Here is a 124,466-nt window from a genome sequence, read left to right as displayed (position 1 = left end):
TTAACTAGCTAGATATTTCCATAAACTGAACTAAGAGTAGTGGAGTGAGCCCTTTCTCTACCTGGTACTTTTTTTTTTTTGATAATTTGATCTTGATCTTGAGTTTTAGCTTACAATTTCTATTTCTAAATGACAAGCCATTGTGTCTCCACCACACAAAACATTCTGGAATTGTAAGGTTGTTAACAATTTACAGTGTTGAACGATAATTAATATGTATATATGTAGGGACTAAGCAGAAACGAATTAATAGTTCTTCATTAACATTCAAGTTGCTAATATTAATGCCCAAGAAATGCTAATTTTACTTTCACTCTCTCCTCCAAAAATAACACTGTAAAGTGTTACACTTCAGAACTTGAGGACTGCTCACTTGACTCACTTGTGCCCTTAAGCACACACACACCATAGATCCACCAATAGTGGTATCAAAATGCTTATATGGAGAAAGAAGGGCGGCTAAGGGCACCATTTGGGAGGCAGGATCATTTTAAGCTTATAATATTATAACTTGAGCTTACCAATGCATCTCATATTGCAATGTGTTTACTTATGTTTACACACACATATCCATTGTGAAGATGATACACGATATACATGTAGTGATATATTTTTGACTTTCAATGTTTCTGACTTCTGAGTCTTACTGAAGTAATAGTACAGGAGCTGTCCAGTGCTGAACTGAAAATATCTCACCGGCCTGTGTCATGTGGAAGAAGGTTATTTATTAGAAAAATCCTTTGGAAAAATTGGAAAACAAGATAAAAAACTGTATTTGGCTCCATTCATTTTGCCCTCAAAAGCAGTTTTGGGTTTCTGCCAAACATAGTGCAAACAATTACAACTGGTTGCACCAGGACTAATCTAAGGGTTTCATAGCAATGGGGTGAATATTAATGCAACTACAACACATTTTTTGTAAATAATTTTGCTGACTATATTGTGGGCTTTTTATGTAGATTCATGACATAGAATCCCAATTAAGTTTCAAGTTGTAACACTACAAAATGTGGAAAAGTTCAAGGGGAGTGAATATTTATGCAAGGCACTACAAATATTACAAATACATATTACAAATATATTATACATAGTACAAATATTGTGATGATTAGACATAAAGGTGATCTATGCTGAGAGTTGTTTTTTTTTACGGTAAAGATAATGGTTTAGGTGCCACAAAGTATATGAGTGTACAATAACTAATACAATGTCTTTGCAATAGTATATTGGAAGCAGATGAGACCCTTCACTGGAGTGGTTTTGAGTAAAAAAAAAACCCATCCTGAATAGTCCTACTTGACCACAGATTTATACTTAGTAGCCAGAGGTTAGTCTCGCCAAAACTGTCTAAAGAAGCACCAATTTATGTCTTCCGAAAAACTGGGGTTAGTGACTTACAGTAACATATATTCTTTGGTATACAATTGTAAAATTTCAGCAGTCCAAAAAGCAGTGGGATTAGAAAGTCAGAGTTTATGAAGAATTGGCAGATGAGTGAGTTAACAAGAAGGATTTAGGACTAAATACAGAAGGGGATAACTTGACATCATGTAAGAGTGTGGAACACAAATACGGGTTGGTCAGGATTAGGGTGGTTTTTGTTCTATCACAACCTCCAGTTCTGAGATTTTCCGTGAGTAGCTGATTAGACACAGGATGGGTCCCTGCTCGAATGAATCGCCATTGTAAACTATGAATAGTAAATTCTTAGAGCTTGGTCTAAAAGACTGAAAAGTGAAAAAAAGTCATTTTGCTTATCTAGGGTGAAGCCACATAGGAAATTTTATTTGGAATAGTTGAGGGCAATCTAGAAAATGCAGTGCCTGAACTTTGCCAAGCATCATTGTACAAGTACAACTGGAAATGTGTTATGGTCAGATGAGATCATCTTTTTGACCATACACACCATTAACGTATTTAGTAAAGAAAGGGGACTGCACACTATGAAAAGCCCACTGTATACTATGATGGTGGATCACTGATGTATTAAGGATGTTTCACAAGACTTTAGTTTCTACCTCAGTGGCAAGAATTGCTATACTTTAGTACCTTTTTTTAAATGAACGATTTTAATGAATAATTGACATGCAAGGGGCCTTGTGAAGACAGGAAACCTCTTGAATTCCACTAAATACCATGTTTTGGCATAAAACCTGATTGCCTGTCCCAGGAGATTAAGACTTGGTTATTCCATCAAAGTAAAGACCACAAACAACATAAAATCACAATGACACAAATCAATGTTTTGGCAGTCTAGGAATAATAAAAAGGGGCTTAAAATGATCAAGAGTGAGTAACCTAAAATATAACCTATACATTTTATACAGTAATATATAATTGATTGCAAAACACAAAGCTTTATGTTTATTGGCCTGTATATGAGTGGGGCAGTGGAAGCTGCTAAAAGGAGGTTGTGAAAAACCTGTTCCTTGCCTGTCATGTATCTGCCACTAGAAATTTTCTCTCTCTCTCTCTCTCTCTCTCTCTCTCTCTCTCTCTCTCTCTCTCTCTCTCTCTCTCTCTCTCTCTCTCTCTGTGTGTGTGTGTGTGTGTGTGTGTGTGTGTGTGTGTGTGTGTGTGTGTAATATCCAAGCAAGCTACTAAACAAGCCAAGTGAATCTTTGATGTATTTATAAACGTGCCATAGTTGTGTAAGGAGATAAAATGTAAGTCTCTCTCTCTCTCTCTCTCTCTCTCTCTCTCTCTCTCTCTCTCTCTCTCTCTCTCTCTCACACACACACACAGAGAGAGAGAGAGAGAGAGAGAGAGAGAGAGAGAGAGAGTTCCATTCACAGATACATTCATCTTTGCCTTCAATGCCAACATGTTTTGAATGCAATTTGACTCTCAACGAGCCTCAAACAATTACAGTAGTCAGGTATTGCACTACATGTTTGTTCCCAAAAAGTGCTCCTGCAGCTCCACATTACAGCAGAATTTAGTACCAACCCACCATGCTTTTTCTGAAGATGATTAGTATGCAGGAGGAAGCAGGTGGAACTAAAATCTGCAGAATTTAGGACTGGTAGGATGACAAGAGACAGATATTACAAATTTAAAACCAAAGTCATGTTATGCTGTAAATATACAGTATTACATGAAGTAAAAGTGTTGCAGAACTATATCCTGAAACAATAAATGAATATTAATATTAGAGAGCATGGTAATCTACAAAATGTAACTGGTGCTGAAATTTATGCCATAGTAGCTTCAGTTTAAGAGGCTCATCCACCATCTGCAGTAACACTACATTAAAATATTCATAAGACTTTCATTTAAATATGCATAGGACTTATAAATAAAGAAATGACTGTGTATTGATCCAGAGAGCTGATAGGGCACTAAGATACCGGACTCCACCCATTTCTACAGAAACGAAACAAAAAATAAATCAATGTTGATATTCATACTGATTTTTATATTGATTGTAATGTTGGTGTTCATTGTACTTGTTCATAGTATGAAGTTCATGGTTCAAGTATGAACAGAAAATGCTCAAACCTTCACGCAAACATCATCACATGCACACACAGAGATACGCAAATACAACAGTCAACAGACTAGGATGTACACTAGCACCAGCTCTTGGGTGGTTGCCAAGCAACAGGATGTGTGGCAGGTTCAGGATTGTCACTAAGTGTGTGTTATGCGTTTTGAAAGTACTGTAAAGCGTGTGTATATTGGCTTGATAGGGTGAGGAGCTTTCAGAAAAGATGGACCTGACAGATGGTTTCTCACATTATACACATTTCTACACACACACACACACACACACACACACACACACACACACACACACACACACACACACACACATACACACACACACACACACACACACACACACACACACACACAGCCTGCAGTGTCACAGCTGAGCTCATATTTATGCCAGTTTCTATGCTGTTTAACTCTTTGATGCCTCAATTCAATGCTTTCCATCACTCTGCTTCTCCATCTTTCCCTCCCTCTCTCACACATATTGCATACGTTCTCTGTTAATCATCATAGCTACTACCTTTTCATGGTTTCATTGGTCAGATAATGCAGCAATGAGAATAACACCAGTCCTGTTTGGCCGGGATGGTGAGTGCATGGTGAGAATTCTGAGCATACAGATTAGTCAAAAACATTCTGACAGGAAGAAATCTTTTCAGCAGATAAAACACTCACACATCGACACAACCACATACACACACTTAAAACAAGCCATATGCAGACACTTTCCCAACCAACAGACAAATGCACACACGCACTCACACACAAACCAAGCCTTTCCTGTAGGGTGACATGATGAGCCGATCGAGGTTGCCATGGAAACACATCCTACGTAAGGAGAGGAAACAGAATGGAGAGATTATGTTAATCTATAACTTTTTCCATAAAGACTAGTAGTGACTCAGGTGAGTAATACATACACAAAATCATTAAGTTCATATATTTTAATTATGCAATATATATATATATATATAAAAAAATGCCAATAGTATACAATAACATACATCACCTGGTTGTGTATAGTTTCTCATCAAAGACATGTGATTTGAACAAATCATGAAAATGGTATTAATTTCTTTTGTAAAATGTGCCTATTTGGAAACAAAGACAAATATTGGCACACAAACATGAAAAGCTTTCTGAAATTATAATTTAAAGACAATTATCAATTTGTTCCTTGATGAGCAATACTGCCTGAACAGTGTTTTTGTAACTCATTCATTTATCTGAATGAGTTACAATAAGTCCAGAGCCTATACTGGCAAGAGGCAATGGTGGCTCAATGGTTAAGACTCTGGGTTCCTGATCAAAAGGTTGGGGGTTCAAGCCCCTATTGGCTGCCACTCTTGGGCCCTTAACCCTATCTGCTCCAGGGACGCTGTATCATCTTTGACGCCAGCTTCCTGATAAATGGGAAAAAAAATATTTCACTGTGCTGCAATTTATATGTGTCAGATAAAAGCTTCTTCTAACTCTGGCACAAGGCCATCCCCAGATGGGATGCCAGTCAATTGCACTGCACCTTGCACACACACACACCTAGGGGCATTCTAGCATAGCCAATCAGCAATGTTTTTCGACAGAAGACGTACACCAGAGAACCCAGAGGTAACCAATGCTAATAGAGGGAGATCATGCAAAACTCCACAGAGACAGTACCCTAAGCTCAGGATTAAACCTGAGACCCTGGAGCTGTGAGGCAATTAAACTAGATAATATTTAAAACTAATAATTCACAGTTTAGTCGCAGAAAGAAAACAAGTTTTGGTCAATTCATTGTGCATGTCATAACACTGCATATGCCATATGAAGCAAGAAGAGGACATGTAAATGGTCTGCACTTATATAGTGCTTTTTTAACCTTAACGGTTCTACACAGCACATTACACTGGTTCTCATTCACCCATTCACATATGCACTTACACACCAAAGGCAGCAGAGCTGCTACGCAAGGTGCTAGTCTGCCATTGGAAGCAACTTGGGGTTCAGTGTCTTGCCCAATGACACTTCAGCATGTGGAGGCATGTGGGCCGGGGATTGAACCACCAACCCTGTAGTTAATGGACAACCAACTCTCCCACCTGAGCCATGTCAACGTATCAGATGACATTGTGGTAAAGATGTACATGAGCCACAGTTTGTTTTGTACTTCTCATATAATGTTAGACTACACTATTATTTTGAAGATCACAGAATAATCTATTGGTCCCCTCTGGAACCTTCTGCACCTCAGGAGAATCAATAGGTGCAAGAGTTCCAAGTTAAAATTTGGTCCACAATAAAATTTGCTTATTTTTTCAGACCTACAGTATTTTCTAAACAATGATGATTTATCCTTTTCAGGGTCACAGGGAAACCTGGAGCCTATCCCAGGGAGCATCAGGCACCCCTGGACAGGGTGCCAATCCATTGCAGGGCACAATCACATACACACTCACACACCCATTCATACACTACGGACACTTTGGACATGCCAATCAGCCTACCATGCATGTCTTTGGACTGGGGGAGGAAACTGGAGTATCTGGAGGAAACTCCGCACACACAGTGCCACAGTGGGAATCGAACCCCTGACCCTGGAGGTGTGAGGCGAACGTTTTAACCACCATGCGCCCATCAAGCCACCATGCGCCCCAATTATTATAATGAGATATTTTAATTCCACAGAATTGTAACAGTTGCCTAGCATCAGAGGGCGAATGCTATCTTGGATGTTAGTTATTGGGACCGCCCCCCAGCACACAATAACCAATTAAAGTCAGGGAAGTATTTCTACAGAAGGCTAGATGAGAGGTTTACTGGTGGGCATATACTGTAAATGAGAAACTAAAGAAGACATTGATGATTTTTTATCTTGTTCACTCTTGGGGTGTCGAAACTGATGTAGCTGATGTTTTTTTTATTTTTGCAAGGTGCTGCACATGTCTATGAGTTGCAAACTGCTGTGCTGTTTTTTTTCTTCATTTTTAAAAACTATTTATTCACTGAGAAAGTAGCTTAATTTTTGTGTGTTCTCAATATGAGAGTATGAGTAAATACAGTATGTAATGCAAATTGTTTGTATTGGTCTATCAGATTATTAGAACATGCATTAGCATTGTAACAAAACACAATGGGTCTTGATGTTAAAAAGAAAAGAATCAATACCTTGGGCTGTTATCACCAGGACATTCTTTATTTTCCAATAACAGCATATCCCAATCCTGTACAACAGTAATTTACCAATGCTAATGATTGCTTATTTATTAATGAATTACATGTCGTGTTTTAATATAGTTATTGATGTTGTGCAACATTCATGAAACAAGTTAATTCCTGTTATCTCTTATGCTATAGCATCTACATATAAGCAGTTGTGCTGTCACCAGCCTCTCCTTTTTCAAGGACCCCAAAAACAAAAATAAATAAACAAACAAATAGTAAACAAACAAACAAACAAACAAACAAACAAATAAATAAATAAATGCTTATTACTGAGAAATCAGAAAGGCCTCCATCCTGAAGACTTTTTCTCAAAACCTGAAGCCTCATTTAAAACAACAACAACAACAACAACAAAAGCTTTATTAGCTCAATATAAAGCTAGTGTGTGCATCAGGCTTAAATTACTGGAATAATGACAGGAAAGAAGAAACTAAGAAAGCTTCAAGCAGAAACAAAATCTCTCTCTCTCTCTCTCTCTCTCTCTCTCTCTCTCTCTCTGTGTGTGTGTGTGTGTGTGTGTGTGCGCGCGCGCGCGCGAGAGAGAGAGAGAGAGAGAGAGAGAGAGAGAGAGAGAGAAAGAAAGAAAGAAAGAAATTTCCCCATAAGGAATCTTTCATTTTCATATTTCAAAGAATAAAAAGAATCCATTTTGGTTACTGAGTTTAGGGTCAGAGTTAGTTAATCTAATTAATTAGCTGCATTAAGCTAATTACGTTTCTCAAAGGGATAGTAAAACAAATGTGTGTGTGTGTGTGTGTGTGTGTGTGTGTGTGTGTTTGAGCAAAACATAAATGAATTCCTAAAATACTTCGTTCTCTCTTAATTGTACACCACAGGCAAACAGAGATGGCACATTCCTTGATCATTTCGAAATTGAGGTGACCTTAGAGTCCTCAGCGCCATCTGCTGGACATGAAACTGCAGTTACACAAGTGTGAATTCAACGGAAGAATGGAAGATTCAGTAAAAAGTCACTACCCCCCCTTACCCCCCATGATGTGGGGTTCTGATGTGAGTCAAAAGAAATTCATCATAGCCCAAAAAACACTATTAAATGAACATGGAAATTTATTTTGTATATAAACTGTAAAATATGGGCATATTATCCATTTTTATTGTTTTTCTAACTTTTGCCTACCTAAAATGTCTTCTTTTTGTCTTGGAAAAAATTTATAACACTGTCTTCTTGTTACATTCTGTCAAGACTCATAGGCACACTTTGGTTGTGCGAATTAATGTCGATGGTGGGCATAGTAAGGGTTGACATCTTTCAAAGTGTAAAATGTAAAACAATTATGGATTCAGATGTAGTAACACTAGCTACTTGTGTTCACTGAATTGGCTTCGGACTGTTGGCCTAACAGCATCTATTTATGGTTAAGGCTCTTGGCTACTGTGATGAGGAATGTAACCAAACGGAGATGATGTCCAATGATCTAGTATTCAGAATTTGAAGGTCAGTACTTTACCCTTTCTGCAATATTCAGTCTGGCAGGGAGCTCTAGTCCAGCAGCATTTGAAATTTGTTCTAAGCCAATCATTCATGTTTTGTTGTATAGAAATACACCAAAAAACTATATAATTCTATTTGAAGCCAATACTGATATATAACTATGATATTAGGAAATACACAATCATATAAATCACATATGCAGACATGGCTTTTCACCACTTCCTTGATGTCACACTTTCTAGCACTGTTCACAATTTATGGTTCTTACCTGATGTGGTTTTCTAGTTCACTGTGTGAAGAAGCAAGATTTTTATTTTAGCCTGCTTCTTCATTATCACAATGATCTTTATAGGCTAACAGCCAATTAGTATACATGGAAATATCACTAAATTAAAATAAATGTATGTGCTTTCACATACTGTGCAGTGTTTATTCTGTTTGACTGGAATCCTGGTGTTATCCTGCAATATAAACATTATATGTCTGTTTGTATGTGCACACCTGACCATCACATACACATGTGCTTGTTGATCTCATTCTAAAATCATGGGCATTAATATGGTTTCTTCCCTTTGCAGCTATAACAGCCTCTACTCTTCTGAGAAGGCTTTCCACTAGATTTGGGAATGTGGCTGTGAGGATTTGCCCATTTCAGCCACAAGAGCATTAGTGAGATCAGATGCTGATGTCTGGTGAGGAGGCCTGGCATGTAGCCAGTATTCCAATTCATCCCAAAGGTGTTCAGTGGGGTTGGGGATAGGACTCTGTGCAGACCACTTGACTTTTTCCACAAACCATCTTCATCGACCTCACTTTGTGCACTGGGACATTGTCATCCTGGTACATATTTGGACTAGGATTCCTGAAGTCAAATCTTAATGCTACAACAATACAAAGACATTCTAGACAATTGTTTGCATCTAACTTTGTGGTAATATCCTGGGGAACACCCACATATAAGTATAATGGTCATATGGTCACATACTTTTAGCCAAATAGTGTATCATAAAATATCAAATGAACATAAAATAGGCCCAATGCTATAAGTTCATTTATTATAAATAGTATCACTTATGGTGGTCTTACTTGTCTTTTGTGAAAAGTCTATTTAAGATTAAATGATTAAGAGAATATTTGTCATCCTCTTACTTAATATGGAGAATTATTTCAAATTTTGTATTCTGTGATCTCTTTTTGTGATCTTTTTGTTATGAAATTACAACATATTAAAACTACCAATTAAGACAACCAATTTCTATAAACAATAAACAAATGCTTTCATTCTGTATATGTATATGCATAATGTATTTATGCATATGTATAATCATAATTTTAGTTGGAATAAGTAAGATAAGGTCTAACCCTAAAGCTGGTAATTACTGCTATTCCTAATAGAGTTACTATGCTTTTAAAGGGTTATATTAACTCACTCTCCTCACTGTTTGTTGCATAAAATTTTATGTGAAATGTCATGAAAAAACACACATGCCAGCAAAGTAAGTCTCAGTACAAGTATAAGCTACTGAACTTAGTTGGAACATAAAATATGCACATGAAATTTATTGATTTTCAAGTACAGCTTACTGTATCGAATTATCTTAGGGGTGCTTTACAAAACTGAAGATAGCTAACAAATATGCTGGAAAACTTCCCAGTTTGGGAAAAAATCCTGCACAGTGCTTTTAACACCATGGTCTATAACACAAAATGGCTAGCAGACATAGGAATATACACATAATAACTGAAATCTAACATTTGAAGTGCTTTTTCCAAGACACGTGAAAGCCAGCCAACGGCATCTTTTCGAACTGTTGCTCATGTCGAGTCACAGTGCAGGATAACAGAGTTGGAGGACAGACAATTTTGCTTTCTTGGACTCCTGGCCATTGATGGCTGTGGCATTATCGGAGTTTGAAATTGCACTCTCCAAACTTTTCTGAATAACTTACCTCCTTAATTGTGGTAGAATAAATGCTGACAAGGGGCTGAAGATGGTTTTGAGAAAATACTGGATGCTACAGTAAAATTTTGATTGTGTCGTATGTAATCACCCACCCTTCTGCCATATGTTGTACTGTTGGAAATTGGCTGTGTTTTTATACAGTGGGGGAAATAAATATTGAACGTGTCAACATTTTTTTCAGTAAATATATTATCAATGAGTCTATTCACATGAAAATTTCACCAGACTTTGGTATTACCTCAAGAAATGCACACATATAAAGAAATACAAACATTAAAATCCATAAATAAAGTTATGTGTAATAAAGAGGAATGGCACAGGAAAAAAAAGTATTGAACACGCTTACTGAAATTTATTCAATACTTAGTGGAGAAGCCTATGTTTGTAATGACGGCTTCAAGACGCTTCCTGTATGAAGAAATTAATTGGCCGCAGTATTCAGGTGTGATTTTGACCCATTCTTCTAAACATATTGTCTTTAAATCTTGTTCAATTGGATTCAAGTCAGGTGATTGACTGGGCCATTCTAACACCTTGATATTTTTTTCTCTGAAACCAATTGAGAGTTTCCTTTGCTATATGCTTTGGATCGTTGTCCTGCTGGAAGGTCCACCATTCCAGCAGATTCCATCAGATTCCAGCAGATCCTTCTTAAGAATCTCCATCTCCAGCAGTAAAGGACTCCATTCATTGTTCCTTCACTTATATGAAGTCTGCCAGTACCATGTGATGAAAAACAGCCCACACCATGATGCTTCCACTTCCAAACTTCACTGTTGGTATAGTGTTTTAAGGGTGATATGTAGTGCCATTTCTTTTCCAAACATGGTGTGTAGTATGACAGAGAAAAAGTTCAATTTTGTTTTCGTTTTACCAGACTACGCTCTTTTTCATAGGCTTGTCCAAATGAGCTGTAGCAGACTTTAAATGAGCTTCGACATGCCTTTTCTTTATTAATGGAGTCTTGCAGGATGAGCGTGCATAGAGGCCATGGCAGTGGAGTGCATTGCTTATTGTTGTCTCTGTGATTATGGTACCTGCTGCCTCCAAGTGTTTCAGGAGCTCTTTCCAAGTGGTCTTTGGTTCATGGACTAGTCTTCTGACTGTTCTTCTGACTCCCTGGTCAGAAATCTTGCGAGGAGCTCCTGTGTGTGTCTGGTTGGTGACGGAGTGATGTTGCGTCCACTTGGGGATAATGGGCATAATCCTTACTGTTGGATTCAGAAGTTTTGAAATATGTCTATAACTAATTCCATCTATATGTTTCATAACAATAAGGTCGTGAAGGTCTTGGGAGAGCTCTTGGCTTTTACCCATCATGAAATGCTTCTTGTGTGACACCTTGGTAAAGAAAAGACTTTTTATAGACCATCAATTTACTAACCCAGCTGATATTAATTTGCACAGATAAAGGTATAATTACTTTCTAACTACTTATAGATTTCACCTGGTTCCTTGCCTTAACTTGCCTTGGAGAACTGCTTTTTCTTAGCATGCTCAATACTTTTTTCTTGTGTCATTCCAATTTATTACACATTACTTTATTTATGGACTTTAATGTTGTTATTTCTTTATATGTGTGGATTTCTTGAGTTAATACTGAGGTCTGCTGAAAATTTCATGTGAATAACCTCATTGGAAATATATTTACTGAATATATTATATATATTCAGGCTCAGACAACGTCAGGCTGCTCAAGGCATATGCCACACAAGCTGCAGGTATATTTCAATACATCTTCAATCTTTTCCTAAGGCTGAAAAAGGTGCCCCAACTGCGGAAGACCTCCTGCATTGTTCTGGTGCCCAAGAAAGGTCATCCCAGTACCTCAAATGACTACAGACCTGTGGTACTGACTTCACATATTATGAAGATCTTTGAGATTCTGAGGCACCTGAAACTGATTGTAAGTGACAACCCTTGCATACCAGACCCAAATCAGTGTGGACGACGCGATCATCTATCTACTGCACAGGGCTTACTCTCACCTGGAGACGCTGGGAAGCACAGTAATTTTTCTAATGCATTTAACCCCCCCGCCGCTTGCAGAAAAGGTCTCCAACGTGCGGGTAGACCACGACATGATGGCTTGGATCATGGACTATCATGGACTATCTTACCAGCAGACCACAGTATGTACGACTGCAAGGCAGCCTGTCAGATGTGGTGATGTGCAACACCGGCATACCTCAAGGAACTGTGTTTTCACCTTTTCTATTCACCATATACACCTATGACTTTAGCTAAAACTCTGGAACATGCCACCTCCAGAAACTCTCTAATGACTCCTCCATCGTGGGCTGCATCAGTGAAGATAAGGAGGAGGAGCACAGAGGCATAGTGGAAAGCTTTGTCAGATGGTCTAAGAATAAACACCTTCGGCTCAACATCGGCAAGACCAAAGAGCTGATAGTGGACTTCCGCCGAAACAGAAAGCCCCCAACAACTATTACCATCCAGGGGGAGAAAATAGAGATGGTAGATTCGTACAAGTTCCTGGGAATGCACATTAACAGCAAACTGGACTGGTTGGAAAACACTGAAGCTCTCTACCAGAAGGGAAAAAACAGACTGTTTATTCTAAGGAGGGCATTTCACGTGAGCAGCAAGTTACTGCAGATGTTCTATCAGTCTGTGGTAGCCGGCGTCCTGTTCTGCGACATGCTGGGGAGGTGGAATTAATGCCAGGGAGACTGACAAACTCAACAAGTTGGTGAAGAAGGCCAGTTCTGTTGTTGGTCACAAACTGGACAATCTGGAGACAGTGGTGGAGAAGAGAATGAGAAATAAAATCAGGTAAATTCTGGGAAACTCATCTCATCCACTGTATGCTGAGCTGCAGCAGATGGAGAACACCTTCAGCCATAGGCTCATCCCCCCCAGGTGCAACACGGAACGCTTCAGATTTTCCTTTGTGCCGAGAGTCATCAGTCTGTACAATACCTAACCACCCCCTCCATTGACCTTACTTTACTGCACTACATATATGCTGCTACACTGCTGTATTAAGGGTATGGTATTGGACTAATTACATTGCTTAGACACTACTTGTGTAGTAGTGATTGCTTTATCACTACTTCACAGTTATTGTTATATGTCTACACTGATTATACTGTACAGTTGCAATATGTAGTATATAGTATTGTTTAAACTGTACATTGTTGCTTGTTGTATATACTGTTCATATGTATATGTGTGTGTATTTGTGTGTGTGTGTGTGTGTATATATATATATATATATATATATAGTTTGCGCTTATGTCTATACATATTTATGCATCTTGTATCCATCGGCCGATAGTTTAAAAACATCCGATGATCAGGGCTGATTATATCCTATCAATCAAAGCAGGGCAAGCTGCAATCAAAATTATTCAACCCCTATTGCAAATCAGGTTTATTGTCAAAATGTACAGATTTTCAGCTGTTTGCAATGAACAAATAAAACAAAAGAAAAATTTCAACACAATGAATGCTTCATGTGGTTTCCCCAAATTCAACTGAAAATGCAACTTATAATGATTTCTCCAGTTTCAAAATTATTCAACCCCTTCATGGCAAGCATTTTTAATACTTAGTAGAGCACCCTGGCTTAGTTGTTAGCACGTTCGCCTCACACCTCCAGGGTCAGGGGTTCGATTTCCACTGTGGCCCTGTGTGTGTGGAGTTTGCATGTTCTCCCCATGCTGTGGGGGTTTCCTCTGGGTACTCTGGTTTCCTCCCCCAGTCCAAAGACATGCATGGTAGGCGGATTGGCGTGTCTGTGGTGTGTGTATGTGATTGTGTCCTGCGATGGATTGGCACCCTGTCGAGGGTGTATCCTGCCTTGTGCCCGATGATCCCTGGGATAAGCTCCAGGTTCCCCGTGACCCTGAAAAGGATAAGCTGTATAGAAGATGAATGGATGGATGGATGGATGGATAGAGCACCCTTTTGCTGTTATGATCTGCTGCAAACAAGATACATAGCCAGACACCAGCTTCTGGCAGCGTACCTGAGGAATCTTAGCCCAGTCCACATGAGCAACGGCCTCCAGTTCAGTAATATTCTTGGGTTTGCATGCTGCAACTGCCTTCTTCAAATCCCACGAGAGATTTTTTATGGGGTTCAAGTCAGGTGACTTTGATGGCCCTGTAGAATCTTCCAGGACTTCTTCTGCAACCAAGCCTTGATGGAATTTGAGGTATGCTTGAGATCATTGTCCTGCTGGAAGGTCCAATTACGCCCAAGTTTCACCTTCCTCACAGCTGGCATGATCTCCTAGGATTTTCTCATACTTCAGTGAATCCATCTTGCTTTCCACATGCTGCAGGTTTCCAGTGCCAGAGGATGCAAAACAGCCCCAGAGCATTACAGAGCACCACCATGCTTGACTGTGGACAGAGTGTTCTTTCTTCATTCTTCTTCCTCCAGACATACTGCTGTTCCATCGTGCCGAAAAGTTCCTTCTGTGAACTTCTGTGGCTTATTTATATGATTTTGAGCTGAATTTTCTTGTGCTTTTGGGTCAGTAGTGACGTACGTCTTGGAGTTCTGGCATGGAAACCTTCTGCGTTTAGTACACGCCTTACTGTGCTCACTGAAACCTCAGTGCCTGTTGCCACCAAGTCTTGCTGCAGGTCTTTTGCAGTCACTCGAGGGGTTTTCCACAACCTGCCTTATCAGAAATGTGGTTGCAGCCGGTGATAGCTTCCCTTTTCTGCCTCATCCAAGTATTTAAAATATTTTCATGTGTTCAAGCTCAAGCACACCTGGTGCAACTAATGAAGCCCTTGATTAGTTTCACTGTTTTGCATATTTGTGCTGTTATGAGGGATTCTATTCAGGGGGTTGAATAACTTTGAAACTGGAGAAATCATTATAAGTTGCATTTTCAGTTGAATTTGTTAACTGTTGAAAATCTGTAAACTTGGACAAACTTGGACAATAAACCTTGCAATAATTTTGATTGCAACTGTATGTGTGTGTGTGTGTGTGTGTGTGTGTGTGTGTGTGTGTGTGTGTGTGTGTGTGTGTGTGCGCGTGTGTGCGCGCGTTTGTATGGAATGCATATAATTCCAATTATGTTAATTTAAATTCCAGCTTGAAACACTACAAAATCTGGAAAACTGTAAGATGGGTGAATACTGTATTATTAGTGGCCTACAATATTATTTTATTCCCTTAAAATTAACGTAACTAAGTGTCTCAGTAAGGTGTTGGGCGAAGAACAGATTCAGTGTACTTTGTTATAAAAGCTACAAGTCTCTGAAACTGTACTGGAGGGATGAACACCAATTGTTGAACAGATATTCCCTCCACTGGTGTTCAGCTGGGTTAAGATCTGGTAACTGCAAAGGCTATAATATAGGAGTTAAATAATTTCATCATCGAACAATTCAGTGAGCCCTTGCACCCAGTGGATGAGAACATTTTTATCCTGGGAGAGACCAATTCTATCAGGATAGAAATATTTCATCATAGCATGAAGCAGATCAGTCAGAAAAACTTTGTATCGATTTGCAGTGACCTTCCCCTCCAAAGGGAGCAAGTGATACATATAGTAACCCTAAAATGGTGGGATTATGGGGAATATCCCATGAGGCCATGGCGAGAACTTGATGAGTGTGTTTAAGCTACTCAGAGTAAAATGTTTTTGCTTTTAAGTGGCAAAACATTCATAGATATAATGGAATTTACTCCAAAAATTAGGCATAAGAATAAGAGCAATTTATAGTACAAGAGTACTTTTAAATGGTCAAAATTTGCCTTGTGAGGCATCAATACTTTTCTTCTTCTTCTTCTTCTTCTTCTTCTTCTTATTATTATTATTATTACTATTTCATACAAATAAGAGAGATTTCAACTCTAGTATGATTGTGCTTTATGTACATTATTTGTGCACCTGGGCTCATACTACAAAAATAGGGTGTGGTTTAAGATGATGCAACTGTCACAATTGTAAATGCTTAAGATTTACTCGTAGTTGCTCTGAGTTGGTCTGAATTTTAATTTTTTTTTATTACTCCCAGCTTCTAACTATTTTTTTTTCCCCCTTCTCAGATTTTATGAAACTTTACATATCAGCCCAGACTGTGGAAAACAGGTCCATAATTTGCTGAACTTATAACTTTTCCAAAACTCTCAATATGTAGTACATCCAAGGAGCATCAGTGATGGGCAATAATCCAGTGTTTAAAAAAATCTGGTCTCCCAAGTATTTATAAAAAATTAAACCCCTTTATTTGTGTTTGAAATACAAAAGAAATACTAAAAAAAAGAAACGGCAATACAGACACGCAGGCAGTTTATCAGTCTTTGGGGCAGCTCAGTCTTTTAGTCAGGCGTTGTGGTGCTTTGCTCAGATTTTATCCTCAGGCCATCTCTATGTTGGTTCAGTATTTTTTTCCATAGTTTTTACTCATTAAAAAATAAATAAAGTGGTAGTCTTTACGCCAGTTCATTCTTGTCTGTGGCCATCTCAGCATGGCTGGCATCAGGCCCTGTGGGTGCCAACAGGGTCCTGCGGTTATAATGGCCCTTCATGATGCCTGAGTTGTTGTTCTCGTTGAGGATCTGCTTCTGCTTTTGGCGGTTGAGTGACTGGACAAGGCCAAGCACCACAGCGGCGAGCGAGTATTGTCCTGTAAGCTTGCGGGGCTGAAGGATGAGTGGGTTGGGTTGCACACGGCCTAGAAGGAAGTGCGTTCGGATTTTGCCCTCCTGCTCGCTGATGCCCTTCACATAGATCTCACCACGGTATTCAAAAGCAAAGCCGCGCTCTGTCAGGATGCTGTACGTCTCCTCAGGGACCTGGATTTTTCCACTCACACCTGTGCTGTCCATACGGCTAGCCAGGTTCACTGTTTTCCCCCAGATATCATACTGAGGCTTTTTAGCACCAATCACTCCTGCTACCACAGAGCCATGGGCCATTCCTGAGACAGATAGAGAAGAAAAATAGAGGAAAAGAAAGAACATGTGAAAGAAGTTCAGAAACCAGAAGTAGAAGAGAAGAGACAAGAGTGGAATTTTCTGAAGTTCTCCCAGAATTTCAGTATATTTGTTTGATGAAATGGTCTCTTACCAATACGGAGTTGGAAATTGTTAAAAGAGTGTTTGTTGATCTCTTGTATGCTCTCATTTAGAGCAATAGCAAAGTCGGCCAGAGCACACAGGTGACCCCATTTGTCTTCACATTGCTACAGAAACACACACAGACATGCAGAAAGAGACAAACATGCACATGCTTATTTAATATATCAAGGGCAGTATTCAGAGTTGGTAATTTTAGTCCAAAACTGACATCAATATTTATGTGAGGAAATTTTGCATGTATTCAGATTTCTTCTCTGCAGCTGCTTAAATTGATTTACTGAGCTCTCCATTCACATTTTGCAAATGATCTCTTTTGAGGTTGCCAGATTTTTCTTGAGTAGAAGTGATTGAGATGAGATTTTTCAATAGTGTCTAGACCACTTTCTTTAAACACAAACATTAGCCTTTAAGCCAAGAATAAAAACCTCAGGGAGAGAAAATGTGGTACTGAAGAATGAAATAGTGTTTTTTTCCTTTGCTGTCTAATGACAATTTAAAAATCAAAGCAAAAAAGACTAACATGATGGGTATAGGCTATTATATAGGCAAACACTGAAATAAAGGAATCTAATTGCAGTCTAGTATATTGTTAATGAATAGTCCTAATCAATGCAAAGTTTAGTTTAATTTTAACAGTATGGCCTCTACCATATTAATCGGCAGCTTATAAAACAGCACTTGATACAGCACATCTTTCTATTTTGCATTTTATGTTTTTCATTGCATGGAAAATAAGCAATGTCTTTGATTAAAATGCATCAACTCTCCATACACTAAAAAAAAATACACTACATAGTGGGCATGTTTATTCAGGTGATTGAGAATTTATTTTTTGTTATATTCTGATTTGATTTCTTGTATTTCTTATATTTATTCAAGCTCAGTTATTAACATCTTGATGTGTTATTATTATTATTATTATTCACCAAAATACACAGTTATAATATATATACATTTATATATACAATTACATATATACAAATATATACAGTATCTCACAAAACTGAGTACACCCCTCACATTTTTGTAAATATTTGATTATATCTTTTCATGTGACAACACTGAAGAAATGACACTTTGCTACAATGTAAAGTAGTGAGTGTACAGCTTGTGTAACAGTGTAAATTTGCTGTCCCCTCAAAATAACTCAACACACAGCCATTAATGTATAAAACCGCTGGCAACAAAAGTAAGTACACCCCTAAGTGGAAATGTCCAAATTGGTCCCAATTAGCCATTTTCCCTCCGCGGTGTCATGTGACTTGTTAGTGTAACAAGGTCTCAGGTGTGAAAGGGGAGCAGATGTGTTAAATTTGGTGTCATCGCTCTCACACTCCCTCATACTGGTCACTGGAAGTTCAACATGGCACCTCATGGCAAAGAACTCTCTGAGGATCTGAAAAAAAGAATTGTTGCTCTACATAAAGATGATCTAGGCTATAAGAAGATTGCCAAGACCCTGACACTGAGCTGCAACACAGTGGCCAAGACCATACAGCGGTTTAACAGGACAGGTTCCACTCAGAACAGGCCTCGCCATGGTCGACCAAAGAAGTTGAGTGCACATGCACAGCATCATATCAAGAGGTTGTCTTTGGGAAATAGACGTAAGAGTGCTGCCAGCATTGCTGCAGAGGTTGAAGGGGTGGGGGTTCAGCCTGTCAGTGCTCAGACCATACGCTGCACACTGCATCAAATTGGTCTGCATGGCTGTCGTCCCAGAAGGAAGCCTCTTCTAAAGATGATGAACAAGAAAACCCACAAACAGTTTGCTGAACACAAGCAGACTAAGGACATGGATTACATGGAACCTTCCTGTGGTCCGATGAGACCAAGATAAACTTATTTGGTTCAGATGGTGTCAAGCGTGTGTGGCGTGTGTGGCGGTCTGGGGCTGCATGAGTGCTGCCAGCACTGGGGAGCTACAGTTTATTGAGGGAACCATGAATGCCAACATGTACTGTGACATACTGAAGCAGAGCATGATCAGTATGCAGTATTCCAGCATGATAACGACCCCAAACACATCTCCAAGATGACCACTGCCTTGCTAAAGAAGCTGAGGGTGAAGGTGATGGACTGGCCAAGTATGTCTCCAGACCTAAACCCTATTGAGCATCTGTGGGGCATCCTCAAATGGAAGTTGGAGGAGCATAAGGTCTCTAACATGTCATCATGGAGGAGTGGAAGAGGACTCCAGTGGCAACCTGTGAAGCTCTGGTGAACTCCATGCCCAAGAGGGTTAAGGCAGTGCTGGAAAATAATGGTGGCCATACAAAATATTGACACTTTGGGCCCAATTTGAACATTTTCACTTAGGAGTGTACTCACTTTTGTTGCCAGCGGTTTAGACATTAATGGCTGTGTGTTGAGTTATTTTGAAGGGACAGCAAATTTACTCTGTTACACAAGCTGCACACTAACTACTTTACATTGTAGCAAAGTGTCATTTCTTCAGTGTTGTCACATGAAAAGATATAATCAAATATTAACAAAAATGTGAGGGGTGTACTCACTTTTGTGAGATACTGTATATATTTGCTTGTACTTCCTCATTTGTAAGTCGCTTTGGATAAAAGTGTCTGCTAAATTAATAAATGTAAAATGTAAATATAAAGCATCAGTTTGTATCAGTTATATCAGTTATAAAGCATCAGTGTGCTTTACCTGTTTTTCAGGTGACAAGCCAGACACAGCCATGTATGTACTGCCAATAGTTTTAATCTTCTCAATGTCTTGAAAACGTTCCTCTCCCAACAGCTGTAGAAAGTGGGGAGAGGGCAAAAGAAAGGTCAGGACAGAGTGTGAAAAGTATGAAATAAAGAGTGTTTCAAAGGGTAAAACATAACAATTAGACCTTGAACATTATACAGCCTTTGGGTCTATGAATTTACTGTAAGGTTCCTATATTTCTCTATGCTTAACCACAATAGGTTTAAGGTCTCTAAGCACAAACCTGAAGTCACCACAAGTAGCAAATAACAAACTCCTGTCTCTTTACTCCCACAATCTTGGGTTTTGGCTGTTCTAGAAATAAAGCTGCTGAAAGATTGCCTATACACACCCTAATCCATGGACAAAGACTACAACAATTTTGGATTTAGAATGTAACGATCTTTAGAAAGTATAGTGTGTCATTCCTGGGTATGTACGTAGTCATTCTGTAGTTTTTAGCCTTGTGTTCACCATTTACCATTGTGAACAAATTCAACTAAAGATCACAAAACATTCACTCTAAATGTGGTAATCGCATTTGAAGTCTCTCAACACTAAGATAAAACAAGTGTCAGTGCTAGCAAAGCTTGTGTCCAAGCTATTATTTACTCTAATCCAGCAGCATAATTAATTTCACTGATCTCTTCCTCTATACAATCTATGGAACCTATGCATTTTCCTAGAAATACTATCATAAGCAATCAGATCTCCCTTAGCATGTATCAGATATTTTAAACTATCAGTTATCAAACCATTAACACAGAAAATTGACCTTGACCCATCATAATTTATTAATTATTTTACTATTGATCAATATTAAACATCTCCCTTATCTCCAAGATCCTAAACTGTCAGATAAGCTCATCCTTGCATTGAGAATCACTGGACAGAGCGTTTGAAATTGATACTGTTCTTAAAATGTATTTGAGGAAATGTACAAAAGGTACAAGGAGATAGGAGGCTTCTAGATCAAGGAAACACAGATGCTTCCTACTTGGAAATCATTGTTATAGCATGTGATATAAGCCAGAATTAAGTGCTACTCATACAACTGTATGCAGGGCAGATTTGGCCAAAAACCATACATGCGTCTCTGCAATAAATTTAGATTTTTCTTGCACAATATCGGCTTGATCATGGAGCAGTGCCATTGCCATTGTCTGACAGTTTTACACAGTCTGACACTGTTTTAAGAACAATATTTCACTATGGAATAAATGTTTTGGGTTGTAAATACACTCAGTGATGTTTGGTTTCAGGTTAACTCTGAGTGTAATCAGTAATGAGTACATGAAGATGTATTAGACAGTTAGCCAAATACAATTAGGTAATTATGTCACAGATAAGGTGGTCTCTTTAAAATGATGTTTCTATAACAAAGGTGTCTCAAATACAACAATACTGGTCTTGCAATGGGCATAGGAAGACTTTTGGCTGAAATTTATTCTATAATCAGTCACTCCAGCAGAGCCGCTATGGTTGTAGAGATGGTCCAGAAGCGCTCCTGAAACAGTCCCACTTGTTTCTCTTGTAACTCATCAACAGATAGTCTTAAAATAATTGAAAGTAAATACCACTAAATATTTGCAATTTGGTGTGTTTTTGGTCATTGCTGCATGATAAAGTTCCTCCCAATTAGACTGGATGAATTTCTCTGTAAATTGGCAGACAAAATGTTTCTATAGACTTCTGAATTCATTCTGATCATGAGTCTTCATTGGTCACATATACAGTAGAGCACAGTGAAATTGTTTTCTTCACATACCCCAGCCTGGCAGGAAGCTAGGCTCACACATGATACAGCATCCCTGGATCAGAGAGGGTTAAGGGTCTTGCTCAAGGGCCCAACAGTGGCAGCTTGGCAGGGGCTTGAACCCCAACCTTCCAATCATTAACTCAAAGCCTTAACCGCTAAGCCACCACTGCCACCCCAGATTTCATTCTGCTACTACATCATGAGTTACATCATCAATAAAAATTTATGTGAGCCTGTTCCAGAAGCAGCCATGCAAGCCCAAGCCATGACACAACCTCCACTGACCTTGTATATTTTGGATCATGAGTAGATCCTTTCTTTATCCATACTTTGGACTTTCCATCACTTTGGAAGAGGTTCATCTTGGTTCCAGAACTTTTCAATATGGCCTTCCAATTCTTACTGTTATGATACCTTCACCCTTGCCCTGTGGAGGGTGTTGGTGATGACACTGACTGTTGTTGTTGTTTTTTTTTATTATTATTATTATTTTCATAGCTCTATGTTTCTGTCATCAACTGCTGTTGTTTTCCTTGGCCAACCTGTTCAATGTCTGGATGTTAGTACACATCCAGTAGTCTGTTTTAGGCCCACTGCTCTTTACTCTGTTTTAGGCCCACTGCTCTTTACTTTATATATGCTACCCCTAGGTCAAATTATTCGTAAACATGGAATTAGCTTCCACTGTTATGCTGATGATACACAGTTGTATGTTTCAGCGAAGCCAGAGGACAGACATAAGCTTAGTAAAGTTGAGGATTGTGTAAAGGACATTAGACATTGGATGTTAATTAACTTCCTTCTGCTTAATTCTGATAAAACAGAAATACTTTTATTAGGCCCACGTGTAGCTAGAAGTATCCTTTCTGATCACATGGTTACTCTGGATGGTCTTTCTGTTTCATCATGTGCAGCAGTTAAAGACCTTGGAGTGATTATTGACTCCAGCCTATCATTTGATGCTCATGTAGATAATATTACTAGGATAGCCTTCTTTCATCTCAGAAATATTTCTAAAATAAGAAACATATTGTCACTACATGATGCGGAAATACTAGTTCATGCATTCGTCACCTCTAGATTAGATTACTGTAATGCCATACTGTCTGGATGTTCCAGTAGGAATATAAATAAGCTCCAATTAGTCCAGAATGCAGCTGCTAGAGTCCTAACTAGAACTAGAAGATACGACCATATCACACCGATATTATCCACACTGCATTGGCTCCCAGTAAAATCTCGCATTAATTATAAAATACTCTTATTAACCTATAAAGCACTAAACGGTCTCGCGCCACAATATCTAAGCGACCTTTTGGTTTTATATGATCCGCCACGCCTACTTAGATCAAAAGATGCAGGCTATCTGACGGTACCTCGAATAGTGAAGGCTACAGCAGGGGGAAGAGCTTTCTCTTATAGGGCCCCACAGTTATGGAACAGTCTTCCTATTAGTGTTCGGGACTCAGACACAGTCTCAGTGTTTAAGTCTAAGCTTAAAACGTATTTGTTTACTCAAGCCTACCCTGACTAGATTCTGTTCTACTTTCTCCCTCTCTCCTTTCGCCGAGCCCCACACGAATTTATGGAGATACTAGAGATCCTGATCCTTTCAGCCTCTGGATGGAGCTCAAATCTTCTTTAATTCCAGACTGCTGGGACTACGGCTGCTCTTAACACCATACAGACTTCATATAAATCCATAATGAACTTTTTCACAATATCTGTTGTTACCCAGATGAGGATGGGTTCCCTTCTGAGTCGGGTTCCTCTCAAGGTTTCTTCCTCTTAAAACATCTTAGGGAGTTTTTCCTTGCCACCGTCGCCACTCAGTGGCTTGCTCAGTTGGGATAAATTCACACCTTTAATATCTGTATACCGTGTTGATATTTCTGTAAAGCTGCTTTGAGACAATGTCTATTGTAAAAAGCGCTATACAAATAACATTGAATTGAATTGAATTGAATAGTACACCAGTGGTTTCTTTCTTTTTCAGGAAATTCCAAATTGGTGTATTGTCTATTCCGTATGTTAAGGGCATATGTGCTATGGCAGAGATTGATTTTCACTCTTTTCTCAGCTTCAAAATGGCTTGTTTTTCTTCCATAGACAACTCTCTGGTCTTCATGCTGGTTTATCCTTTTTAATAACAAATGCAGTCTTCACAAGCAAAACCCAGGGCACCACCCAAGAGTAGACATTTAGAGCTATTAATTCTTAATTTACCTACTTTTGGTTGCCTGAAATAGAACTAAAAGTTCATGTAGTACCTAAAAGTTACATCCACATAAATATTGAAATAACCTAACAGAATTTATAACAGGTTTTAACCTAACAGTCACTAGAATACATTCATAAGAACAATAATTGTTTGTTATTTCAATTTGACACACTATTCGCAAAATAATTTCACTTGTGCATGTATACATGTCAGTGTCAGTGTCTGTGTCAGTCCTGACCTCATCAAAGTCAGCAATGATCTCATTTAACAGCCGTAAGCATTCAACTCCTTGATTGTTCATTTCAGTCTGAGAATAGAAATCAGCAAAGCCAGGAATAGAGGCAAACATCACCCCGACAGCATCATAGGAATGGGAATACAACTCCTGTAGAGAAATAAAGTAAAAAATAGGACAAGAGAAGAGAGGGGTCAGTCTAAGAACAAAAAAGCAGATGGGGTGGATGGCATAGAATATTTATAATAGTAAAATGATGAAGTGTGTACTGGTTTGAACCATGTAATATGCATATGTGTTTTCTGATACTTTTATTGTTTTGGCTAAATTTTTTATTTTTATCAATTACACTATTTGGCCAAAAGTATGTGTACCCCTGACCATCACACCTATATGTGGTTCTTCTCAAAACTGCTACAATGAGGTTGGAAATGCACAATTGTTCAGAATGTCTTTGCATGCTTTAGCATTACAAATTCTGTTCATTGGAACTAAGGGGCCCAAACCTGTTCCAGCATGACAATGCCCCTGTGCACAAAATGGGGTTTAACGCTCATCTAATAAAGCACACATAACTGAAGTAATCTGTACATGTTGCACAGCTGCATTACCTGCATTAACAGATAAGCATATACAGTACACTGACTATGTTTACATGCACATCAAATTCTGTTTAAGGTCTATATTCGCGTTGCAGTCATATTCCGAATAAGATTTTTATACGCGTTCAGGCATTGGAATACATAGTTTTTGTAAATATCTCTAATATGGCATTCCTAAATACCTAGCCTACAGCTAAGCATCTGTTATCACCCACAATTTCTTGTGGACTGAGTATGCGCATATATCTCCTTTCAGTGGATTTTCTGAATAAGGCGTTACACACTACAAATTTCAGATTAAAACAGGCATATTCCAGGGGTGGGTATCGGGAATTTGGGGAATCAGATTGTTGTCTTGATCTGAATTGGGCAATCGCAGTCATTGACTAGACAACTAACCTTAAACAAAATGTTATTGCATGTGTGCATTGCAGGAATCGAGCACCAACATATTTACCAAATGATGACCTTCCTCACTGAAGCATATCGTTAAAGCACTTTAAGTGAATTCAATTATTAATAACATTGCCAAGCTGTATTAACTATATAACAGTTGTGTCTAGTCAGAACAGTCATTAGACATTTCATAGACATTTCAGCCTAAACAAGATTTTACCCATCTCCTGACTTCTCATATGGCTATTAGAGCAAGGCATATTTTAGTTGACATGTATCTAAGGATTTTATTTGTAAATATTGTTTATTTAATTATTAATTTTGTATTATATTAAAAATAATAATTTTATCATTTAATTATTATTATTATTATTATTATTATTATTATTATTATTGTTATTATTATTATTATTATTATTCTTAGGATTGATGGATAATTTATCCTGTAGGGATATATAATCATGGGCTGAAGGACATAAGATTGACGTTTTGTGATGCACCCAACTTTTTTTTTTGTTTATACACTGTACTGGTCAAAATGGCCACCAGAGGGAACTAATGCTCTACCACAAATTCCAACACCGCAGCATGAAACACTCACATTCAGAAATGCACATAATAAGCAGTGTTTGATAAACTGCAGCATCATGACTGACCTTCGCACTTTAATGCTCTAGGTCTGTTTGAGTGTGAGTGTGTGTGCATGTGGGATTCAGATCACATTTCTTTGCCAATATGACAATAGCACTGAATCATTCAGCTGACAATGGTAGAGTGACGTAAGTTACTCCATTAAAACACACACACACACACACACACACACACACACACACACACACACACACTAAAAATATATTCATTGTCCCTACTGAAGCATACTATAACAAGTCACCTGATTATCAATGGATGAGATAATTAATGAAACCTAACACACACACACACACACACACACACACACACACACACACACACACACACAAAGGTCTAAGAGATGTATTTTTAATAAGACCCCAGTGCCCTGTTGGCACTATTCACTGAGAGTCAATCCTCCCAGTAAGAAAAACAAATGACTTAGGTCACACACCTATAGTCACACACACAGACACACACACACCCGAACAACACACCAGAACAAAGACACTGTTACAGTCAAGAACCAAGAAATCATGCAATAAAAAAGAGCCACATGAGACAATAGAGATACTGACATTGGAGATTTAGTGAGAGATTAGTGGAGGCAGAGATGAAGATAGTGATGAAGATAATGGCAGTTATTCATCAAAGGTACGCAGAAATGATAGCAGATTTGCGAACATGGAATGGCCTATGAACGACTATGCATCTTATGATTTATTAAGCTATTGTACAACATCAAATCAAGGAGTGATTTGTACGCAATTGATGAATCAGCTTAAACAGCGTGGAAACAGTGTCATGCCTGCTAATCCTTTATTTACATGGCATGCCCCAGTTTATCCTTTTCTAAATCTCGTTTCATTATGAAACATGCCCTAATGTATTTAGGAGTTGCAACATTGAGCCAATGAAATGAAGGCTTTCAGGTTTTCCAGAGTTTCAACAGAATAAAGGATGATGTAATACATCTGTCTTTTGCTATCCTTTGTTTATATCAAAATTAATGGTATCATATAGGTGAATATTAACATTGATGGAAGTGTGCTCTGAAAACTCCCATAGAATCCCACACAGAATCCCACCGAGAACATCTAATCACCTGTGGGTATTAATGTGGCTTGGTTTTTATTTATTTTAATGCTCAAATAGATTGATCAAAGCTTCATTTATTAATTTAAGTCAGACGAATTTCCACCCTGAACAAATTAACAACGCCTTATTTCAAGCCCTGATTTCAAACTCTAACCAGTCATAAACACAATTCTAACCAATCATAAACACAGTGAAAATGAGTTCTGCTTCATGACATTAGTTTTACTTTTAAAACTTTTTAAGTTTTGCTTTAAAGTGAGAAAATGTTTGAGACATAGGCTACTTATTCATTTGAGACCGTGTTTGGTAATATTCACCCCATCAAGTTGTCATGCAAACTACTGACATTATAGGCAAAGTGGCATAAGGTAATGTTTAATGTTAGGAGAAGAAAGATTGATAAACATCACCTACCACCTAAATTCAACAACAATTAATAAGCATGCTTCAGCCAGGGACATCACACTTCCACTATTTTTATGATCAAACTCTAACAATTTTATCAATTACTTGTTGTATCCCTAAACAAAATAATGAAAGAAATGAATACAATCTACCCAAAAAGAAATAAAATCATGTCTGGTGTGTTATACTGTTGATATGAAATAAGGTAATAACTTCCAAAAAAATGTATGATGATATGCAAAACTCTTTGAATAACCTCCTCAAGAGTTCACATCCAGGTCACTGCTTTCTGGTGTCTCTTGTTTGGAAATTTGCCTATTACTCAATCAAAGGACTCGTAGCCTCACTGCCAGACTAAGTCGACAAACAAATCATGAACGGACGAACCACACACCAATGCATGACTCAGCCAGACTGATGAGTCAGAACCTGGCCAAAGAACTCAACTAAGTTCTAAGCCTCCAAGAATACAAAGGTAGACCTATACTTCCTGAGTCATGCTTTGTCAAGGCCAACATGTGAGACATAGACCAAGAAATACTTCAGGCATGGATCAGTCACTGGACATTGAAGCTATGAGCCACCACAATTCCAAAACAAGCTCATGATGTGCACACATTACTCACCAGACTCAGGCCACACAGGGATACACAAAACCTACATGGTTACTGCAAACTCACTGCCAGCCTCCAGGATTGGGAGGGTTACTTTAAAAATGTATTCTGTTACAGTTACAAAGTACTTCATAAAAAATTAATCAGTAACATAATCCAAGTATCACAATATGAAAGTAATGTAATCTGATGATTTTTGGATTATGTACTGTTTATTTTAGAGCTTAAAAACATGTTCAAGGTTTGGACTTGTTTAATAAAATAAATAAATAAATAAATAAATAAATAAATAAATACAGATCACCGTCTCTGATGCTGGTAACATTACATTACAAAAGCATTTCAGGGAACAATTTCTGTTAATTTCTAGCAAATTAACTTTTTAAAATTGATTTGTCTATGCACCAGGAGGTTGTTCATGTGAGCCATGACTGGTAAGAGAGAACCAGGACGATAATCAAGCAGCTGTCTATATTGTGTTACATCAAAGGATTAATTTCTTTGGTTTTAAATGAAAAAAAATTGTAATCCTGATAGTATTCCCATTTTTTTTTTTTTTTTGCAAAATGTAGCTGTAATCTTTGTTTTTTGATGTAACTGTAACAGATTACAATTAACATTTTTTGTATCCTGATTACGTAACACTGCTACATGTATTCCGTTACTCTCCAAGCCACACAGTGACAGTGTTCATCTGGGAACACCTACTGTTTGCTAGAGCATTGTGCATTTTGTTCACCCTTGGTGGTTCATATATAACCCAGTTACGTTGTTGTTTGTACTAGTATGTGTGACCTTTTCCTGAAAATGTTGCTGTTCACAAGTTTTTCAACACATCCCCCTGTTTTGTAAACTACCATTCCAGTTTTCACTCATGGAGATCTAAATAATAGCCAGTCAGATGTAGAAAGTCTGAAAATGGGTGATGTGTGGCCATATGTGTGACATCACAGTGGCACCAGCCGATCATGGGGGTCTGTGAGCTCATGCATGCAATAGAGAGAAGATAGTGCTTTCCACTATTCCACTTTCCGTTACACCACCCCATGACGTTGCATGAGCAGCAACTTAGAAACATGTTGTCAGCTGGCTTCACATGCCTCACAGGCTTTGCTCTCCCTGCTTGGTAGCTGTTGTGTGATAGTGGAGACCAACTGGAGGGTGGGAATTGGCCGTTTTATTGTTTTCTAGGGAGAAAATCAATAAAAAATCTAAATCAAAACAAAACAAAACAAAACAACTAACAATCCCAGAGATCTACTGCACTTGGTGCTATGTCTCTCATTGCTGTGAGGGCTGTCTGTCAGAATTCTGGCCTAATTACATCTCTAGTTATGGGCATTATCTCATTATGAGCCAGAACTAATTGTGCCTCATGCTAGGGATACAATCCACACTGGATATAGCATCATGCGCTTTCTGAAGGTATGTGTCGAGACTTTTTTATTAGGTTGCATGCTGTACGTGTTTATGTGCAGGAATTCATTAACCTGTAACACAAGTGATGACATCTGTGTCCCCTCACGTAGAATATCAAAACGCTTATGCTAGAATGTGCTAAATAGATTACAGCTCTGCCTTTAACACCATAGTCTCCTGCAAGTTGGTCATCAAACTGCAGAATCAGGGCCCTAATGAATCCACCTGTAATTGAATCCTGGACTTTTAAACCAACTGTCCCAAGTCAGTCAGGCATGGGCAACATACAGTCACCTCCCTTTCCCTGAGCACAGGAGCCCCAGAGGGCTGTGTATTTATATTTATGCCAAAAATATTACTGATAATAAATGCATAAAAATAATCGTGGAACATTTTTTATTATAAAATTATGATAGCTATAACATTATGATTTCCATGACAGATGGACATGATGGATGTTTGACAAAGATTTACTAAGAGTGACTGCGTAATTAATATCACATAATGTAGGGGATGGAATCAATATTTAAATGAAGCTTTTGTGTCTGTTATTTGTTCTCAAGAGCCATGACGAACTCAGACCTCAGAAACTTTGGAAAGAAGAACTGCAAGAATGCCGTTTTAAAGAATTTTGACAGCCCTTTGACAGTGTGCAGTGTGTAGGTGTGTGTCAGGACCTCATTGTCTCTGTCCTTCTCCAGAAAGTGGCGAGCAACATGACTGGGCAGAATGTTGCGCAGCATATTCTCATTATGCTCACGCAGCTCCCGCATTTCATTGATCTCCTCCTTTGCCTGTACTCGCCACAGGAAGTCCAACCTCGCGGTGTATTCCAGCTATAAAGAGAAAAAGAAAGGCAGAAAGAAAGGTGGAAGAGCAAAAGAAACAAAGGTGAATATCAAAGCTCATTGTGTCTGATGTGTGAGCAATACACATAAGATATCTTTGAAGACATTAAGATCCAGATACAGCTGGAGGTTCTAAATATGAGTTAAAATGTAACACTGATACTTCCATATTGACAATTAATCTAATCTATTTGTGAAGTAAGTAAATCAAAACTGAAAGCATACAGTGCAACCTGCTCTTTTTTAATTTCTGCAAGAAGTCTTGCCAGGTTCTGCATAAAATGACCACATATTAAAGATATATCCTGAAAATCAGAAATGGGCATCAGTATTTTGGGCTTTCAAGCTTGCATGACTTTTTTTTTGTCTGCTTCCTAAAAATAAAGGATATTACCCTCTGTGAAGTGAATAATAGATCATTTATACCACAGTTCTCTTCCAGTGTTTCTCAGAATTGTGTGCTTCCAACAAAGTTTGACACAATTGTTTTGAATGTGTAAATTATGCTGCAGCATTAAGATTTCCCTTCACTGGAACTAAGGGGCTCAAACGTGCTCCAGCATGACAATGTCATGCGCACAATGTGTGAACTATGAATACATGGTTTGCAAAGGTTGGAGTGGAAGAACTTGAGTACCCTGCACAGAGCCCTGACCTCAACCCCACTGAACACCTGACCAGACATCAGTACTCAACCTCCATGCGCTCTGGGCATTTCCAGGACCAGTGCCACGTAATAGAGGTGGGAGGAATGGTTTGGCCCCCTGACACGCCACAGGCCGCCCCGATTGAGCTGGGACATACCGCATTCTGGTGAGTGTGCAGGGGGGGTACAAACCATGCGTTGGTGGACTCAGGCTGTATCCAGAGCTCAATTCACCAATGCTTGGTTCAAGGAAAGGCATAGGGAATTGCATGTTTGCTGAAGGTGAGGCCATGAAAGAGATCCTGACTGATTAGGGCACACCATTTATGTCACAAACACTACGCAAGCTTTACGAATTGCTGGGGACTATATTGATTCACACCAGCGTTTATCATCCGCAGACGGATGGGATGGTAGAACGGTTTAATCAAAAACATAATTCACAAGTTCGTTCACAATGATGCGCGAAAGTAGGATAAGTGGTTAGAGCCCCTGTTATTTGCAGTATGAAAGGTGCCACAAGCCTCATGGGATTTTCCCAGTTCAAATTATTGTACGGACACAAGCCGCGTGACATGCTCAACGTCATTCGGGAAAATTGGAAGGAGGGACCTTTCGAACAGTAAAAATTAAATTCAGTATGTTCTTGACCTAAGAGCAAAACTCCACACCTTAAGCCACATAAAGGCCTGTTCACACTGGGATGTTCTTTTCAGTGTGTTGAATGGTCTGTTTTTCGACTCGTTATTTTGTGTACACACCCATGCGTTAAACACGACCGATGTGCTGAAAGAAAATGCAAATTCACTCCTTGATTGTAGATGGCGCTTATTGAAAAGCAGAAATACCTCAGTACACAAGGTGGCGCTGCTCAACTTTCTGTTTCTGACAACCACTTATCACTGACTTCACATAAGTATGGGCCTCATGGGAAGACCCAAATTATTATTATTATTATTATTATTATTATTATTATTATTATTATTATTATTATTGTTATTATTATTATTTATTTATTTATTTTTTTTTATCAATTTTTTTTTTGGGAGGGGGTGGGTATAAAGCAACTATTGTTGTGCCCAAAAATGTTAATATTCCTGCAAATTGATTGTGTGTTGTCTATGAATAGTCTTTTTTTTGTGGTCAATATGATGATACAATGATGCAATAATGGGGCACTTAGCTATTTGAATAAGATGTCAAGAATACTTATATGCAAATATATGCCAGGTGCAAAATAATTACAATGGACAATCAATCAGCAGATTAGGGACCAGAGATGTGAAACATCTGCAGGGAAGAGACAAAGAAAAAAACAATGCTATTTAGTGTAGAAAGCAACACTGAAAGAATTAAATGGATCACTTAGAATATATGCCGCATTCAGTTTCGTCATAGCCACAACATAATCTTATTAAATGAGTCATGAAATTCTCATCAGTTTTAAATGGACCGTTTAACGCATTGAAAAAACGTTGTGGTGTGAACTGGCCTTAACACAGGAGAATTTACTACAGGTGCAAGAACGTCAATCTCGGCTGTATAACAAGGGTTCTCGGTTACAAGAGTACACAGGGAGACAAAGTGTTTGTTTTGCTACCCATGGCGAGCTCTAAATTACTCGCCAAGTAGCAAGGGCCCTTTGAGGTAACACGGCGAGTCTAGGATAGAGGCGGGCTGCGACAGGTTTACCACTTTAACCTCCTCAACCCATGGACTGGAGGTAAATCTAAAAACGACACAGATGGCTGACACAGATGGGGGGGGTGTCGGAGCTAAGTTGTTTCAAGCCTGCCTCCACCTTCCTTCTCTTTGCCCAGCTTTAAAGCCTATCACACTGTTATTGCAGCAAAGTTGGTACAACTCAGAGTTAATGCCCATGGGATGTTCAATACTCAGGTGTCTACATACATTTGGCCATGTAGTGTGGATGATACTTTTGGAGCAGCGTCCCAGGTATATTTTTCAGGGTCTGAGTATATTTTGTCCCATTGTAAAAACAGAGAGAGAGAGAGAGAGAGAGAGAGAGAGAGAGAGAGAGAGAGAGAGAGAGCTAACAAGAGAAAGCCAGGTAGTATTGATAAAACATTCACATACCAATTAATGCCTGGACTTGCTAGTTAGTAATTACCTGTTGTAAAGAAACCAACAAACTACTCCATTAGTAAATTCATAGTGCAAATACACTTTTCATAGGAGGACCTAATATTTACTTGCTCTCATTTTCTGCACACTGCAAACAACATACCAAACATCATCAACAAAGAGGATAATCTGGAATAAATTAATGCTGCTTATAAAACAGTAACATGGACTAACCTATTGAAGAGATGTGTTAAATAAAACAATTGCTGACTCTATTCCCTCACTAGTTCACATTTATTGTGCACATAAAACAATAATCACTTGGAATAATCGCTTTAATGTATCCAGACGATGCAATTTTAAACAGCAGAATATGACTGACAGATAAAAGTAATTCAAATCAACATCAGCTTCTTTTTGCAAAGTGCAGTGATAAGAAGTTTTTATATTTAGAAATTCACTTCCACTACATCATGGATGGAAGGCCTGTAGTATGATTTCAGCTTGCATGCATACTCTGGAAATTTATGGGGCTTTTTTATTTTTAGTTTTTTTTTTTCTTAGAAAAATCTTTCTAAAAATGATATCAGCAGGAATACTTATTTAGTTGAGACAGATCTTTGATTAAAAGCAGTCTGAATTAGTTATTTATCCAGGAACAGTATAGAGCAGCACAAATTTAATACATTTTAATTAAGCTGAAACACACTCACTTCATAATTTCGGTCTTAAATCAATGTAAAAACTCCAATCATTTTAACTTTAGTATTAATGTCAATTTACAAGTCAACAATGCAAATAAAGAGAAAATAACTTTTAAGTGATATTGACAGTTGCAAGAGTCCAACTAACAGATGCGTTACAGAGAGTATGGGCATGAGAGAGGGAGAGACAGCTGATTAAGCTGATGCATGTGTTGAGAGACAGAGTAAATGAAACATCCTTATTTTTAAGGACATGTTATTTTTTAACATATTTATATTAAATGTACAGTTTTGATAGACAATTTATATATATTCGGCATATATTGTACATCATATCGTAAATATATATTAAACATACTATCATATGACCCCTAAAACATCTTCCTGAAGCCAACCTCTAACAATATACCCAAACACACAGCACCCAAACTATGGAATCAAACTTAAGATACTCTAGCAAAACACTGCACCAAGCTCCATAATACCAGACCATATCTAAGCAGAGATCTTTGTCCTGTTCTACTAATCAACACAAAATAGAACTGTTGGAAATGTAAATCTACTCATAACTGATAGTTTAATGGTGGAGTTGTCAAAATGGATTAAAACCAAACTGAGCTGTTGTCTTTTCTCCTACCAGTAGAACTGCACCAATCCTAAACACTGCACTAAATCCAAAATAAGACACCATGTCCAAACACTGTATCAATCCCAGACACTGCACTAAATCCAAAATAACACACCATGTCTAAACACTGTACCAAACCTTTACAATACCAAAATACACTAGAGATCAGCAACAGTGAAAGCCTTATATATATTTACATTTGGTAGATCTTAAGTGTTCTCACTGTGTATATGTGGATGTTGTTGTTGTTGTTGTTATTATTATTATTATTATTATTATTATTATTATTGCTATTATTATTATTATTATTATTATTATTATTATTATTATTATTATTATTATCATCATCATCAGTGGCTTAGCTTATATCATGGACAGCAGTGGTGCAGTGTTGAATTCTGCAAGTCTTTAATTTTGAAACATTCGTTAATTATTCAGTTGTTTGGAGAATGTAACAGAATCTGTCACTTTGAGTCACAGTCAGAATCTGCAACCTTTCCTGTTCTGGGTTCAAACCAAGGTCAGGAATTCCTCCACAACAATTAAATGCTTACTTCATCAGTTATTCATTTAAACCTTCATAAAAGGAAACAAAAGACAAGAATAACAATGACGTAAAATATAGCAATACTATAAGAGCATGCAGTTAAAAAGCTTTCGGGGTTCATCTATCTAAACCACAATGATTAGTAGTATATTTATCCTGAAAGTTAAAGGATGAACAGCAATGAGAGGTTCAAACATAACAGAACACATCTTAACCACATTTCTAATTGCAATTTTTTTCTACATCATTTTTCTGTAAAACATAAGATTGGCTAAAAAAAGGTTTGTTAAAGCACACTGGACTTGATTATGCTACAGCACACTTCAGTGTACTTGCAGCCACACAAATGATTCTGATATTTAAAGTCTTTTTATTTTATTTATTTATTTATTTATTTATTAGCTATTTTTGCTCTTAATATACTTTAAAGCTCAAAAATAGTATTAAAGTCTGTCTTTTATGGCGTCAAAATGCACTTAACCATGCTATAATGAAACTACTCTATTTCTATTATAGTTAATTTGAAATATTCTCTACTATATGCTTTTAATGTTGATGCACATATACAGTATTTTGTGTAAAAATAAAACATATTTTACACGTATTACAAATACATGACTATTGCACTATCCAACCGCTCATTTCGGATCTAAAAGATTCAGTAGACTGACTATCATCAATATACAGCAATACAGAAGGAGAAACTCAAAGGTGATGTCCTAGTTTAGTATGTAAGTGATCAACGCAAAGCAAATCACAACATTTAATTTCTTATCACATTTTGTGTCACCTGAAAATATAAAGTTGCTTGCCATAAAATGTCTACTCTGGTGTTTTAGAAAGCTCTATTTAAAGTTTATTTTCTCTATTTTCTGTTAAAGTTTGACAAAAAATAAACCAACAAATATTCCATGTTTCTCTTTACTCAACTGAAGTTCAGTCTGAATACCTTAGACCTGCAGGTAGAATTAACAGAAGACACACATGTGCAAATGTGCAGTTACAGTACATGCAAACCCCCCACAATATGAACATTGTATGGAAGACCTCGACTCACGACTTTTCTTGTGATCTCGATATAATAAATTGTTTTCACAAGAAAATCTTGTGCCTTGTGAATGGGACTGGTGGTATCTTCGCCATTGCCATCATAAATTGAATAATTAGCTGTTGTAGAAATGGACTTTATCTCCGCATTAAGAGAGAGAAGGGTGTTCTCTTCTCAAGTGTCGGACACTAATGTGGAAGTTGTCAATCATTGACAGACACAGAGCTTTTTTAGCTGGTGTGAGTCCCTGATCAAAAGATGCTGTGGAATTGTGCTAAGCTTTTGCTGCCTCCAGAACAAAATAAACAACATGTTGTTATGTCGAGATCACAAGAACATTAAGTCGAGATCACAAGAAAACAAGAAAGACAAAAAATGATAATGCATAGTCACTTCCATAGATTCGCAGAAACAGCGTGACAATATAAAGCAGCACTGAGAAAAGGGAAAGGCAATAGCAGAGTCAGGAGTGAAACTGATATTTGTTCTTAAACCTTAAGCAGTGTACTATTTCTCAATTTCTTTCCTCAGTCTTTCTTTGGCTTCCCCCATCTCTTTTATCCTCTCTCTCTCTTCAAACCAGTCCCCTCCCTGTTACTAGTTTATTGCTGTTTCATAACACTGCAGGTCTCATATTGATCACTGTTATCACTTACAGTAATTCACTAGTGTGAACAAAAGAAGCCTCCTTTTTTCCCCATTTCTCGACAAGACACACGCACACACACCAAACACAAGAAAATCTGAGTGCATGTGTATATGTGTGTGTGTCTAAGTGTATGCGTGCGTGCGTGTGTGTGGCATGAATTTAGCTCTTTGTGGTGACCAAATGGCCTCATGATGGTAGGAATATATGACAATATTGGCATTTTAGGCACATTTGGCTGTCTCACATTAGGAAAAGTGTTTTTTTTTTTTTAATTTTTTTTTTTTACATGTTTCTTAGGCACTGAAATTAGGGTTAAAGGTTAAAATCATAGACAGTGGTGCTCTATAGTAATACACAAGTCAATGGAAAGACTGTAGTAGTCTGTGTGTGTGTGTGTGTGTGTGTGTGTGTGTGTTTGTGTGTGTGTGTGTGTGTTTGTGTGTGTTTGTGTGTGTGTGTGTGTGTGTGTGTGTGTGTGTGTTTGTGTGTGTGTGAGTGTGTGTGTGTTTTCTCACCTGTTGTCCGTGATAAAACACAGCTAAAAGGAACATTGCCATCAGCAGTAAAGATGTTCTCTTGGTTCCCAGGAAACATTCGCTGTTGTCGGGGTAACAGGATAAAGAACGTCATAAGTGGGATTTATTGGATTCTAAAGGGCAAAGATTCTAACACTGGAAATGTGTGTGTGTGTGTGTGTGTGTGTGTGTGTGTGGGGGGGGGGGGTTCTACGTTTAGGTGTATGTGTTTTAAAAACACAGTAAGTTTTAAAAAAAGTTACTACATGTATTTGTTTAAAGGTGTGTATGTGTGCATTTCAATTTTTGGTGAGATACACATACTAATTTAACAATATTATAATCTTATTATTGTTTACTGTGTGTGTGTAGGTGTGTGTAGTTGTGTGTGTGTGTGTGTGTGTGTGTGTGTGTGTGTACTGACCTCTGGTTGGTGAAGCCATCGTTGGTGATGGTGTCATATCGGGTGAACAGTGAGTGATAGAAAGCTTCGGTCAGTAGTGAGTAGATGGCGATCATTAGGAGCAGGATGGCCAGTTTCAGGACGGAGTTTAAGCGCAGGAACACTGCACATGTCACCATGGCCAACACGCCCGTAAACACAAAGTACTGGACAAAATAAACTCTAATAGGTTAATAACAACAACCATGGCTGCAAAGTCAGAATAACGTTATCAATAAACACTTGTCTATAGACACAAATATTTTTAAAAACACCTCATAATGAACACCAGCTTGATTAAGTATACTGTTAATGGTTTACAATTTCTCAGGAATCATTTTAATATCACTCAATTTCTTATGACTCAGACTACTCTGTAGTCATTAATCTGGTTGCACTGTCTGCTATCCAATTACCTAAAGGATGCTACATAATACTTAATTATCCATACTGATCTTTTTAAATAGCTACACCATTGTGTTTCTGAGCTGACATTTCTGTCGTTCCTGCACTGAATAAAACCAAAGGAAGAACAAACCTCTGGGTAAAGACAGCCGGGAATCGAAGCTGAAGCATCGAATGTGCCGTTCCTGAATACATCCCAAATTGATTTATCAACATTACACCATAACTAGAGAGAAAAAGAAATGATATATGTTTTACAAAGACCTTCATATAAAATGCCCTTTCTGATCATTCACTACACAGTCCCTCCAGGATTTCACGATTTTAAAAAACAAAATCAAGCCTTTTTGGTCCCAACAATCACAAAAAAAAAAAAACTCTGCAAATTCCTGTATGGATTGACTACAAAACACCAAGAAACAAGTCAGACAGCATCTATACAAGAAGGAAGCATTCATTTAGATCAGTGGTTGTCAACACGGGGGCGCGGAGAGATCGGAAGATGGGCGCAAAGTCTTTTCAAGAGAAAAAAAACACAGACAGGGCATCATTTGAGTACTCTGTGTATTTTATAGCTTTTCAAACATAATATGCATAAATGAAAAACCCCGCAATCCCTCTCCCTCTGCATTTTCTTTTTGCTGGGGAGAGGCGGGGCTTAGCCTGCCTTTTATGTAGCTGTCAGTGCAGAGTAGTGTTGCCAACTTAGCGACTTTTCAGACCACTTTAGCAACTTTTTTTTGCAAGAAAAGCACCTAGCGACAAATGTAGCGACTTTTTGGACAAACCTTAGCGACTTTCAAATGTGGCCAGTACTGTCCTGCAAGCCCGAGGTCTTGAATGATTTTAGAACGCAAGACGAATGGAATGCAACATGTTTTACATCTAAAATAATCCACGTTATTACAGCCTAGTTCTCTTGTTCGAAGTAGTTATAACGTTCAGAAACACTTAGGATAATTCATGTTCCGTACCTATCCGTTATATGTTTTTATAAAAGGCATAAAAGTTATTTTAAAAAATCAGAAAAGTTATGAAAATTAAGCTAAGTACAAAACACAAAAGCCAAAAAAATAAAAATAATCTATCTACCTATCTATCAAAAACATTATAGATTAGGTTTATATATATATATATATATATATATATATATATATATATATATATATATACCTGGTCTCCTCCAAAATGGGGGGGGGGGGGGGGGGGGTGCCACATGATAGGGGAGGCTTAGGGGGCTTTAGTTACATAAGTTTGGGAACCTCTGATTTAGATTAAACACACAAGCAGTATTCTAAAAAAATTATGTATAGGTCATGTAATGCAATGTTGTCTTTTTAATTGGATATGAATAGAGATTAAAGTATTTTTTAATAGGTTCCCAGATGGCAGATGTGTGCGCACACTAAAATCAATACTTATTTCATATTTACAGTCGTTCAGTGGCTAGTGATTTTTACATCACATTGCTACCATTACTTAACATGAAGTAGAACATGCTGTGTATCTACAGCATCAGAGTGCAGAAACTTGTAGCATACCACAAACTTTAACTCATTATTGTTATAGACTCCATGTCTAGTGTATAGCAGGTCTTAATGATTCTTTAGAGTGTGTGTGTGTTTGTGTGTGTGAGACACTCACAATGTTGATAATGGCTGCCAGGAAGTTGATGAGGATGGACAGGAGGATGATAACGTTTCGTGCTGTGTACGTCTCATTCACCCAGCAGCAGGCCTTACGCAACACTAACGGCAGACACTTGTAATCTTCTGCCGTCGTCACGACAACCAGACAGCAGTGCAGCAAGATAAGTACAGAAAACTGGATCGCCATGGTCAGCATCCTACAGACATCACCAACACACCCAGAGTTATGTTTCAAAACTTCATCTCAACAGTTCTTTTAGAGAAAAAGTGTGAAAAATTGATTAAGTAAACTTGTTTTCATGACAACACCATACCTCTAATTACTTTCCTGAAACAAACTATGTGTCTGCAGATGATTAATTATTCCTTTGTTAAAAACCTTGCTGAAGTATTCTGTAAACTATATGTTAAAAAAGGCCCTGTTTCTTTCTACATGGACTCTTCCAAACACTCCTCACTCTAGTACGTCCCAAAACTTTCTGTGAAACCGGGATGCACTAAAAAACTGTTTCGGGGTTGAGCACACAAAGAGTTATTTCACACGTGCATTATTGGAGCTCGCATGTGCCATAAATGACAACAAAAGAGAAAAATATATGTTCATGAGCGGAAACGGGAGAAATCTCTATGCTCTGCTCCCGCGGACATTAAAAAATTTTTTTTTGTTTAAACAATCAACAAAAGCAATACATCACAATCAACAGCATCATGGCTTGGATCTCCTTCATGCTTGTTGTTGTTGCAGTGTCATTATCAGATTTCAGAAAATAGACTGTTTTTAAAAACACAAACCTTTATCAAAAGATAAAAAAGCACATTCCGTGAGCAGGGTTCGAACCCAGACTACAGCAGTAAGCGCACCAAATCCTAACCACTAGACCAGCAGTTTAATTACAGCAAGTGATTTTATCACTGTTACACAAAGGTTTGTCTTCTAATCAGAGCCTCCTACAAGTTTTTATGAGCTGAGCAAACATTTTACATTGTTATGTCATTACAATCAGTTTGATTTTAGCATACTGAGGATTCATATCCTCACCAAGGGCTTGTCGTGCGCAGTCATACGTCTCCGGACTAATTTTCCTAATCTTAATGGTACTTTAGACCGCGATGGAAACGCACACAACAAAGGTCTGGAGGAACCAAATGGTCCACTGAAAAAAATTCCTGGGATTAATTGTTCCAGGTAATTCCGGTGGAAACGCGGTTTAAAACACACACGCACGCACGCACGCACGCACGCACGCACGCACGCACGCACGCACGCACGCACGCACGCACGCACGCACGCACGCACGCACGCACACCTATACCTCTTTGCACAATAAAAAACCTTAAATGGAACTATCTGAGTGTAACATCACTGTTCTGACTGGACAAGACTGTAGCCTTTCAACAGATCTGATACAGCAGTATATTTGAGACACGTTTTTTTTCACTATATATCTTGTGTTGAAGCAAGGATATAACAAAATATGCTTTCATGTGTTTGGAATCTTGTATTAGTCTAATATTAGCAGTAATATTAAGAATACATTTTTAAAAATGAAAGTGATGTTAAGGCTTACTTCTAAATGCTGGACTTATGTCTACAAGTCCAGTGATGGCTATAGTTAAACAAAAACTCCAAAACAATAAAGATAAAAAAGGATGCCACAACAGTTTATACTAATTTTATTAGTTTTATGATTTGATTATTATAATTCCATATGTAATACTAATGAGTACACAAATAGGCGTTCATAAGCATTACAATTAATACAATTCTAAACGTTGAATTTGGAGTACTTAAACATTTTAAAGTACTGTCAAAAATGCTAATTTTGTATTTGATTTGTAATATAGCCTATCCTTTAATAAGCAAGTTCAAAACGCTGGTCATTGAGTACCCCCTGTCCTGCACATATTAGTGTTTTAAGGTGTGTTAGAGCAGGACAAGTGGATCTCCTGGACCAGGGTTGGAAACCTGTGCTTTAATAAATTCATAATAAATAAATAATTAACAAAACGTTACCAAGTTAATATTTAGACTTTTGAACATGATACTCTTATTATTTAATGTGTATTTTATTTTGAACATAATATAATAATTATTCAGTAAAATTTATTAGGATCACCACATGATTGGCTGATTGGATAATTGCGTGAATCTGCAGGTTTTCCTATTAAAGTGGATGGTGAGTGAATACTATGCTAAAGTTGTATTGAAGTTGTATTGGACATTTAAAATATATGCAAAAGATAAAGACAGACAGCGAGAAAGAGAGAGAGAGAGAGAATGAGAGAGAGAGAGAGAGAGAGAGAGAGAGCGAGAGAGAGAGCGAGAGAGAGAGGTGGGGGGATAATTGTATTGTGTACAATTATATTGTTTACATTGTTTCATACATTATATATAATTTACTCTATTGTAAAGTTGAACCTATACTGCACAAGCACATGAAAGTTTTTATTTAATTTTTTATTTTGAACTTTTTTAAAAAGTATATATATGTATTTGTAAATTGTCACGGAACTGCCCGAAGCATGATAGTGTGCTCTTCCGGGTTGTCTCTGACTGTGTTTAACTTTTGACACGTGTGTTTTGTTTTAGTTTCTGTCCTGTCTCCGCCCCTGTTATCTTATTGGTTATTTCCTTGTACTGTGTTATGCCCTTTGATTGCATTTTATATTTAAACCCATATGTGTGTATCCTATCGCGTTTCTCTGTTTTGCCACCAGTGTGTTATCAAGCCTTTGTTCTGTGTTCTTGTTTCCAATTCTTGATCTTGTCCATAGTTTCTTGTTTTGTGCTTTGCCTTGCCTCGTTTATGTGTGTTTGTAGATCGCCTGACCCACGCCTGTTTTTTGACCTTGTTTTTGAATATCGTTTGGATTTGTTTGCCTGTCTCTAATAAATAAAAGCTTTAATTGCACTTCCATCCGTCTCCAACCCTGATTACATGACATAAATGAAGCAATTATACACTGGAATTATTTAACTTCATATACTAATGGTTTAACTAATGGAGTCACTGACGTTTACATGCACATCAAATTCTGTTTAAGGTCTATGTCCAGTATGCAGCCATATTCCGAATGTTTATATGCATACAGGCATTGGAATATTCCTGTATACATGGTTGTTGTAAGAATGCCTGAGATGCCATTCCTATACCTAGCCTACAGCTAAGCATCTGTTAGCACCCACAATTTCTTGTGGTCTGACCATGCGCATTTTTTGAATAATGTGTTTACATGCAACACATTTCCAATTAAAACAGGCATTTTCCAGGAGTGGGGATTAGAATTTGGGTAACCAGAATATTGTCTTAATTTGAATCAATCGGATTGCGGTGTTTACATGACTCAATACTTATTTGAATATCGCCAAATTCCCATTAATATTAGAATATTGATGTGCATGTAAACGTATCCACGGAAGACCACATCTATAAGATTTGAAGCAATTATTAAAACATGATTTCAATGTGCTAAACACAGTAATGAATAATCTACTTATTAATATTACAACATTATGTGACTGTAATATACAGTATTCTAAGTACAAATTAGCATAAAATGGGTGAAAGTGACATAAGGTGCTACTGTATTTCAACAATACTTAATTATTCTTTCAGGGAAGTCAGCATTTGTGTATTTGTGTTTTACCTTGCAGATGGCAGCAGGCTCTGGATTGCTGTGATGAAGAGGAGCACAATAAAGGCACATACCAGGTTAGATTTAAACACCTCATCCCTCATTTGGGAGTACTGTTGGAAACACACACACACACACACACACACACACACACACACACACACACACACACAGTTACAAGGATAGATATTTACACAGACGCTCATATAGTCAAACCTCATTACTGTGTAGATACAAGAGAGTGAATAGAGTGGATGTGTGAGTCTCTCTCTCTCTTGCTCTCTCTCTATCTCTCTCTTGTTCACACACACACACACATGCACACACACACACACACACACACACACACACACACACACACAGAAGCACACACTCTTCTGAGAGAAGAATATGTGATGTCTGAGTTGGAGGCAAGACAGAACAAACCAATCAGCTACAGATTAGCCAGACACAGCAGGGGGCAGCTCAAGGTCAACTCAAGGAAATACAGTAAAAGCAAAACATAATGTGATGAGAAGGGGAAGCAATGGCAATTGGGCTCATGAGTAAACAAAGGGCAGATCAGTTAATCAAAAGTCAACCATCACTGGCCAACAGTGATTAGCCCATTCAACCATGGTTCTAGAGATGCACAATTAAGCACTGCTGTTTGTAACCAAACATCTGCATCTGAATTCTGAAGAGATACTGATGTACTGTTACTGTAAACAAGCCAGACATGTTTGTATGTGTCTGCACATCATAGCATGTGTTTGTGCATCAGCTTGTGTGGCTGGAAATATCCTACCACACAACAGCCTTTTGCTTACTTATGAGAAATCAATTTGTACAAAAAAAAAGAGGAGTGGGAAAGAAAAGCAGGAGGATGGAGTTCAGGTGAATTCAGATGAGTTCTGCTGCTGCTGCTGCTGCTGCTGATGAGCTGGGGTAGCTGGCTACCTTGTGCTCCAGGACGGCTTCTCTAAACGTGAGAGAGAAAGGGATGATGTGTTGTCGTCGGAGTTTGTCTCCGCTGCGCAGTGCGATGGTGCTCTGCATGCGCGCGTTAATTTCCTGTGAGTCGGCGCGCACATGCAGCGCCTGGGCCAGATGGTTGGGGAGCAGGTTTATGGAGTGACGAGTGAGAGCAGCCAACGTCTACAGAGGGAAAGCACATGCAGCCTCCATGAGTGTGTGGGAGAGGGGGGTGTTTGTTAGGGTATATATCTGTATATGCCTGGCTTGTCTGTCTTTTTGAACATCTCTGTCTGTGTGTTTTTGTGTTCACAAGCTAATAAAGCAAGTGAAATGACTCATCAATCTTCCATAGAAAGACATCTTGACAAAATCTTGAAAAATATCTTGACACGTTTTGGATGAGCTGACTTAATTTGAATGAAAAGAAGCAGAGAAAGAAGATGAGTGGGAGCTTTCTGAAAGTAAGTGTTGACAAAGGTGACAGATATTACCAGTTGACTCCAGTAACACCAGGAATTGTTATCCTTGCTCCTAGAAATATACTTAGCACAATTTTAAAAACATGATCTGATGTATAAATTTAGACTAGTTCTTCACAGGGTTAAGCATGTTTTGATATGCAGATAAATTTTGTGAACTTAATTAGCTCACAGTTAAACTAAACTGGTCTATTCTGAAAAGGCCTTAGGAGCGGGATGATAGAAACCAACTAACTAACCCCTAGGGCTTAGGCCTGGTCGTGAGATGAGTTAGTTCTAAATTTATAGAAGACAATCTTAGACTACTGCACAAACTGGTAATTGATTTTTACTAACACCGGGTGCAAATTTTTACAGCTAGCTGGCAGGAAGCATAATATAATTTTCAAAACTACTTCTACAATATTTAATTTACATTGCTCTTTCTTTTAGCTAATCCTATTAATTACCATATGGACACATGTTAGGAGGGGCACCCTCACTCGTTAAATTATTATTATTATTATTATTATTATTATTATTATTATTATTATTATTATTATTATTATTGTTATTATTATTATCATTAATTAGTAAGTTATTTAGGTTTTTTTTTCTATTTTTGCTCAGGTAGTACTTTATGATTGCATGCGATCATTTATCTGGTATGCCTGATAGAGGGCACGCTGTTAGGAAGAGAGATACAGATGAACAGGGCGGAGTGTCCGTGCTTGACTGGTCTTTTCATCATGAAAAAGTCAAAGCCATCAGGGGCTAAGTATTGCAAAAAGAAAAAAAGAGGATGAGAAAAAGAAAGAAATATAAAGGTATGCAACTAGTAGTCTATGGACGGTAAAGACCTTTTTTGCCACCTATTAGCGCCTATTAGCGCTCCATCATGATGAGCATAACACGTTCACAAATGACACGCTGTCCTAGCAAGAATTCCCCATGTGTTAAAACACATTTAAACAGCTGAATATTAGCACAATTAAGATGGATTTGTAAAAAATGCTATCAGAAAGATGGTGATCAGAAATGAATGTGTAGTGTATATTAAAGATAGTGTTGTTACTATGACAACCAGTGTAGACCCGCCAAACAACTGCAGTCTGAACAGAAAAAAAGTATCAAAGTTATTGTACATGAATAATTTCAATATGCAGTATATGTTTTCATTCTGTGCTGTATAATGCTAATCATGTTATTTCTAAAATAAAAAAAGTGTTTCCCCACATTTCCCCTGCTTGTGGGCATCCACAGGAAGCTGCTTTTCACAGCTTCTTTCTTTAGACAATGTATAAATAGGAACAAATATCTTGCCTAACTGCATGAGAGAGAAACATAACTCTTTGCCAACCACCTGAAACTCTCTCTCTCTCTCTCTCTCTCTCTCTCTCTGTCTCGCTCTCTCTCTGTCTCGCTCTCTCTCTGTCTCGCTCTCTCTCTGTCTCGCTCTCTCTCTGTCTCGCTCTCTCTCTGTCTCGCTCTCTCTCTTGTGTATAACAGTTCGGTGTATGTGGCTGTTGAAATGTCAACATATGGTAAAGATTTAGAAGGCTAAAAATTCATTATAGGACCATGACTAAGAAAAATTATGGCACATCGCACATATGCAAGCACGCACGCACACCCGCACACACACACACACACACACACACACACACACACACACACACACACACACACACACACGAATAGATTAATTTTATCCAAAAGAGGAGTGAAGCCCCAGCATCATTCCCTGCAGCTATGGTCCTGACTCACATGGCAGAGAAAACAGAGCTCTACTTAAGTAATGCTAGAATGATTCTTGAACACACAGGATCTCTCACACTTGATTCATTGTGTGGTATAGTTGTGTGCAATCAAAGTTCTCTGAACTGATGTGCGTCACTGCTGTGGGATTAGGCCCTGTTAATCTGCTGATAGCTGCTGGGATTTGCAATAGTGTAATTCTAGTTTATGACCCCTGTATCAGGCTAGACATTCCCTCCCTTCCTGCGGACACTGCTCTCAGTGCTCTCAATGCTCAATAGTTCACCTATCAGCAGTGGGAATATCTGGAACAGGTGATTTTAGGATTACCACACTGGTTGTAGAATGAAGTGCTATATCATATTGTATCATACTCTGAGTTACAGATGTGTTCATATTTGACTCCCGGTCTCAGTCCAGACCCAGGGTGGGATATATATATATATATATATATATATATATATATATATATATATATATATATATATATATATATATATATATATATAGATAGATATAGATATAGATATAGATATACAGTATATAATAACAGTATTATAACACCATCTATTTAATTCTACTCTCTGACTCTGATCAACAATGTTAAGACTGAGGAAAAGCATGTGGACAAAATTTGTGTATATGCGTGTGTGTGTTTGTGTACACAGTGCCCTCCACTAATATTGTCACCCTTGGTAAATATGAAGGTTGTTAAAAATTGTCTTTATTGTTGAACCTTTTGATATTTTTATGACCGTGGATTTAGATTTACTTATTCAGTAATTGATCTGATAAGTGATTTGACTATAGTGTTGCTAACAAGTTTCTGGCATCTGACAATACAGCAGTGGGAAAAATTATGAGCTCCTGCACTGCACAATACCTTCAATTCCCAGGAGTTGAAACTCCCAACATTTTCGATGAACACACTGGATGATGTGAAATCTACCAAGCAAACCCAAGAGGGAGCTTCTCTCCTGCACTTCTCACATAGAATTGCGTAGTGTGTGTGTGTGTGTGTGTGTGTGTGTGTGTGTGTGTGTGTGTGTGCGTGCCTAGCCTCTTCACTTGTACCTAACATCGCTACTTACTGACACCTCGAGGATAACTTAGGCAATAACAGTTTTTCTTGCATTTATACTTAGCTGGAAATGTTCATCTGAACATGTAATAGATTTCATTACAATGCAAGGTAAGAAACAAAATAAACAGACCATTTACCACTTGGTTACATTTCATTACAAAAATCCTCTGCTCTCATGGATATAAACAACTGCAAACACAACACAGGTTTATAAAAAATATTTTTGTTAAATATAGGTGTGCAACAAATATTGGCACCCTTATGAATTCATATGAGAAAAATATATTTGAAGTATATTCCCATTGATATTTTAAAATTATTTACTACACCTGGGTGACGAGGAACAGGAAATTGCTCAACCATGACTTCCTGCTTCACAGGGGCAAAAATATGAGGTAACACATAGGCCAAATTCCCTTTCTTATTCATAACAATGGGTAAGACCAAGGAATATAGCTGTGATGTGTGGCAAAAGATTGTTGAGCTTCACAAAATGGGAAGTGGCTATAAGAAAATAGCAAAAATTAAATGCCCATTTCCACCATCAGGGCTATAATTAAGAAGTTCCAGTCAACTAGAAATGTTATGAATCAACCTGGAAGAGGACGTGTGTCTATATTGTCTCAATGCACTGTGAAGAGGATGGTTTGAGTGGCCAAAAATCTCCAAGGATCACACCTGGAGAATTGCAGAAGTTAGTTGCATCTTGGGGTCAGAAAGTCTCCAAAACTATAATCCGAATCACCTACATCACCACAAGTTGTTTGGAAGGGTTTCAAGAAAAAAGCCTCTACTCTCATTCAAAAACAACCTCAAGCATCTTCAGTTTGCCAGACACTATTGGAACTTCAAATGGGATCGGGTTCTATGGTCAGATGAAACCAAAATAAAGCTTTTTGGCAATAAACACCAGAGGTGGTTTTGGCGCACACAGAGAGGTAGTCATATGGAAAAGTATCTCATGCCCATGGTAAATTATGGTGGTGGCTCTTTAATGTTTTGGAGCTGTTTTTCTGCCAGAGGACCTGGACATTTTGTTAGGATAAATGGCATCATGGACAAACATCAGCAGATATTAAATGAAAACCTGACTACCTCTGCCAGAAAGCTTAAAAGGGGCCATGGTTGGATCTTCCACCAGGACAATGATCCAAAACATACATCAAAATTAACACAAAAATGGTTTACTGACCACGTAATCATCCCAGTCCCTTGATTTGAAACCCACAGAAAAACTTGTGGGGTGAATTGAAGAGATGAGTCCACCAGCGTGGACCGTGAAATTTGAAGGATCTGGAGAGATTCTGTATGGAGGAATGGTCTCAGATCCCTTGCCATGTATTCTCCAACCTCACCAGGCATTATAGGAGAAGACTCAGAGCTATTATCTTGGCAATGGGAGGTAGCACAAAGTATTGACTAAAAGGTGCCAATAATTGTTGCACACCTATATTTAACAAAGAGATTTATTTGTTGGATAAACCTGTGTTTTGTTTGCAATTGTTTGATATCAATGAGAGCAGAGCAGAATTGTTTGAACAAAAGATCAATAAAGACAAATTTTCACAGCCTTCTTTGCTCATATCGTGCAAATATTAGTGGAGGGCGCTGTATGTGCGTGTGCATATGTGCGTAATGCATGCATTTGGATGACAGCATGCATTATTTGATCCACTCGCACACCAAAATACACTTATCTGATAATATATAAATAAACACACATATGCATACAGTGTGGCCAAGATGAAGTGTATTTCTTTCTTGAAAGACACAAGAAAGATAAAACAATAAAAACAGCAGATGTTGAAAAAGTTGAAGGTTAAAGAGAGGAAAAGAGGGTGGGAGACTGAGGCTGATAGAGTGACTATGGGAAAGGAATCCTGTTACTACCTTACGGACATTCTTGTTGCCATGGAGACCATTACCAGAATCTCTCTCTCTCTCTCTCTCTCTCGCTCTCTCTTTGTCTCTCTCTTTCTCTCTATCTCTCAGACACACACACACACACGCACACGAACATACACACACACACAGACACACACACACACACACACACACACACACACACGCCATCTTATCACTTCAGTGCATACACAGTTCATCAGATTCACAACACACAGCTGTAGTCTAGTGTAGGGTAATAAACTGCACACAAGCACACACACACATTGAGATTTCTACATTAAATGAGGTTTATAAGACTAACACACATGCACACACATAGGGGAGGGATTTGTGTTGTGCTAGAGCATGATTGGGCAATTTTAGCATTGTGGTAATATCTCTTTGAAGTGTTAAGTTGTTCTTCAGAGCTGACTGCATGACAAAAACAACAAAAGCACCGCGCTAATCAAAGACTACATTCCCTTATGTTAACCAAATCTCCATAGCAACAGCCTGGTAGTTCAGCCAACAACAAAAAAGAGTTCTTCGATACAAGCAGCAACTCACATACCAAGAACGTTCTAATCAACTACTCTTAATAAAACCTTCTACACCATTCATCCACACCATGTAGAACCTCCTGAAATCATTTCCGACTGTCTATAATGCCTCTTAACAACACCTAAAACTGTATGAGCAGCACTTAAACCCTCTATAGAATTGTTTTTATCCATGAGGAGATAGTAGCCACAATAGTAATGAAAATGGATTTACTTCTACTTTATCAGCTTCTACAGTACAACATATTCCACAATGCATCATTTAGGGCCATTTGCAAGACAATTACACTTTACTAAACTAGGATTGTTTACAACTAACCAGCCAGAGTTAGCGATCAAGCAAGTGTGTCAAATCATCGAGCTCTGCCCTGTCCATTTCTTCCTCTTTCCTCTAACCTTGCTTTTGGCTTCACTTTTATGTTAATGATAAAGGTTCACTAAGTATCCTGGTAGAATTATAGAACTTCATATAAACAAAATGATGTAATTGGACTGACCATTAGCAAGTTCTAAACCACATGATGAAATATGTAAAATATGTGTCCTATTGTACAGTATGTAATGTTTCCCAGACTCGAAATTATGGAAACCATGGATTACCTTTCAAATTGGAGAATGCAAAATAATATGCAAAAACGGTCAGGTGAATGTAAAAGTTGTAATTCATTAGTTATAATAGAAAAGTAAATTGTAATAATTTATTTGCCTTTCATTGTTTGCTTCTGCAAGGCAGAAGGAACAAGATAGACTGTTTAAATGGAGAAAATAGTGTTTTTGTGTAGATGAAAATAGTGCTGTTAGCCACAGTTCAGAGTAAACAATTTGCCACCCGGATCATGAGCCCCAGTGCAAATGCACCAGCTGCACCACACTAGTTCTTCGCCTGTCTAGAACACACTGCAGCTTGACTGTTGTGCACCATCTAATTATAACACTGCTCTTCCACAGCCCACCAGCAACATACCATAAGCAGTAGGATTTTCTACAATACTGCTATAAATGCAACAATGATGTAATGTACAAGCCCAATTCCAAAAAAGTTGGGTAACATAAAACATATCAAATGTTTAAACTGAGTAAATGTAAGATTTTTTTTATTTTAAAAAAGGTAATTTTGAATTTGATGGCTGCAACACGTCTCAAAAAAGTTGGGTGGGGGACAACAAAAGACTAGAAAATTAAATGTTACTTAAAAGCAACGGCTGGAGGTTAATTGGCAACAGATCAGTAACATGATTGGGTATAAAAAGAGTATCAGAGAGGCAGAGTCTTTCAGAAGTAAAGATGGGCAGAGATTCACCAATCTGTGAAAAACTGCGTCTACAAGTTGTGGACCAATTTCAGAATAATGTTCCTCAATGTAAAAATGTAAAATTAATAATATTATCAAAAGATTCCAAGAATCTGGAGAAATCTCTGGGCACAGGGGACAATGGTAAAAATCAATACTCCATGCCCGTGATCTTCGGGCCCTTAGGCGGCACTGCAGTAAAAACAGTAATGATTCTGTAATGAAAATCCTTGCCTGGGCTCAGAAACACCTCCAGAACTCACTGTCTGTGAACATAGTTCCCCGTGCCATCCACAAATGCTGGTTAAAGCTCTATCATCCAAAGAAGAAGCCATATGTGAACATGATCCAGAAACACCGCCGTCTTCTCTGGCCCAAAGGTCATTTAAAATGGACTGGGGCAAAGTGGAAAACTGTTCTATGGGCAGACTAATTGAAATGTGAAATTCCTTTTGGAAACCATGGACGTTGTGTCCTCTAAACTAAAGAGGACTAAAGAGGAGAGGGACAGCCAACTTTTTATCAGCGTTCACTTCAAAAACCTGCATCTCTGATGGTATGGGGGTGCATTAGTGCCTATGGAATGGCCAGCTTGCACATCTGGAAAGGCACCATCAATGCTGAAAGGTTTATACAGGTTTTAGAGCAACATATGCTTCCATCCTGATTCCATCCCATCTGTACTTCTGAGAGACACTGCTTCTCCAAGATACTCTTTTTATACCTAATCATGTTACTGACCTTGTGTTAATTAACCTAATTAGTTGCCAAATGTTCCTCCAGCTGTTTCTTTTTAGTAACACTTACTTTTCCAGCCTCTTGTTGCCCCATCACAACTTTTGTGAGACGTGTTGCAGCCATCAAATTCAAAATTACCTTATTTTTTCCTTAAAATGATACATTTCCTCAGTTTAAACATGTGATATGTTTTCTATGTTCTATTGTGAATAACATATGGGTTTATGAAATTTGCTAATCAATGCATTCTGTTTTAATTTACATTTTAACAGCGTTCCAACCTTTTTTGGAATTGGGGTTGTAACATGATTCTACAGTTCAAACATAACATCATTTTCTTTTTGTGATATTTCAAGATACTGTACTGTATAACTGTGCAACTTACAGAAAGAACCTTGCCTATGGAAGAAGCCAATGTTTAACATAAACACTACAATCAAATATTCAATTCATAAACAATAGAATACTAAAGGTATAGGCTACCAGTCCTCAGAGTAGTTTTACAATATGACTAGACCTTATTCTTCTGCCAAAGTGTGAGTGAAACCTCAGTGTAAACACAGAAAATGAATAGTGCCACATACTACAGTATATGAAAAGTAACACAAAGTAGAAACCCATGAAAAATATTTAAAATTCTGAAAATTTGTACACCTTGTACAGTGTACACCCTACAGAACTATGGTCAGATAACTTGCAAAGGCTGAAAAAGAACTCGGATAATCTGGTTCTATGAATGTGTCTGAAATAGATCATATTTGATATGGCCTTAAGAATTTTAAATGATTATAACAGATTTGATGTTCAGAATTATTTCAGTCCAAAGCCAGAGGTTGAAATATCAGTGATTTTCCATCCAAACCAAACTGTATCTAAAAGTATCTAGGTTAAATAGATGTTACTCAAATATGACTGCTTTTTTCATTTCTGAACCCTTAAATAGACTGGCCTCAGACTTTTTCAAAAGCTCTACATGTAAAACTTGAAAGAGGTTTGGCACAAAATACATTTATCTCCTTACACATCTTAGAAACAAGCATGAAAAATTGGTAGCGTGAAACCTGTCATGTGGACCAGTAAGCGCACAGCGGTACTGAACCTGAGACTACCTGTAGGAGGTGGTCTGAGTTCAGTTGCACTGGAACTGTGCCGCGATTCCCATGAATGTGAACTCAACCAGTACTCGGGTCCGCACTTCACAGGAAGTAAAGTAACATGCACATGTGTTTTAGCCAATGACGACATCATTAGTTTCCACAACATATGTGTACCATGAGTGGCAGGGGACTTTGTTGGACACAGTACAGGTCCACTGCTGCACATAATCTCTGTGTGCATAATATCACCCAAAAAAAAAAAAAAATATTAATCAGGTGAGTAAGGTGAGTCTGAAACCAGACCAACACTGTGGGTGGCACTGTGAACAACTGCATTGGGATTCAGACAACAGCAAACATGCCTGGTGTGAAAACCACTTTAGTAGTTTCAAACCTGACAAAGTCAAAATTTTGTGTCCTGCAAGGTTCAGGTTAAGGTCCCCTACATTTAGTCTATATATATTTCTCCTTGGTTCCATCATATAAAATATGATATCTTATCAATCTTATCATTGGAGAGATTTCTGTCTCTCCAATGATAACCTCAACCCTGTCATTAAACTTCCTAAATATCTTCTGGAAATCAATCAGTGGATCTCCCATAATTCTCTATAATTAAGCAGAGACAAAACTGAGCTACAAGTAGTGGTTGTAAAGACTATAAGGAGGGAAATACAACTGCATCCAGCTACACTGACTTTTAAACAAACAATGTCAGAAGTCTGGGTTATTATTACTAAATTATACAATCACAGTTTTATTAAATCATCTCAATAATCTTCAAAATGTAGAGGTTTCTTATGTCAGTCTGATGCTAAAAAACTAATACATATATTTATCTAGGGCAGACTAGACTTCCGTAACGCTCTTTTTACTAGACTTCCTAAAATAATAAAAATAATAATAAAAGCTCCAAATTCTCCCAAATGCTACTTCAAGGGTGCTTACTCGAACAAGATCCGTAAATCACTTAGATCACTACACTGGCTTCCAATCAATTACAGAATTGATTTTAAAGTGCTTTTACTTGTCTACAAGGCTTTTAATGGCATTGCTCCCAAATATATTTCAGACTTGCTCACTGTGTATAAACAGAGCAAAACGCTCAGGTAATCAGTCGCTGGTCTTTGTCATTCCAAGAATTAAAACACGAATAGGATAAAGTGCTTTTAGTCATTATAGTCCTACTCTGTGGAACACACTGTCTAATGACCTAAGATCTGCCACTACTGTGTCTGTGAAAATAAAATGTATTAATACTGATCATAAAATAGCTTGCTTTTATCACAGTTAGGATAGGGATCTGATTTAATGCCTGTAGTCTTGATGTGCATGGTCCATTTATATACCAGACTTAAAAACCAGTACCCAGTTAAACCTGTCAAAATATGAAACAACCACTACAGTGTTCATTACTGACACTAGTGACTTCTGTGACCTTTGTACTGTATTAACAAGTTATTTACATGAAACACCAATTATTTTATATTGAGGATCAGTGTGTGTGTGTGTGTTTGTGTGTGTGTGTGTGTGTGTGTGTGTGTGTGTGTGTGTGTGTGTGTGTGTGTGTGTGTGTGTGTGTGTGTGTGCGCGCTCTGTTCTGTTTCTGTTTCGGCAGAATGTACAGGTCACTCACATTCTGCTTGCCCACTATATTGTGGAACGGTAGTTCTGGACTCCATGTGCCTTCAGTAAATGTGGTGGTGGACGCTCTGTGATCTGATTGGTTGGTGGCCTCCTTCATGATGTCCTCAGGCAGTGTGAGGAGGCTTTCCTCAGGCTGCTTGATCAGGAAAGTTTCAATGTTGTGTCGGCGCAAGAAATCGTTCCGGTCCTTTCCATGGCCTGCCTCAACTTCATAGTCTCCATTTAGACAATCCAGCGCTGCTTTAGAGATGTGGATCCGCCTGTAACACAACACACAGGGCAATTTAGGCAACTATAAACTTTATTTAAAACTTGTTTTAAATTATTTTTATGTTTATATGATGTTAATATGATTTCATGGACTATCTCTCATATCTGTAAAAAATGACATTAAATAGACAGCAATCTTGCTGAGAAAATGTGAGTGTATGTGCATGTCTTACCCTGGTATGCCTCCGGACTCAAGTTTATTGGCAATATCCACATCCCAGGACCAGACATCAAACTGCCACTTCCTCAGTCCCAGAACCCCACATAAGACTGACCCAGAGTGAATACCAATACGCATGTCGATGTCATGCTTCGTACATGAACGCACATACCTACACACAGATATAATGCAATCACATATACACCATATACACAAAACAAGAACATATGAGTGCATACTGAAGACCCAAATGATTAAACACTAACTGAAGACAACCCACACAGACCCTACAAACAAATTCAATGATACACTTTTTTCACTCTTTGGTTACCTTACCAAACCAGAAGTACAACGTCCTTCTATCATTATGAATTATACACTCTAAAGACAAATTAAATAGTCAGATCCACCAACAGCAGCACCTTATTCTACAGCTTCAATTGATGAATGGTAATTAATGTAATGTGCAAAGAAGCTAGAATAGGTATGGATCAACAGTTGTTGGACAGATTCTGTAGGGTATACATGGCTTGTTCATCAAAACATGATGACACATTTACTGGCCTGAAAAAACACCAGACATCAATCCCATGGAAAAGTTGTAGGATTATTTGAAACAATGGTTGAAACACCAAAATATGGACAATGAATGCTAGCTGAACTGGTCATCTTAGTCAGTTTAAAATTGACAATGGTGTCATCGTTACATGAAAGTATTGGTGTTGTTATTAGGGCAAGGGAATGTGTTAGGTTGTATTAGAAAAGAAATGACAAGTGACTTTATTTTTGTCTGGAGAGCTTAACCACTGTGAAATTAGAATTAAATAAATAATAATCTTCCATTCATTAATTTGTTATCTGATGGATTTACTGTGAGGTAGTTCCATTGACTTAAACACTGTATATATAGCTGAACACACACACACACACACACACACACACACACACACACACACACACACACACACACACACACACACACACACACACACACACACACACACACACACAGGTCCTTGCCATGGCCCAGCTCAACCTCTTAATCTCATTTAGACAGTCCAGAACTGTGGCTGAAATACTACATGAATGTTTTAGAAGCCTTGTGATCATGTTCCAGATGTTAACATCATGGTGTGTTGCGAATGTTGCAATGTTTGCAGGCTATGATAACCCAGTGTGGCCTACATCTGAAGAGCAAGAGTAATGCTGAAACACAACCACACCTCTACCAGGAGTCTGCCAAATTAGAAAATTTCATATGGCTCACATCTGTACACCCAGAGCAATGGCACAACACAGCCACATGCCAGAAGAGAGCTATATTAAAAAGTTGGTATTTGTGCCGAATGATCACTTGTGTGGCCCACGTATGACTGACACACCAAAAGCCAGTGGATCCCCAGTTCTTATTCAAAACTACACAAAGGCTATGCTATTTTTAATTGACCCTACCCCCATCAACAGTATTTTCAAAGTATATTTTCTATACATAGAAAATAGGCTTCTAAATAGGTATAAGTGAAATGTTTTGACTTTTTATTTCATTGGGGAAAAAATCTAGATCTAACCAGATCATAATATCTGGATCACTATATCTGGATAATTAGATGCATATATTTGTCTCACTTCATACTAATACTGTCTAGTACTAAAACTGTAAAACAAATATATAGTCTTAAGGTTACAGGCTTATAGTAACTTACAATAATTAATCTAGTTACTAGCTGCTGTACTGTACAGTGCCATTAGAATCTGAGTGTGGAGACCCTAAACACAAAGATTTAAGTATTTGATTTTTTTTCTTTATAAAATAAGGGGAGGACAACATACCCTCAAACATTATTTAACTGCCAACAATGGGCAAACTATAATAAAATGTAACAAACAAACAAACAAACAAACAAAAACACACAAACAAACAAAACCCCCCACAAAAACATACAGTGCCCTCTATTACTATTGGCACCCTTGGTAAATATGAGCAAAGAAGGCTGTGAAAAATTGTCGTTATTGTTTAACCTTTTAATCTTTTGTTCAAAAATTCAAAAAAATACTCTGCTCTCATGGATATCAAAGAATTGCAAACAAAATACAGGTTTTTCCAAAAAAATATCTTTGTTAAATATAAGTGCGCAACAATTATTAGCACCCTTTTAGTCAATACTTTGTGCTACCTCCCTTTACCAAGATAACAACTCTGAGTCTTCTCCAATAATGGCTGATGAGGGTGGAGAATACATGGCAAAGGATCTGAGACCATTCCTCTATACAGAATCTCTACAGATCCTTGTAATCTCTCTCCTCTTAAGTTCACATCACAGGTTTTCTATGGGTTTCAAGTTAGGGGACTGGCATGGCCACGACAGGACCTTGATTTTGTGGTCAGTAAACCATTTATGTGTAGATATTGACATATGTTTTGGATCATTGTCCTGCTGGAAGATCCAACCATAGCCCATTTTAAGCTTTCTGGCAGAGGCAGTCAGGTTTTCATTTAATATCTGTTGGTATTTGTCCATGATGCCATGTATCCTAACAAAATGTCCAGGTCCTCTGGCAGAAAAACAGCCCCAAACATTAAAGAGCAAACGTGGGCATGAGGTACCATTCCATATGGCTTCCCTCTCTGGGTGCACCAAAACCACCTCTGGTGTGTATTGCCAAAAAGCTCTATTTTGGTTTCATCTGACCATAGAAACCAATCCCATATGAAGTTCCAGTAGTGTCTGGCAAACTAACGACAATATTTATGGAGGGCACTGTATTCAAAATTGGACTTTTGTGTACAGTTTGGATACATTAACTAGTATTATTAGATATTATTACATATTAAAAACCAGCAGCCATTGATCAAATAAATTGTTATTTAAAATAATATTAACATATTAACAGTATACAAAAATGTTCTATATATTAACATCATTAACTGGTTGCTTCAGGCCAAGATTTGAATTTGTGTCAGTCTCATACAGGGTTGGGTAAGTTACTCAAAAAAAGAAATCCATTGCAGATTACTTATTACTACTTTAAAATTGTAATCTGATTACCAACATGTAACTGATTACTGGATGTAAAAAGTAATTGTTACAAAACAGGACTCAAGACAGGATGTAAGCACAGGAGTGACGTCTTTATTTAGACTTAGGCAGAGGACATGAAACTGAAACACTTATTCCTTAACTTGGAATGATGCATGAAGCACAAAAAAAAAATAGCGCAGAGTGACGTCCTCGGCAGGACTGGAATGCTGGGCGACATCCTCAGCGGGACTGGAATGCAGAGCGACGTCCTCAGCGGGACTGGCATGCTGGGCAATGTCCTCAGCGGGACTGGAACACAGAGTGATGTCCTCAGCGGGACTGGAATGCAGAGCAACGTCCTTAGCGGGACTGGAACGCTTGGCGACATCCTCAGCAGGACTGGAATGCTGGGCGACATCCTCAGGGGGACTGGAACACTGGGCGACGTCCTCAGCGGGGCTGGAATGCTGGGCAACGTCCTCAGTGGGGCTGGAATGCTGGGCAACGTCCTCAGTGGGGCTGGAACGCTGGGCGACGTCCTCAGTGGAGCTCGAACGTAGTGCGATGTCCTCAGCAGGGCTGGAATGCAGAGCGATGTCCTCAGCTGGGCTGGAGCTCAGAGGGACGTCCTCTGCGGGGCTGGAGCTCGGAGGGATGTCCTCTGCGGGGCTGGACAAGTTGATCGCCAAGTTGATCTCAGGCTGGAGCTCTGGAGCTGAGACCTCCCCGCAGGTCTCTAGCTGGAGCTCTGTGGTCACCAAGTTGACCTTAGGCAGGGGCCCAGAGGTCGCCAGGTTGACCTCGGGCGGAGCTCTGCACGGGCTTTTCGGTGTAGTTGTTTATGCTCCCTCCAGCTACTCTTGAAGCATTCCTTAGAACAGAAGAACACTTCCTGGAGACACAGCTTCTTGCAGGTAGGGCATTGTAGCTGAGTCTCCCTCCTGCAGCCCTCAGACTTGTATCTCGGTGTCCCCTTCACCACATAGACCTGAACCTGAAGTGCAGCTGCGGATTCTACCCGGTCCAGCCAGGCATAATAGAGATGGAATGGCAGGTTCTCCTTGTCCGTCACCTCGATTCCCTTCTCCAGTACATCCAGGCTGCTTAATTGCCCCGGCTAGGAGAATTCCTTCAGAAAAATTTCAGAAAACTGGGTGACGTTGTAGAGGGCACTGGACCCTGCGCGCGCGAGCTGCTCTGCCCAATCCCGGGCCGGACCATGAAACCGGGATACTATGAACCCCAGCCACTGTTTCTTGGTAGGTTTGGGGGGGCGCCAGGCTGGCGGAGTACACTTGGCTGTGAAACAGGTACAGCAGTGGGTGGTCCCCCATCCATAAATCTCCGGCGGGAGTTCTGCGGCCGTCCTCTGTGGAAACTGGACAGAGAGGGAACGCAGCCAGTAATCCGAGCATCTCCCGACCAGGTGCTCTCCTGCTAATTCCATGTTACTGGCGCGGTATTCTGTTACGAAACTGGACTTAAGACAGATAGTAAGCCAGGAGTGACGTCTTTATTTAGACTTAGGCAGAGGACATGAAACTGAAACACTTATCCCTTAACTCAGAATGATGCCTGAAGCACAAAACTTAGAACAGGACTATGACTTGAAACACTCGCTTAACTCAGGCACGAAACATTCATTTAAATCAGGCTTGAAACGTTCATTTTACTCAGGCGTGAACAATCATTTAACTCAGGCATTAACACTCTTAACTATGGCAGGGCATGAACACTCTTAACTATGACATGGCATAAACACTATTAACTATGGAATGGCATAAACACTCTTAACTATGGCATGGCATGCACACTCTTAACTATGACAGGAAACACTCCTCTAACTATGTCAGGAAACACTCCTCTAACTATGGCAAAAAACACTCGTCTGACTATGGCAGGACACACTCATCTAACTATGGCAGGAAACTCTCATTTAACTATGGCATGAACTAAGGAACAAGACAGGACATGGAACTTTACCGTGTGGCGCCATTACACCCATCAGTCTCTACTGGTCTCTACACACCCTCGAATATCAACCAATACCTGAACTGGAGGAGAACCAAACCAAAACAAAAGGAAACAGTCTTAGCGTCCATGCGCTCCTTGAGCACGTGCACGTGCTTTCCCAGTACTCGTGCACGTTGTCTCCACAGCGACCTCTGTCGGGGAGATCGTGACAGTAATCAGATTACTGATTACTTTCACTATCAAACCTACAAAAATATACTACAAAGTAAAATTCATAGTTCTTACAATAATATTAGCATGCGTCAATGTATGACATGATCAGAAAAATTTGGATTTATCACAAAACTTGCCTCTGGTGTTGTTGCTGTTTGTAGTACTACCAGACTGATAAAATATGAAACTTTTTAACTGTAATCAATTTACATAAATTAAAAATGTAATGGTCACATTACTGCATTATTAGAAAAAGTTATTAGATTACAGTAACACATTACTTTGTAATGCGTTACACCCAACTCTGGTCTCATATCATTTTGTCATGTCTTTGGGCAAATCGATAAAATGACGTTGTGCTGAAAATAAAATTCTAGTGTGCAGGAGGCACAGAAGGCAGAGAGCCAGGGGAACTGGGCAGCCATAGTTTCAGCCTGCTAATAGGCCTGATCTGAGAATGGTCATAAAGGCCAAGCAGACAAAGTAGGAGTGGTCCTGAGGGGCCACGGAGGGATGTATTAGGGGACATGAGGTTGTTAGAGCAGTTAGCCCCCAGTACTACTTTAGAGTCTCCCCTAGCCAAGGCTGTCCCACGTTTTCAGTGTTCTCTGGTCAGCGAGCTGTCACAGGGCAACGGAAATTTGATGCTTTCCCTCCAATAGAATGTGGAAAAGTTAACATCACTAAAAGATTAAAAGAATGGAAACTACTGCCAAATGTATCTCCATGGGTTCTGTCTACCGTAAAAAAAGGGTTACTGGGTCCAGTGCAGAGCTTGAACCCCCTGGTTCAGAGGTGTGCTCACCACAGTAGTCAGCACAGAGCAGAGCCCGATGTTAGAACAGGAAGTCTATCCCTCTTGGACAAAGTGGCCATAGAACATGTATCCCATTCCCTGAAGGAGGGAGGTTTTTACAACCTCAATTTCTTGGCCTGCAAAAAAGATGGGAGCATGCAGCCAATTTTAGATCTGCATCATCTGAACCTCTGAACTGTACTGTTCAGACAAACAGGTTCAAGATGCTGACGCTCAAACCTACTGTTCCACAGATTCAGTTCGAGGACTGGTAAAATTCTTTTAGATCTAAAAGACGCATATTTCCACAGAAATATCACCCTGTCACAGGAAGTTCCTGAGGTTCATGTTTGGAGGCAACGTGTACCAATATTGGGTTCTTACCATCAGGCTAGCTTTATTCCCTCGTACCTTCACAAAGTGTGCGTATCCCGTTCTGGCTCCCTTGTGTCTCCAGGGCATCCGTGTACTAAACAACCTGGATGACTGGTTAATTCTAGCATGATCCAGGGAACTAGCGATTCAACACTGAGATGTTGTTCTTGCAAACATAAAGAGCTTGAGGCTCAGGTTGAACCGCAAGAAAAGTATGCTTTCTCCAGTGCAGAGGACAACTTTTCTAGGAGTTATGTGGGATTCTACTACAATAAGAGTGTTTCTATCCCCAACATGCACAGGGTCAATCCTGTCAAAATTGAGCAAACTAAAGCTGGATCTGGGCATCCTCTCCAGTCTTTATGAGAGACTGTTGGGGCTTATAGCAGCAGCACCCAATGTCACACCTTTGGGCCTATTGCACATGAGACCATATCAGTAGAGGGCTGAAAAGTTCCGAGGATGAAACCTCTGAGAGTAATCAGTGTCACACTGCATGCCTACATGCTCTGAGAATTTGTCCCTGGTTTCTAACTTTGGGTCACACTCTAGGGGCATCTCCTTATCACAAGGTGACAATGACAGACACCTCCCTCACAGGCTGGGGTGTGGGTTTAGATGGCTGTCCAGCTCGCAGTCTTTGGAGCGGCCCTCATCTGGATTGGCATATAAATCACCTAGTAATGCAAGCCTTATTTCTAGCACTGAAATTCTTTCTTCCTCAATTAAGAGGGCACCATGTGTTAGTTGTAACAGACAACACAGCGGTGGTCTTATATATCAACCACCAGAGAGGGTTACATTCACGCCCCCTGTTCAGGCAGGTGCAACCAATTCTTCTCTGGGCAGAGGGAAACTTCTTGTAAGTGAGTGCAATGTAAATTCCAGGCAACTGGAATGTGGGAGCAGACATCCTGTTGAGACAGGGGCTGAGTCCCGGGGGCCCAAGTGGTGGAGTCTGTATGGAAGAGGTTCGGCCAAGGGGAAGTGGATGTGTTTGCCTCTGAGGAGACAACACACTGCCTGCTGTGGTTTTCCCTCCTCCCGCACCATTAGGACTGGATGCCATGGTGCACATGTGGACGAGGTCACATCTGTATGCTTTCCCAAGTTCTAGGGAGAGTTCGCCAAGACCATCTACGTCTGCTGCTAGTAGCACCTTATTGGCCAGCTCGGATAAGGTTCTCAGGGATAATATCCCGGTTAGATGACCCTCCTTGGGAGATTCCTGTCCACAGGGATCTACTGTCTCAATCCGGAGGGCTGATTTATCACCCTTATCTATCACCCTTGGCCGGAACTATGGAAACTGTGGGTCTGGGCCCTGAGGTGCACCAGCTCATAGATTCTGGTCTCACAAGACCATATTGAATGATAGAGACCATCCATGAGGAAATTGTATGCGCTCAAGTGGTGACTTTTTGTCTTCTGTTGTGAGGAACATCAGCAAGACCCAGTTAACTACACAACAGCTACATTCCTGGAGTTCTTACAATGATGTTTCTCAGCAGGGTTGGCTCCTTCCACAATCAGGGGCTACATGGTCGCCATTTCGGCCAGCCATGCCCCTATTGAGGGAGCCTCTGTGATGCAACATCCTTTAACTTCGAGGTTTATTTGTGGTAACAGGTGGGTGGGGCCCATCTGCAGACAATGCATACCTTCCTGGGACCTTTCTGTGGTCCTGGAAGGTCTGTCTGGTGCCCGATTTGAGCCCTTAGAGTCCCTCTGAGAAGCTTCTGATTCTAAAGGTAGCTCTTCTGCTGGCCCTGACATCCCTCAAGTGAGGAGAAGATCTACAAGCTCTCTCTATTGCCCTTTCCTGCTTTGACTTTGCCCCTGGATCAACCAAGGTCTTCCTATATCCTAGGCCGGATTATATTCCTAAAGTGCCACCATCTGCTGCCCAGCCAATAGTGTTGTAGGCTTTCTGCCCTCCTCCGTTCCTCACACTGGAATAAGAGAAATTGCACCTAATGTGTCCAGTAAGGGCTCTCCATACTTACATCCACCGCTCCGGCCAGTGGCATAAGTCGGAGCAGCTGCTGGTCTGCTTTGGCTGTGACAGTAGGGGTGATGCTGTGTGAAAGCAGCGCATCTCTAATTGGATAGTGGAAGCAATCTCTATCACTTATGAGGTGCGCGGTCTCGCTACGAATCTGGGCATAAGGGCTCATTCCACTAGGGGGGTTGCCTCCTCGAAGGCTTTGTCCGAAGGGGTACCCTTACAGGAAGTATCTGCTGTGGTGGGGTGTTCTATGCCGTACACATTCATTTGATATTACAACCTGGATATACATACCACCCCGGGCTCAAGTGTCTTGCAGTAACCCTTGGGCTCGGACCTTTTGAACAGGCCATGCCCTCAGTATTACGAAGTGGGTATTCTTGTTCCCACAGTGTAAAGCTCACGCATGATCTCATTCCCATTGAACGGGGATGTCTGGGTTACTCATGTAACTCTGTTCCCTGAGAAGGGAACGAGACGTTGTGTAGCTTTGTCATACTGGGGCATGCCTGTGAATTGCGTCTTCACTTCAGATAATAGAGGCTGATGGCGCGGTTCACAGGTGCCATTTATTATATCACGCGACGTGGTTAATTGCCATGTCACCTGATCACAGCAGGCCTATAAATTGGCATGAAGTTACACAAGCTTCAGATACCAGTCCAATGTGAGGGCACATCCCTCAGTGTAAAGCTCACACAACGTCTTGTTCCCTTCTCAGGGAACTGGGTTACATAACACAGATGGTTGTTTTGGGGTTTTTCTTCATAGCTCTCACAATGCTTCTGTCATCAGCTGTTGTTGTTTTCCTTGGCCTTCCATTCGGTGTCTGTAGCTCCGTACACCAGTGGTTTCATTCTTTTTTGGGACATTCCAATTTGTTATATTTTCTATGCCCAATGTTTGTGCAATGCCTCTGTTTGATTTTCCCACGTTTCTCAGCTCCAAAATGGCTTATTTTCTTCCATAGACAGGTCTCTGATCTTTATGTTGGCTTATCCTTTTAAACAACAAATGCAGTCTTCACAGGTGAAATGAAGGCTAAAACCAATAGTATATGTTCAGAGCTATTTGTTGTTTAAACAATCAATCTAACAGGACACACCTGGGTAACAAGAAACACCTGTCAGTCCCATGTTCCAATAGTTTTGCTTTCCTACAAAGTGGGAGGTCTGTTAAAAAATGTACTATGTTGTATGTCCTTTAACTCATTTACATATTAATGTAAGGAAATAAAAGCTGAAATTCTAAACTCTCTTCTCATATTCATCTTTGGATCTCAAACCCAAATATTTTCAGTCTACAGCCAAAAAAAAAAAAAAAAAAAAAATTGAATTGGCCTTGCCATTCCAATCATTTTGGAGGGAAAAGTACAAATTATGTGTTTATTGTAATATCTGTGAACAATCTTGAAAAATTTCCATTTTAATATACTGTAATTCAACACACACACTGTACTTGCAATACAGATTTAACCAATTGAGTATAATGGCAGGCCACTCTTCTTATCTTGTTGTTCTTCCTTCATCATCATCATCATCATCATCATCATCATCATGCAGTTCCTCATTTTAGATATAAAATAATATATAGCACCAGAACTATAAAATTAACAACAACAACAACAACAACAATAATAATAATAATAACAACAATATGTAGTAATAACCAATATTCTTACCTCTCCTTATCGACATTATGCCCTCTCTGGCAATATAAAAATTAGTCCATTCTCGTCTGTCTCCTCCAGGGGCAATGAGATGAGTGAAGGTTTTTTTTCTCCTTGACTTTAAATGGTAAATGACACACTTATATAGCACTTTTATCCAAAGCACTTTACACTGTGTCTCATTCACCCATTCACACAGTAGCAGAGCTGCCATGCAAGGCACTAGTTTGCCATCAGGAGCAACTTAGGGTTCAATGTCTTGCCCAAGGACATTTTGGCATGTGGAGTCATGTTGGCCTACGCCAACCCTACGATTTGTGGACAACCCACTCTACCAACTGAGCCATAGCCACCACTTTAACTTTTAGAAAACAATTCCCACAACATACCCCTTAACCACTGACATATAGTTAAATGAAGCTAAAATGAAGTCACTGATTATACATCTGAGAAATAAGGGACATTGTTAACAGACAACAGAAATGGACACCTACCCACCGCCCCAGTTAGAGTGGGCTAGGCTAAGTAATGAACTGCTGCATGATTCATGCTCAGCTCCAGACTACATGTGCCTTTCCAGCTTTAAGCCAAATAAAGCCTACACATAAACACTTTCAAAAGTGTGCCATATTCACACCACATGTGGCCAACCCCATACCTGTGTGTTTTTATTTGGACCATACACCTCAACACCAGCACTGATCCAAAAGAGAAATTCTCACCAATTCTGCAAGTGTGGCAAAACTTTCACATTTGGCCAAAAGTTCGTGGATACCTGACCAATTACACTCATGTGCTTTTTGAACATCCCATTCCAGATTTAGTTCCCATTTGCTGCTATAACCTCCACTCTTCTGAGAAGGTTTTCCACTACATTTTGTGTGGCTGTGGGGATTTGTGCTCATTCAGCCACAAGAACTTTAGTGAGGTCAATACTGAGGTCAGGTGAGGAGGCTTTGTGTGCAGCTAGAGTTCTAATTCATCCCAAAGATGCTCAGTGGGGTTTAGGTGAGGGCTCTGTGCAGGCCACTCAAGTTTCACTCTAACTTTGGCAAACTATGATCACTCTGTGCATAGGGGCAATTGTCAGTGAAGGGAAATCTTTTGACAATTGTGTGCATCAAACACTGTGGCAACAGTTTGGGGAATGGCTAACAGTCAGGTGTCCACTTATTTTTTGCCATATAGTGTACTTTCTCCAAAAGTACCAGATAACAGTCACATGTGGGCCAAATATACACGCCATCTAGGAGCATTACCTGATAGTTTTGATCATGCTGAGACCCATTTCTACACAGCAGTGGGCATGATCTGGTCTGGGTTCAGGAAGGCCTGAGACACAGTAATAACAATCTCCAAGAATCTTTATCCTCAAACAGTGGTGCTCCTAAAAGAGAGGTAGAAAGAGAAATCAAGAAATGTATTTAATTTTAGCCCAGTGGCAATTGAGAGTGATGAAATTCAGATTTATGCTGGGAATTCTTTTTACTAAAATTTTGCACAAACTGGCAGTCTCCCTCTATTTACTGAGAGATGTGAGCCTCGCAACAAATTTGTAAGAATACGCTAGCATTTTTGACAGGCACAGACGGAGCATTAATGATAATCTCACTTAGTTGCACTGATATCTATTACTCATGCTTGCTGCAGTATTTACATGCTCTCACGATTCTGTAAACAACTGTGCCGAAACAAAAGACCAGTTAGCGCTGCTCATCATTGCTAAACACTACACACTGCCACAATTAGCCATGCTATGAGTCATAATTGCATGCTTCAGCTGCTAGCACTAAATGATATAGTACAAGAGCAGACTGAGCTCAATTCTCGATTGGAGAATTCAAGGGTTAAAAGAAAGGTTTAATCACAATAATGCTACAGTACAAATGCCACCCTATTTTTTTTATTTATTTAAATATTTGATGTCTGCTGCATTATTGGGTCAATAAAAAAATAATTAATTAAAAATAATAATTAAATGGTACATAATATATTTAGTAAATGATGTTAAATATCACATGCTAGCCTACTATTTAGACAAAAAAAAAAAAAAAAAATTAAGATTATAGGCTGTCAGGTTTTATCTCCAAAAATGGAAGGAGTCAATTGCCTGGGGCAATTAAAGCCTCCAGAAGAACTGTAACAGAATGACCCGTTCAAAGGAAATATTGTTATCAACTAGCTTTCATTAGTTATAAACTAGCTTTCAATTAATAAAAGGACATTCTCCTTTAGGATTTTCTGGTAGAGAGCAGAATTCCTGTTTCCCTCAATTATTGCAAGTTACCCAGGCCCTGAAGCAGCAACGCATCCTCACACCATCACACTTCCACCACCATGCTTGACTGTAGGTATGATGTTCTTTTTGTGGAATTCTGTGATTGGTTTATGCCAGAGGTAACAGAGACCCTGTCTTCCAATCGGCTCCACTTTCGACTCATCAGTCCACAGACCATTCTCCCAAAAGGTTTGAGGATCATCAAGGTGTGTTTTGGCAACATTCAGATGAACCTGAATGTTTTTCTGGGTTAGCAATGGTTTTCTCCTTGCCACTCTTCCATGGATGCCATTTTTGCCCTTTGTCTTTCTGATAGTGAAGTCATGAACAGTGACCTGTATTGATGCAAGAGAGGCCTGTAGGTCCTTTGATGTTGTCCTTGGGTCTTTTGTGACTTGCTGGATGAGTAGTTGCTGTACTCTTGGAGGAATTTTGATAGGTCAGCCATTTCTGGGAAGGTTCACTACAGTGCAGAGTTTTTCCATTTGGAGATAATAGCTCTATCTGTGGTTCTTTGGAGTCCCAGAGCCTTTGAAATATCTTTGTAACCCTTCTCAGACTGATGTATTTAAATCACCTTCTTCCACATCATTTCTGGAGTTTCTTTAAATTTTAGCATAGTGTGTTACTGGGTAAGACCTTTTAACCATCTTCATGCTGTTGAAAAAGTTGATTTGATTGAACAGAGTTTGCAGTAATCAGGCCTGGTTGCATCTAGTCCAGCTGAACCCCATTATGAATATCTATGAAACTGTTTAGTTTCATAGATTTGGCAAATTAGTAACTATGGGGGCAAATACACACACAGGCCCAGTTGGTATTGGATAACTTTTTTGCCTCAATAAAAAACATTATCATTTAAAAACTGCATTTCATGATTACTCAGACTGCCTTTGTTTTTATCTTAGATTTTGTTTTAATTTCTGAAACAATGTATCTGTATCTGCCCACTACGATGCTAAAGTTGATATTGTTTTAGGACATTATACTGCTCTAGATGATTTCACATTTTCAGGTAATAAGTAAATTTGGGTTAAATCAAAACCCTTTCTATAAAATAATAATAATAAAAATAACAACAACAGCAACAACAACAACAACAACAATAATAATAATAATAATAACAATAACAACAACAACAACAACAACAACAACAATAATAATAATAATAATAATAATAATAATAATAAGATGCTGTAGCATTTTCTATGAATCCACAGTCATACAGGTGTCATATGTTTGACTGACAGGTTTCTTTTTTCTTTTCACAAACACTCATATCTAGTTTTGAAATTCACTTTCTGAGTATAGTTTAGCCAGACATTGCTGGCTGCAATATTGAAGCTCTGCTTTGACACTTGAACACTACCATAAATATCAAATGAAGCTTATTTCAGGCTCATGTGAGTGCTGCAGCTGCTGATTGAATTACTGACTCCATCTCTGAATCTGTCCTCACAGGTTTGTGCAGAAACAGAAAGGTGCTAATTTTTATCGGGCCATATTCAGAGTTGAGTTACATACAGGTAGTGAGGGGGCTGTGCAAATTGGTATTAAGACCTCAGGGTGCAGTTTGCCAAAAAAAAAAACAACAGACATTTGTCTCAGTTATTTGTGATGCTGACCCTGAATTAAAGTCGATTTTTCTTGCAACATAATGAGAAACAGTGTTTAAGCGATAAGTCCAGCACCACTGTCCAGACAGTTTGTTCTAACCACAATGTCAGACTGAAATGCACAGAATGCCATTCAATGGCAATATTAGATACATACAGTGCCCTCAACTAATATTGGCACCCTTGATAAATATGATCAAGGAAGGCTGCGAAAAATTGTCTTTATTGTTTAACCTTTTGATTTTTTGTTCAGAAAATTCATGAAAATACTCTGTTCTCATATCAAACAATTGCAAACAAAACACAGGTTTATCAAAAAAAAAAAATCTTTGTTAACTATAGGTGTGCAACACTTATTGCCCCCCTATGAATTCATATGAGAAAAATATATTTGTAGTATATTCCAATATTTTACATTATTTTAGTACACCTGGGGGACTAGGAACAGGAAATTGTTCAACCATGACTTCCTGTTTCACAGGGGTATAAAAATGAGGTAACACGTATGCCAAATTCCCTTAGTCATTCATAACTATGGGTAAGACCAAGGAATATAGCTGTGATGTGCGGCAAAAGGTTGTTGAGCTTCACAAAATGGGAAGTGACTATAAGAAAATAGCACAAGCATTGAAAATGCCCATTTCCACCATCAGGGCAATAATTAAGAAGTGCCAGTCAATTGGAAATGTTATGAATCACCCTGGAAGAGGACATGTGTCGATGTTGGTGGCTTAGTGGTTAGTACGTTCGCCTCGCACCTCCAAGGTCTGGGGTTTGATTCCTGCTTGGGTTGTGTGTGTGTGTGTGGAGTTTGCGTGTTCTCCCTGTGCTGCGGGGGTTTTCCTGAATATATGGTTGACTTTAAACCATAGATACATCAAATATGACAATTCAAAATAGCCAACTGAAAGCATGATAAAATAGTATACATTCCTCAAATGCAATACACATTTCATGACACTGATTTAATATATTGTGTCACACTGACTTGTGCACACTTAACTGTTGCCATGAGATATTAAATATTAAAATAACAGCAGATAACATGGTCTAAGCTTCAAACTTTACTTCACTTTACTTCAAGTTCAAAACAATAGTATCTGCTGTATTAAGTGCTATTTTAACTGCTAAATAATGGAAGCCATATTGTTATAGTGTTTAATGTGATAATTACAACTACCACTATTCATGCAGAAATATACTGACAGTACTAGATTACTATTATATGTTTATTTGAATGCTTGTGATCATCTCATATACACATTCTCATATATTATCATATCAGTCTTTCATTTTATTTGTTTATTTTTAAATTGTCATATTTTTATGTCACATATTTCTTTTGACACTAAAAAAAAGCAAACAAAAAAAGGATTAACATAAGTAACATCTCCTTCTTCAGTCCACATTTTCTATCCCACAACATTTTGGGGCTTACAGGCATGTGCTGGTCTTTGTCTTTAAAGTAAGTGGTCGAGACAATATTGAAAAACCCCATGGACACCTGTACTCAAGAAAAATCTGAAAAATCAACATTATGATTTGATTTGAAAAGCAGAAAGATGGAAATACTGATACATATTAATGAAATGACACCAATACCTGGACACATAGACATACACATACATATTGTATATTTGCATATTTGCATACACACATATTTGCATAGCTTTACATAGACAATGACACACACAAACACACCAATAGTAGAGGCATCTTATCAGTAATATGCACGACACCTGCATAACTGGATTATGCATAAGTGAACATGAGTATGCCTCCAATCACAAAAACCGTGTACTTACACATATTGGCTATTTTATCAGTAATACAAGTGTACCTTTGAAGTATATAATTGCTATAGCCCATCCACTGCTATACACAATTAGTCACCCACCTTTACCTCCATCCATTGTAGGAGTACTACTGACTAGATATTATTTGAATGGGAGAACATTCTTCTTTTCCAGTGTCTTTGCTGTGTCGAAAATAGTCTACCAAACCAAGTATCTAGCCAGCAGAAGCCCAGGGGTCAGAAAGTGATTCAAATACAAACTGTGTATGAAAAATATTAGGAGTCTATAACTATGCACCAACAAGGTGGACCATAAAACCAATAGAGTAATAGTAATAGCGTCCATTAGAGCAGCCAGTAAGTATACAATGTGTCCAGCAACACCGCTGTACCTGATATACTCTTACCAGTATCCAGGGTTAGGAGGGTTACTTCAAAATGTATTCCATCACAGTTACAAATTAATTAATAAAAATGTAATCATTAATGCAATCCAAGTATCACAATATGAAAGTAATGTAATCTGATTATTTTTGGATTTCTTCAAGTACACAAATGTAAATAAAGTCAAGAGAAAAGCAATATGATCTAAAATGTTTTTATTTGGAGCTTATTTTAGAGCTAAAAAACATGTTCAATGTTTGGATTTGTTTTAATAAAATAAATAAATAAATAAATAAATAAATAAAGAAAGAAAGAAAGAAAGAAAGAAAGAAAGAAAGAAAGAAAGAAAGAAAAGCTAGGATGACCATATTTTGGTTTTCTAAAAAGGGGACACCTTTTTTATGGGGGATGTCTTAATAGCATTCAAAACAATGTTACTATGAATGCAGACTTTAATACACTGAAAAAGACACACTATTAGCATCACATAAATATATATATAAATAAAATTGGTTTCACTCTGCCCACGTTTGACATTCTTTTTTCCTACATTCTTCTGAATGTTCATGACATAAAATAAAGTGTACATTGTTTTGACTCAAGACATCAGTTATTTGCTGGTATTGTCAAGCAACTGTTTGATACTGTACACAACAGCACATCAACTTCGTGGGTACGCTGAGAGTAGTCTAATGGTTTAGAGGCAGAAATTTGCAATATTTGCTTTCGACCATTTGCTGTGCAAGAAGGCGGGAATTACAGAGAGGGGTTAAAGCAATGCAAACATGCACACACATGATTTAGTATTAGACCACAAGCACATCATAATGAAACTAAATCCAAATTCCGGACATTTTCTCAAATTTAAAAATCCTAGCCGAACGCTTTTTTAAGGTCTGAAAAAGAGGACAACGAAAGCATTTCAGATAACAATTTGTGCAAATTTCTACCAAATTAACTTTGCGCAAAATTTATTTGTGCATGCACCAGGAGATTGCTCAATCAAGCAGCTGTCTATATTGTGTTATGTCAAAAGATTAATTTATTTGGCTTGAAATGAAAAAAGTACGAGCTGGCATTTCCACCCATCCTCCTTGAATATGGATATGGTAATGTCGTGTGATATTGGCAGGCTTGGGAAGTAACGGAATATATGTAATGGAATTCTGTAATCAGGATACAAAAAACTGATAACTGTAATTCATTACAGCTACACCAAAAAAAGTAATCAGATTACAGGTACATTTAGTAAAAAATGGAAATACTATCAGGATTACAGTATACTGTATGTAGTAGCTATAAAAAACACACAGTTCTGTGCAAAGTTGATAAATGTTTATTCCAAATTTGGTCACAGCCATTGGTAAATGCACTTGCAACATTAAACAACAATTATATTTATGTTTCTAATGCAATAGGAGTATTTTTCTGGGAAAAATGTAGTCACCACCAACCATTCATCCCTTTATTTATCACTAAACTAAATACATACATATGAGACAGCCTGCTACAGTTAGAATGTGTGTGTGTGTGTGTGTGTGTGTGTGTGTGTGTGCGTGTGTGTGTGTGTATATGTGTGTGTGTGTATGTGTGTGTGTGTATGTGTGTGTGTGTATGTGTGTGTGTGTGTGTGTGTGTGTGTGTTTTGGTTACTCACATGTGCGAGACGATCAAAGCGGGCAAAGAGCTCGTTGAGCATTCGGACGAGCTCTTGAGCTGAGAGGGTGGTGGACAGGTTTGTAAAACCCTTCACATCAGCAAAAAGTATACTGTGGGAGACAGGCATCACACACATATAAACACACAGATTAGCCTGTTTTATGCACCTGAACAATTCTGTACTCAGTACTCAATTATTTTACTAAAGGTGTAATTGGTAGTTCTATACACTGGCAATCTGACAATAATTGATTTGTTCTAAAACTTTCAGCCTCTTTGTCATCTTCTATACTCCCGACTGTAATGTAACTGATCATGCTTTATTCAATAATTCCCTGACACACCTCACTCTCTCACTGTTCAAATTCAAGTATGATCTCAGCTGACAAGCAGTACCATTTCTCACGGCAACATCAACAGGATTTCTGCCATCAAAGTAAAAAACAAAAATACAAGTTTTGTATTGAAAATTATTATTATTATTATTATTATTATTATTATTATTATTATTATTATTATTATTAAAATCTTACAATTGTATATGTTAAATGTATATTTTTATATTTATATGAATCAGGCAAATGTATTCATAAGCATGAGGAAAAAGTTACTTTGACTATTATTACACACTAAAAAAGCACAATTCTGAAAATGAAAAGAAAGCATCCTCACGCATGACCGGTATCTGAAGCTTGTGTAACATCATGCCTATTTATAGGCCTGCCATGATCAGGTGTCGTGGCAATTAAGCGTGTCGCGTGATATATAAACGACACCTGTGAACCGTGCCATCAGCCTTATTATCTTCAGCGAGATTGCATGTCAGTTGTTTGTGTAACACTTGCAAAAAGACTCTTCATTTCCTCTCTATCTTTTCAAAAAAACTAAAATAATAATGAAAAAGTAAAATAATAATAATAATTCCGCTCTGACGCCAAGGAGCCAGAAGGGTGTGCTAAAAATTGAGAGCAGCATATAAAGAGCTGCTTGAAGTGATTACTCAGGCTGGTTGATCTTTTTTCTCTCCAGTGAAAATAAATTCCTCACACTGCAGAAAACTCCCCTTTTTTCCAGAAGTGCATGAGAACATATCACGCTTCTGGGGGAAAACCATGCATAAGCTGTATTTATAACCCCACAATGTTGGATTATTCAGCCACTGTGGGGAATGAACGGCATGGCTATTTATCTATGCTGAAGGTGGAGAAGGTGCTTGCGAGCTACCTCTCTTCATTGGCGGCAGGTAATTTATGGGGGCTGGCTTTGCCATTCAAGCCATGTAAGGCCACTGTGGCGTTGGTGGGCAAGGCTTATGCAGGAGTGGGTCTTGCTTGTGGGTCACTGCAGACAATGGCAGTGTTGCAGGCCTACCAAGCAGACCTGCTGCGTGAGTTCGGCAAATGGCGGCATTCAGCCAGTTCCTTCCCTGTTGTGTCGAGTTCACCCGGGCATCCACAAGTGGAGCCCGGGCCAGCGCTAGTGCGAGGGAGGCACAGAAGGCAAGTACGGCAGCTCGCTTCCCCTCGCAGACAGCCAGGGGACTTTGTGGAACTTATCGTTCCACAGATTCAGTTTGAGGTCTGGTTTGTGATGATAGATCTAAAAGGTGCATATTTCCACATGTGACTCGCCCAGTCACAGGAAGTTCCTGAGGTGCGTGTTTGGAGGCAACTCATACCAATATCGGGTTCTTCCCTTCAAGCTAGCTTTATCCCATCGCACCTTCACAAAGTGCATGGATGTCATTCTGGCTCCATTGTGACTCCAGGGCATCCGTGTACTAAACTACCTGGACGACTGGTTAATTCTAGCACAAACAACTTTTCTAGGGGTTATTAGGATTCTACAACGATGAGGGCATTTCTATCCCCAACATGCATAGGGTCAATCCTAACAACATTGAGCAAGATAAAGCTGGATCTTGGCATCCCCTCTAGTCTCTACAAGAGACTGTTGGAGCTTATGGCAGCAGCAGCCAATGTCATAACATTGGGCCTATTGCACAGGAGACCATTTCAGCGGTGGCTGAAAAGTTGTGGGTTTCGTCTGAGGATGAAACCTCTGAGGGTAATCAGTGTCACACGGCTTTGCCTACGTGCTCTGAGACTTTGGAAGTGTCCCTGGTTTCTAGCCCTGGGTCACACTCTAGGGGTGTCGCCTTAACACAAGACAATAATGAGAGACACCTCCCTCACGGGCTGGGGCATGGTCTTAGATGGCTGTCCAGCTCATGGTCTCTGGAGCTGCCCTCATCTGGAGTGGCATATAAATTGCCTAGAAATGCGGGCCATATTTCTAACACTGAAATTCTTTCTTCCTCAATTGAGAGGTCACCATGTGTTGACAGACAATACAGCAGTGGTCTCATATATCGTCCACCAGGGAGGATTATGTTCGTGCCCCCTGTTCAGGCAGGCGCAACTAATTCTTCTCTGGGCAGAGAGAAACTTTTTGTGAGTGAGTGCAATGTACACTCTGGGCATCTGGAATGTCGGGGCAGACATCCTGTTGAGGCAGGGGCTGAGGCCCAGGGACTGGTGACTCCATCCACAAGTGGTGGAGTCCATATGGCGGAGGTTTGGCCAAGCGGAAGTGGATGTGTTCACCTCCGAGGAGACAACACACTGCCCACTGTGGTTCACCCTCACTCCTCCCATTAGGGCTGGATGCCATGGTGCACATGTGGCTGAGGTCACATCTATATGCTTTTCCCCCGATAGCTCTGCTCCCACAAATTCTAACGAGAGTTCACCAAGACTGTCTACGTCTGCTACTAGTAGCACCTTATTGGCCAGCTAGAAAATGGTTCTCAGAGACAATATCCCTGCTAGACGGCACTCCTTCAGAGATTTCCATCCACAGGGATCTACTGTCTCAACCGAAGGGCTGTTTTATTACCCTTGGCCAGAACTGTGGAAACTGTGGGTCTGGCCCCTGAGGGGCACCAGCTCATAGATTCTGGTCTCACAACTGAGTTGGTAGAGACCATGTAGAATGCCATCCACAATGAAATTGTATGCGCTCAAGTGGCAGCTTTTTGTCTCTTGGTGTGACCCAGCGGACTGCTCAAGAACTACAGTCCTAGAGTTTTTACAAGGATGTTTCTCAACGGGGTTGGCTCCTCCTACAATCAGGATCTATGTGGCCGCCATTTTCGCCAGCCACACCCCTATTGATGGAGCCTCTGTGGGGCAACATCCTCTAACTTTGAGGTTTATGCATGGTGTCAGGCTGCTGAGGTACATCTGCAGACCATGCATACCTTCCTGGGACCTTTCTGTGGTCCTGGAAGGTCTGTCAGGTACCGCATTCAAACCTTTAGAGTCGGCCTCTGAGAGCGTATGTCAGAGCAGCTGCTGGTTGGCTTTGGCAACGACAGTAGAGGTGATGCTGTGTGAAAGCAGCACATCTCTAATTGGATAGTATAAGTAATCTCTATCGCTTATGAGGCGCACGTTCTCGCTACGCCTCTGGGCATAAGGGCTCATTCCCTGGGGGGGAGGGGTCACCGTCTTGAAGGCTTTGTCCAAAGGGGTATCCTTAGAGTACGTGTGTGCTGTGGTGGGGTGGTCTACACCGCACACATTCTATTTTACAGCCTGGATATACATTCTGTCCCGGGCTCGAGTGTCTTGCAGTGACCCTCGGGCTCAGATCTTTTTGAACAGGCCGTACCCTCAGTATGACAGAGTAGGTATTCTTATTCCCACCAGCATTCAGCTAACGCAATGTGGAGTTCCCTTTGAAAGGGAATGTCTGGGTTACGCATGTAACCCTGTTCCCTGAGAAGGGAATGAGATGTTGCATAGCTTTGTCATACTGGGGCATGCATGTGAATTGCATCTTCCCTTCAGATAATAGAGGCTTATGGTGTGGTTCACAGGTGTCGTTTATATATCACGAGACGTGCTTAATTGCCACGTCACCTGATCACAGCAGGCCTATAAATAGGCATGATGTTACACATGCTTCAGATACCGGTCACGTGTGAGTGCGCTTGAGCGTTTAGCTTACGCAACATCTCGTTCCTGTCTCAGGGAACAGGGTTTCATGCGTAACCCAGACATTTTCCATATATGTTCTAATCTTGCCTTACCTTACCAATCATCACTGGTTGTTCTTTGATTGTATTTCTAGTCATCTGTTGCTCAGCTAAGCTCTTTTTATTTCCACCTATCCTGTTTTTCTTGCAGTTTCTGTTGGTAGCATCCTTTCAGATTTGCTGTGTTTGTTTACTTCCTGGTTCTGTTTAATAGACGTTTTGGCTCCTGCTTTGGTTTAGTTATTTATATAGTGCTTCCCTTTCTGCTGCTGTTAAGAGGTGTATATTTTGTCTAATAAAGGACCGCTAAAGTGTCCTTTCAAGATTGGAATTGTTGTCCAAAAGGATCGAATTAATATAATGAGTTGTAATGCTCATCACACACGTGTGTAATATGCATTGAGTTCTGTGCAGGGTTTAGTGAAGGTGTGTGTGTAAGAACACAGGAAAGACTAGAGCAATCAAGCAGGATCTGCTGTTTGAGCTGACATGGTGGCCTGTTGGAATTACCTGACGTTCTCATAGCGGTGAATGTAGATGCGGTGAAATTGATGCTGCAGATTCTCATCTTCCACGTTACTCATGTCATTAATCATCTCCAGAACCACGAACCGTGGCAACACTGACAACACCAGACGCTCCTGGTACAGGGGAAAAATGAGTAATCAAGTTCAGTAGCTATCATTATTCACATACACATAATAGCCTTTATTCAAGTTGCACAAAAATATGCATAAATTTGGGCACACAAAATGATATACGAATAGATCTGCAACACTGATTCATGAAGTGACATCAGACGAGCAATGATTTGAGCACAAATGATTAATCAGACTCAACAATGTGGACACAGGCTCCTGCACTCTAATCCCTTATTTATCTGTCATATGCATGTGCCACACCCTCTTATACATTATACAAATGTGCCTATTACTCAACTGAAGGACTAATGATCTGAAAAATATTAGTGTCTGAGCATTCTGATTCACATTCACAATTTATATGTTGCCCCATAACCTACATCTTAGTTTTAGGTTCCTGCATGTGCAATTGTCATTATCAAAATTAATGTCTATTATTTTGGTTAGTACTTGCACTAGTCTACTTATTATTCTTGCTATAATTGAGATTTTTTGGGTTGTTAAAATGGTATGCTCAAATTTAGATTATCATTCACCTACAGATATAATGAAGATCAAATTGAATTGATTCAGTGAAAATGTTGAAATTTGTGTATTCAAATTTGATGAATAAGGGTCAATATGATTAAACTCATATATACATGATGGACTCATATACATGTTTAATACAGTGGATATAAAAGTCTACATCAGATCTATCAAACTGCAAGGAGAGCTCTTGTGCACAGCTGCGTCATTCCATTCAAGTCATTCCCTGGGTTTTCCATAAATTCGGGCTCTGACTGGCAATTCCTATGTTGACTTGTATTTGTGCTTTGGGTGGTTATCATGCTTCAGTGAGATTTTTTTTTATCTTCAGCTATCTAACAGAGGCCTGCAGATTTTGTGCGAAAATAAATAGGTATTTGGCGTTATAGACAATTCTCTCTATCTTGACTAGAGCACCAGCCCCAGCTGAAGAGATAGCACTATTCAAAAAGCATGATGCTACCACCACCATGCTTCACTATGGGTATGTTCTTTGGTTATAAGCTGTCTCATTTTTGCACCAAACATATTTTTAAGAATTATACCCCCCAAAAAAGTCTACTGTGTCACCAGACCATAACACTTCCATAAAGCTTCCATAAAGCTTCCATCTAGCCACCCTATCCCAGACGTGAAAAATATGAAAGATAAATTGCTGTGATACATCTCTTGGCTCCCTGATAAGTTTTCATGTTGTCCTTTCATCAGTTTTGGAGGGACATCTTGTTCTTAGTAATGTCTTTGTGGTGCCCCATTTTCAGTCCGTTCATTTTTTTTGTAATCGTTGCAGCCAAAAATGCTTGATTTCGATGTGGCTTTTTTTCTTAAATTTGAGACGCAATATTTTTGTGCTTTTTTTTTGCAAAAAAACTACTTGAATTGGCAAAATTGCAATTGCAAGGAATTGTTCTGCACAGGGATGTTTGTTGGTAAATGAGACCTTTTTAACTGTACTCATGTTTGGCGCATATGAATCAAAGAGGGCTTTGGCTGAATGAGCATTGTGACGACGTCACATGATGCGTCTTGGCCGAAATCTGCAGAAAATCTGTGATACTTTTCAAAAATTGCAAGTCCCTGTCAATATTGTGGAGTTTGCTTGATTTTCTGCTTTACCACTTTTCTGCTTTTCTACTTTCATTTCTGCAATCACAAAATTGCGAGGGACTGATTTTTAACTCTTCACAGTGTTCCATGGTTCAACTAATATTTTGGAAATTCTTTTGTACCTCTCTCCTGATAGACACCTTTCAACGGTGAGATCTTGTATCTCACCATGGCTTCAGCAGTCAGTTGAAACATTTCATTTGAATGGCACAACATTTCTAGTTAGATTTATTCACCACCTGTACTTGCAAGTGAACAGATTTTGTGAATTCTGAAAAAAACTGGCTTGGGAAATATTTCCTTCCTCTGTCCCGCTCTCTTTCCCGAGAACACATACATACAACACAAACACAACCCCATCTCTTAAACACACAAACAAAAGGACACACACATACACACACACACACACACACACACACACACACACACACACACACACACACACACACACACACAGGCATCTTGCTATATCCTCCTTCTTCTAGGAATCCATGGCCCATGGGAGGGGGAGAAAAGGTAATTGATTTAAAGATGAGAGAAGTAAACTCATGAGAAAGTCAGACAAAAAGAAAAAGGTACTCAGACTCCGTAGGGAATATTTACCTTCCTTCTCTCACCATGTCTCTCCTTTTCCCTCTTTTTTCTCATTCATTCTTCCCCTCCCTCTATCTTACAGAGAGCTCTCAGGTGATTTGTTGAAGGGGGTTCCATTTGCCAGTCAAGTGGGGCACATGATGCAACCACACTGTGTGTGTGTGCGTGTGTGTGTGTGTGTGTGTGTGTGTGCGTGTGTGTGCGTATACCCAGTGTTTTTTCCCCCAAGGGTGTGCTGGTATGATAATCCTACTTGTTTTGTGTCAGAAATAGACAATTACACAGAGTGATTCTCTGGTCTAGGGGTCACATGAACAATTATCTGTCAGGATGCTTTCCAATCTATTTAGACCCATGAACACACAGGCTCACACAGTCACACAAACCTGTCTCTGATTCTCAGTCTCCAGGCGGAGGCGAGCTTCAATGCACCTGCGTGTTTCCAAAAAGGCCTGCCGTTGAGCACGGTCTGCCAGGTAACTGATAAACACACCCGCAGTGTTCATACACAGGAACAACAACACCTGGGCACAGAGCTACAGAGAGAGAGAGAGAGAGAGAGAGAGAGAGAGAGAGAGAGAGAGAGAGAGAGAGAGAGAGAGAGAGAGAGAGAGAGAGAGAGAGAGAGAGAGAGAGAGAGAGAGAGAGAGAGAGAGAGAGAGAGAGATAAAGATACATATTTTGTACCTTATACACTATACATTTTGCTCATGCTAGCATTATCCATGTGCCTGTGTGTGTTAGTATATGCATGGATGTGTATTTTAGTGTGTTGATAACTAAATGTCATGAGGATCAAAATATCTGACAGTTGAGAAGTTATGGTGACACTTGTCTGGTGCCCACATGGTAAACTGCATTAAAAAAAATATTACAGAAAAAGAAAGAAAAAAAACTCCTTAAAAGAGCAATGTTTTAATTAACTTCATTAATAATTCTGTAAATGGAAGGCCTTGACAAAGACAAGTGTGTGTGTGTGTTTGATAAAGAGGGACAGCTGTTTGCATATTCCTATGTGTAATGTATAATGATAGAAATATCTTAATTAAGTATTTAATTTTGTTGCTTCATTACACTACTGTAGTTTGCAGATCCTTTGAATTAGATTTGACAGATGTTCTTTTATTGCTGAATGCTTTATAACACAAGTAACCTAAATGGTCTAAAGTGTATGTCATTACTATTGCATCAATCAAAATTCTTCAATTATGACAGATTTCATTTTTTAAGTGTATCTGATATATAGTGCATGCTTCCCATTGATCAATCATCAATTCTTCCAATAATCCTCAACCCACAACCTCATCACATGATCTTCTGTCATGCTCCTATCCCCGTCTTCTGATTACTTTACATGCACATTTTTGCAACCCATTTAAATAACCTCTGTTATGTGACCATTTGCCTGCTTCACATTTCTGAGTATTGCCAAGCACTTTTGTTTGTATGCTACATTGGTTTGAATATAACCAGAAAACTTGCCCTTACTTCTGTAATTCTGCTTCATGGCAGAATTCTTCACCAAAAACATTGACACAGTAGCAAAATCTTAGCTGTCTTTGCTCAATGCCTTGTAGTCAGCAAACAACAATAGCAAATCTCTGCTAGTCTACATCATAGATTCCCAAACCTGGTCTTGAAGCTCCCCCCTTGTCCTGTGCATTTTACTGTTTTCCCTGCTTCAACACACCCACTTCAATTTACGAATGGCTGTTTAATAGCTGCTCCGTTGAATCAGTGTATTGGGAGTCAGGAGTTGGAAAGTTAGCACTGGAAGAATTGTGAAATTGGTTAATGGGAGCCAAACACTTCTTCATTCTCTACACCAACCACAAGAACCTTAATGTCTTAAAACACAGTTACTCACCCTAAGACAAGCTTGATGGGCCCTCAAGCATAACTCTCTCATTATCCAGGTTCCAAAGATGTCAAAGCAGACAGTGTCTCTTGCATTTACCCCACTGTGGATCATCACTGACAAAACTAGGGATATTGACTGCCAAATCACCCAGACAGTGCTACTGCCAGAGCTATGTCCCTTCGAATCTTTGCTATGCTTTGTTAAACCTGGGCTTACATCCCCATTGCCACGGATCATCCAAGGGTTACAAAGACCCATTAACTCCTTGGGAGGAAATTTTGGTTGGAAACCATGCTACAAGATATACAAAGGCCATGCTCTGTGTGTCCAAGCTAAGGTTCCATGCACTCTCCAAGCTGGCAAACTCTTGATCTTACCAATCTGATTTTACCAAGCACAATTCCCATGCTCCATATTGCTGTGAACTTTATCACAGCTCTGTCCTCCTCTCAAGGCAAAAAGACCATCTTAGTCCCTCCAGCTTATTCCACTTCCTGTTATACATACAGCATTCAAGACCGCAGAACTTCAGTGTTATACTGAAGGCCACAATTTACCTTGCAAATTTGAAGGGAATTTAATCTGAACCTAATGGCATGTTAGTTTAATGTCTGGTTATTATTCCCAAGTTAACGAGCAAGTTGAGAGCCAATCAAGAAATTGGTTGAATCCTTCTCACATTCTGCATTAATTACCCAGAGGAACGGTCACGTTTCCTCCCATGGGGTGAATATGCAACAAACTCCCTGAGTCATTCAACTGCCTGGCTCATACTTTTCCATTGTTTACTGGGCAACAAACCATCTTCCTTTCCCTAGAATGTCACACTCACAAACACACCAGCTGTGAAGAATTGTTTTTAAAAGATACAGGGAGCATGGGAGTAGGCACATCAACAGTTAAACATTTTAAAAGGAATTTAATATTCCTTTTAAATTCCCAATTATGAACTAGGTGACTGGGTATGGCTGTTGACAAAGGATATGAGACTTTTCAAGGATGGAATGAAACTCATGCCCTGTTAAATCAGCCATTTCACAATAATCCAGTGAAGCTACGTCTATCTTATTAACATACAGTATATCCCAAAGCTTCCATGTTTCCATTTTGAAGCCTGTCATTCCTGGAACACAAGACCCAGTTTGCCCACAGCTTCATCATATGATCTCCAGTCAAATTCATATTCATAGTCTTCTGAATACTAATGTCACTTGCCTGCTTTCAATCACACTATGCACTTTAAATAACCCAGACCCAGGCTGGGTCTGAATATCCCTACTACCAGAGTTTGGTATAATTATTTGATTACAGTTACTGATGTCAATAAAATTACGTTATTGCATTATAAAATGTATGGTTAAGAAAACAATATTAAGTAAAATGCATTTTGAAAAGAAATCATGTTTTGCCAGGGGTGTAACCTGGCCTGGGCGTTGAGGGCTGTTGACCTGAAGATTTGTTCTTTAGCCCCAAATAATTATACACTTGGGCAGTTTGTCACTGTTGTAATTTTATATCTTCCGTGAACGGAGGCAAGACCAGTCAGACAGGGTTTACAGGAAATACTCGTGTCTTACCGGCTGACAGCTCTCAATTCTGCCAAAAGCTAGCTCACAGTCAGTGTGAGGAAATACTGATATACGCTGATTTTTTTTTTTAAACTACTAAAGGGGGTGAAACTGAAACACTAACATCCTCTTATGCTGAGCAGGAAAACAAAGCGTGTAAATGTCTATATGAGTTCCGGTTTATGTGAACATGATATGAACAGAGCATAAGGAAAGATGGCACTGTAGCAGCTAAACCCATACACAGCTTAGCTGTGCCTCCCCTTGGCTACTGACATCAACCTAGCCAAGTTAGAAAAGTTTGCTATTTTATCGGTCTGGTAGTCCTACAAACAGTGAGTCAAGTTTTATTATAAATCCAACTTTTTTTGCAGTGTATTTTTGTAGGTTTTATAGGTTTTGAAAGTAACTTGAAAGTAAAGTAATTAGTAATATGATTACTTTTTACACACAGTAATCAGTAATGTAATCAAATTGCAATTTTAAAGTAGTAATTAGTAATCTGTAGTGGATTACTTTTTTTTTTCACTTAATCAACACTGCCTACTGCACAGTATGCAAAAAGCAGTACGCCAAAGGAGTAGTATGTCCGAATGATCAGTATTCATAAGACCACTGGACACTGTGGATACTGCACTATCCCATAATGCAATGGGACTGGCATGGAAGAGCTGTCAGAATCGGTGCCACATAGTATGTCTGGATTGTATTCGTGCTTACCACTTATACTGATCAGTACATACTGTATCAACGACCAAGCAGTAGGTACTGAATCAAATGCAGTAGGTGCTGTCATAGTATGCGATTTCTTTACTTTGCAAAGTCTAACTCTGAAAATGTGTCTATTAATATCCAAGCCACATCTCTCTGTCTTGATTAGTGTTATGACCATATCCTGTTTTAATAAAACCAGGAATACACATTTGTATCCATCTGTCTGCTTCATAATTTTTTTTTAAAGTTCTTAATAAATCACAGTTTGGTCACACAACTTTTCAAAGCAACAATATGAAATTTTAAATATAGTTGTTCTTATTTATCTTTGTGCCTATTTTAACACATCCCATACATTTTCCCAAGTTTGTGTCTATGTATTCTGTCCAAAATGTAAACTTCATGGAACACTGAGATGTATGTAAAGCTGCCAGCATGAATCCCAAACTCTGTGGTTTTGTTACTGTTCACTGGCAACATGCTCTCCCTCCCCCATACCCTTTCCAAAAAATGACACTGGAACCTACAGAGAATGAAGCCATCATTCATCATGTCACTGGAAAACAACAGAATTGCATGCATGTCCAACCAGCTCTAGCAAACAGCATGCTGTGGAATAACCTGTCTGTAACAGTGAGCTCTATTAGTGATCACAGTTGATGGGGAGAAGAACCATGAATTCGTTAAAAACATTCATATAGTCTGCAATATGTAGTTCGCAAAAAACGGCCAACATCATAAAACAAATTGTAGCAAAGGTTGGGATTTAATCAGTCAAAAGTATAAAGCTATTGATGTGTAATAATAATAAACTGATTTTCAGTTTTGTAACTGTGCATTTCAATTATTGATCAGCTTTATGAAGATGTCATGCTTGAGTTCTTGTTTCTTAAAGATTTGGCTCGAATGCAATGTAACTTATCCCAGTACGTCTGCACTGGGAGGGAGGTTTTTAGGAACAGCTAGAGAGGTAATGACTAAAGTAGAATACCTGAACCATGTTGTCCCACATATATTTGTGTTCTTCCTCTTCCTCTTTCTCTCTCCCTGAACAAGAAGCTGAATGTACTGTTGCAGTGAACAGAGTAAGTGAAACAAATAAAAGCTGAGCAAGCAGGGGGAAACAAGCTCAAGTGAACCCCCATCACAATTTCTTCTGTATTTGTGTATATCTCATACTATATAGTTTTAGATCTTCAAATGAAACACAACATAAAACAAAGGCAACCTGAGTAAACACACGATACAGTTTAAAAAATATATTGAAGAAAAAAAAGGTTATCCAACACCTATCACCAAAGTGAAAACTTAAACTTAAAATCTAGTTGTTCCACCTTTAGCAGCAATAACTGCAACCAAATGCTTCTGATAATTGGAGATCAGTCTTTCACTTACAGTACTTCTAGGACTAGGATTTACTCTGATGCTTTGGATCATTGTCTTGCTGCATAATCCAGTTGCGCTTGAGTTTCAACTTACGGACTGAAGACTGGACATTCTCCTTTAAGATTTTATGGTAGAGAGCAGAATTCATGTTTCCTTCAATTATTGCAAGTTGTCCAGACCTTGAAGCAGCAAAGCATCCCCACACCATCACACTTCCACCACAATGATTGACCGTAGGTATGATTTTCTTTTTGTTGGAATTCTGTGTTTGGTTTACGCCAGATGTAACAGGACTCCTGTCTTCCAAACAGTTCCACTTTTGACTTATTTGTTCACAGAACATTCTTCCAAAAGGTTTGAGGATCATCAAGGTGTGTTTTGGCAAAATTCAGATGAGCCATAATGTTCTCCTGGGTTAGCAGTGGTTTTCACCTCGCCACGCTTCCATGGATGCCATTTATACAGACTTCATATAAATCCATAATGAACTTTTTCACAATATCTGTTGTTACCCAGATGAGGATGGGTTCCCTTCTGAGTCGGGTTCCTCTCAAGGTTTCTTCCTCTTAAAACATCTTAGGGAGTTTTTCCTTGCCACCGTCGCCACTCAGTGGCTTGCTCAGTTGGGATAAATTCGCACCTTTAATATCTGTATACCATGTTGATATTTCTGTAAAGCTGCTTTGAGACAATGTCTATTGTAAAAAGCGCTATACAAATAAAATTGAATTGAATTGAATTGAATTTATTCCCAGTGTCTTTCTGAAAGTGGAGTCATGAACCTTTATTGATGCAAGAGAGGCCTGTAGATCCTTTGATGTTGTCCTTGGCTCTTTTGTGGCTTCCTGGATGAGTCGTTGCTGTGCTCTTGGAGGAATTTTGGAAGGTTGGACACTCCTGGCAAAGTTCACTACTGTGCTGAGTTTTTCCATTTGGGGATGATGGCTTTTACTGTGGTCATTTGGAGTCCCAGAGCCTTTAAAATACCTTTGTAACCCTTTCCAGACTGATGTTTTTAAATCACCTTCTTCCTCATCATTTCTGGAATTTCTTTAGAACTTTGGCATAGGGTATTACTGGGTAAGACCTTTTAACCAACCTCATGCTGTTGAAAAAGTTCTATTTAAGTGTTGATTTGATTGAACAGGGTTTGCAGTCATCAGGCCCCCAATATGAATACAGTTTCATAGATTTGAGAAAATAGTAACTACAGGGGCAAATGCATTTTTACTCAGGCCTAGTTGGCATTGGATAACTTTTTTGCTTCATACACTCATCATGGACATGGATGTCAAGGCAATATTGGGCTTTCAATAATTTCTTTTAACTTTTCTTTTTCTGGGGCAGAATGATTGTACAACATATATCTTTAAAAAAAGTTTTAATTAATTTGAGGTTTTCTGTAATCAACATAGGACCAAAATTATACATACAGGGTCAAAAATATACATATAAACACTTAGATTATTAATTTAATGATGCTGAAAGTTCCAAAATGTCCTTTAATTTGCCAAGACCAAGGCCTCTTAATTTCTTGTTAGCGATCATGACTGACTACAGCTGGCAGCTTCTCTGTGCCACCATAAAAAAGGTTTGACAGCACTCATTGGATTGACCAACACACAGTACTATGGGAAAGTCAAAGGAGCACAGTGCAGATTTGAGAAAGAGGATGGTGGATTTACACAAGCCAGGAATGTCTTTTGGAGCCATTTTTAAACAATTGCAGATTCCAAGATTATCAGTTCAAACAATTGTACATAAGTACAAGTTATTGGGAAGTGTAGCCACTTTGCCAAGTTCTGGAAGACGACCCAAACTGTCACCCTCAGCTGAGAGGAAATTGGTTCGGATGGCCAGGAAAAACCCAGGAACCACCAAGGCATAGGCCCACCATGAACTGGAAGCTGCTGGAACATCAGTGTTACTGTCTACAGTTAAGCGAGTTTTACCTCGCCATGGACTGAAAGGCTGCCGTCCAAGAAAGAAGCTCCTGTTCCAAAATCGACACCTTCAAGCCCATGTAAAGTTTGCAGCTGACCATATGAACAAAAAAGCCTTCTTGAGGAAAGTTTTATGGTCAGATAAGACAAAGATTGAGTTGTTTGGCCACAATAACCAGAGGTATGTTTGGAGGAGTAAAGAACACTGTACCAACTGTTAAGCATGGTGGTGGTAGCATTATGCTCTGGGGCTGTTTTGCTGCTAGTGGAACTGGTGCATTGCACAACGTCGATGGAATAATAAAGAATTAGAATTATTTAGCATAATCTCAAACCATCAGCCAGACAATTGAAACTTGGACACAATTGGGTGTTCCAGCAGGACAATGACCACAAACACACATTAAAGCTGGTTGTGGAAAGGATAAAGCAGCCTCACATTAATCTTTTGAAATGGCCTTCCCAAACTCCTGATCTGAACCCTAGAAAATTACTGAGTCAAGTCAGGGCCAGGAAATCAACAAATGCCATTGAACTTGACCAATTCTGCCAGAAGCTGGTTGAAGTCTACCAAAAGCGTCTGATCTAAGTGAAACTTGTTAACGGTCATTCAACTAAATATTATGTGTGCTGTATGTATATTTTTGACTCTGTATGCATAATTTTGACCTTGTGCTGACTACAACTTCTGACTACAACTTCTGAGTACAACTGTACTTATTCACAGCACTATATTCTATTATGTCAAAAACCTTGGATTTGGCTCTGGTGGTAGAGAGGGTTGTTCACTAATTGTAGGGTTGGTGGTTCGATTCCCGACCCACATGACTCAACATGCCGAAGTGTCCTTGGGCAAGACACTGAACCCCAAGTTGCTCCCGATGGCAAGTTAGCACCTTGCATGGCAGCTCTGCTTGTATGGCAGCTCTGTGTAAGTGTGTGTGTGAATAGGAGAATGAGACACAGTGTAAAGCACTTTGGAACTGCTAAGGTTAAAAAAAGCGCTATATAAGTGCAGACCATTGAGCATCAAAATGCCTGCAGGTTTCTGTGTATCAAGTGGATCTGTCATTGTGTGTATATGAATTGCAGCAAATGTTGTCATACAACAGGTCAGCTGATGTTAGGACATGATTATAATGGACCTTGCCATGAACTGTATTTAAAGCTAAAGCATCATTTTAGTTCTGTTTTGTTTCTTTTTGTTTTTTGAGTTGCTTAAAGAATTTTCTTTTAAAAATGAACCTTGAAAGACATTATCAACTCCAGTCTCGCATTTGAAGCTCATGTAGGTAACATTAAGTGTGACAGCCTTTTTCCATCTCAGATCTTGCTGTCTGCCTGTTCCAGTAGGTGCATATTGCAGATGGCAGCAGCCAAAGTCCAGGAAAAACTAAAAAATGTGATTATATTACCCTTTTTTCATCAACATTACCCCGCAGGGTGCCTGAAGGAACTTTTGGTGTACATCTTTGTGAAACTAAAGGTACTGAGAATAATCAATACCTTTATCATACCTTTTATACTTAGAATAATGAAGACTACAGCAGGGGACAGAGTCTTTTCTTAACAAATATAGGATGTCCTTCCCATTAATTTTCTGGATTCAGTCTTTAAAGCTAGGTTGAAAACCTATTTGTTTAGTCAAGCATTCTGTTAAATAACTCTTCTCCTAGGTAAATATGCAGATCTGGGCATTAATAAGTACTGTATGTAGAGTTGGAGCTTTAAATGATGTTGAGACCATCTATTAAGAGTGAGCCTAAGCTAAAGAATCATAAGAAGGTCAAGCAAAATGTGTGGCACAATCCAGGAGAAATAAACTGTCCCCTTCATCCATCCATCCATTTTCCATTCTGCTTATTGTACCCCGGGTCACAGGGGAGCCTGGAGCCTATCCCGGTGAACAAGGGCACAAGGCAATGGACACCCTGGACAGGGTGCCAACCCATCACAGAGCACAACTGTCCACATACACGTAACCATTCACACACTACAGACAATTTGGAAATGCCAATTCAGAAATGCCTAGAACGCACGTCTTTGGACTGGGGGAGGAAACTGGAGTGCCACGAGGAAACCCCCAAAGCATAGGGAGAACATGCAAGCTCCGTGCACACAGGGTATAGGCCGAGATTCGAGTTGCCTACCCCCGAGATGCGAGGCAACAGTGCTAATCACTGAGCCACTGTGCCCCCCCAAGCAATCTGCAAAATTGACTGAGAATGCTTTTATCCTAACATAATTTATACTACTTACTATTATATAAATACATTGGTTGTTAAAATAAAACAGAAGCTTGACCACAATTAAAAGCTTCATAAAAGCTTGTGTTCGCCATTATTAGTCACCAGTGTTGCACACACATTTTTGGACCAAAATATATTTTAATTCTTCGCTGCTCTGGGAGATTGTTAATGTCACACAACCTCTTGTTCTGCTCCATAGGGCAGCATTAATTTATAACCAAAATAGCAACAGCATAAAAGTGTGAAGAAAAACCATGACTTGCAACCAACCAAAATGGCAAGATGTTAATCTGCATTTAATGACATGAAAATGGTGCCTCATATTTGTTTGTATTGATTGATTATATAGTGGGTCAGTTAATGTGAACTGAACTTCTAAAAGTATCAGTTTTCAATTACTTCAAGTTTGATCTTAGCTTTTTGGATTACTTAATGGTAGTTTATCTTAGTAGTTAGTAAGTAAGGTATCAATGGCTCTAAATTACCCTTAATTATTGTTATAACTTAATTATTTTATTCACTTGTATCCAAGAATCTATTAATGTACTTAGAGAATGTGCTTTGAATCTGAGATTTTGATATCAGTCATATGGCAGATGATGTTAGTTGTAAATAAAGAGTGTTTGTTTTTCATACCTACTGTAAACAGGTAATTCTGGAATTAACCAAATATTCCAAAGTCAAGCGTGGACATGGGTTATTAATACAAACATCAATTTATGGTGAAAAACATCTATATTTAAATAGACCTTATGTGTTGGGTTAAGTAAACATGTTTTGGGGTTAAAAATCAGGTTACAAAATATTTTTTTTAGTGTCACATTGCGACATCTATGGCACATTCACATTTGATCTGGTGTAGCTATTGCTCCCGTAAGCATGACTGATCAATGGTCTTGCCCCACATGGTACACACTACACCATGTACCCCAAGAGATCTCCTAAAAATACACCCAAACACTCGAAAACAGCATGCATTTTCTTCAGGGATTATTTTGTAACCAGCTGCAACCATTACCTACTGAAACAATTACATCTTACAGAGCAACAGGGACACAGATACACATGCTACAAGACACTGGATAAACTTGTTCAGACATGTCTGAGCACCTGCTACTACAAAAGCCCCATAGGATGTGTGTGTGTGTGTGTGTGTGTGTGTGTGTGTGTGTGTGTGTTTTGGATCACTATATCAGCCTAATAATTCAAAGAATAACAAGAAATTTGTAATTTTCTCATTATCTCAATCTCCTCAGCATGGAATTATTTTCCAAACAAACACACACACACACACACACACACACACACACACACACACACACACACACACACACACACAAATGAATAAAGAGAAAGAGTAGAATAGTAATGCTGAATTTGATCCCTTTCTCTACCTTATCTTCCTTCATATTTTATCTTCCTTGTATTCATCTCCCTCTATCTTTCTATCTTTAATTCGCTCCCTATAACACCCTCCCTCTCCGTGTCTCTTTCTCTCTCCTCCCCTCCCTCTCTCATTCCACATCTACTGTAACCATCTAAACACCATAAATAAAAAAGGAATACTATGTTCCAGGCAGCGTGAAAGAACACGTCACAGAATGGATAAAATGAGCCAGTAGCATAACATTACTATTGATGGAGAGAGATACTGTTACTGTTGTATGTATGTGATGCATGGTGAGAAGATAGCTGATTTGAGTCTTGCTGCTTCATAGCAAACAGCATTTACACATGATGCCCCTCAATTAAATCAATCATAGTATCTTACATACTCATAGGTGCATCACAGGAATTTAATACACTGGTTCATATTCAGAGTTGGTGACTTAAATTGCCAATTAACATATGTCAATGTATGACTTCATATGTCAGTAAAAGTAAATGTTGCACATTTTATATTCAGACTTGCGTATATGTTGGTGCCTATCTTTATTTTCTAGACAGAGTCAGATCTAGATGCTAGCCTGTAGTTAACCACAGAGGCCCGCTTACCACCTGCAACACCACCAGTACTGATATTAGAGGAGGTGTAAACAGTGACAGTCCTGCTAGAGTTGCTGCTTGTGGTTTGGTATCAGCATGACGAGAGCACAAGTTTAGTTGTCAATTTAGCATTCAATGATAGCTGGGTTTGTGTGTGTTTGTGTGTGCAGAGAGGGAGTGGATGAAATTATATGATTGCTTGTTTTTTATAAAGCCTCGTGTGGGTAGGCAAAAACCAAATGCTGTTTACAGGCAGTCAAAAGAGTCTTTCATGGAACATTACTAAGAAGAAAGAAGGCTTTTGTAAGAATCATGTACAGTCTGACCAGGGACGGAGTGGGGGTTAACAAGATTAAGATCGATTTTGATTTCAGTTTAAGTTTTTCAATTTACATTTGAGCCCTTTAATCTCTGCAAATTTCTATAAAGTTTTACGTATTGCACTTGACACAAGTGATACAGCAAGACATTTTGTAGCAAATGTAGATAAAGCAAATTAATGGGGAAGCAAACCAGATTTGTTTTCATGAACTTGAAATCCTTGTGATTTTCTGGATCCAAAAATTTTATGAAAAGCTCAAACAGTTTCTCAGTCTGCTTTTTTTTTAGGCACGTAGAAATTGTTGTCTTCCTCTATATACATTCATCTATAGGTGCAGCTATAGTATAACAAGTCAGGGACTACAAAAAACAAATTGGCCTTGCATGTTGGCCACATTTTGGCCAAATTTGCCCAACTAACTGAGATCATACTTTGAGAAAGGTTAGAGACAATGTGACAGTGTTATTTTGATTGAAGTCCTGGATTTAGGATATACACCATGAAGCCAGGAGATCTGGAGAGAAGTATCTGTGTTGTAATTAATTTCCCCTAGCTAAAATCCCAGTGATAATTTGGGGAAGAATTATTTATAGACTGTATTGGTATTAAAACTATTTACAAAGCTAAATGAAATCTAACAATATCAAACAAAAGAAACACCCAAACCTAAAGATCACGTAAAAATAAATAAATAAATAAATAAAAAAGTAACAACTACCCCTTGGCGAGCAGTTTATTATACTCAGATGATTGGTAACCAAAACAAACAATCAAACAAAAGAGTGCAATGCATAATTGATAGCAGAAATTACACTTTAAGGAGTATCAAATAAATTAATCTCATGTAGCTCCTAACACACAACCACAACAGATTGTATAACATTGTAAAACAGGTCTCAGGGCAGATCTACAGTCAGCAGAATAAAAACAAAGCCAATAATGTAAACATTTATTCTTTTCAATTTCTAACAGTATTTTAACACACCAAAATCTGGTCTAGAGACAGTTCTGAGCTACATTAAAGATCTAACGATCCTACAACACTGTACACAACTCCATCTGCTGATGACTTTAATTTTGACTGATTAATTGTCAGATTTATCCACTCTGATGAGTGCATACCAGATGAAGTGATCAGAAAAATGACAGCTATGATTGCTGATCCATAAATGACATATTTAATCACTTCAGCTTCAAATGTAATCACTCGCATCATTAATCCAACCCAGAAGACGGCTTCACACAGTGACAGGAAATGATCAGCTAGAAAGGCAAGTACAAAAATAGACTTTCATTTAGTTCAAGCTAGCTTTAAAATTGCTGTTTTATGGAAAACATTCCATGCCAGAAAACAAACAAACAAACAAAAAAAAAACAATCATACTGGTGGAATAAGGTAAAATGAAATATTTGCACAAACAATATTGCTTTTCATTTATGACATGCCAACAACATACCACACTGAAAAGAAAAACCTTGAGTGCATTGTTCTTACATCATTTAGTCTATTTAATGAAAAACACATGCTGAAATTTGTCACAGAAGTGGATATGATCCACCTTTAAAAGCAATCCATGCCACTGCACTGCAGCTCACTGTGCAATTCCACTTAAGATAGAAAAGCAATGACCTGGTGAAAAATGTTTAAGACACTACACAAATTATATTGTTTTTCATTAGCGACATGGAAAATGATACACATTGAGTAAATCATTTATTACAAAGCAATTGTCAGGGTATTGCATTTTTAAAGAATTAAATACTGACTTGTGTTGGAAATGAATGCAATGTAATTCACATTGCATGCACTCACTTTTAAGGGTTTGCATGTAGATCCTGCTGTAGCCCCCAAGTGTGGTGTAGGACTGTGATTGGACAAACTGATAATTGCATTTCATTGTAGCATGACTTCCACCCAGTGATGGAAGTAAAAGGAATAACAACAAGGAATAAAATTTGCTTCTGACATGAAGTGAGCATTTCCATTAAAAGCAATACCCTGCTGACTGTTTTTCACGTAAGAGATCAAACAGCATAAGAGCAATGCATGTTACAGTGAAAACCAATACTGTTTGTTTATTATGTTTCACATTATTTTACTAGTGTGATTGCTTTCCACTCTGGCACAGAATCTTCTGAATACAGAAAAAATGAATAGGTCAGTGGTGTTTAGTTACATTTACATTACATTTATGGCATTTGGTAGATGTCCTTATCCAGAACAATTTCATTCATTTGAGGGTTAAGGCCTTGCTCAAGGGCCCACCACTGGCAACTTGGCAGTGCTTTGATTTAATCTTATGACCTTCTGATCAGCAGTCCAACATCTTGGACTACTGCTACTACAATTTAATTGGACATCAAATTGCATGAAAAGCTCCAAAAAAGCTCCAGTGCAGCGCTTAATCGTTTCCAAACAAACAATGCACTTATTGGACAGATACATCCACATCAGGGACAAGTTTCAGAGTGCACTGAGCTTCTAAATACAAGTTCAACCTCACAATTCACATTTTTCCATCCATCCATCCATTTTCTCATCCTACTGGGTCACAGGGAACCTGGCGCCTATCCCAGGGAGCTTCTGGCACAAGGCGTGGTACACCCGGGATGGGGTGCCAATCCATCGCAAGGCACAATCACATACACACGCCCATTCATACGCTATGGACACTTTGGACATACCAATCAGCCTACCATGCATGTATCTGGAATGGGGTAGGAAACCCGAGTACCCGGAGGAAACCCCCACGGCACGGGGAGAACATGCAAACAGGGCCACAGCGGGAATGGAACCCCCAACCACAAGTCACTGTGTACTCAAAGCACATTTTTATTACTACTTAATCTTACAAAATTACATTATGCTTACAAACTTACATTTAGGCTTGTGTATGCTTATGAAATGCCATAAATTTCATAAAATACACTTATTACTTGATACTTCTTTTCAAATACATTTCTTGCATTTTTATAGTGTGTTATAAACCATAATAATGCACAGTAGTGTATTTAAGTACACTATATACCAACCCTATATATCATTTAATTTTAACATTTATTTAAATTTTCCTACATTTGTAATTGCCCTAAATTTAAAATGAATGCTATTTGTTGTAATGTAAAAGTTGTGCAAGTATTGGACCTTTCCCTCAATTAAATGACATGACATGAGTAATTGCGAAACTGTAAAAAACAATTAGAAGAACTTTGAGAACTTGGCTGGCTTCACGTGACTCAAAGGATGCACATATTAGCCTTAACCCTCCTTGGTTAGTAGCTGTAGTCTGATAGTGATGAGCTGGCTGGTGGGTAGGAATTAGCATGAGACAAAAATTGCCGAGAAATTGCTATTATTACATTTTTGTCCTTGCAAATAAGTCCCAGAAGACTAATTAATTAATGCAAGAACCTTGGGGGAACTTTGTGCAGGGTTAGTCCATCCATGGGGTCAGGGCCCTGATTTTGCAACGTGCTGCTAAAAGACTTGGATATTTGAGAGAAATGCAGAGTGTGTAACTGTAACATTAAAGCGCTAGCTAGGGTGACCATATGTCCTCTTTTTCCGACATTAAGTGCCGGGCCAGGATTACAAAATTTTAGAAAATGTCCGAGATTCGGCTTTAGGTTCATTATGATGTGTTTATGGTCTAATACTGCATCATGTGTGTGCATGTTTGCATTGCTTTAACACCTCTCTTTAATTCCTGACTTATTGCACACCAATTGGTCAATTATAAAAGGCTTGCAGCAACAATTGGCCAAATTCCTGTCTCTCAACCATTAGCCTACTGTCAGCAAACGCGCAAAGGTTGCTTGACAATAGCAGCAAATGACAGCTGTCCTGAGTCAAAACAATGTCCATGGCCATAATATGGTCAACAGAATATGGTTACCATAAGTTAGCTATTGTTACAAATGCAGACTAAAATCTAGTGTGTACAGTTTAACCCCTAAAGTCTTTGTTTAAATCTTTTATAATTATGTGAGTGATAAATGGTCATGGGATAACTAAGCCTACATTCACACTGTCAAGCAACAGGTAACGTTTCACTCTTTATGTAAGGTTCCCTGATTTTCCCAGACCCATCCTATTGTGCAAGTTGCTTGTTGGCCTCCAAAAACTCAACTCTCACTACCTGTCTTTAGTCCCTTTTCAACTGCAATTGGAGCTCACAGTTGAGTTTAAATACAATAGAAAATACATTTATGCATTTGTGACACAGTGATATGTATATATTTTGGCTACTTCTGTCCCATGTCAGAACCTAGGCAGTGCACACACACAAGTAACAATGATATCAGTCGCCACAGACACCCACAGGAGACAAACTGCGAGTGACCTCATCTTTCACAATAAGACCTTCTAAATTTAATTAATTTCCTGCTCTGTTATTTCGGGATCTGTCACTAAGGTGTACACCATGTATCTTGCTAGTGTTACAGAGATATGCCAACACCTATTGAACCTGTTAGCTGGTTTGAAAATAGTTTTGAAATTAATAACTTATATTGTATATACAGACTCAGTGGCTGGTTTTGTTATTTTGCGGGTAAATTTCATGTTTCTGCACAACAAGGCAATATTTGATCCTGATAGAGGAAAACACATGAAGAGTGTGTTTGTGTGTGTGTGTGTGAGAGAGAGAGAGAGAGAGAGAGAGAGAGAGAGAAAGAGAGAAGGTGAATAAGATGATTTAAAGAATAGGATGGAAAGGGGGAGGGATGCAGCTAGGCAAGTATGTGAGTCAGAGAAACCTTTTTCCATATCATCTTCCCACATGTGCTATTTTTACAGTCTCACCTACACACACACACACACACACACACACACACACACACACACACACACACACACACACACACACACACACACACCCGTGAGCGTACACGCATGCATGCACACACGCACACACATGTAAGACATCTTCATGCCACCCAGTTGCTTTCTCAAAGTTAGCAATGCCTTGTGCTGGGCACGCTGTAAATCTGGATAGTTCATTTAACTAAAAAAAAATTGAGGAAACCTTACCTTACCTTACTTTATTTACCTTAAAAATTTTAAGTTGATAAATCAATTTTTTAAGCCAAATACACTTAAATATAACAAAAAATTAACTCAAACTTGTTATATTTAAGTGTATTTGGCTTAAAGAAATTGAGTTATCAACTTAAAAATTTTGACGTAATTAGTTTCCTCATATTTTTTTGAGTTAAATGAACTTATGCGGTTTTACAGTGCATCAGTGTCTGAAATTCAAATCTTTCTAAACTGAAAACCAAAACCTGCCAAAAATGATGTGATTCCACTGCAGTGGTTACACACATGCTGTATACAAATATCTTTTGTATACAAAAATCTGACCTTTTGTTGTTTAAAGTAATGTAAACAGCATTGTTATAAACTTTGAATATAAAATTAATATTTATTCATTTATTGTTTATTCCAGTCTAATAGGGAAAGACATGATATTTATTAGGGAATGACTTGGCTGTTCAAATTTACAGTGATTATAAATCTAATATTGTCAACACAGAATCAAAATATAGTAGTATCTTTTACCCCTCTACCCCGGAACAAGATTTCTAATCTTTAATACAATTTCTCAGACATACTGTACACACTCACCACTATATAATACCTGAACCAAACACTGTTGCCCTGCTATACTAACCATATACATATCTGCCTAACACTTCTAAACATTGGTTGGCCCCTCATATACCTGTATACAGTGGGGAAAATAAGTATTGAACGTGTCAACACTTTTTTCAGTAAATATATTTCCAATAAGGTTATTCACATGAAATTTTCACCAGACATCAGTATTAACCCAAGAAATAGGGAAATATAAAGAATTTACAACATTAAAGTCCATAAATAAAGTCATTTGTAATAAAGTGGAATGACAAAGGAGAAAAGTATTGAACACTCAAAGAATAAGCAGTTCTCCAAGGCAAGGTAAGGCAAGAAACCAGCTGAAATCCATAAGTAATTATACCTCCTATCTATGCAAATTAATATCAGCTGGGTTAGGAAATTAATGCTCTATAAAAAGGCTTTTCGCTACCAAGGTGTCACACAAGAAACCTCTCATGACGGGTAAAAGCAAAGAGTTCTCCCAAGACCTTCGCAAACTTATTGTTGTGAAACATATTGATGTAATCGGATACAGACATATTGGAAAACTTCTGAATCTTCCACTAAGCACGATTGAGGCCATTATCTGCAAGTGGAAGCAACATCACTCCATCATCAACCGGCCATGCACAGGAGCTCCTCGCAAGATTTCTGACCAGGGAGTCAGAGGAATAGTCAAAAGAGTAGCGCAAGAGCCAAGGACCTCTCAGAAAGAATTCCAGAAACACTTGGAGGCAGCAGGTACCATCATCACAGAGAAAACAATAGGCAATGCACTCCACTGCTGATGCTCACCCAGCAAGACTCCATTACTAAAGAAAAGGCATGTCGAAGCTTGTTTAAATTTTGCTACAACTCATTTGGACAAGCCTATGAAATTCTGGGAGAATGTAGTCCGGTCAGACGAGAGCAAAATTTAACTTTTTGGCTGTCATACTACATGCCATGTTTGGAGAAGAAATGGCACTGCACATCACCCTAAAAACACTATACCAACAGTGAAGCTTGGAGGTGGAAGCATCATGGTGTGGGGCTGTTTTTCATCGCATGGTACTGGCAGACTTCATATAATTGAAGGAACGATTAATGGAGCCCTTTACCGGGAGATTCTTGAGAAGAATCTGCTGCCATCCACCAGGATGATGAAGATGAGACGTGGGTGGACCTTCCAGCAGGACAACGATCCAAAGCATACTGCAAAGGAAGCTCTCAATTGATTTCACGGAAAAAAAAAACAAGGTGTTAGAATGGTCCAGTCAATCACCTGACTTGAATCCAATTCAACAAGATTTAAAGACAATATGTTTAGAAGAATGGGCCAAAATCACACCTGAATACTATGGCCAATTAATTTCTTCATACAGGAAGCATCTTGAAGCTGTCATTACAAACAAAGGCTTCTCCACTAAGTATTAAATAAATTTCAGTTAGCGTGTTCAATACTTTTGTTCCTGTGCCATTCCTCTTTATTACACATAACTTTATTTATGGACTATAGTGTTTGGATTTATTTATATGTGTGGATTTCTTGAGGTAATACCAAAGTCTGGTGAAAATTTCATGTGAATAGCCTCATTGGAAATATATTTACTGAAAAAAATTTTGACACATTCAAAACTTATTTCCCCCACTGTATATTCAATTCAATTCAGTTCAAATGTTTTTGTATAGCACTTTTAACAATAGAAATGGTCACAAAGCAGCTTTACTTTTTTAATCCATGCATAGTTTAATATTCATGAGGAGATAATGTATAAATGTAAATGAACATGTAAATTTATATTTGGATCCCAGAGGTGGCAGTGGCAAAGGAAAACTTCCTGAGATGGCATGAGGAAGAAACCGTGAGAGGAAGCAAATTCAAAATGGAGCCCATTCTCTTCTGGGTGATACCATTACCATAAGCCATTACTTTTCTACAGTTATACACTATATAATCAAACAGATTTATGTGTTGAAAGGATGTTCAGTAGTTCAGTTGTTCACCAGTCTTTATGATTACAGCAGCAGTTTTTACAGTGGATATAAAAAGACTACACACATGTAAAATGGCAGGCTTTTGTGATGTAAAAACTGAAACCAAGATAAACAATTTCAGATATTTTTTTTCTGTACTCATTGGTCATTTTATCAGGTACACATATCATATGCCATGACCATGTCCATGTCACTGCTGTGCTGAGTCGATTACTTGAATAATACAGTATGTCATTGTGCGTGGTGCTGGTGCCAGTGTTTCAGGTGCAACAGCATTGCTGTGTACACTTTGTTGGACATGCCCAGTAGATGTACTGTTTGAAACATTTCTGTGTTGTCTGTGTCCTCTAGCCCTTCAACATTAGTTACTTTTTTGTAGAGCTTTGCTTAGATAATCAAATTAGATGCACAACAATATCTGATATTAAAATGCATGAAAAATGGTCTATAAATATGTGTTTATAAATACACCTATGTGGCCTGGCTAGCTATGTGTTCCTTGCCAACATATAGCTAGATTGAAACATTCAAACACATAGCTATGTTGAAAGACAAATGATTGATCTGTAATTTACTGGAAATATATAGATTTGCTGTTTTACCATGTCATAAATAACGCATAAAATCAAGAAAATCTCAATTCAGTTGAATGCTTATTGACCTATTTCTCTGTTATCACTAGAGGCTTTGTCACTCAGTAATGTGATAAACACTTCTATCACTATTCTGATCTGCCTCCACAGACATTTCTAACTATACTTTTCTATACTTAACTATTCTAACTATACTAAAACACTAATCTAGCTATGTTTACCTTACAATCCACAAAGACATAACTGCAAACTAAACACTATTTCAACCGGTCACTTTCCTAACCAAACCCCAGTCCAGTCCGTCACCACTGAATGCCTTAAATAAACACCACCAACACAGAACTAATTGGTATTAGACAATTTGATATGGTTATAAAATTGTTTAATACCGATATATTACATATACTTATGACGCACATATGCATAAATGAACAAATAATAGTCATGTACATATGTTTATAATTCAGTCATTTTCAAGATTACTGAATGTGCTTCAGGTTAAGTGGAGAGAGGTTAATGTTAAATTATGCATTGATTGATTTATGCGCATTTAATGTGCATTAAATTATTGCAATAAGGAGGGGAATAAGGTAGACAGGAAATATAGATCTCTATTAAGGTTTGCTACTAACTATGCAAATATTTTAGTGTGTTTAGTGGAATTTTTGGCATTTGATGTTGATGTTTATTTCAATATACTGTATTTACTTAATGTCCTGTGTTATGCTCCTACCTCAAGAAATAAAATGTTACTTACCTTGTAGTGATGATTTTTAATTAATTTGCTCATACAGAATTTTAGAAAACAGTGGATATGAATTTGGAAAATATGAAAGATTTTCTAAACCATTATTGTTGTTACTGCTGTAGGGAACAAATTATAAAATGTTTATTTATTGTACCATCTTAATATGTAGTCAGTTTTACTGAGTCTACTGTTTTCATACAATACTGGAATAAGTTGATGAAATTGAAATTTGATTTGTTGTATGCTACAGGTATATAACGTTTTAAAGGTGTATCTGAGGATTAAAGTAAAACCATAATTAATGAAAATAGCCTATGTGTCACAAATTACTAAACATGCACTTAAAATGGATTTCAGTCAGTCTTTACTAAAGGCTAAGCTTCTTAAAAATATTAAATAAACATTTTCGTTCAATTTTAGATAATCAGCACATTGCAGACTTCAGAACTGTGTCATGTGTTGAAGGCAAGAAAGGTTAGACAAGACGGAAATTAAAAATAAAAAATAATAATGCACTCTATAAATTGCATCAGTCGCAAAAGACAAATTATTTGGTAATTGATTCTGGTTGTTTGATGTTACACAGCAGATAGATATTCCGGGATCACGGTTTCAGCACGTGGACAGCGACCTGAACGTGCAGGATTCCAGCACGAGATGGCGACGAGATTTGAAACAAACGGTTACTAAAACAATGGCAATAGACTGAACTTTTTTTTCCACATTATACAAAGCTTTTTATATACAGCATGACCAAGTAGGTTAAAGTCATCATTGACCCAATAATATTATATTATGCTATAGGCTATGCCATTTACTTAAACGGTGCGTGCGCAATGAAACTTTGTTTCATTAACATAAAGAGTAAGAATGTGAAAATTCCAAACTATTTCCATTACTACCTGATTGGTGGAAAGCTGTACATGGGGCGCCACGAGCAGCTGGAGCGCTATGTGCAGCGCGGAGGTCAGCACTCCTGCCACGATGGCCCACGTGAGCGGCAGCGGCAGCATGCTGTAGGTAGCGAAGAGCGTAAAGAGCACGTAACCCACGCCGTCTCCCAGCAGCCCGTAGCCAAGTCCCGTGGCCAAGATCTGCGTAGCCATGGCCGCCCACGTAACAACGCCGCTGTACTGCAGGTAGCCGTGAGAGGTCGCGTCCTTGCGCACCACGACGAGCGCACAAATAACCACCTCGACGCCGGCAAAGAAGCCAAGCAGTGCGCCCTTTATCGGGTCCACAGGCGTGGCGCCGAGAGTCAGGTGCAGCACGAGCAGCGTCAGCTTGGTCACCACGTCCAGGACGTTCATCACCGCCACAGATTTGCGCCGCTGACCCAAGAAATAGCGTTGGTACAAGCGCTCGAGTTCACGCGATTTGAACGCGTAACGCAGCGTGGGGAAGATCACGCCCCGGTACGCGCAGCCCCAGCTCACGAAGAAGTCCGAGTTGCTGGGTGCGCAGTCGAGCTGCAGGAAACCCAGGTCACTGCTCGAGCGCTCCGGGAACACTTTCGTGCCGCAGTTGTTGTGCCGCTCGCTCACAGACGTCCTCCCAGCTGACAGTTTGCGCAAGTCTTGTCCTGGTGTCTCATCCGCAGAAGCGGCCTTGGGGTTGTTGTGTTCGTGGATGAATCGCTGCTCGGTGATGTGGCGCACTGCGTTCTGCCACAGCAGCCGCTTCGGTCGTCCGCCGCTGTTATTCGTGGGGGTTTTGTTGATAGTGTACAGCTCATCGCTCTCGCTGGAACACCGGACTTCGGATAATTCCATAGTTCCCGGACCCTATAGCCTACTATTCTCTGTGACTAGCCTATTTATGTGTGCGTATGTAGGTATGCGGATGTGTGTAAGGACTAATTAAACATGTTCAGCGCAGCGAGTGAGGTTTTGACTCCGCAGTGAGTCAAGCGTGCGCCTGGAACAAACAGGCTCATGAGAAAACAATAGCCATGCATGATCAGGGTCTCACCTACAGTGACCTTTGTCCTCGGGCGGTGTCGTTTTCAAAAATCTACCGCTTAGCACAGGAGTCCTCGAAGTCAGAAGGGTTTGCTCGTGGTGGCCCTGCCATGCGGCGGTGACGCTAGTGGATGTGTAGTCCTATAGCGGCGTCCCGTTATTTTCCACCGCTAGACCCAAGTGCATAGGCAAGAATTTGCAAGAGGCGCGGCGCCATTCCGCCTCCCACGCCCCGCATAGAGAGCGCACTCTGTCACTTTACGTTTGCGCGCTTGCGTGGGTGCGTGGCGCCCTGGAAAGTCAAGACAGATCGCTTCTACTGAACGTACCTGCAGCACAAACTCCAGGAATTCTCGGAATCCTCAGCTTAATGCTGAGTGGAGATCTGGTGTCGCCGGCATCTTCAATCGCAATGACGAAAACGTATCAGTGTCGCCAGCGCAGTAACCCCGGGCGACGTGTCAGCCTGCACCTCATTTCGGGGGACTGGACCACCATGCGAGGAGGGAAAACATATAGAAGGCGCAGTACAGCGCGGTCCCCCTTCTTCAAACAGCATACAAGCATAGCATGTAACGCAGCCTCGCGCAGAAAGTCAGCATCAGCACAAGCCAGTCGCGTGCAGAGCTCGACCTGATACAGACACTTCTTCACACTGAAATGACAGCTTGTCAGCGAGAGGGATGTGTGCCTGTGTTTGTCTGTATGAATGTGTATGTGTGTGTGTGTGTCCCGGCTAGTTGAGGCATGGGGCGAGCAGTGTGTCAGCTGAGTAAATATGACGTCACACAGCCCTAGCCTCGTCCGCCCTCCCCGCCCAGCGCGCTCCTTTTGTCTCTCCGCTTTATGCACCGGCAGGCAGACAGCGAACGCGTGCGTGAGTGTATGTGTCAGTAATATTTATTATCCTGCCAGTCTTGCAGCTATTCATGATTAGGTATTTCACAGAATCACAAAACAAACAAACAAACAAAAAACGGTTATTGGTCAACCGTATATAATTATAAGGACTAAAGAGCGATAAAATCACCCCTGATTCTGTATGTGTGAAGACAGACCCGTGTGTTCTTGCGCTGGACAGCTGGAGTGGGTGTTTAAGTCAGGCGGAACTTTGCCGGTGCACTGACTCACCGACTTTTCGTCTTTTTCAGATATTTTAGAGCGCGAGACTCAGACTGCGGCATATCAGAGCTGATCGACGCCTCTCCGGTGACTCATCACGTCCCCCATACGCGCTGCGCCACTTACTTAGCCTATTAATTGTGTGTCTGTCTGTTTGTTTGTTTTTTCCGTTCGTTCTTGTTTAGAGTGAACCAGTTTTGTCCGCTGCCAGTGTAGTATTTCATGCCACGGTGTGATGGTGAGGAAAATTAAACAGAACTGAACATCTTGTGCCGTAATATCACACTGTCTCATTAATACTGCATTAAGCACACACACACACACACACACACACACACACACACACACTTTGCAGGGGTAAATAAATTACAGCTAACCTACACTTTACCATAACCCTAAGGCAGGAAGGTCAAAACTGTTATATATTAACAATATTATAAGGCATTTAGGTACCATAAATATATCCTAATTAAATCCTGTAATTATTACTATTATATAATATTACTTATTATTATACTTTATGTGTCTGTTTTTATGTTGTTTTTTTTTAATGCTTTTATCTGCAGTGTCACTTCCTTCATATGTGTGCACAATGGAAGTAAGTTTCTATTCTGACTGAATTGCTTAAGGTTGTGATTGTTCTTCCTGCACATCCCATGGGACCTGAACACCCAATAAGAAGTGTTACACTTAAGAGTAATTACAACAGCCAGTCAAAATTGCGGAGACTGAAGGTGTTGATAGGAGGGTAAGTGATAATCAGCCCAGTCACTGTTTGGAATCATTGTGTTAAGGCTCTTCACCAGATTCATATAACCATGTTTACATGCTTGTTATAAGTGAAACATGGTTACATTACTTAAAGGCAGCATGATACCATAGATGGTTAATGAGGTTGAGCTTTAGACTCTGAGTTGGCCATTCCAACCAAACTTTACTTGTCAAACAGATGGGCTCACATTTGATGGTAGAATACCTTGGTGTAAAGGAGAGTTCAAGATCAATGACTACAAGGTGTTCAGATTCTGTAGCTGCAAAATAAGCCCAATTTATGACCGCTCTGCAGCTGTGCCTGACAGATGTATTGAGGCATTTTTCATTATACACTTTGTTCAGTTTTCATCAAACATGGTTTTGTGTGACCAAACACCTCCATATTGTCCAAAGGACAGTGGTCCAGAAATCGTATGGTTGCAGCTGTAAACCTAAGCCATGCTGCCATGTTCTTTTTGACAAAAGGGACTTTATCCTCATTACCCTTTCCCAAAGCCAATAGTTGTTCATCATTTTGTCATTAACTTTCACATGTAATATGTTAATCACTGCCTGTAGGTCCATGGATTTAGCTATTGGGTTGCTAATGATTTCTGTGACCATTATACTGCCTGACCTAGCAAGCTGAGATGACCAATCCTAGAAAAACTGTAAACCATCCTGAATGTTCTCTATTTTTTCCTCAAAATTATACTTCTCACTATAGAACAATACATTTCAAATCGCTTGGCCTTCAGAGCTCCCCTGATCAGATGACAGAAGAATAAAAGGTGCCACATTCAGAATGCCCTACCCTTTCATTCAAAATGTCTATGTTTTTCAAAAGACCTTCAAGCAGAATATCAGATTCAACATACAGTTCATCTAGTACACCCTGGACAGGGTGCCATTCCATCACAGGACACACTCACATACACATTCACACACTACGGACACTTTGGACATTCCAATCAGCCTACCATGCATGTCTTTGGACTTTGGGAGGAAACTGGAGTACCCGGAGGAAACCCTCACTGTATGGGGAGAACATGCAAACTACACACACACAGGCTGTGGCAGGAATCGAATCCCTAACCCTGGAGGTGTGAGGCAAATGTGCTAAACACTAAGCCACTGTGTGCCACAACAACAATAAGAATAAAAATAAGACTAACAATAATAATAATAAGTTGCTTTGCCTAGTTTATGCTGTTTGCCAATCCACTGCTTCCTGTTCCTGATTTCACCTTACGATTTGGATTTGTTTGCAAGTTTTCCTAATAAAGCATTTTCTGTACCTGCATTTGCATCCGTCCCTGGTGCCTGACACCAATTTACATGGAGCAAAGTATATGAACTGTGTATTATGAGTCAATACAGTTGGGTCCATAAGCAATTGGACAGTGACATATTTTTCGTAATTATACCTCTGTACACCACCACAATGGATTTGAAATGAAGCAATCAAGCTATGATTGAAGTGTTGACTTTCAACTTTAACTCCACGGGTTGAACAAAAAAGTTGTGTTAACTCTTTAGGGATTGCAGAGTCCCTTCTTTTTCACAGGCTAAAAAGTAATTGGACAAATTAACATAATTATAAATATAATGATTATTTTTAATACGTGGATGAAATTCCTTTGCAGTCTGAGTCTGGAACCTATGAACATCACCAAATGCTGAGTTTCCTCACTTGAGATGCTTTTCCAGGCCTTTACTTTAGCTGCCTTCAGTTGTTGCTTGTTTATGGGTTTTTCTTCCTTCCATTCAAAGCGCTCTCTCTCTCTCTCTCTCTCTCTCTCTCTCTCTCTCTCTCTCTCTCTCTCTCTCTCTCTCTCTCTCTCTCTCTCTCTCTCTCTCTGTGTGTGTGTGTGTGTGTGTGTGTGTGTTCATGTGCATCTTGGCTGTATTCCAAGGCCTTGGGTGAAGTGTGTGAAGTGTATTTGAGGAAAGGAAGTGGGTTTGGAGGTAAGAGGATAACGGTAACAGAGAGGGCTTGATTATCTGATCTCTCCAACTTTTAAATGAAACACAGACATGAAACCCTTGAGAGAGCAAACAGAGGAGAGAGAGAGAGAGAGAGAGAGAGAGAGAGAGAGAGAGAGAGAGAGAGAGAGAGAGATATAACAAGGGAATGGAGGAGATTTGACACTTGTACCTCTATGGGTCCATTTCATATGTCATCTTAATTGGAAGCCCTGCCCATGCACACACACTCAGTGCAGCTGGTTCAAGCTAGTTTATACAACCTATATAGTGGAGCCCAGACAGAGAGAGAGAGAGAGAGAGAGAGAGAGAGAGAGAGAGAGAGAGAGAACAATTCTGCTTTACTAAAATAGCTCTTGAGACATTTGAAGTGCATTAAGACATTAAGGCAAATGGCCTTTTGGTTCTTTTTAGCTTTTACAATACAAGCTTTTGTAAAATACTACTACTACTACTAATAATAATAATAACAATAATAAATAAATAAAATAAAATAATACATTTTAATTGTGGGGACCAGACAGAGTTCAGAGTCTCCACAAGGTCAAAACTGTCAGATATTTCAAGGACGTTGGAAGCAGAGGTGATTTTAGGATTAATTTATCTGTGAAAATCATCTTGGTGTGTCGTAGTCACACGTATGCTGCTGAGAATTCCAGGACCCTCAATGTAACATGCCCAACAAGATATAAAAATGTGCAATAACGTATGGTTTATAGTGTGCTCAGTTACTTTATTGTCCTTAGGATTGATACAGGTCAAATAATTTTATGGATACTGAGTTAACTAACATATTTGTTTATGCGATGGAACTACACTGCAAAAAACATCATAGTAAGTGAAAATATCATGAATTTAGACACATGTATCTAGTATTCCCTATTACAATAGTATAACCACAGTCGGGTGTAATGGGTTACTGTAGTCTAATTACTTTTTCTGATAACACAGTAATGTAATGCATTACATTTTAAATTTATGTAAATTGAATACAGTTACTGATGTCAATAAAATTATTTTAGTTGTGTTACAAATTTATTGTTAAGAAAACAATCCATCCATCCATCCATCTTCAACCGCTTACTATTTTTCAGGGTCGCGGGGAACCTGGAGCCTATCCCAGGGAGCATCGGGCACAAGGCGGGGTACACCCTGGACAGGGTGCCAATCCATCGCAGGGCACAATCACATACACATTCACACTAAGAAAACAATATTAAGTATAATGTATTTTTAAAATAAATCATGTTTTGCCTTGAAGATTTTTTCTTTAGTCTCAAATAATTCTCCATTTGGAGCGGTTTGCCACTATGTAACTGAACGTCAGTAAAAGAAGACCGCCTGCAATTTTATATCTTCAGTGAACAGAGGCAAGGCCAGTCAGACAGGGTTTGCAGGAAAATATTTGGAAATACTCGTGTCTTATTGGCTGACAGCTCTCAACTCTAGCTCACAGTCAGTGTGAGGAAAAATTGATATACACAGTTTTTTTTTAAACCAGTAAATGGGCTGAAACTGAAACAATAATATCCTCTGATGCTGAGCAGGAAAACAAGATGTCTAAATGTCTAAATGAGCTCCAGTTTATGTGAACATTGTGACGATCCGGCCAGCGGAAGGCACTGTGGCTCGTCTTCGGATGAGTCACATGACTTAGTTTTGGTTCACTCACTCCCGGGTTGAGGGTTAGCGCTAGTCATTCTGATTTGTCACAGGTGATTGCGTTTTGAGTTGATTATACTTTGTATTTAAACGCCTGAGTTACTGAGCACGGGGCTCAGTATTATTAGTGGTATTAGTAGTAAGATTTGTATTGTTGGTATCGGTTGTCTTCATGCCTGGAAGGATATTGTTATGCCACGTTCCCGTTTGCCTATGAAGACCGGATTACTTTGGTTTTGTGTCTTTAAGTTTAATAAAGACTTTGATCTGCGCCTGCATCTGCCTCCTGTCTATGTAACGTTACAGAATACTGAGCCTAACACAGAAGCAGCAGATCAAGTAGAAGATGAGCGCGGAGTTGGACCGAGTGTTCTGGGAGAAGCAAAGAACACTAGACGAAGCACTGGCACGGCTCACTCACCAGATTGCGCAACAAAAACTGCTGCAGTGAGCCGGTCCATGCGCCTCGCCATCATCCGCGTCATTCGGGGAGCGCAACCAACAGCTCAGTGAGGAACTTGCTCGGCTCAAGCGCATGATGGCTGAACAGAGACAGCTGCAAGCTGTGCTACGCGCCATGCCACGCCCTTTACCCCGTCCCCGCCACCGGAGAACCACGCCGTGCAATGCAGCCAGCAAAGAGGCTGGAACATCTGGGGCTTCCCACGGCAGGGGAGTTGCACCACGCCGCGCAGTCCTGAGGTGAAGGCTGGCCCAGAATTTTCTTGGGGGGGGGCAAAGAGGACAGCAGACCTCCAGCCTGAGGCCTACGGGGAGGCCTCAGCTGTGGAGCTCCCGCCTGAGGTCAACAGGGCGACCTCAGAGCTGCAGCTTGAGACCTACGGGGAGGTCTCTGCAGGGGAGCTTCCGACAGCCGAGGAAGGTGTCTTTCTGTCCAGCCCGGCCGAGGAGGTCGTCCCGCTGTCCTGCACAGCCGAGGAAGCTGTCCTGCTGTCCAGCCCAGCCGAAGAGGTCGTCCTGCTGTCCTGCACAGCCGAGGAAGCTGTCCTGCTGTCCAAACCAGCCGAAGAGGTCGTCCCGCTGCCCTGCACAGACGAGGAAGCTGTCCTGCTGCCCTGCCTGGCTGAGGAGGCCATCCCGCTGTCTGGTCCTGCTGGGGACGGTGCCCTGTGTTCCAGTGCCGCCAGGGGTGGCGCCCTGTGTTCCAGTGCCGCCGGGGACGGTGCCCTGCATTCCAGAGCCGCCGGGGGCGGCGCCCAGAATTCTCATGCCGCCGGGGGTGGTGCCCTGACTTTCAACCCCAGTGGGGGTACTGCTCCGCCCATCTGCTGTCCGACGGAGGCTGCCTCACTTTCTGTGGCAGCGAGAGACAATTCGTACAGGGGCCCAGGACCCCTGTTGGAGGGGGGTTCTTGGTGCTCCACGAGGAGCACCGTTTGGAGGGGGGTTCTGTGACGATACGGCCAGCGGATGGCACTGTGGCTCGTCTTCGGATGAGTCACATGACTTTGTTTTGGTTCACTCGATCCCGGGTTGAGTGTTAGTGCTAGTCATTCTGATTTGTCACAGGTGATTGCGTTTTGAGTTGATTATACTTTGTATTTAAATGCCTGAGTTACTGAGCACGGGGCTTGGTATTATTAGTGGTATTAGTTGTAAGATTTGTATTGTTGGTATCGTTTGTTTTCATGCCTGGAAGGATATTGTTATGCCACGTTCCCGTTTGCCTGTGAAGACTGGATTACTTTGGTTTTGTGTCTTTAAGTTTAATAAAGACTTTCATCTGTGCATGTGTCCGCCTCCTGTCTACGTAACGTTACAAACATGATATAAGCAGAGCATAAAGAAAGATAAAGAAAGATAATGTACTTCGCATGGCACTGTAGCATCTAAACCCATACAATGATATCTTAGCTGTGCCTAAAAGAAAGAACTTAGTTTGACTTTGTAGCATAGTGTAGGTTTGATAGGTTTTGAAAGTAATGTGAAAGTAATGTAATTAGTAATCTGATTACTTTTTACATGCAGTAATGTAATTTTAAAGTAGTAATTAGTAATTTGTAGTGGATTACTTTTTTTGAGTAACTTACCCAACACTGATTACAACAAACCAAACATAAGATTATTAAGCCTATTTCTAGACATATTCTACTAATTTCATGCTTGAAATAGTCTTGTTCTACTGGAAAAAAAAAATTTTCTTCTAATTTTAAGCATTTATTTCTAGAAACAAAATTATTCACTAGTAGAATAAGAAGCTTGAAAAACCCAAAAGTAGCATATGTGTCACGGAATGAGTTTCAGGACAGATGCAATCACAGTTAAGAGCTTTATTGAAGAGAGATATGCAGGTAAATCCAAATTTTAAAACAGAGAGGTAGTCAGAAACAGGCGGGACGTGCGATCGGCAAACAGGCATAAACGAGGCTAGGCAGGAATCAATGTCACGGTCACTGGAAACGGGGTCAAAACACAAAACATGAAACTAAGACTGGGAACTGGGAACGGAATACACCAGCATGGTCTAAGTGAACTAATCTAACCTTAAACTAAATTAATCTATCGAGGTACGTAACATGTAACATTAACTATCTACTATCTAACCATAATACTCCACAAGGAGTAGTGGGAAGTGAGAGGTATTTATCACAAACATAATTGGCGTTAAGTGCTGACAGCTGAAAACAATGAAGCCACAACATCGAACAACAACCAATGACAAAACAGGGAGGAGACAGAACAGAAACAAAACAAACGCACGTGTCCACAGTAAAAAATGTCACAGTTATCAACTAAAGGGGAGATCGTGACAATATGAAATATTTTACCAATTATGTTCTCTATGTTAGTATTCTATGTTGTGCTCGTGAATTTTGCAATGTAGGGAATAGCGTGACGGACAACATTTCAAGCACAGAGTGTGTGCCACTGTCACTTCAGCAGTGTATTTCAAAAGTTAAAAAATTGCATTGACAAAATGGCATTGTGAATTACTGCAGAGTGTTAAATGGTTCTCCCTGGCAAGGGACTTTTTCTGAAAATTAATACTTTTGTTAGATTATATTAAAACCACCTGCCTAATATTATTTAGGTCCCCTTATGCCACCAAAACAGCTCTGACCCATCGAGGCATGGACCTCTGAAGGTGTGTCGTGGTATCTGGCACCAAGATGTTAGCAGCAGATACTTTAAATCCTGTAAGTTGGGAGGTGGGATGGATCAGACTTCCATGTCCAGCACATCCTACAAATGCTTGATCAGCTGGAGATCTTGGGAAATTGCACAGTAAAATCCCTAGTGTTGAATTAACACCCAGAGTGTTCATTTGTGTCCAATGGACTTAAATAAACACTGTAGGGTGTGCATTCAACACTCTGGGTGTTAAATCAACACTGGGGATTTTGTTGTGTGGAAGCCAAGTCAACACATTTTTGTCATGTTCCACAAACCATTCCGGAACAATTTTTTGCAGTGTGGCACGGCACATTATCCTGCTGAAAGAGGCCACTGCCATTCGGGAATTCTCTTGCCATGAAGGCAATCTGTGGAATTGGACCAGACGGGCTAGCCATCACTCCCCAAATGAATCAATGAACCCTGTCACCGGTTCACTATTTGACCTTCCTTGGACCACTTTTGGTACTAGGTACTAACCACTACATACCGGGAACACCCCACAAGACCCGCCCTTTTGGAGATGCCTTGACCCAGTCATCTAGCCATAACAATTTGGTCAAAGGCACTCAGATCCTTATGTTTGGGCATTTTTCCTGCTTCCAACACATCAACTTTGAGAACTGACTGATCGCTTACAGCATAATATATCTTACCCCTTGACAGGTGCCACTGTAAGGAGATAATCAATGTTATTCACTTCACCTGTCAGTGGCTTTAATGTTATGGCTAATCAGTGTAAGTTTAATCAATGGCATAAATGAACTTGTATAAAGAAATTCTTGACTGGACTCATTCCATCTTTTCTGTGTCTTTCATTTCACATCATGTTACTTCATTTTCTAGCAGAAAATGACTTACTTGTGACAACCAAGGTTGTCATGCTGAGGGTTACTGGTTTGATCCTGAGTCCTGTTTACTGTCTGTTTGGAGATTCACACGTTCTCCCCATGTCTGGGTGGGTTTCCTTAAGCTTCCAAAAAACATACGTATAGATCAATTGGCTACACTAAATTGCCCCTGGAACTACTGCAACCCTTATCAGAACAACATGGTTAATGAATTAATGTATTTTAGCGCTCCATATTCTACTGCAATCATATGGTCTATTGATTTGATGGTCCGTCTGCCCAGAAACCATGGCTGCTCACTGCTTAAATTGGCAACACTGAGTTATACTGAAGGGAAGGCATGACTACTGCAAATATGGAATTGCACTTCAGAAATAATAAATAACCCATGTGAGTTATATGACTGGTTTATGTAATATGAGATATTCTTATAAAAGGCAACTCCTCCGAGAAAGCATGAACACTGATAGTGTATCCTTCTCAGCACTCTTCCTCTGAGAGTGGGCTTTTTTTTTCTTTTGAGGTAATTGTTGAGCATTTTTCTGGTTATTGGGAAGTATTTCAATAGACTCTTAAGAGTGTATCTTTGATATTCTCTTTGATCCTGAGCTTGTTTTACTATATGTACGGCTTCGCATGTTCTCCTAATGTCTGCATGTGTTTCTTTGGGGTTTCCAGGTTTCTTCCCACCTCCCAAAAACATGTCTGTATGTGGATGGTTGACTCTAAATTGCTTATAGGTGTGACTGAGTGAACTAGTACTAGTATGACCATGCAAGTATGACCGTGTGACTGTGCATCTACTGTATCTTGCACCTGTTTGAGTACAGTTAGTGAAAGAAAGTGATAAGGCATAACTGTTGAGTCCATTAACAATTTTAGGCTTAGATTGAATTCGGCCTAAATTGTACTTCTCTTTGGATAAATGTATCTGCCTCTTTAAGTAATGAAAATTATCAAGTGCAAAAAGCTCAGGATTAGATTTCTTACCTCCTTCAGTGAAGTCTGTGCTGCTGATGGAGGGCAGCAGTTTGCAATGGTCAACTTACACATACAGCACTTGGTGAAAGCAGAAGCTTTTAAATTTCATATATATGCACTTCAACTAATCAGATTGTAATCATTTAGACTTCCTCATAAAACACCTTTTGGAACTGCTGCAGCCATCAGGTCGGATTTACTCAAAAGCAAAAAAACTTTCAAGCAGCACGGCTTTATGTAAAACAAGTGAGATTCATTTATTGAATAAATGTTGGGCAAATGCAAAATGAAAAAAAAAGAAAGAAAAAAGAAAGAAAAAACGAAAAAATATCTCAACTATCTTGTGTGTGTGTGTGTGTGTTTGGCGGTGGAGGTTGGAGCTCTTAATCTCTTGTGCTGTCAAAATCTGCTCCAATTAATCTCTTCTCCTAAGAAAAAATTCAAGTGGTTTGGATCAGACAGAGAAGAGATAAAGACAGAAAAAGAGGACAGATGGAGAGAGACAGACAGGCAGATGGAAGAGATTGCTTGTTTTTTGGACAGAAGCCTTTTAGGTTATTTCTCCAAATTTGTCCCACTCTCCTTCTGTTGTATGTGTTTGTGTGCGTGTTGTACCATCCTGCCATTCTACAAGTTTTCAGCTCATTTTACTGTCGATGAGTTGAGAACTCACAAGGTTGCACCAGTACACACACACACGCACGCACACACACACATACACACACAGCAATATTTATTATCCACATGACATGAATAATCACACTTTCACTGTCTTTCACTGCTGCACATAATGTAAGTGTAAGGACATCCAGATTTACTGCATACACTAATCACATATCTTACTTCTAGCTGGACCTAACATAAGCACTTCTTTTTTGTTAGAATTAAGTAGGAGGAAGTTACTCTGCATCCAGTGTTTAAAGTCCTTTGCACATTCCTCAACATTATTAAGCTTGTTGCTGCCATTGCTTTTATTCAAATATCAATGTGTGTCCTCAGCCTAACAGTAAGCTAATACCATGTGAATAATTGTACCCAGAGATAGAGGTAGAGAGATAAAAGCAGTGGCTCTAGAGTCTTGTGAAATGCTAACATTTAGGTGTGTATGCATAGAGAGAGATTACCATTTACTTTACAAACTGATAAGGGTCAGTCAGACCACTACTGACTGACCACAGCCATTCTTCTACTTGCACATCACTTTCAGTTGAACTGTAAAGTAATGTGCAAAGGTCGTGAGTCACTTGTTCACACAATTACACTTTGTTTTTCTAATTAAAGAGGCATGCTCAGCACTTATTGAGGACTATATTAGTGTGCCTGTCAATTGTAACTACAGCAAAAGTGATTATTCATCCAGGCGAACAGTAGCTGGTAAGTGTTTCTTTCTAGATTTTTAGTTGAAACTAGGTTTAGCATGGGTTGTCAGATAGAAGCTGTAACTGTGCTTCCTTGTTGCTATGAGCTATTTACACATTGCTAGATTAGAGCTAATTCCAATATTCACTTTCGGTTGGGAGTCGCTCATTCACATGATTACACTTTGTTTTGCTAATTAAAGAGGTGTCTTTCTCCACCTTTTCCTCCTCTCTTCCCTTCACTTTTTACCTGTTTACACACTGACATGTGTCATCAGTTTATCCCTGTTATTTACCACAGGCACAGGCAGACCACGGCACACTTGGACAACCTACGCTTTCTTCATGTGGCCTCTGCAGATTTCTTCTTGTTCTCTATCAGACTTTGGAACTGCCAATCTGCCATCAACAAGGCATATTTCATTCCTGCCTTTGCAACCCACTCCAACCTCAGTGTGCTGGCTCTGACTGAGAACACTGCCACACCCTAGCCTCCAAGCTCAACTTCTTCCATACCTCGTGCCCCACCAGACGAGAGGGTGGTACAGGTGTGCTTCTCTCCAAAACAGGGAAATTTACATGCCTTTCTCCCCCTTGCTCCTACACTTTCTTCAAATTTCATGTGGTTAGGTAATGACCCTGCCAAAATGTACTTTCTTGTTGTTTATCGTCCTCCAGATCGACTGGGGAAGTTCAACAAAGAGTTTGAAATGCTACTGTCCATCAACCTGGATGACGGAACTCCTCAACATTCACCCAGACATGCCGCATGCAGCTGATTTTATTGCACTCCTTCCCACATTTGACTTCAAGCAGTTCGCCACTCCAGCAACTCACAAAGCCGGCAAATGGCTCGGCCTCATCCTCACACGTAACTGCACCACACACAATCTTCTTATTACTCCTTCCCACACCTCTAACCATTTCTTTATCCTGCTTTTTATTTCTCTCCCCCTCACAGTCTCCACCTTCTCTCTCCTTTCATCACTATCTTCACTCCCATTCCCCCTCACACTTCTCCTCCATTGTCACAACCTCACTTCCCTCTGATATCCACCTCTCCTCACTGGACTTAAACACCACAACTGACATGCTATGTTCCACTCTGACATCTTCCCTTGACAACATCTGCCCCCTAACCTCCAGACCAGGTCGAACATCACCCCTAGCCCATGGCTCTCTAAGAGCAGCTGAAAGGAAATGGCATAAATCTAACGATCGACTGACCTAACCAATTACCAAACACTTCTCTCCTCTTTTTCACATAGCATCTCCACTGCTAAAGCCATATACTACCAATAGAAGATTGGCAGCTCTCCCAATATCCATACTCACTTCAAAACCTTTTCTTCTCTTCTCTGTCCCCCTCCTCACCCTTCCCCTACCTCTCTCACTGCAAACGACTTTGCCATTTTCTTTTCCATCAAGGTTACATCAATCAAGAACCAGTTCTCAACCCCATACATGCATAGACCAGCTCCTCCTTCATGTAACTCTCAACTGTCCTCCTTCTTTCCTCTCTCAGAGACTGATGTCTCAAAACTCCTCCTCTCTAGCCATCCCACAACCTGTCCTATTGACCCTATCCCTTCTCACCTTCTTCAGTCAATCTCTCCTACATTATTACCTGCTTTACACAACTTTAACACATCCCTCTCTAATGGCACATAACCTACCTCATTTAAGCAGGCCCGTGATACCCCAGTGCTTAAAAACCACCACTTAGCCCTGCTGCGGTTGACAACTACATACCCGTTTCAGACCTGCTCTGCTTTCCATCACTGGAGCCTTACGACTAGCAAGATCAACCTCAAAATCATCTGTTCTCATCCTGATCGACCTCTCTGCTGCTTTCAAAACTGCAAATCATCAGATCCTCCTGTCTACTCTCTACAGCCTAGGCATCAATGGAACAGCTCTGCGCTGGGTGGACTCCTATCTCTCAGATAGATCCTTCAAGGTATTGTGGAGGAAAGGTATTTCTGAAACTCAGCAACTCACAACTGGGGTTCCCCAGGGCTCAGCTCTGGGTCCACTGCTCTTTTATATTTATACTACATCTCTGAGGCAGGTGATTGAGTCTCATGGCTTCTCATATCATTGCTATGCTGATGACACCCAGTTCTATTTGTCCGTCCAGCCTTATGATCCATCTGTCTCTGCACGAATCTCTGCTTGCCTGTCTGACATCTCAAACTGGATGAGGGAACACCACCTTAAGCTTAATCTCAATTTAGCAAAATCTGAGCTTCTTGTCATCCCAGTCTGCCCCTCAATCAAACACAACCTCACTGTAAAGCTTGGCTAAACCACACTCAAGCGAACTGGTACAGCCAGGAACCTTGGGGTGACTTGTGATGACAACTTGACCTTTACAGACCACACTCCATCAACTGCATAGTCCTGTAGGTTCATTCTGTATAACATCAAGAAAATCAGACCCTGTCTCACCGAACAGGCTACACAGCTACTAGTCCAGGTTCTTGTCCATGAAACCTCTTCAAATGATTCAGAATGCAGCAGCACACCTCATCTTCAACCAGCCCAAGAAAATCCATGTCACACCCATCTTCATGTCCCTCCACTGGCTTCCCGTACAGTATCTCACAAAAGTGAGTACACCCCTCACATTTTTGTTAATATTTGATTATATCTTTTCATATGACAACACTGAAGAAAGGACACTTTGCTGCAATGTAAAGTAGTGAGTGTACAGCTTGTGTAACAGAGTAAATTTGCTGTCCCCTCAAAATAACTCAACACACAGCCATTAATGTCTAAACCACTGGCAACAAAAGTGAGTACACCCCTAAGTGAAAATGTTCAAATTGGGCCCAAAGTGTCAATATTTTGTGTGGCCACCATTATTTTCCAGCACTACCTTAACCCTCTTGGGCATGGAGTTCACCAGAGCTTCACAGGTTGCCACTCCTCCATGATGACATCACGGAGCTGGTGGATGTTAGAGACCTTATGCTCCTCCAACTTCCGTTTGAGGATGCCCCACAGATGCTCATTAGGGTTTAGGTCTGGAGACATGCTTGGCCAGTCCATCACCTTCACCCTCAGCTTCTTTTTGCAGTGGTCATCTTGGAGATGTGTTTAGGGTCGTTATCATGCTGGAATACTGCATACTGATCATGCTCTGCTTCAGTATGTCACAGTACATGTTGGCATTCATGGTTCCCTCAATGAACTGTAGCTCCCCAGTGCCGGCAGCACTCATGCAGCCCCAGACCATGACATTCCCACCACCATGCTTGACCGTAGGCAAGACACACTTGTCTTTGTACTCCTCACCTGGTTTCCGCCACACACACTTGACACCATCTTAACCAAATAAATTTATCTTGGTCTCATCGGACTACAGGACATGGTTCCAGTAATCCATGTCCTTAGTCTGCTTGTCTTCAGCAAACTGTTTGTGGGCTTTCTTGTGCATCATCTTTAAAAGAGGCTTCCTTCTGGGACGACAGCCATGCAGACCAATTTGATGCAGTGTGCAGCATATGGTCTGAGCACTGACAGGCTGACCCTCCACCGCTTCAACCTCTGCAGCAATGCTGGCAGCACTCTTACGTCTATTTCCCAAAGACAACCTCCCTATGGATATGATGCTGTGCACGTGCACTCAACTTCTTTTTTCGACCATGGCGAGGCCTGTTCTGAGTGGAACCTGTCCTGTTAAACCGCTGTATGGTCTTGGCCACCATGCTGTAGCTCAGTGTCAGGGTCTTGGCAATCTTCTTATAGCCTAGGTCATCTTTATGTAGAGCAACAATTCTTTTTTATCAGATCCTCAGAGAGTTCTTTGCCATGAGGTGCCATGTTGAACTTCCAGTGACCAGTATGATGGAGTGTGAGAGCGATGACACCAAATTTAACACACCTGCTCCCCATTCACACCTGAGACCTTGTTACACTAACAAGTCACATGACACCGGGGAGGGAAAATGGCTAATTGGGCCCAATTTGGACATTTTCACTTAGGGGTGTAGTCACTTTTGTTGCCAGCAGTTTTATACATTAATAGCTGTGTGTTGAGTTATTTTGAGGGGACAGCAAATTTACACTGTTACACAAGCTGTACACTCACTACTTTACATTGTAGCAAAGTGTCATTTCCTCAGTGTTGTCAAATGAAAAGGTATAATCAAATATTAACAAAAATGTGAGGGGTGTACTCACTTTTGTGAGATACTGTAGCTGCCCATATCAAATTCAAGGCCTTGATGCTCATGTAAAAGACCTTGTCTGGAACAGCACCCCCCTACCTCAACACTCTCCTTAATGCTTACATAAACTTTTGATGTAGTGCAGGTGTTCGTAATCAGAACTCCAGCGAACTCGAACGCGGGCATGGCTGGGAAGTGTAGTCCTCGTCCACCATGTCCATGGGTGGCACTACACGCTGGGAACTGCAGCCGCGAGTTTGCCGTGGTGTAACAGAGCCACCCCCCAAGGGCTCATGCCGGGAGCTGAATCCCTCCGAGTCCTCCCTCTCCTCTGGGCACCCGGTTTGTCGGGATGAGCCGCGTGGAAGTCTCTACGCAGATTTGTGTCTAGAATGTCTTGGGCTGGAACCCAGCACTGCTCCTCAGGTCCATAGCCCTCCCCGTCTACCAGATATTTGAGTCTTCCTCTCCTATGTCTGGAGTTCAGAATGTCGCGGACGCTTTAGGCTGGGCGGCCTTCAATCTCCAGCGGTTCTGGTGGGGAGTCTTCCGGCACCGCTCTGGCCAAGGGGCTCGGTATCACAGGTTTGAGGAGTGAGACGTGGAAAAACGGGGTGATGCGACTGTGTTTTGGTAGGTCCAGGCGATACATGACCTCATTAATCTGTCTCAGGACTCGAAAGGGCCCAATATATTTAGGTTGAAGCTTCTTGCCTGGGAGGGGTGACCTTAAATCTCTTGTGGAGAGCCACACCCTGATTCCAGGTCGATAATTGTGGTGATCCCTCCGACGCCGGTCGGCCTTTCGTTTGGCGGTGTGGGACGCCTGCACCAGCTGTTGATAGGTGCGTTCCCAGACCTGTTCGCTCTGGCGGAACCACTCATCAACTGCTGGTGAGTCTGTGTGGGATGTGTTCCAGGGGAACAATGGTGGCTGGTAACCCAAGACACACTGAAATGGGGTGAGCTGGGTGGCGGAATGCCGTAGCGAGTTCTGAGTGTATTCAGCCCACAGTAGGAAGTGGCTCCAGTCCCCTGGGTTGGTGGAACACAAGGTCCGAAGGAACCGTATGACCTCTTGGTTGGCCGGTTCTGCCTGTCCGTTGGCCTGGGGGTGGTACACAGAAGTGAGGTTAACGGTGACTCCCATCTTCTCCATGAAGCTGGCCCAAACACGAGATGTGAACTGTGGACCCCTGTCAGTCACAATCTCCTCGGGGTTGCTGAAGTACTGAAATACATATTGGAAAAGGAGTTCCTTCGTGGTAAAGGTGGATGGAAAGGCCGGTAGAGGAATTAGGCACAGGGATTTCGAAAACCGATCGACGACCACCAATATCACGGTATTTCCATTATGCAAGTCCATTATGAAATCTAGGGCCAGGTGGGACCACGGGCGTTCAGGTATGTGTAGAGGCACCAACCTCCCAGCAGGTAGAGCACATGGTCCCATGGACTGAGCGCAAGTGGAACATGAGGATATGATGTGCTGAGCCTCCCTAGACATGTTGGGCCACCAGTACTTTTCGGCCAGCAGTTGGTACGTGCAGCGGGCCCCCGGGTCACCCATCGCCAATGTCATGTCAGCCCAGGTGATGAGTTCTAGACGATACCGTTTCGGTACGAACTGTTTACTGGGAGGACAGGCTGCCGGGATTCGTGACCTGGGGCTACGGGCTAAGGTTTGCTCTAGGGTCCACTCCAAGGCACCCACTATGCAGGAGGGAAGCACGATATAACTCTACTGGTCCGCCAGCCCCTCTGGGGAGTGGATACGAGACAATGCATCGGCTTTTGTGTTCTTTGAGCCGGGCCTATAAGACAGGGTAAATTGGAACCTGGAAAAGAATAGGGACCAGCGAGCCTGGCGAGGCATGAGGTGTTTGGCGGTTCTCAGATACTCCAAGTTCTTATGGTCCGTATAAATAACAAATGGGTGTGCGGCTCCTTCCAGCCAGTTTCTCCACTCCTCTAGGGCCAGCTTAACAGCCAGGAATTCTTAGTTCCCCACATCATAGTTGCGTTCCACTGGCGACAACTTCCAGGAAAAGAATGCCACGGGGTGCAACTTGGGTCTATCTCCAAATCTTTGAGACAGGATAGCCCCAACTCCCACCTCAGATGCATCAACTTCCATGACAAATGGCCTGGAGGGATCCGGGTGTCTGAGGATGGGGACTGTGCTAAAGGCCCACTTAAGCTTCTCCAGAGCCTCCTGGGCAATAGGGGTCCAAAGGAGTCGCCGAGGTTTACCTTTCAAGAGGGATGTCTGGGGTTGCGCCACCATACTAAAGTATTGAATGAATCGCCGATAGAAGTTGGTGAAGCCAAGGAAATGCTGCAACTCCCTGATGGTTTGAGGAGTGGGCCATTTCATGACCGCTTGAATCTTGCGCTTGTCCATGGCGACTCCCCTTGGGCTAATGACATACCCTAGGAATGAGATTGTGTGCTGGTGGAACTCGCATTTCCTGGCCTTTACGTAAAGCTGGTATTGCAACAGGTGCCGCAATACTTGCCAAATATGCTTGACGTGCTCCTCTGGGGATGTCGAATATACCAAAATATCGTCGATGTAGGCGACTACGTACTTCCTCAGCATGTCCCTCAGGGTGTCATTGATTAGGTTCTGGAACACTGAGGGGGCGTTAGCGAGCCCATACGGCATAACCAAGTATTCATAGTGTCCTGAGGTAGTGCTGAAGGCCATTTTCTACTCGTCCCCCTCCCTAATGCGGATCAGGTTATATGTGCTGCATAGGTCCAGCTTCATAAAGATGGTTGCGGACCATAGCTGTTCCAGGCCTGAGGGAACAAGAGGCAGGGGATACCAGTACTTTACGGTCACTTGGTTGAGGCCCCAATAATCAATGCATGGCCGGAGGCCCCCTCCTTTCTTCTCTACAAAGAAAAAAACGGCAGATGCAGGGGATATGGACGTGGGATCTTGATCAAGACATGGGACAAGGGGACTCTCCACTGTCGTGGTGGCCAAAGGGACCATGGGACCCCTCAGACAATTTTGCAAACAGTACAAGGACCATTGGGTGAGTTGTTTGTCTGTCCAGGAGATTTGGGGATTGTGCCATTCTAGCCAGGGTAGTCCGAGTATGACGGGATGCCTGGTGGAGACAGTGATGTATAGGACCATGGTCTCATGGTGGAGGGCACTAACTTGAATGTTGACTGGTAGTGTGCTGTGAGATAATACTCCTCCACCTATAGGGGACCTGTCTATGAACTGAAGTTTGCAAGGTCGGAGCAGGGGACGTATAGGGAGGCCGAGCTTCTGCGCCGTCTTCTCGTCTATGAAGTTCTCCTCCGCTCCGGAGTCGACGAGCGCTGAAAGAATAAAAGACCGACCTGAATGTTCTATCACGACAGGTAAAGCAAATATGTGAAAAGCATGTGACTTAAGACTCACCAGGACGCGATGAGGCGCGTTGTCCGTGCTTCTCTCAGTCACTCGAGGCCTCCTGTGGGCGCACTGATGAATGATGTGAGTGCCCTCACCACAATAAAAGTACTGGGACTCGTTACGTATTCTCTCCCTCTCCTCCTCACGGGTCCGTGCACGTCCGAGCTGCATGGGTTCAGATGGTGGGACCGGCACTGGTGGCAATGGACTACGCAGTACAAGGTGGTTAGTATGGCGCAGACGATTCAGTCTTATGGATAGATCAACGAGGTCATCGAAGGTTAGCTGTTCTCCCTGACAGGCTAATTCTTGCAATAACTCCGGATGTAGGCCATGACGGAACGCGGTCTTAAGGGCTGGCTCATTCCATCCGCTCCGGGCAGCGATGGTATGGAATTCCAGTGCGTATTCCCTGGCAGTACGTGAGCTCTGTCTAAGATGCATGAGTTCATCGCCAGTCTCTCAGCTATCAGGAGAATGGTCGAAGGTGAGCTGGAAACGGGCGAGGAAGTCTGCTAGCGAGGGTCTGACACCGCCTCCTCGCTCCCACTCCGCCGTAGCCCAAGCCAGGGCTGTTCCGGAGAGTAACTCGATAAAGTGGGTCAACTTACCGACCTCCGGCATGTCTGGGTGGCTTTCAAAAAATAGCGTGCATTGAAGCAGGAAGCCCTTGCATCGTTCCGGCTCCCCAGCGTATCTCTCTGGTGTAGGCAGCGGTGGGAAGTGCCCAGCCGGCATGGTCTGAACATACACTGAGGCAGCCGGTGGTGGATGCACCATGAGAGCCGAGGGCGTTACAGTCGGAGACGCAGAAGCGCTCAAATGTGAGACCTCCACGCATAACGCGGATATCTCGTCCCCATACACCGCTAGCATGCGTGTCCGCTGCCTCCATTGCGCGGCAAAGTAATCTGTTACGATTCCTTGGCGGAGACAAATGCAGACTGGCAATCTGGATTACATAGAGCAGACGACAGATGGAACACAGAATAAAATCAAGGTCAGAATAATCGGGCAATCGGGTTATACGGGGTGTAGGCAGAAGCGTAATCTAAAGACAAGCGAATATCAAAACCAGGTAAACGTATAGGAAATTAAGGCTTGGTGCATGAACAGAGACAAGGCTGCTGAGCGTTTACTTCGCAAGCAGCTGACATTAACGAGGCCCTTTTATAACTTTTGATGTAATGCAGGTGTTCGTAATCAGATCTCCGGCGAACTCGAGCGCGGGCATGGCTGGGAAGTGTAGTCCTCGTCCACCATGTCCATTGGCACTACACGCTTTGAACTGCAGCCGCGAGTTCGCCGTGGCGTAACAGTTATCTTTGGGGGTGTGGATGGATATTCAAGAAAGGTAAGACATTTAAAGACATTTGTATAGAACCAGTTTGTAACAACTGTAGTATAAATATATAAACATAATTTTTGGTGGGAACCAGTCACTGTAGAAAAAAAATGTTTTGGCATGCTTTTGTTCATTTATATTCTTTCAAAAATAATGTTTGCCACAGTGGGTGATATTTGTTTTTCAGATCATGTATTTACGCATTGCAGACAATAACCGCTCTGAAACAACACTTAGATTTTTCAGAGAAGCAGTAGAAGAGTTTGCTTTTCACTTAAGGTAATGTTTTATAATCCACAAATTTAACAAAGACTAAACAGTTTTAACAGTTTTGCCCCTTCAGCCATTTAGCTGAAGCACCTCTTCTGCTGTCATTATGGCTTTTTTTTTTTTTTTACCTTGTATACAAGCCAGCCTTGATGAATTCAAGGATGCATGGGATAACCATTCCATGCGGATAGACAGCAGCCTTAGCCCAAATCAGCTATGGGAGGCTGCCCCCCTACGCCCCCCCCACCCCCACCCCCACCCTTTAACTGCATCTTCTCATGCTGTGATCAATGGCCAAATCTTGGTTAATTTGATTCCATGCCTTAGCTGCTTTACTTGACATTTAGTCCTATACAAAATCTAAGGAAATATAGTACAGTAATAAAATAATATCAGTGTTTTCTTTACACACCTCTGGGAATTAATGGATCTGAGGAACTCTAATTTATAACTAAACACCTGCAGTGCAACAATCAGTGTATGCATAATCAGTGAAGTCAAAATGAACAAGGTTATAAATAAAATAGGTATTAAAAGATTAACACACTCACAGCAAGTTGCAGCATCATATTAAACAGCCATTTCTGGTGGTGTTCAGCAAACCCAGGAAGGTCCCACATTACAGCAAGTTTGGTGACTTCCTCCCTTTCTTCCTCTGAAAGGTTACGATTCCCTTCCAGCTGATAAAACTTTTTTATTACAAGCTTTAGATTACAATACTTCATTTTTATTAAGATCATACTAACCTTAGTATCAGATAATGATCTATT

General features: G+C 40.0%; 1 protein-coding gene across 2 annotated transcripts; it reads right to left on the bottom strand.

Annotated features, from left to right (window-relative positions):
- Positions 1–16,328: 16,328 nt before the first annotated feature.
- adcy8 (adenylate cyclase 8 (brain)) lies at positions 16,329–103,696 on the bottom strand. Of its 2 annotated transcripts, XM_017495071.3 has the most exons (18): positions 101,582–103,696; positions 80,078–80,227; positions 77,332–77,462; positions 72,778–72,889; positions 66,307–66,434; positions 55,006–55,164; positions 54,552–54,822; positions 44,028–44,225; positions 43,101–43,201; positions 39,448–39,649; positions 37,937–38,029; positions 37,381–37,565; positions 36,957–37,038; positions 29,964–30,122; positions 24,126–24,272; positions 19,863–19,955; positions 17,185–17,299; positions 16,329–17,035 (listed from the first exon to the last, which is right to left on the bottom strand). In XM_017495071.3, exons 1-18 carry the CDS (start codon positions 102,449–102,451, stop codon positions 16,548–16,550), a joined length of 3,684 nt encoding a protein of 1,227 aa, XP_017350560.1. In that variant the 5' UTR covers positions 102,452–103,696; the 3' UTR covers positions 16,329–16,547. The 2 variants fall into 2 exon arrangements, with proteins under 2 accessions (XP_017350560.1, XP_017350561.1); XM_017495072.3 differs by lacking the exon at positions 44,028–44,225.
- Between the last annotated feature and the right edge of the window lie 20,770 nt (positions 103,697–124,466).

The sequence above is a fragment of the Ictalurus punctatus genome, chromosome 20 (genome assembly GCF_001660625.3).
Source record: "Ictalurus punctatus breed USDA103 chromosome 20, Coco_2.0, whole genome shotgun sequence".
Taxonomy (NCBI): domain Eukaryota; kingdom Metazoa; phylum Chordata; class Actinopteri; order Siluriformes; family Ictaluridae; genus Ictalurus; species Ictalurus punctatus.
Note: the sequence above shows the minus strand (reverse complement) of the source record. Positions and strands in the feature narration are given on the sequence as shown.

Excerpts from the sequence above, each read along its gene's own strand:
- adcy8 (XM_017495071.3), bottom strand. The coding sequence starts at position 102,451 with ATGGAATTATCCGAAGTCCGGTGTTCCAGCGAGAGCGATGAGCTGTAC. Across the intron at positions 77,463-80,077 it reads AGACTGAGAATCAGAGACAG|GAGCGTCTGGTGTTGTCAGT; the intron begins GTTTGTGTGACT and ends CCCCTGTACCAG. Across the intron at positions 37,566-37,936 it reads CCGGCTGTCTTTACCCAGAG|TACTTTGTGTTTACGGGCGT; the intron begins GTTTGTTCTTCC and ends TATTTTGTCCAG.